This window comes from Anopheles coustani, chromosome 3, assembly GCF_943734705.1.
Source record: "Anopheles coustani chromosome 3, idAnoCousDA_361_x.2, whole genome shotgun sequence".
NCBI classification, from domain to species: Eukaryota; Metazoa; Arthropoda; class Insecta; order Diptera; family Culicidae; genus Anopheles; species Anopheles coustani.
Window position 1 is genome coordinate 37182468 of NC_071288.1, and position 144179 is coordinate 37326646.

The 144179-nt window shown below is 44.0% G+C and overlaps 7 protein-coding genes across 9 annotated transcripts; 3 read left to right on the forward strand and 4 right to left on the reverse strand.

Moving 5' to 3' along the window:
* Nucleotides 1-21541: 21541 nt before the first annotated feature.
* LOC131259593 (acetylcholine receptor subunit beta-like 2) lies at nucleotides 21542-52431 on the reverse strand. The gene is made up of 9 exons (XM_058261126.1): nucleotides 52347-52431; nucleotides 51761-52272; nucleotides 51560-51692; nucleotides 51354-51481; nucleotides 50984-51159; nucleotides 47603-47755; nucleotides 44549-44628; nucleotides 43868-43977; nucleotides 21542-22055 (listed from the first exon to the last, which is right to left on the reverse strand). Exons 1-9 carry the CDS (start codon nucleotides 52429-52431, stop codon nucleotides 21840-21842), a joined length of 1593 nt encoding a protein of 530 aa, XP_058117109.1. The 3' UTR covers nucleotides 21542-21839.
* An 881-nt stretch (nucleotides 52432-53312) lies between these two features.
* On the reverse strand, nucleotides 53313-59445 carry LOC131259587 (importin-11). Of its 3 annotated transcripts, none has more exons than XM_058261116.1 (12): nucleotides 59323-59445; nucleotides 58895-59208; nucleotides 57971-58827; nucleotides 57731-57906; nucleotides 57462-57650; nucleotides 55516-55727; nucleotides 55166-55424; nucleotides 54886-55099; nucleotides 54578-54815; nucleotides 54138-54470; nucleotides 53864-54038; nucleotides 53313-53779 (listed from the first exon to the last, which is right to left on the reverse strand). In XM_058261116.1, the coding sequence occupies exons 2-12, from the start codon at nucleotides 59122-59124 to the stop codon at nucleotides 53636-53638; spliced, it is 3027 nt and encodes a 1008-aa protein (XP_058117099.1). In that variant the 5' UTR covers nucleotides 59125-59208; nucleotides 59323-59445; the 3' UTR covers nucleotides 53313-53635. The 3 variants fall into 3 exon arrangements, with proteins under 3 accessions (XP_058117099.1, XP_058117096.1, XP_058117097.1); XM_058261113.1 differs by having other exon boundaries at nucleotides 55166-55436; XM_058261114.1 differs by having other exon boundaries at nucleotides 55166-55436; nucleotides 59313-59428.
* Nucleotides 59446-59907: 462 nt separating this feature from the next.
* Nucleotides 59908-62016, forward strand: LOC131259590 (asparagine--tRNA ligase, cytoplasmic). Its single transcript, XM_058261120.1, has 3 exons — nucleotides 59908-60026; nucleotides 60176-61043; nucleotides 61117-62016. Exons 1-3 carry the CDS (start codon nucleotides 60008-60010, stop codon nucleotides 61889-61891), a joined length of 1662 nt encoding a protein of 553 aa, XP_058117103.1. The 5' UTR covers nucleotides 59908-60007; the 3' UTR covers nucleotides 61892-62016.
* Nucleotides 62017-62601: 585 nt separating this feature from the next.
* LOC131259599 (thiamin pyrophosphokinase 1) lies at nucleotides 62602-64402 on the forward strand. The gene is made up of 4 exons (XM_058261135.1): nucleotides 62602-62805; nucleotides 62961-63111; nucleotides 63183-63346; nucleotides 63436-64402. The coding sequence occupies exons 1-4, from the start codon at nucleotides 62791-62793 to the stop codon at nucleotides 63907-63909; spliced, it is 804 nt and encodes a 267-aa protein (XP_058117118.1). The 5' UTR covers nucleotides 62602-62790; the 3' UTR covers nucleotides 63910-64402.
* A 412-nt stretch (nucleotides 64403-64814) lies between these two features.
* On the reverse strand, nucleotides 64815-70177 carry LOC131259585 (recQ-like DNA helicase Blm). The gene is made up of 4 exons (XM_058261111.1): nucleotides 70074-70177; nucleotides 69907-70009; nucleotides 66930-69825; nucleotides 64815-66184 (listed from the first exon to the last, which is right to left on the reverse strand). Exons 1-4 carry the CDS (start codon nucleotides 70175-70177, stop codon nucleotides 64896-64898), a joined length of 4392 nt encoding a protein of 1463 aa, XP_058117094.1. The 3' UTR covers nucleotides 64815-64895.
* Nucleotides 70178-70669: 492 nt separating this feature from the next.
* Nucleotides 70670-73427, forward strand: LOC131259594 (serine/threonine-protein kinase pelle-like). Its single transcript, XM_058261127.1, has 4 exons — nucleotides 70670-70978; nucleotides 71078-71762; nucleotides 71829-71952; nucleotides 72342-73427. Exons 1-4 carry the CDS (start codon nucleotides 70754-70756, stop codon nucleotides 72844-72846), a joined length of 1539 nt encoding a protein of 512 aa, XP_058117110.1. The 5' UTR covers nucleotides 70670-70753; the 3' UTR covers nucleotides 72847-73427.
* A 738-nt stretch (nucleotides 73428-74165) lies between these two features.
* On the reverse strand, nucleotides 74166-96698 carry LOC131260347 (mucin-5AC-like). The gene is made up of 9 exons (XM_058262049.1): nucleotides 94943-96698; nucleotides 81497-82328; nucleotides 81237-81393; nucleotides 80962-81157; nucleotides 79072-79190; nucleotides 78626-78992; nucleotides 77787-78406; nucleotides 77204-77714; nucleotides 74166-77124 (listed from the first exon to the last, which is right to left on the reverse strand). Exons 1-8 carry the CDS (start codon nucleotides 96696-96698, stop codon nucleotides 77577-77579), a joined length of 4185 nt encoding a protein of 1394 aa, XP_058118032.1. The 3' UTR covers nucleotides 74166-77124; nucleotides 77204-77576.
* Between the last annotated feature and the right edge of the window lie 47481 nt (nucleotides 96699-144179).

Below are 144179 nucleotides of genomic sequence, written 5' to 3' on the forward strand. Positions count from 1 at the left end.
TACAAACGATTGAACACACGTTGCGTTGAACGGCGTGCTAAGTAGTTTAGATGCATAAGCCTTTTAGTGAGTTTCCCTTTTCGCACGGTGGATCATCAATTGATAGCAATGGTTTAATATACGATTCCTTTATATACCGCTCAGTCTGTGCCGGACTTTAGAAAATCCTCCTTCTCGAAGGTTAGTGACATTAACATGCACATTTCGTTGGAAAATTCTGCCACAATTTTTTTTAAATTCATTTTATTTAGTTTTAAGTTCGTTTAGAACGAAAAGTATGCACTCGATCCAACGTAGTACTGAAAAGATGTCGAGTTTGGTTATAAAAATAATTTCTAAACACCATTTGCAAACTACCAACAAACGAGTGACAAAAAAATTTATATTCGAGCATCTGAAAAACATTGAGATAAAAACACACATAACCGCACAAGAAGTCCACTCGTCTCTGAGTGGCGATGTCGGTAACATTCTGTACACAGTAAAACAGTAGCGATTTGTAAACATCAAAGTTGATAATATCACATGGAAAAAGAAAACCTTAATCAACTTTACCGTTTAATAAACCATATACTACCTACCATACGCTGGCATCCAAGCTAGCACAAAATGTGTCAACTAAAGCAGTAACAATTATGAATGTAAAGTAAATAACACTAACATGCCAAACATATGGGTCTCAAAGGAACCCGCGTGAAAAGTAAATGTTTGCACCAGAAAACTGCAAAGTCTAAACCCCTCTTCTGTAGGTCACTCTGTAACATAAAGTGTGTGTAGGTTCAACCGGATGGTAACTCTGTGCCAATGATGCATGAATACGTTTGTAGGTACCTACGTCTAAGGAGAATTAGAGAAACGTTGAAAACGTGCCAGCGGAGTTCTATTGTTACTAACGATAGTTTTAAACGTTGAGACGAATGAGTGGCAAAAGTTCAACTATCGACATTAAACACAAACTGTTTCGTAGTGATTTAGTTGTTTCTTTTGCTACCACAACAACAAAAGATACGTGCTATTGGGAAATAAAATAAAGAGTATGCGAACGCACATACCCATTCAAACACACTAACACAACAAACAACCGCACGGACAAGCCATCCTAAGTGAAAATGTTCTCATTCCTTGCTTCCGAAATGCAACACGTCCATGTTCTCTTTTTTTATGTCCTATACACCCCCAACTGGGTTCTCTTCTGCGTCCAGCATGTGTGTGCTTTGCCCGTTGATGATTCCTCCTGGAAATGCGGTTCCAACGGATACGGCATCTGTGGTACACTTACAAAATAGGTTAAGTGTTAAACGACCCAGCGGCGATAGACCAATGGAGGTAAATGGTATGCCCCGAACTCAACGCGGCTCGAAGAAGTGAAGTCCTTTGATTGCGAGAACCTCACGTGAAATCCCTCACCCATACGCACACACACACACATACACACACACTTCACTTCCTTTAACCGGTGTACCTCCCTCCCTTTATCAACCCATTTAGAGGGGAAGCCATTTCTTCTCACGTTCGCGTACGGTCGTAGCCTTTGAGACGAGGTGTCATTTTTCCAGATGACTTGAGAATTATTTGTGGCAAAACAGGTGATGTACGAGCGACAGGTAAGATCGAATTCGGGTCGAAGCATGCAGAAACCGGATGCCGGAAACCGAGGAACCCATCAGGAAGAAACGAACTTGTCGATTAGAGAAGCAGCGCTCGTTAGAGGGACGACATTGTGACGCCAAATTGACATTCGCCAAAGCGATAACGTCAGCACATGGGGGACCGATTAAGGGAAACTTCGGTGCCGTGAATATGTTGTTGCTACTGTTGGTGCCATTAGACGACCGTCGGAGGGCTATTGAAAGATGATTAGTTGATGTTGTTTATCGCCAGGGAATTGCTTCAAGTGCTACAGTTTACGCAACGTCCAGGGCCAAATTACTTGGTCCATCCAAAAACGTGTCTTTTCAAACCTTATAGTTTTTGCTTCTTTGCGTGTCGTTCTGTTATTAAAACAACCAGCCAAAACATAGCCATTACGAATAACTAACTAGACATTTTGAATGCAAAACATTTCCTAATGGAATGCTTTGTCAAAACATTAACAATCTAGCTTCAGTTATTAAACTTAATTCTAATAAAATTGGAGTTCAAATCACACAACTAAGCATACATAAATGCGTGTGTCCATTTTTGTTGAAACACTAAACTAACCCAAAACTAACAACATAAGTTACCAAAAAAGGGATTTCTGTCTACAAGTACCTTAACATTCTTTTAAATTGAAATGTTTCTTATTTTATACAACAAATATAAAATATAACTCAAAATCACCATATGTCTTTCTGACATATGTTGATAAGAAAATTAAGTTTAGATGATATATGAATATGAACTTATTCAAGCTATAACATGTTGCATTTCAACCTGAAATAAAATTGGTCTTCAATTGAAAGAATTACATTTATACAGAAAATTTTGTTAACAACCATAGAAGAGATATGCTTTTCAATATCAACTCGAATTGTTACGTAATCTCAATAGCCTAAATCTGAATAATCTGGTAAACTTTGTAAACAACATCCGAACTATATTTAATGCCACTTCTACCTTGATGAACCATATCGCTCGATAAATGAGGTACACAGAAACTCTGTGTTTCATCAGATCTCAATTAAAACTTTAACATTGCTCATGTTTCTTCGAAGATATTCGAAGAAGTTTGATAACAATTTACAGGCATTTCCTACTAAATTTCAACCACTACGACAAGACAGCTTTGTTAGTTATAAGGGCATTAAGTGGAAATGATGAAGCAAACTTTGTGTAAGCATCACAGACTACAAACCCCAATGGAGCCATTGGGATTGTCAGTCTCAACTACTAGCGCGCACACACAATCATACGTTTGCGAAGAAAACCCCATTGTCGAGCTGCACATTCAAACGAATGAGTAAAAGTTGGCCTTACTCAATGCATCCTCACGCACCATAAAACAATCGAAAAGTCACACGAGATTAGCAAGGAAACGTCCATAAAATATTGACAGACCAGTCATTGACTCGGGGCGGACGAACCAAGTTCGGCGCATACTTTGCCCAACTCCTGACCTCCAATCATGTTGCGTGTGGAAAGCAGTTCCCCCGAAGCCAAAGTAATTACGAAAGTTGTGGGAAGAAACAGCTTACCGGTTTGTGACGTGGGTGTGTGTATGTTTGTTGGGACGAACAGTTCTGCGTCACAGCATTACAGCATCGTCAAGATGGCACACATTCAACTCCACTTTGTTGCCTCCTGGCGGGAAATTTCGCCCATAATCCCCCAATCGATAGTGGTTAATAGTGCTGAAGTTTATATCCGCTTCTCAACAGTGCGAGAAAACTGCGTGACTTGCAGCACTGACGCACATGAGAATTTCCCCCAATCTTTCACCATCGACTCCCTCTCCCAGAAAAAGCCAACCAGGTGAGCCGAGAAGGTGAGCTAAGTGGAATAACTTTTCTAATCAGCAGGTGCGATCATAAAAAAGACCCCCTGCTCAAGCGGAGAAAACACTCCCGATGCATTTTCAAATATTAACAAACATTGTTATGCCCTGCTTACCGCCGGCCCGATTGCTGTCTGCTCGTTCGGTGGTTCCGTCGCGAAAGGACAACAAGATCCTAATCTTCTATTCATCGCCAACGTCGCCACCCGCCCGCTCCACCCTGCCCGGCGGGAGCGGAAGTGCTAGAAAGCTCTGCATGGAGCGCCATGGAGCATCATATATTTATAATAGATTTCGGAATATTCTTTACATTTTTAATGAAACCGTTTTCGTGAGCCACCAGCTGACATGGACCGAACATCGACTGGGGCCGGTTCAATCCGTGGTAAACACGCTTCGAACGACACGAATTTCCGTTCGTTAGCACTACACGACCGGTTTAACGACGGGCGAGCACGAAAAACAAACCAATGCTGTGCGAACTTAATCTGTTTACCTTGGAACCGTGCACATCAAGGGAGGTTTCGAAACAAAGACTTGAATCACTGTTTCAGATAAGAGAAACTATTCGCTCAAACACTTGGAACTTAAAACAAATTAAAAATTAGAAAATCCATTTTCCCAAGCTGAATCATACATAGTTAAGTTTAAATATTCCTGGAAATAGCGTAACAATATGGAAGAACTGTTCTACAAGTAGGAAAATTAATAATTGATTCCAATAACAGAACATTTAAACATAAAATAAAAACTAAAATAAATTCAATAAATATTGAAACAAAATTAGCAACTATGAAATGCAGTTTATGTTAAATTACTGTTAGATGACAATTTCTGGACGAAATCTAGAATTATTACTTGATGTGTTTTATAAAAATGATTTACGACACATTCTTTTACAGTGATTGATTATTCAAAATGATAAATAAACGATTACAACGTGCCATATAGTAGATTAAATCTCTAAGTGTACGATAGCATACCTTGACTTAGCGTATGAATAAAAATCCTGACCACGAAACCAACAGAATGAAGACAAAATTTGATATGAAATGTATTGAAAAATATGAAACAAACAGTAGGATTTTTTTTTATCAGAAGGATCTAAATGGAAATATGAGAAAACTAATTTATTATTAGTATGATTATATTTACATGTACTTAACCCATGCAGAATTTATTCATTTCACCTATTTCTTTTCTCCGTTTCACGATCCTGACAAAACTACAAAAATATACGAGCGAAGAAAAACGACATATGAGTCAGTTTTTTAAAGGCAAAATATTCCTACAATGGGATACTTTTCATGTGTTGCTAATGAGCATTAAGATGAATCGTCTCCCAGTTAAAATTGGTCGTATGTTCAACATTCGGAGGAAATATTTTCAATTTGTTAATGAACTTTAAAAAAAAATCATATCCACAAAAAATTACACATAGAAATTTTAAAAGGCCTTCTGATGGTGACACTAAAGAGTTTTAGTCCCAAAAGTACATATCTAAAATGACAACGAACTCTGGATAATGTAATAAATCAGACAACAAAAGTGTTCTCATTATGTGTTGTCTCCATGGAAGATGTATTGAAAGTCATTAAGAGCAGTTTAGAAAATTTCAATTTTTAAAAAAGAATAAATGTAAGTTTCCTCAGTTGGCAAATGCTGAATCTGATAAACAACGAAAAAAGGGAACAATAACTTCGACTCGAATTCGCCAATCAATCGTTTCAACAAGTTTCATCCCGATTGATGGATGTTACATATTGGGTATTGGTACCACTCATCTCACTGTTTTTTTTTCTGTCTGTGGCCAGCCCTTTAGAAAACTCCCCGAACGTCCGGCCTCAAAACATCAAAGTGAAATGTAGAAAAATGCGGCTAGTGCGCTGTCAGTCGGCCTGTTCCGTTTCATTGCTCTAGGTGCAAGATGTTTGCCGGGCACATAAATCAATCAGCAGGCCGCGCAAGCAGCCTGTGTGGATGTGTGAGTGAGGAAAAGGAGAGGCTGGTCCCAAGCAGTGGCAAACCGTTGGTTGGTTGGTTGGATGGTTGAGCGTAACAGTTCGGAACGAAGCGCTCATCCAAAATGCATAGCCCGGGCTTGAATCGCGCATGGAAGTCGTTTCGTCGGGTTTTATTTCTCACCACGGACCGAAAGAGCGGCCACCCATAGGTGTGTAGTCCAAAAAGTCCGCGTCAGAAAACAGCCAACCTCATGCACTGCGAGAGTCACATTGACATCCAACTGGCCCATATTCGCCAAAACCTAACCAGCACCAGTTCCCTGTTTCGAGCAGGCTCCAGGGATCAGAAGGCGGACACGGTGATCCAACAGTGGAACTCTCTCCCCGCTGCAAAAGTGCCTCAATAAACCAACTCCAACACGGCATTAAATCAAGGATCACCTACATCGCCCGGTGGCCGTGCACATGCACACTTCGGCATCCACTCGACGGCCAGCAGGCGACGATGGTTTCCACCTTTTTCCAGGAACGTACAAATACTCCCAACGCATACTATGGTAATATTTCAAAATTAATAATTCAAACTATTCCCAAAGTAAGCACATCTGCACAAAAGCGACAACCACTTGGCGATGCAGGCGCGGCAGGGTGATGATACTAACGCACCTTCGGTGCAAGCTGCAACGTACCTGTCCGAGGGCGCACGAAAGCGAGACCATTGTGAGAATCTTTCAATGTTCTTGAAAAGTTGGGTGGTTGGCCGCAAGGAAGGGTTCCATTTTCCGAACGTGTTCAACGGATGCAACCTGAACCGCGTGGTACATTACCGGGCTGGCCGAGATCCGATCTTCTGGCAGCCAGAAAATGGAGCCGGAAAGTGGAGCCCATTAACTTACACGTTGGCTTATAAATTGCCAACTCGATGGGTTGAGACAGAGCTGAAATGTTTACAATGATGTAGTATTCCTTTTCGACAGTTATAAAGATAGGGCTAAAAAGGCTAAATAATTTGGTTCCATCAATAAACTTCCTGTGATTTAAACAAACTGAAAAAGGAAAATGAAAAATGCTAAACTAGATCTGATAAGAATCATTAGAATAAACCTGTTCTAAATTCATTAGCAAACTTTTTCTGCAAAATAAATTTACACTCCACTCTTTGAAGCCCGCAAGTACCGTTGAAGTTAACTTTAGAATAATGTTTATTCAAGTAAAGTATCGTTCAAAATAAAACCAAAAAAGACCTTCGTAATGAACCCTACGGAGGCTTACTTCAGGCTGCAGCACCTTGGGATCTCGTGAAGTTGTTGTCTGTCACTATTAAAACTTCGGCTCGGATAAACTCTCCTGGTTTGGTAGCTCCAATGAAGCACATAAAGCTCGACATGGTACAAGTTTTCGTGATAGTACTTTGCAGATACGAATTACGAATGTGCAAATACACAAGCACACACACACGCGCGCGCGATGCATTCCGCAGTCTCGCGGATAGTTTTTTCCAACAAATGGATTTTCGTCATCCAGATCCAAAAGTTCGGCGGGATGTATTTTGGGAGGAGTTTTGCACCAACCATGCACGGTGTTAATTGTATGCTGGTTTTCATTTTCCATTCCATCTGCATCGCACCATTATCGCTATAAATTATCTAAAGCATTCATCACTGCGCCCTTTTCAAGAAACGGCGTTGGAGTTGGCTTGTTGGCTAAATATGTTAAAAAGTTTTAACGCTTAATTAACCCTCTTTTTTCTCCTATCGAGCGCGAGAGGCCCAGCCTCATTTCGTTGCCGTCGCTATTAAGTGTTTTTGCCGTCAAACCAACACCCCTAGTGCACATACATAAACACACACATACACATACACCTTCTTCATTGCGCAGGAAAACAGAACGCATCCCGCCCCACAGCGTAGTTGTGTTGGAAAAAATTAACAATTTAATTGCATCGCACCGGAAATGGAATGGCAGCACTAATTTATATTTATTTCCTGTCCTTCCGCTACCCGCAATCGTTCGCAATCCGGAGTTCATCAGCCCGCAATGCAACTCCGGTAGAAGCAGAACATGGAACGCCAAAAGAAGAGTGCAAACCGGAACTGGCAACGCTCGGTGTGATTAAGATTAAAGTAACAATCAACCAAACCGGGCACTCCGGCTGGTGCTTGATAGTTGGAGACGAGACAACTTTTCGGACAGCAGGGGGGCAAATGTGGTGCCACCGGATGTAGGAGCACTCGGGAGATAACCGGTTGGAGATATCGTTAAATAACACCTCGTTAAATTTCATCGTCCGTGTAGGTACGTGCGTCACTCGGAGGAGGTATCTGTGGTGCTAGCTTCGGAAGTTCAGGAGTTAAAATCTTCATTAGTTCCAGCACTACCAAGCGTGTGTCTAGGTAATACGAGGATTCGTGCGAAGAAGTAGGAGTCTTAACGATGCAACTTTACTTAACGTTCGTAGGGATATGGCTTTATCCGAATCTTTGTACGTGACTAGAAGAATGCTATTTTTGGCAAAAGAAAACACGTTTGGAACACAGAATAAGAATAATTTTTAGTCAAACATACATCAAAGTCATTCCCGGAGCAAAACTTCAATTGAATTATTTCAATGGTTATTATTTACTTTTTGAATTTGGGTTAAATATTGGAGCAACAAATAGTTTTGAATAATAAGACAAAAGGCCGAACTAAAAATGTTTCGACCAATATCATTTTAAAGCTTACTTTAAAAACGCTTCTAAATTTCAAAATAAAACTACATCAAATGTTATATTTTAACATTAAACTTAACTTGTGTTCACTATACAGCAGACAAGAAAGGGTTACAATTAGTTTTGAACCTTTCTTATTCATGATGAATGAATTTTATAAATTCTGGGGGTGATGATTTGATTTTTATTTGAACATTTAAAAAAAAAATTAGTTTCAGTCAAACAGGTTGAAAATATTGGTGTTTTTTAACTTCTTCTTCTGTTCTGGCGACAAACGGATCGGTTTTTTAAGACTAGTACGACCGTTTAAAGACCGGGTACGTTAGTTTTAGTTATTCATTGGAACCTTGTCGGTGTATGAAACAAATATACAAAAGAACAAAATAAACAAGTACCCCACATTTAAATTAATGCTTAAGTTTGAATTTACCATAAAGGATCACAAAATTAATTTTGAAACACATCAATCACATCAGTAAATGTGAATATCATAACTGTCCGACCTCTTATACAACAAAACTAAACGCAGATAGAATAAATAGATTAACATTAACAAAAAAGTTCCAAGATTATTCATAGTTCGAAACTTACCATCAGCAAATATGATGAATAATTTCAAACAAAGTACCTGGTTTGGTGTCGGAATGCCTTCGCTGATAAACCCCTCCCAACCTTACTCGCCGGCCCTACTATTCATCTTTAAACATTTATTCAGCAAAATGCACAAGCCTTTTGAAGCGATGAGGTTTTTGCTTTTGCGGCTGTGTGCCTTTTGGTCGAACTTGGGTAAAAACTTTCCCTAGCGAGTATTCCGCGTACGGCCGGCTCCTTAGGTGGTCAGTTGGAGAAACTAAAACAACCATCCCTATTCCAGTCAAATCGCTAGACTTTTCCAGCGATTTTTCCAAGCGTCAGATGTGGCTTTCTGGCGCCGAAATAGAAGTTGAAGATGAACATATTTCAAACTCAACTCCTCCAGTCAGCGCCGAGATTCAAAGTTCTCTTTGCAATCGATTCCCAATGACCGGAAAGAGCATTACGCCTGGAAGAAGTTGTGTTGCAAGTTGCGAAAAGGAGGACCTTTCTGGATAAAGGAATAGGGGCACATTTAAAAAATGAGCACACACACTCACAGAGTCTGCATCGGACGCTGGCGCACATTGTCCGAGTACATTATTTATGAGCCTAACATACAATGCATGTTAGGTTTCCCGGCTTTTCCGGACAATGTGCCACCACAAGTGGCCTTTAGTGGCCGAGGTTCGGAAAGCGAACCATATTGAACGGAGAACGGCGCAGGCAAAATATCGTGCCGATGTTACGACATTTACGGCCCAACCAGTACAACTTCGCACTATCACCACCACCACCACCACCACCACCATCATCGCCCTAGTTCCTCGGTGCGGTTCGTGGTACGAAAGGACCCTCGAGAGGGCCGCCCGGTTGCGGTTTGTGTCCGCGGTTCGGTCCTTTCCGGTCGATTTTTCCGAGCGGCGGGCAAATATTCTTTATGGCCCACCGTGCAGTGAATCCGTAAAGCACGCTTTCTTGGCCGATGGGAGGATTTATTTCATGCCGGCACCAAACCGAACACAGCGCTGGCCACCGCCAAGCCAAAGGTGGCCGGCGCTCGCTCTTCGACAAACATTTCCGGCATAGTTCGGAGCCGGGAAGTTTTGCATTCATTGGAAAAGTTTTTCCTTTCGCTTCCACGCGCCTCGAGCATTTCTCTGTTCGGGTTGCAAAAGCCCGTTCTTGGTGGGATCTAAGCCCGTGTCGGAAAAGGAAAAACAAAATGTTTTCAACAACCCACCAAAGGATGATGAAGAAAGAGAACTAAGAGCGAGAGATAGAAAGAGAGAGTATGCAAGAATGTGTGAGCCCAAGCACTCAAAGAAACTTTTCCGCTTTCCACCACACTTCCGGACGAACGAGACGGTAATACGTGTCCTGTTTTTGTCCTACACACGATCATATCAATCACGAGAATCCGCTTGCGAGCTGTTGTTGTGCGTCAATCGCCAAGGGTGTGTCTGGTGTAGGGTGAACGTATGGTGGACACATACTTCGATCCCAAGGCCGAAGCCCTTCCCCAGCCCGAATGTTAGGCCCCCAGAACTACCAGAAACAATTTGGCCCCAATCAATCAATCGCTCCTAATGAATGGGAATTAGTTGTTGGGTTGTTCTGGCATGTTGCACCGGCAGCCAGGGCCGGCCGTTCGACAGTTTTCCACCGGCCGAGTCGCCCGGTCCCGATCGGTGGCTGAGGATAATGGCCTTAGTTTGTGTGCCGCCGTGCCGGCTTAGGTCGGCTGTTTCTCCCATGGCCTTTCGTCGCGCCAAACTCACTGGGATGATGTTTCAATCAATGCGACGTTAATGGATCACAGCAGCTTAGTGCTAGGAAATGGCCGAAGCCGAAATCGATCGACGGGATGGGCAAGGGAAGGTGAGGAAAAGGATGAAAGTAAAGGTGACCGGGGGCTCTGGGGAGTTGACATCACCGGTAGGCAAAAGAGCGAGATGGTGGTGGGTCGATTGTCAGGATTAATCTTAGCACTGACAGTTTTGGTAGGATACAGTGGATTTGTGCAATCCTTCCCATGCTTGTCAGCAAGTGATCAGTGGCATAATTTCAACGATCAACGACAAACACCGTGCAATTGTGCAGCTCTGCACCGTTGAGGTGCTAAACTTGTGACGTGAGAACGGTGATAACCAACGACGAACGATGGGGCAATTATGAAGTGAAAAATAATAAATTTCAAATGCTTACATTCGAGCAGACATTTTTCTGTATTTCTAATTTGTTTGCTGTATTTTTCGGATATTCTTAAGGTAAACATTTGAAAAAAAAAGTTATGCTCCATGAAGCGAAAAAACAATCCAAATACATTTCATAAATTTTTTTATTTATCTTTCTGTTACTGTAACTTAGCATGTCGTATGCTCAATGTAATATATTTTTCTGCTTCAAATTTGCGTGGTTCGTCGTTTCAAAAATATTAGAATTCATAACATTATGAAAAAAATCAGTTATGAATAAACTGAGTACACGTATAATTTAAACGGTTTGCTATTTTCTAGTAGCGTATTAATTATTTCGCCATTAACCCATTTTTGAATTTCAAAGTAAGCCTCCATACAACGTAAACAAATTACTCATCGTAGATTTATGTTTTCTACTGTTGCTGCATCTAAAACAAATTCACTTTGTTCTTTGCATATCCATCATCATATCTATCAATCACACAAAAAAAGTTTTATGCAATACATTACAGACTGGAATAAAATTGTCGGGAATCAAACTTCATTTTAAAGGAACATTTAATTATTTTAATGAATCTATTATCTCGTACAATATTGCAATCAAATAAATTGTTACTTTACTGATGGATCAATTATTAATTTGAAATTTTTTCGCAAAACAAATAACATTCATATGATTACTGGATGGCATCTACAATAAAATTTTCGTATGATGTTACATAAAATGCGATAAATTGCCAAACACAGCTATATGAACTTTAATATGAGAAAATATAAACGTACGTAACAAAAATGAAATGCATGAAATGAAATTGAAAGCAAGCCACGAGAGTTGTTCCTGTAACTATCCAACATCGTTATATATTTAATCATTAGCACTTATTGAGTCTTAAATTATTAACATAGCATACAACATCCGCGGGGGTCCGCGACAGCCGAGCGGTAGCGCCGGTTAGAAAATCGACCCATGAGCGCCGCCGGGGCTCACCACCTCGACGGCGTGGGTTCGAATCCCAACCGAGTCCGGACCCTCCCCTGTACGAGAGGACTGACTATCCACGTACAACAGGGAAACAAGTCTCGTAAGCCCTTAAAGGGCAGGCTTGACCAAGAGGTCGTTACGCCTAGAAGAAGAAGAAGAAGAAGAAGCGTAAAAAAGGTCGCTACGTCAAGAAGAATAAAGATATAACATTTGAAAAACATCCAAATCTGATTTCTTGTTCGTAAAGTTGGAGAAATAGAAACATACACTTTTAAAAATATCAATATGGAAGTAAGTGCAAAATGCCAAACATTACCTTTAATTTGAGATCGAACATTTAACAATTGCTAAAAATTTATCCCAAAACAACGTACCGTGTTCGAAAACAATATTTAATTTTTTTTATTCTAAACCCTCCTCTTTTCATCGAGAGTAACACGATGTGCCATGTGAGAACAAGTTCTCAAACCGCAATAAACCTAAATTATGTTTCATCGTATAGAAAACCAATTTCAACGCCTTTCCGCCCTCCGCTGACCCACCCCTACATACCCGAGGGCCGTAGAACTAGCAGACCATTTCAATTTCAATTTACATGTCACCTGGCCTGGGCATGACCCACCGGCGTTGTTGCCGTTCGGTGTGGTTGAGGAAAACTCGACGCGGTTGCACTCTGTTGCAGGCCGGCCAACCGAAAAACAAGAAAGGTTAAACTGCTCCGGTATATCGGTTCATGTCCCGTCGCTGCTCAGGGAGCCCGGTGCACGAATGTACTAACGAATGCTGAACAACAGCAAAACACACCGACAGGCCCTCTGCCCCCTAAACCTATCCCTCCCTTGCCATCAGGTGAGAGATCATACTCGAGGTAAACCACGAAATTAGTTTCACCACCAGAAACACCCACGCCCGAAACACGTTGGACACCGCACTGTCAACCGTGATGTCTGCCTAGCCGGGCGACCGGTTCCAAAGCTCGGTTTGCCGTGACTGATTCCGTCGGTCTGGGTGACGGGGTCCAGACAAACACTATCGATTGAATTGAGAAACGTTTTGTTGCCCAAACTATTTTCCGGAATTTTGCCAACCGATCACGTCAGAATTTTAACTGCTGATGGCGTTCTGTCGGGTATAAACAGTTTTTCTCTCTTATTGAAACTGTTCGACCGTACGAATCTAATGAAAAACTGCGGCTCCTAGGGTTAGACAAAACAAGTCATGCATAAAAATTCTCTGTAATCAACCTTTTTGCAGCGTGATCCAATTTTCTGCCAGTATTTATACGAACCTAACTAACCAACAAACACAAAACCTTTGAGCAATTGGATAAAAATCTATGATCTAATTTTCAAAGCAACGAGCTGTGGTAACGAATTGGAGTTAAAATATGTTTGTTCCCTTATAAAGTTAAGCAACACGGTAAATTTACATTGCCAACTAAAGAAATTAATGTTTTTTATATCTTGTGTGGAACTTACTCAAAAGGTTTCCACTTGATAGTGATATCGTAGCTTACTTCCCTATTTCAAAACTGCTTATATTTCGGTAAAAATTATAACAAACAAATCAAATATGTTTCCCTTGCACTTATACATTCGGTTAAATACCGATGGAACCGATGAAAAACATCTATCCGGCAAATAATCTATTATGCCGTTGTTCGAACACAATAAGGAGTCATAATTGGCAAAACCATCTCCTTACCGGATCCGGCCGACAAATGAGCCAATGGAAGTTTTCATTCTTGAAGCTCGTTTAAATAATTACTGTGCTTCATTGTAACCGTAAAAAACAATGTTGAAAAAGGAATTTAAAGCATTTTGCAATCCTGCCCCAGTCCAACTGCATGAATTTTTTTGATAAAATCGAAGGAATTTGAAACTGATCATCGTTATTAATGGCAATGTAATGTATATGATAGCATAAAAATGAAACAATATCAATAAGTTTGCAGTATTCCAATATTACAACGGTAGTATAAGAACAATATAATCTTATTCAAATAAAAAAAACAAATATATCGTTCGTGTATAATTTTCACACTTTCTCCATTATTAAAAGCATTTGATAAGTTACGATTCATTGAAGGCAATTCAACCAGTATCTAAACTATTAGAGCGCAACATTTAGATCATATGATAAAACTCTCAAAAAAGACTGAACAAAATATCTTCTTAGTACGTCTAGAAGACCATTGTACATGCTTAACTCATATCAAATATATTTTATATATTTTAACGGAACAATCTACAGGAAACGTATGTAGTATAATGTTTAGGCAATTGAGTATTCCACATTGTAGAGCCATCTACAGCAAATTTATTCAACGCCATAACCATCTAAAAACTTCTAAAATGCCTAAACATTTTTTAAATATTGAAGCTCTACTAATGTGTTTGATGAAGATGCTAGAGTTATCAGTTTCATTTGCAAACTCAATAACACGAGTTCCAGGCAACGAGTAAATATTCAGAACAGATAGAAAAAAAACCCCTGAAATTCACAATCATCCAAATCCCTCCAAAACTTCCTCGAAATTGCGAAAAGAAAATACAACAAATACAAAGTCGGCAAAAGAATGGATACGCAAAACAAATGAAACTTTTACACCAACGAAAGCGAAAACATTCGACAACGCAACGGGCAAGTCGAATGTTACCAAGTGCCGTTGCGGGGGGAAAACGCAAATCATATTTTGATCATAAACGTGCCCTCGGATGAATATATTCGTAAGCAGCGGACAAGAACAATAAAAACAACATTCAGACGGAACAAACAGTTTTGGAAATTCCTCTCCACTTGGGCCCAACGGGAAACAGAGGGAGAGAAAGAGAAAAAAAGGCCCATAAAGTGGCAAGGATAAACGGAAACAAAAAGCAGCATGCAAGCAAATACCCAAAAGACGCTCCGAAATGATAGAACTTTTGCGATGCAATAGGGCAGCCGATTTAGAAGAACCACAATAAAACAACAAAATACATCAAAAAAAGAGAAAAACATCATCCGCGCAATGGCAGAGACACGGTTTTCGTGGGTTCGCTCGAGCCAAATTCGTCTTTGGCATATTTTTATTTGCTGTCCCTCTCGTTAGGGTTTATTTTACTTCACTCCGCTTCACTTTCTGGGACGAGAATTTGGTTTTCTGTATTTTTTTTTCTTCTGTTCCGTTTATTGCACTGGAGATTTTCGCACGTCAATATTTTCCTTCATATTCTGACTCCGCGGGCGAAGGATTCCCGTCGCATTGTTCGCCAAGCAAAACCGTTCAGTGTTGTCTGTCTTTTTGAACGGCAGTTTCGAGACTGTGGATTTTCTTTTTCGCTTCCCTTTCTTGCACCACCATTTTCCCACCAGTGGATATTTTCACTATCGAACATTGCGACGGGAAAGGGAACGAAACCGCGAACCGACTCCTAAACGAGCCGTAACTTGTAATCTGGCTTGTAAATGGATGCCTTCCCACGGGGGGAAGCCTTCCCAGGGTGAGCGTCCAAAGCCGGTCATGATTAAATTTAAAAACCAAATCTTTCCCACAGCACGATGTAATATCCAATGCCGACGCCGTCACCATCGCATAAACGTCGTGCGGGTGCGTTCGGCGAGAAAAGGGCCATTTTATTTTTCTCATATCTCCTGACAAGCACGAGCAAACCCACCAACCCACGGAGATGGGTTTTGCAAACCAACCGACGGAAAGAATTTCAGTGTACCAACTTCCGACCAGCTACGGATAAGGATAAGCCACTCGGGCCACCTCGCCATCGCATGATGCAGCAAAAATCTCAGCCGAAAATTCCACCTTTAAAGCGGAAAACCCCCGGCGAGCGGTTTCGAACGAAATGAACTCACGTATCGAATCCAGCCTCCGTCCGAGCCGTACCGTTTTTCTCCCCGTTTCCTCTAAGGTGGATGCACGATCTTCACAAAAGATCACAAAGCCCGCAAAAGAATGCCGGGTGGAAAGAAAAACCTTTTCATTCGATTGCAGTAATTTATGGTGCAGCATATTTTTGGGTCAGAATATTGCGGGTCTAGCGGGGCATGAATTATGGTCATTCGTAAGTGAATGTACCAGCCGGTCCTTTTTTCTTACCATTCATTCTGGCCCACTGGTTCGGTTTAACCGAGTCTTTTTTTTTCTATGCTCATCTAAATACAGTTTTTTTCCCACCACGTGCTCCCCCCTGGTGGGAAGAAGATAAAGTTTAATATTTGCCAAATTAACTGCCCTGAAAATGCCCGAACAAATTCAGCTTCACGATTTTCACCGAGCGCTCACACGCCACCCGGGATAATCGTTAATATCAATTAGTGCGGCCACATTCCAGCGCGCTCTCAAGTGCCTGTGATTTGTTTCCTTTTTTTACACCGGGGTTTTTTCCTCCCACAATTCCAGGACGAAAGGCTTGAAGTTGTTTAAAGACCACGCTAAGTAAATTAAAATTCTTGAGCGGAGTTTAAGTATCTCAGATTATTTTTTAGATGTGGAATTACAGAGGGTGAGATTAGCGGAAACACTTGTTTTTCTTTCAAGATTGTGATAGATAAAAAAACTCAAACCTCACATGAAACACTTCAAATGTAACAAATATTTTAATGAAACTCATGCTCACAACCACTGTGTTACATGTAGATGCTTTACAAAAACCTTCACGAGCTTTACCATTGAAAGGATACTATTGCTATTAAAATGATATATCAAATATAACGGGGCTTAAGAATTACCATGGTATGAACGACTTTGAAACTGAATCATTACTCAAAAACTTTCTGAGTTTCTGTAGCTCCGGAATCGGAAAAGTAGAAATCTTCTTGCATCCGTCCCACTATGAACTGTTTCATTGTGGCTTAATATTGCACTACACCAGAGATGTCAAATATACGACCAGCGACTCCTTTGAAACAATATATGGAAAGTTTGGATCCTTGAGTATTTGAATAGCATTTTTTTTTTAATTTACAAATGTAGTCAAATCTTAAAAGCAGAGAATTTTAAATGGACAAGAGGACTGAACCTCCATTTTAATAATTGTTATACAAAAGTGGTATTCACCATTGGTTCACATCGATCGTAGTGCTCAAGATGTAACTTACCATGAATGTTTTCGTACGAGAAAGTTATCTAGATTAATAATTATATTATACTAACTAGAAAATCCCACAATAATAGCAAATCTAAAATATGTATTCCCATCCTTCCAAGTAAATTTAAACAAATTAAATTCATTTTAAAAAACATAAAGATATATAGTTTAGGAAGCATCTTTTTGCAGTCCATTTCAGGTAATTGTCAGGTTTGGGCAAGTCAAGAAACATTCTCTTGATCATAACAATTTAGATTTTAGAAACGTTACTGATTTTCTTGTCCGTTCAAACCATAGCATTGTGTCGTTTCCAATCATGTACACTGCTATACTAAATGTGCGCTTTTATGCATATTAAACCATTAGATTTGACCTTGTTTTACTGCAAGTTACTCATATAATGGTGCGTCTTAGCTCAAGAAAATTAAATACAGCTGATACAAAATTTGATATTATAAAATCCACATTAATAAGAGGTAATATAAGATTTTAAAATTTCAAAGGTGTAAATCATGATTGGTTACTTATTTAAAAGTACACTGATGAGAACCTATTGTCATAAATCTAACCAATACTACGTTTTGCCACGCAAACCTATTTTCGAAAGAAATGTAGGGCGCGAGGTCAAATGAGTTTGCCATCACTCCACTTTACATTGGTATAAAATTATTGTTGTTACGAAACATGATTATCCTCTTTTCATTTTAACTACAGGAAATCGTTTTCATCTTTTAGTGAACAATACCATCTTTCATAACAAACTCATAATCATTGATTCATAAATCATAGAGCATAGTAACAATTCAAACTAGTTTTAAAGTTTTCACTATTCATAGCTCTTTATTGCACAGTGTACAAAGGTAAGTCAGCTACACACAAGCCTAGTTTATTTCTCTAGTATGATAAAAAAAATTATGCAAACCGTCTCGAAGAACCACCAACACTTGTTACAATCCCATCGATGGAACCCTTCCCTCGGAATTCGGTTGGATCCGACAATGGAGGGTCAAAATTTTTACATAAATCCGGATGTATGCGGGAAACTTTTGCCTGCAGTGAACCATTTTTGCACATTCCCACAACCTTGTGAGTAAAAAAAAAAAGAAAGAACAATGTGCCGACCCAACTACCCTTTTCTGTGGGGTTGAAAAACAAAATGGGAAACTTTTACCCAACTTTGCAACATGCACTCTCCATCGTTGGCATGGTTGTAGTGGTTTTTTTGCCCATTTGTTGAATCCGTTGGGAAAACAACCATATCGGTAATGGCAGCATCGGCAGGGCTTGAACGTCCATCCACATCACGCTGCGCAATGCTGTGAGCTCCACCCATCCACCGGGAAAAGCATACACTTCGTCAAAGCTGGCAATGGTGGCATCATAACACCGAATCACACTCATACACACACACTCTTCAACTGCAACCGAAGCGCCCTAGAAAGATGGTGAACCGAAACGGAACGCCAATGGCGTTGACAGCGGCAACACCAGCATGGAAACGGGTATTTTTCCAACGTTACCGTAACCGGGGGGTATCAAGCTTTGGCACTTCTAATTGAGCAACAGGAACCGGATGCAAAACTGCACCGCATTTAATTAGGGCGATATTAATTCATTCCTCTACAGGTGACTTTCCACCGTCGCTAGGTTGTCGGTTTTATTTCTGTTGCCGATCGAAATTTATTAAACTTTCCTGACGTACAGCGAAAGGTATACCTTTATGCCAGAAACACAATGATGGACGTGTTGTTTAGTGTAGGACATTAAAGGAAACTATTTAAAACCATGGCACACGATCGCATTTACATGTTTACATGTGTGTTATATTTAACGCTCTAAAATATACATCTTCTTGGAAATGTTTTCCTTAGCAACGTACGGTTGTGTGTTGTTTTTTACCCCCAAATGGAGCATGTCGAACCAAGCTGCATGAATATATAACAAGTGCTCTCCTTGGTCTTACAATTGGCCTGCCAGAATGTGATATTTTCAAATGCGAAGAAAAATAAAAGCTTCATCTCACCCCTCTGTGCGCTCGTACGGTATGTTATTTGCACCGACTTGTCTTTAATCTTTCCACTACACTTTTGTCTTGCGTTGTTACGATTTTAGGCGAGCAAGATTTCTTCGCACTCTTCTGCGAGTCCTAGCGAAAGTTCTGCGAAACGTTCACTATTCTTTCCAGTACCACCCCGAGCAAACTCCAGAGAGCTTGTGGTGCTGGGTAAGAAAGATATGAAATTATATGCATCATGTTATTTTATTCATAATTAAAACATAACATAAGGTAGAGTAACAGATTTTTATTTCGGATGTTCGCGAAGCGCATATTTTATTCGTGGAACACTTTACCAGGTTTAATCTTTAGGCTTACGCCAAATTACTTTTCTTTTTAATTAGTATGTCCATCGTACAAAAAGTCAATTTGTTATTTGTCATATCAAGAAAATAACATCCATTATTAAATGAAAATCTTCAACTCACCACTATTTCGTAGGATATGGATGGATAATGGATGACAAGAAAATTCCAGTATAAACTGCACTTTAACATCAAGAGCTGATAAACAAACTTCATTCAACTCAACAAGAGAGAACCCTTCGAGAAAAAGATGAAATTAAATACTCCAGGTCGATTCATCCCCGTCCCAAGCTCTTCTGCGTGTGCTGAAAACGGGAGAAGCAACGCGTAAAATGTTGAACTCTTGTGATTTCCACCTCAGATTTTTCAATATCTTCCGTTTTTATGTTAGTTGTTCTTTCCACGATACAGAACTTTGAAGTATTTTCATAAAAGCTCTTATCAAAGTGGAAAGACATGGAAAGAAAACAAGTGAAAGGAAACGCAGTGCAACAGCAAGCGATGAATAACACTAACTCAATAAATTCTCGACACCTCTAGAGAAACTGCTTCACGGAGAACTCGTTGAAAAAACAACGCAACAAACTGTGCTAGTGGTTAACCAAAGTTTTCAACTCGATTCCAATGTGATGGTTGAAGCATTTTGGTGGAAGAACAAAGAGATTCACTAGAGAACAATGCTTCCTAAACGGGTGGAACATAACGATTTAACTTACTTACGTTCGGGTGTGCTTTTCTGCACGTTTGCTTCTTCCGAATAAAGTAGATCATACTTGCTTAGCAAACGTCAACAAATTACTAATACGAGGGTTGCCTTTTAAGTTTCGGGATTTGGAAAAACTGGTGATGCAATCTGTTAATTAACAATTTTATCGCAAAGTTTGACGTTTTTGAGGTTATCCGTACTCAGAACGTTTTGATATACGAGTGCTATTTGTGTTGTTAAAAAAATGTTTAAAGTTTCAATCGACACGAGTCTTTTTTGAGAGATCTTCGCTTCTTCAGGTGTTGAAAAACGTTGAAATCTCAGTTTATTTTTTACGTACGGGTATTAAAAGAAGTCATTTGGTGCTAGATCCAGGACTATATGGCGGATGACTCATCAAATCGATGTTTTGAGTACTCAAAAATGCAGTTGTTTGAGCCGATGTGTGAGAGCTCGCATTGTCGTGGTGACGGGTGATCCGTTGACAGCGGTTGAATTTGCTGATTAGTTGGAAGGCAACTGGCAAACAAATTGTTGTGTACCACTCAGAATAGACTGTTCTGCGTTGTTCTAGAGGTTTGGTTGCGATATATCCAGTTTTTCCGAAAAAACATGCGACCCTTTGCTTAGAAGTGCTTCGTGCGTGAACAACTTTGGTTGGATTCGCCTCATCTTGAAACACCCATACAGTCGATTGCAGTTTAGTTAAGGGCTCATTCGCATAAATCCACGATTCATCATCTGTCACGATATTAAAGACGGGTTTTGAAGCACCGCAATCGTATTTTTCGAGCATTTCTTCCGACCAATTGACTCGAGTCTTTTTTTGAGAGATTGACAAATTGTGTGGAATCCAACACGAGCAAATTTTTTTTAAAGTTAAATGTTCATGCAATATTAAGTCTATGCTAGTCCCAGTAATACCTAAGGTTGTCTCTATCTCACAAAAAGTCACATGACGATCTTGCAATATCCGTTCACACACAGCATCAATTGTTTTCGGAACGACAACTGATTTTGGACGACCTTCACGAAATTCATCTTGGAGTGAACTCCAACCACGATTTAATTTTCCAAACCATCGATAAATACTAATCATTGATGGAGCTTCATCACCAAAAGTTGAATTAAGTTCATTCATGCACTACTGCTGTGTCAACTCACGTCGAAAGTTGCAAAAAATAATCGCACAAAATGTCCACGACCCAATTCCACAATTTGGCGGACATTGACACTTTTAACATTTTTTTAACAACACAAATAGCGCTCGTATGTCAAAACGTTCTGAGTATGTATAACCTCAAAAACGTCAAACTTTACGATAAAATTGTTAGTTGGTAGATTGCATCAATAGTTTTTTCAAATCCCGAAACTTAAAAGGCAACCTACGTAATACCTTAGCAGTGATACAAGAGTGGAAAGCAAAACACTACGAATAACATTGGTTAAACCCAGTACAAACAGTTGACTTTATTTGCTAACTTTGTCGTAATTGTTATTTTTCTATTAGGAAATGCTGTCGATTCGCTGCTCGTATTCGTAGTAATTTCAGTAGTATAAATGTAGTGTACGATTCAAAAACTTTATCATAGTTGGGCATAGCCACGTGCGCGTCGTCGTACGATGAACTTTTGCTTGAACGTTTTCCGTGCGTGCATATTATGCTCCATGAAGCAGTGGCTTACACGTGGTGGTTGTTTCTTCCCGTTTGCCGTTTTAAAAAAATGCCCCACTTTTTATCGTGCGACAATCTCCATCCGTTGAGAGGAGACCTCCTTCCGCTTAATCTAGCGTGATGCGTACGATATCCGGCGGCAGCATAAAGTTGTTCTTACGCAGCGGTATTTCGCTCAGCTGCTGATCGACCGGTGCTCGCGTATCGTACAGCGAAGGACTCTGGAAGATGATGCCGAACGTGCCGAAAATGCAGGAAATGGTAAACACCCACAGAAAGAACCGATCCAGCACCATCGACACGAATTTCCAATCTTCGACAATCTGTGGAAGAAACAGAAGGGTGTAATTGTAGCTTTCTTTCGAGTTCTCCCGCAGTATGTCATCAACTTTGCGCGGTGCTAAATTAAATCACAGGAATAAATAACTGGTCGCCTGGTTGGTAGGAAATGGCCCAACTTTCCCAGTTGGTGCCAGTCGACAGAATAATTTCCCTACGCTCGTGAATCCAATCCTTCTCAGCGCGACGGTTCATTTGATGCCAATTTGAAGCGGTGACCGCCATTACGGTCCACTGAAAATAAATCAACTTCATCCCCGAGCGAAGCGTTTTTCTCGCGTAACATAATCTTTTATTCCACGCAGCGCATTTCGGGTACATTCGGGGGAAAGGCACCATACCATGGCCGGCAGATATGACCGCGCGAAACTGTGTCGACTGCAACCGCTGGAAAACCGGGGAACGAAGGCATCATTTCGCAGGACTCGGTCCAAAATATAATTTAAAAAAAAAAAACAAACGCCACATAGTCCAGCGAAACGAAATGCGTCTGGTGCTGTGCATGTGGCAACAGACATGATTGATTAATATGCATATAATTCTTCGGAAAATTGAATGAATACTCTGATATTGTTTTAATTTTCTCGTGCTCCGCCACGAGTCACGCCCGGTTTCCGTTGATCCGTGAAGCGGCTTGGGGGCGTTCATTACAACCGAGACCATTGGATAAACGAAGATGAATGAAGTCAGCGTTGTCGCAAATTGATGTTGATTGCCAGTCGTTCGCGTAGCGTGGTTTGAAGGAAAATTATTTCGGAGAATTGAAAACCGAACAATTTGAAATCAACAACCGTTACGAAGATTGAAAGGCAAATAATGAAAGTGTCTAAGTGGGTAGGAAAACAGATGGCAAAGTTAGTCAAGAAATTTTGTATGATACAAGTCAAAGTAAAGTACAAAGTATTACGACTTTAAAGAAACAAAGTACAAACAGAGGTGGATATTTATCACACATTTTATTAAAAATAAATTTACTTAACAGCTGAACGAACAACGAGCCATGGAGAAAAAAGGCATCAAATCGTCACATCAAAGTGAAACTGAGACCCAGAATTTAATTTTCCCCACATTGATTGATGATCTGAAACATCGTTCCTGGAAAGATGACGTATAAGTTTCTCAAATAATGTTTCGTATGAGGAAAAGAAACTCCGAATGCCACATGACACTAAACTCGACTCGAATAAGCACACCGGCTATGGCACACCGCTTTCCACTGGGCACTTTTCTTCGGTATATTTTTTTTTTCATCCCCCTCAGAAACACCGGTACAAACGTTACTGACATCTGGAAGCTCCCCTGAGTCGAGCTAAATGAGAAAACCCGCGATCTAATGCATGCACGAAACGGAGATAAAATGTGACTGGATCAACGTGTTGGCTTTACGCCCATCCCCGGTGGGTGTCTGAAGGGCTTTAGTCCAATGTGTGTGCGCTCATCGTACAGTTCTATCGCTGCCAGCCGTTTATCCTTCCCGAAACAATCAACCCCATGGAGTGCGCTATCGAGCACGTCACTAGAACGCTAGCTTGGCCAAGGCGAAAGAAAATTCATGTCTGCTCCTACCAAGCATTATATTATTCGTGCCATCTTGAACGTCACTCGGTCGAAAATGTGTTTACATAATTAATGTACATTTTTGAGGCTCGGAAAATATTGTCCGTACCGTCCGGACCGGCCTTAACGGAGGGTCGTTGTCGAGGGAAAATTAAGAGAATCCCCGACTAGGCAACCATTTTTCGGCTATTCTTTTTGCAATAGATTAGCGTGCCCTTCCCCCCCGACGGACGGGGGTGGACGGTAAAATGTATTGAAGGAAAAATTAGATCAGACATTCTCCGAGCGCCCGAAGCACGCCCATTAGGGCCACGTCTACCTAGGGGAGGGACGTTTGACCCGGACTGGGGAACACGCTCATTCTGTCCCCAGTCCGGGTCCTCCCTCCCTCCGGTCACTACCTTTCAGCCACTCGCCACCATGAGTTCGTTATCATTTGATGTTCTCAACATGGCTGTACGCAGGCCGGCCGCACATCGTTTTATGTTAATCACCCGGGATTTATTTTCAGTAAATTTAATTATCCTCCGGAAAATGTCCGCCCTACAGGATGGTTCTTCTTGCTTTATCGTTTCCGTGCTCGGTAACGGGCGTTGTAATTGCAGCAAACCCTTGCGCCGCCAGCCATCTCATCCGTCGCCCTGCTTCACCTTGCCGAAATGGTCCATAAGGCAAACTAGCGAGAATCAGGCGATCGGCGAGCGCGAGAACGCAACCAGGCCGCTAACGACGTTCGACATCCACACGAGCACACCGGGGGGAACGATCCGGTTTTTTTAAGGGCCCGAAAGATCGTGGGACGATAAACGGCAATAATCTTTATCGTTTCGATGAACTGAAAAGGCCCGATTAAGGAGAATCGACTAGAAAATGTATTCATCATCGAGGCAGAGTGCACTCGAGCAGGATTTGAAGACGCCGCGAGCAAAGGACCGCTAAGAACCGCTTGATAGCGCTATAATGATGGCACGCAAAACGCATAAATGCGGGACGAAAGAACGAAAGGAAGGGCCAAAGGAACCTCACTTTAAATTGGACGGGACCAGTCGTCAAGGTACAGGTTTTTACTAGAATCTTTCAAGGATGTTCAAATACAAATTAACGAATAATACAGGGATCTTCAGATGATATTATAACAACAGCGGCATTATTTCCAACTGCATCAGTTGATATTATAACGCGATCATGTTTATATTACTTTATCAGTTGATATCAGAATCGTAGCAGTTGATATTATAATTATAGTTGAGCGAAATACGCAATTTGCATAGGTCCCGATCGGTGCATAAGAAGGACGCGAATGTGCAGGTTAAAATCGATTAGTTCGACAAGTATGTATTCAACCGGATTAAACCGGTGAATGCTTGGAAGCATTAATTGGTATCATAATCGATAGAAGCTACTCGGCCGACTGATGAAGTTATAATAAACATGATCGCGTTATAAAATCAACTGATGCAGTTGGAATATCATGTGCTGCCGTTAGAAATAATGCTGTTGCTGTTATGATATCATTTGAAAAACCCTGTACGTCAATCCATCAAAGTGTTATATCTCAACATCTCGCTTCAGCGATACATTTCATCACACTTCTTATAGTGTAAACTATAAGATATGGTACATCATGTCTCCATAACTCCATAATTTATTAATGTTTTAAATTCAATTAATTTTAATATATTCGCACATTACCATTAAACCAAATTTAATTTTACATTTAACTTCAGACACCGTGAAGATAATCTTTCTTTTTAGAATTAATTGTGATTCTAAATTAAACACTTTTATCAGAAAGCTTATTTTGTAGACTGTAACACAAAAGAATTTAATCATGGAATTTAGCACGAGGCATGAAAATCTCTTGCATCTTAAATTGTAATATTTGCCTAGTTCTATTATTGAAACAAAATGATGAACCAATTCAGAATATAAATGACAAATCTTCAATTAAAATAAAGGTATTAAGCTGATGCAAGAAAATATACAATTGTTTAAGAAATTAACAACTAATAAATTTCACATTTAAAATTAATTAAATTCATAAATATGTGGATTGTATGCTAAACGGTCTTTATCAGCACGTCCAAATGGTAAGGATGATTCCAAATCAAATGTTTATCCGTAAACCCTATCCTAGCGCTAAAACCAGTGGCATTCGCATTAGCATTACGCAAAAATCCCAACCGTCATCACTATTCAGAGCCCTTGAAGTTGGTGTTACTTAACACACACTCCAAATAGTAGTGAAAAAAGCATCCTTCCGTACGCCAAAGTTGGGATTGAATTTACCTCCCCCTAAAAAGGATTTTATAAGTCCAAAAGTGACCCCCAAAAAGTGCTGCGTTTGTAAGAACAAAAACAAGGTGCACTTCGGTAACCTGGCAAGACGCACAGTTTCACGCAGAAACAGCAAAAACCCGGTATCCAAGCCAAAGGATGACCAAGAGGCCGCAAACGTCACATACAGACCCACCCCGGCTTAGGTTGACCCAGCCTGGTCAGGTTTGGAGGATTTAGTTCGGTGACTTACGAACTCAAACGCCCCATCATCTTTAATTAGGGCTTTCCGGTCGTTTCGTCAGCGCTTCGGAAGCAGTTTCAACGGGGGGTTTCACGTGCTGCAAAAGTTGGGTCTGGTTGGTCAAGGCACACTGAAAAGCGATGGCAAACGGTCTACACAGTTACCAATACATCGAGGTTATACCGTACAGCGACGTGGTGTCTGTTTATTTTATTATTTTTTCACGATAAGCACCACCAAGAACAAAACACCGTAGAAAAATATACACCGTGCGACCTAGAAACACCGAGACGTTGAAGGAAAGAGAGTGCAAAACGGAGGTGGAAAAAGGGAAAAAGCTTGCCCAAAAGTAAAGGGATTAAATTTTAATGATCATTACAGTCATTCCATCCTCCGAATATTCGCCCAAAACCCCGAAACCCCGCCGACGGGTGTCCATTTTCCATGCGATGGCCAAAGACAGAGGGTGAAACCGTTTCCCGAAACATCGACTTTGTTACGTTGGGTGGCCAGTTCGGGAGGGTTGTGGAGGGATTAGAAAAAAATGGTAAAATCTTTTCTATTCCGCCACCCCGTTCCAACCCTCGCCAGGCGAACGATTAGTGCCGGCCATTTACTTGAATCGAGTTAAACATAGCCCCTTCCAGGGGCTAAGCTTTCCGCTAGTTCGTAGAATTTATCATCGGAATACTACCATGGATCCTCGCCTAAAGCCCTTCGCACAATACTACAATGGCGGAAGTCAAGCATTGGGGTTTCCTCTTTGTTGTGTTTTCTTTCCTTTTTTTTTTTTTGTTCCTCGATACGTTAAAAAGCGAACGGAGGGGTAAGCTATGCTCTACCTAGGCCCGTTGTTAACCAACGGGAAGCCATCTTATCCGTTTATCATGGCCAGTCATCTGGTGTCCGCTTCGTAACGGCTAATGGTAGCCAATCATAACGGCCTCCAAAGAGTGTCCCTGTGCCGGCGAAACCGAACGAGCGAACGAACGAAAAGCACGCACCGACACAAAGCGAGCTAAACTGGGCGAAATATTTGTCAAACAGTGCCAAGGCTGTTTCGGATGACGACTCCATCCACCCCACCCCAAGGGCGGGCCCCGCCAACTTCGGGCTCGGGAAAAACGGGGCTCGGTATCATTTTCATTAAGTCAATTTAACATCATCCCATTCCCATTTAAAGCCGCCTTTATTATTCATTCGAATGTAGACGGTTTTAATTTCGCGCCCTTCGACAACTTTAATGCCGAACAGTTTGACAGGACGGGGAGCGGACCACGATCGGAGGTGTTGTAGAATGGCTGGAATTATGCATGTTGACAAGGATTCATTTCGCTTTTGTGTTTGGCTGAAATATTGACGCGAGGGGTGACGTGTACATTTAATATTGTTCAATTAAAAGCGTTCCGATTTAACAAACGTAAATAGTGATTTACTCGCAGGTTTGAAGCAAGCAAAAACAGTGATTTGAAATCTTCTAACGAGAGGTTTACAGATTGTCAAACACCAACCCAAGTTAGAAAGTATGTTCGACAAGAATATTAGAGCTAAGCTAGTCTATTACAGAAAGCACTTAAAATTTCGTTCTTTGCTCTATACAAGCATTACGATGAGAATGATGATTACACCACTAATGGACTTGATCTCCTTGCTACTGTGTCACCAGGATACATAACAATGTGTTAAATAATACTGACATCGAAACATGTGATTGGATAGCGAATGTGAGTTTCAATATTTAAAAAAACACTTTTTCAAATTTACTTGCAAAACGTAATGGTTTGCAAATTAAATTAACCAGCGAAAGGTAAGGTTTTAGCACGAATAACTTTCGATAGAAGAGAAGCTTATATGTAATCTGTTATGTGCCGAAAAGTATCGGACCAGATCAATACAATACTAATATCAGTGCCTTGTATAATATGAAGTATTTTGATTGTCCTTACTCTACATGTACAATTGAAGCACCGGTGTCGAGGTGGAGTTGTTTTTATGGGTAAATAATCATTTTTAGTATTAAAGAAATTTACATCGTTCGAAAAAGAGAGATAGAGTAGCTCAAAAGCAGAGACATGCAGAATTATATCAAGAATTGAGTGATGGGAATGAAATATTTGTCAATAAAACATAACAAATCGTACCTTTAAGTTGACATTACACATAACAGGTGAACGTGTGATGAAAAAAAAATTTAATCAAAAACAAAACTTTTTAAAGAAGGATCCAGTTGTATCTTAACAATAAAATCTTATATCAAATAGTGATTTTGCATGAAACATTGTTGTATTATCACACAGCCACAGTAAACTGAGTGTGATACTACAGTACGGCATTTAAATAAATGTTGCTTAATTAAACACTAGTTACTTCTAATTGAAAATTGAATTAAAATATACTATATCTATACTATATCTATAGCTCTAGCTCTATGGAAACTATATCTATAGCTCTATGCGTATAACACTAAAGTTCCAAAAATTAAGATTTTTATATTTAAAATTTTTGAAATCACACCAAATACATAAAAATATATAGTGAATTTTAACATTCAAAACTCCTGTTGAGTTGATACAAGGTTCAAAATAGAACGCGTACCAAAGAAAACGCATGAATGTTAACTAACGCATAAAAGCTAAACTCAGCGCTAAATTCACAACACTTGCCGAGAAAGGCGCCCACAAAGCGCGAGAATGTGAAAACTTCGGTCAATCAAACAATTAGCGACACCCGCGTCCGACACTTGCAAAGATGCGAAAGGAAGCGTTCCACCCGTTACTCAATGATCCATCAAGCCCATTCAAATCGAACGCCAACCCTTCGCCAACCTGAAGCGTGGCACGGTGTAAGGGCATCGTGTCGCGAAAAAAGAAACACCCGGGAAATGGTCCGCCACCATGCCAGCACTCGGATGTTCTACGCCAACCAGCGATCAGGCTTTGGTCGCACCGAAGCGAATCGATTGTGCGTCATAAACACATACACACGACCCGCCGCAGCTAGCGCGAGTGTGGCGTCCGCTGTTGTGCTTCGTCTGCAGATGAAAGGTCTAAGAGTCGTGTCCACCGGGCGAACGGAGCGGCCCGAGTCGGACCGGACCGGGCTTCGCACGGTTCATATGCGATGAGATAGTACTTTGGGATCAAATCGACCGAAAGCTGAAGGGAATTTTCAATGAGCTGTAATGGACTGCCACCGACGGGCCATCCCTTTTGAAAAGCCTCCCACGGCACCCCCGCTGCGGGGAGGCACGGACAAGTGAAGGAAGCAATTTTCCCACCCAGCGCACCCAAAAGGGGTTCTGCCGACCCTGCGTCTACTTAAGCCAGGCCCGGGTCGGGGTGTCCGCAGCGGAGGCGAAAAACACCCAACCCTGCCAAGATGGGAGTCGAGCACGATCGGAACGCACGGCTCAAAGGCTCGCGCGAGCCGATAACCCCCGGCAGCCATTTGTTATTTATCATTTTAACTGCTCTTCTCCGTGCGGTGGTGTTGTTTTCCTTCGCGCCCTTTTTTTTTTGTCTGTCGGCTTACGTGCCTCTCGAAGCATGTGGTTAGCGAGCCCCTCCGGCAACGATCGGGGAGGGACCGCCAGTGTGGTCGGTTGTTGCGAAGCCGCAGCCGCAAACATTTTTCAAAACGGTCCCCGGTCCGAAGGGAGCGTTGCCGCGTGAAATATCGATGTCGATCAGCCGTGCTGATAGGGCCTCTGCTGGCTGAGCAGCGCACATGTTTTCCCTTTCGGCGCGCGAAGAACGGAGCCATTTATTTCTCCCTCATCCCGCACGGTGCGGGATGCTTTCTTTTTTCCGCCACGTTTGCCCGGGTTCACACTTTTTTCGCACTTAGCCGAGAGGTGAAATATTTCCATTTTCCAACCGTTCAACCGGCTTGCGGTTTGGGATGAGCCCCGACCAACCGCCAGTCCGCGTGTTACAGCGTGCTGGTACACAGTGCAACCAGGGACAAGGGCACAAGATACCGCAACGTGTACGAGAGACGGTTGCTTCGTTTTTGTACGCTTTTTTTCTGGTTAGCGTGGACGCGCAAAAACAGAAGTCATCATGATTTCAACAAACAAGCTTCTTTGCCCATCAACTAACCGCAGGTTTTCGTTGTGGCATTCGGCAAAAGTTTTCGCATCCACCGTCTTGCAGCATTCTTTGTTGTGATGAAATTAACCTTCTGGGAATTAAAGAAGTGAATTGCTTCTTCCTTTCAAACACAGCAACTCTAAGCTACCGGATCTCAGGGCTGGTCCAATTGAATGTTTTAATATACAAATGGTCTGATAATATAAATTAGAAATTTGCCAAATGTAATGCTAAATGATATATGATCAATAAACAAGCAAAACATAAAAATCTAAACTTTCTTTTACTGTCAAAGATTAGGTGATCGTTATAGCAGATTGATAATATAACTCATAGTATTCAATTTCACAAACTTTGATAAAAAAACAATCTAAGAGAACCCTGGTTTTGGCGGTCTCTTATGCTAACGTAATCTTAATATCAAACAACCAAACTTAATGATTTATGGTTAATTAACTATTCTCCTACGATTTCCAGTTTGTATAATAAATTTACAATAAATTATTAGTATTATTGTAAAGCATCGATTTTGTAAAGCAACAATTAATATTTGAAAATTGCCATGGATCAATAATGATCTTTAATTTGCGCGGTGGAAAAACAGCTACCTCAACAAATCCTTTAAGTAAAATGAAATGCTGGATTTATAATTACTTAATGTTTTATAACCTTATCGTATGGTACATAACTAGATGAATTCGTCAACGTAAATTTAACAGACAGATTCTTCCTATCGCTGCTGGTTGCTTAGCCAAGGTTATTTATAATTCTATTCATGTTAGAAACTAATCAAGGTAAAGTTAAAATTTTCTAGAAATTATTTTTGGCAAAACGAATACACGTACAACCAATTTCATTCAATGGAAGCTTAGTAAAAAAACAACACAATATTAAAAAAGTGTAGAAAAAGTTATAAATACACGCGAACATAAGGTATGGTGCATAAGAACGCGAACATAAAAAATACATAATAATAATAATATTTTTTTTAGCAAAAATATAACTCATTTTAATTTGAACCATGTAATTATAAAATTATTAGGGAAACATAAATCATAAATGTTTAGCAAAGATGGTAGTTAAGTACCAAGAAAAAACATTGGAAATCATCAGTGCCGATTTTGGCATTACTGTTTTACTAGTTTGCATACAAAGCACTAAACAACGGTTTGAGCAACAATAAAAATAACTAATAAAAGACTATTTACTTTCAAATAGTCAACTGAGGCACCGTTTGACAGCGGAAGCCTAATTGTTACTTTCTCTCCGCCGTGGTCCCTGACGCGATGATTTGGCGGTTTTCGGAAACAATTCACCTTGATTGTGCTTCGGTAAAATCTTCCCATCCCCCCCCCCCCTCGCCTTGCAATGGAAACCTTCCCAAAACGGTTCCATCAGCGCTGGACCGCTAACGATGGGTGGAACAATTTAGCTAAACGTTTATTGTAAATATGCCAGGCGGTACGCAGGCACGCACTGACTTTGGGTGTGTGTGTGTGTGTGTTCCTCCGGCCATCACTTTTGCGCTTCGATCGTGGTTTTTAACTGAAACGGGCGCGCTTTCCCGATCGCTTTACGAGGCCCTTCTCGAGCATTACGTTCAACACTTTCAAATAACGATTTCCGTTCGACAAATTGGCCAACGGGGCGCGCGAGCACCCGGCGCTGGGCCAATTTCAATTTCGCGAATGGTAGCCACCACCACCACCACCACCACGGTGCACGCGGTTCCGGGTGTGGTGATGCGGATGTGGTGCGGTGCGCGGGCAGCAAATATTTTCCTTTCCGCCTTAATTATACCATCTTGCGCGCCGGGCTGGCCCACCGAGCCAACACACCGAGCACATTATAATGGCTATGGCTTTAATCGATCCCGAGCGAAACGGTGCTCGCTGGGGGGATGCTCCGGGATGCTCATTTACCTACAGCCACACCCACCCGTGGTTCGTGGGATTCATAATCAAACGGTTAGCGCTGAAAGCGTGAAAATCCCCAAAAGAACGAGCGACTGACGTCGAACCGAGGCGGAACTGCCCTGGACGGGCTGAGAAAATGCTGACTCTTTAGCCGCAGCCATCCCGCAGCTAAACCATTTCATCCCGGCCTGGTTTTACGCCTTCGCATCTTTAAAAATCATCACACCATGACTTTTACCCCCGCAATCCCGTCCCATGCCCGTGGAGCTGGGGCAGCATGCAGAATTCCGAGATATTGAATCCTGTCAAAATGGATGTTCTTTACGATAACGGTTATGGTGCGCTGGACGGTGAGTTTTGCGTTAGCCGAGTTCAGCAACTTCACCGACCGAAGAAATGATACCACACACACACACATACACACACATTGGGCATATTATCTGCTGGCCGGAAAATAAAACCCTCCGGTACAATGCGGACCCCTGCCTGTAGGGAGGGACAGAGAGAGAGAAAGGAGTCAAAAAACACAAAAGGCAATATTTTACCTTCAATCCCGTCAGCTCTAAATGCACGTTACGCTCGCCTTCATAAACGCTGTCGTGTTCAATTTTTATTACGCCACCGTCGGCGGGCCACTTGCTGGCACACCCGGCAGGAAAAAAAAAACCCCAGTCCAAGTGCTATAAATGTCCTCCTCCACCATACGTTGGCAACGCGGTAAAAAGTTCGTTTTTGGAGCTTTCCCTTTAACGGTAAAAATAAAAAGAAAAAAAAACTCGTACCGATATTAAAGTTTGGTTCCGGGAAGTGATAATTTAAAAATAAAGGTTCATCCGATGTCCCGAACTCATCCCGTTCCATGTTGTTGCTAGGCAACGGATATTTGCATCCAGCTTTAATATGGGAAAAGTGGAGAATATTCCCTGCTGACCATGGAACGCATGCCTCCCATGGTCGAACGACCGCATTATGAACCCTTACAGTTCTTTTTTTCCCATGCAATTTCCACACCATTGAAATTCATCCCCTTCTCCGAGATCAACCTTTCCTTTCCTACTTCACTCCGAGCCACTCAGGTCCGGAGTTCACGAGTAAATCATATCAAAATACTCTTCGCACATGCGAAAACATACGCATCGACACAGTGTGCGGCCGAACGAAGACCGGAGCCGATTGTTCCTTATCTGCAGTTGATCAACACACAGCATGCGCCCGCCTCCCAACCCCCCACACACACACGCACGCACGTTCCGTTTAGTCGGTTCCGGCCGCAATGTTGGCAATCAAGCTGCAGAAACAAAATAACAGCGCAAATAAATAAACAGCTCCCAGCATCCTGACAGCGCACAACTATTTTCCAACCGAACTGCGCGCCCCGAAGGACCATCGCTGGGGGTGGTGGTGGGGGAGGAGAGGTGGGGTACTCTGTTACACTGCGCCCACCGTTCGCTTGGCGCTGGAAGCGAAAAACATCAAAGGAATTTCTCGCATTTCTCCTGCATCACATCCTTCAAAGAATACTTCCCCGCGTCCGACCCGATTGGAGCGGTAAGGCTCTAAGGCCAGCCAGCTGCTGGAGACCCGGATAGCCGCGGGGTGCGACGACCAAGGACACACCCACACCGACCCATACCCAGCACCACGTTACACGTTACGTTGGCACGAGCCGGACGGGTTTTGGGTGGGGCTCCTTCGGGCGCACGACGGGAAACATACAGATTTTGGTTTTGGCTCGGCACACTTCCAGCGCCACATTCCACCCACTCAACCCCACTCTTGCCTGCCGACGCTCAAGACCGCAACATAAAACCAGCTGGAACCGGGGAGGAAAAGGAAAAGCCTGAGAAAAGTCATGGTGCTCATGTGTACATTCCTCCAAACGGCGTTCGCCCTCTCCGTTCCTCACTTTTCTCTTACATCCATTTCACATCCTCGCTAGTTTATGTGTGTGTGTGTGTTTGTGTCCTCCGCCCCCGACCACCATCCACTTGTCACTGGTTGTGTTTATGTTTGCCGACTTGTGCAAACATGCGCATGTGGCGTAAAGAAAGCGGCCAAAGTTCCACCGACGCTCCGGCCGCTCGATTACATCATTTTCTTATAATGTTATTTTAAATTCCAAGCCATCTCCGCACCCCACCGCTGCCTCTGTGGCCAGCGACCTTCGCCTTCGGCTGCGGCGAGCGCGATGAAAGTTGCCTTTATGTGTCCCACGCGTGCCTTAAAGCCCATATTTGGGGCCCATTCGCGACATCCGGTGCCGATTGCCGTGCCGTGCCGTGCCTTCTGTTGCGAGGAGCTAATGGGAGACAATCGTACTTCGTCAGCGGAAAATCGAACGTAAATGTAGCACGGTTTGCAGATACGGTAGATGGAACATCAAGTCCTGCGACGTTTGATGATGTATTCTGTGTAGATTTGCTATATTTAATATGTTTTTGCAAACTGCAATAAAATAACCAATAGAACAGCGCAAGCTGACTAAAAGACCATACCGAACGTCCATTATAGTATTACTTTTAATTCTATCTGAAATTCGCTTTCGCATCAATCGAGTTTTAGTCTTTTAGCAAAAATGGTTTAATACAACACACTCAAAGATGAAAAATTAATACCTAAACATTCTCTTCAAACAGTGGATTTTGAACTCTCTAAAGGTATAACCAAATCTTGGTAATGCAATTGTGCTATAGAAACACAATAGTCAAATAGTCAAACTGCTTCCAATAAGAATTGCTTTTGACAATTTTTTCACAATATCAGCAAATTAAAACCAAATCTACGAACAGATAACAGTTTGTAGACCAACTTTTGCCTTAGCTGCAATGAGCCGCTTATTCATATCATGTGAAAATTGTCATAAGAGCGGGTAAAGTATGGCTACCAGTAGAAATATGATATTTTTAATATTTTTTAAAATTTTCAAGCTTGATATATGGCTATTATTTTGATGTGGAATGAGAAAACCGCTTCGTAAGAGGGCTGACTGTATGCTTCAAATGTTTGAATTATACATTATTCAATGCGGATGACTTTTTGATCAAAGAAATGTATGGTAAATAAATAAATAAATGAAATATTAATAACCATGATTTTTTATACACTCTCAGTTGGAGAGAAATTGTTGAGAAAAAAATGGTTCTAACGAATCAATTAATTTAATATTCGTTCGGCCTTGGTTATATTAAAAAAGCTCCTTTCAATATACATGAAAGGAATATGGAGGTGGTAAGAAATACGCTATGCTATAATCGTTTTTTCATCAAAAAATATTTGTGAGGTTGAAACTTAAACGCAATATTAAAACATTTGCTTTACGGTTGGCCTTTTTGTTTTGCTCTTGGCATAATAAAACCGGCTTAATAAAGGTTCACATTACTAAATTTTTGCAGTAAAAGGCATTTCGTAAATTTTTGTAACTCAAAACAGAAAGTACAAACCCAATTAGCATATAAAAAATGTATTAACTTTGCTAACGCTGTTTTAACATTGTGTCCCAGCATCGAGTTAGCGAGATTAAATAAATAATTTTGCACATTGTCCCAACAATGGAGACGCCCAGTCTTTTGTAGCTAAAGCCATCCAGAAACCACGAAACATCTGGCAAAGCCCGCACATAACAACTGTACCGCATCAAGAACAGTGAACCACTCTCCGCACTTCAGGCGGAGACCGACACCGACACTCGCTGCTCGAGTTTTCCCCGATCGGGTGTTAGGGAAACACACCGGAAAGGGACTTTGCGCACTCACCGTGTGCATATGGCTTGTTGATATTTGATTTCATGCAGTTCGGTACCGACACCGGGAAAAGGAAAAGTTCGTTAGCATCGCAAACAACGCCCCGACCAGAAGCGCAGGAAACTGCCCTTTATGCTCCGATTGGTGTGTTCGAGTGTTTTCCAAGCTGTTTACTGCACTAGCATCGGAGTGCCGGCTGCTGGAAGGGAACCGAGGTGCCCACAAAACTGCATATTAAGGAGACATTTGTGTGACGAAGCCTCATACTTTGCCGCACAATTATGATGGGCATCGAAGCTTAGGTTATAATAAATAGTGTTGTTCACAAAGTTGTTTTTGCAATTTTCTATTCTTTAAGACAACGCAAGCTAGATTTTGTTTTACTGATATCCATCAAAATTGCAACTTTAATATAACGAGTGTACCGTAGAAGCACCATACTTGGCGCGGGTCCAAACTTGGCGCACTTTCTAATATTTTCTTCGATATTAGACTATTTCCAAATTATTTCAGCCTAAAATATGTAGTCATATATTTGTACATGTTTGTACTATATATCCGCAACAAAACATGTTATTGATTTTTTGTTATTGAATGTAAATTTAATTAAATGAAAAATTCCATCCCACAAGTGCGCCATTTTTTACCCGCGTTAGCAACGCTGCTAAGGAGAAGGTGAAACTGTTTCCAATCATTTATCCGCAAAGGAAAAATTATTAGGTATTTTTTTTATCAGAAACTGTTAAAACATAAGTATTTCCAATGAATCATGATTATATTCGGCGCTTTTTGAGATTTTTATACTAATTTTGAAGCGAAAATATTTTGGGCCAAGTTTGGCTCACAGTGTTCCTAATTATTCACCATGGAGAATATGACTGTTCGCACTGCTAGCTATTTTTGAATCATAGAAGGCTTTGATGAATGAGATTATAAAAGTTAGCGATGAGATAGTTTTATTTTCACGAGAGCAGCCAAAGTCCGCTGCAAAAAAAAGCTAAATTGTTTTTTAAATTGATGTTGAAAAGTGTTTCTATTGTTTTAAGTAGTTCCTCTCCGAGACTCGTTGCGATCGGACGCACTTTTTACAGAGCAGAGTGTTAAAAAACGTGCAAGAGCAAGCCACATCATGGCTGCTTCGAGAAGCACCCTGCGGGTGGATTTCTCGAAGCTCCCCAAAAGGCCGTCCTTGATGGAGGCCACAACCCTCGCCATGACCAAGCTGGGTCTAAGCAGCTCTTCTATCCTATCAATCCGGACGAAGCCGGCATCCCACTTCCTTCACATCCGAGTGAAGGACCAGAGCCTTGCTCTAAGAACCGTCGAGGAGAACGACGGCAAGCATTCTCTCGAATGCGACGGGAAGAAATTCCCGATTCCGATCGCAATGGTCGACAATTCCGTGGTCATCAAAATCCACGACCTGTCCGAGGACATCACGGACAGATGCATTACGGATTTCTTTGCTCGCTACGGAGAAGTCCGGTCAATCCGAGCCGGAGTATGGGCGAAGCCATACCCATGTGCCGGAATCCCTGACGGATACCGCTACGTCACAGCGGTCTTGTCTAAGCCGGTGCCGTCATACGTCTCGATTGGAGGGGAAGAGACGCTGATAACATACCGGGGACAGCAGCAAACGTGTCGAACATGCCGTCTTGCTGCACACCATGGGATGACCTGCACCCAAGGCAGGAAACTGGTGGCTCAGAAGACGAGCGTCAACGAGAGGCTGTCGTATGCCTCAGCGGTGCAGAATGGCACCGAAAACCCTGCTCCAGCAACAGTCCCCCGGGCGAGCACACAAACCGTCCGTGCACCGACCGACCCGGTGAGCACACCGACCGTTCCGGCAAACACAATGCTCATCCCATCGAGCACACCGATCATCCCGGCGCCCGCATCGACCGTCCCGGAGAGCGCACCGGCCGTCCGCGCACCGACAGTCCCGACGAGCACATCGACCGTCGCGGCGAGCACATCGACCGTCGCGGCGAGCGCACCGGCCGGTGCTTCGAGTCTGACAATAGGCGCACCAGCAACGATCATCCCGATGCAGGCCACTAGCGTTGCGGCTAGTACACGGACCGTCCCGGCAGTAGCATCTTTCATCCGGGCAAGTGCGTTGACCGTACCGGCAGCATCGACCAGCACCAAGATGGACAACGCCGGACTTCAGGTGGACGCCGATACCTCATCGACGTTCAAAGCCCCTCGTGTCCCTTCACCTTCCGCTACATCTTCATCCCTTTCCTGGCAAACAGTGGCAGGTAAGAGAAAGACGGACGAACAGACGGACAGCGACGTGTCGTGCAAGTCTGGGGAGGAACCGATCAAGCGTAAGCCAGGTCGTCCTCCCAAAAAGACCAATGCCACGGCAGCGAAACCGACTGGGGTAATGGAAGTGGACGCATAGTAGTTTGGTGGAAATGGATGAGTTGATGACATCAGTGACGATCGCAACGATAAACATCAATGCGATATCCAATTCCACCAAACTAGATGCACTACGAACTTTCATACGTACTCTTGACACAGACATAATCTTCCTACAAGAAGTTTCTGTCAAAGACTTAGTGCTCCCTGGGTACAATGTTGTAACAAACATTGACCACACAAGGAGAGGTACAGCGATCGCCTTGCGGGTGAACCTAAAATTTTCTCACGTCGAGCGTAGCTTGGACTCACGACTAATCTGCGTCCGGCTTGAGAATTCTTCCACGCTATGCAACATTTACGCTCCTTCGGGAAGTCAAAACAGAGCTGAGCGGGAACTCTTTTTCAACCGCTCGTTGGCGTACTACCTGCGGAATGCACCGGGACCGGTCATCCTTGCAGGGGACTTCAACTGCGTGCTGAAGTCCAAGGACGCGACGGGTATGGGGAATACGAGTCTCACTTTGCAAAACTTTGTTGACAGTATGCAGTTGTGTGACAGCTGGGAGGCTCTCAAAGGAAACTTTGTAGAGTTCTCTCACATCACACGTGGTTCGGGCTCTCGCATCGATCGCTGCTACGTCTCTAAGGACATGAAGGATCAACTGCGTGCAACAGACATGCACGTATTGTCTTTCTCGGACCATAAGGCGCTCACGGTGCGCATCTGCCTTCCAAACATACCTCGGTTACGGCAAAATGGATACTGGCAACTTCGGCCACATATCTTGACAGCCGAAAACTTGGAGGAGTTTAGATGTAAGTGGAACTATTGGACAAAACAGCGAAGGAGCTTTGGCTCCTGGATGGAATGGTGGATTCATTTCGCCAAACCAAAAATAAAATCGTTCTTCCGATGGAAAACGAATGAAAAATACTCCATGTTCCGCTTGCAGCATAACATTCTCTATGCGAAGTTAGAGTCCTCATACGGTCGGTATCTTTCCAATCCGATCGAGTTGGTCAACATCAACCGTATAAAAGGAGAAATGCTACTCCTTCAGAGGCGTTTCTCTGAGGACTTTACACGGATTAACGAAACAAGGGTGTGTGGGGAAAACCTCTCCACCTTTCAGCTTGAGAAACGAAGGCGGGAGCGCACCGTGATCACCAGACTTACGTGTGACAACAACGTTGTTTTGGACTCTCCTAAACAACTGACAGACTATATACATACGTACTACAGGGAGTTATACACCGACGAGACAACAAACGTTGACGATACTTTTGCCTGTCATCGTGTAATCCCCGAAGATTGCGAAATCAACAACGATTGCATGGATGAGATCACCTACGGTGATGTCCTTCATGCAATTGAAAAATCGAAACCTCGAAAGTCTCCTGGGCCGGATGGAATTCCGATTGAATTTTATCAGCGAACGTTTGGGATAATTTGGAGAGAAATCATATTGATTCTCAACGAGGCTCTCAACGGTCGTTTCCCGGCGGCCTTTGTCGATGGGGTCATAGTGCTTGCGAGGAAAAAGGGAGATGGGTGCAAACTATCTTCGTACCGTCCGATCTCTCTGCTTAACACTGACTACAAGCTGCTTTCCAGAATTCTGAAGCTGCGGCTCGAGAAGATTATTGCTAGGTGGCAAATCATTTCACCGTCGCAGAAGTGTAGCAATAAACCCTGCAATATCTTCCAGGCTGTACTCTCTGTTAAGGAGAGAATATTCGAACTTAAACGGAAGAAGAAGTGTGCAAAACTCGTCTCTTTTGATCTCTCGCAGGCGTTTGACCGTGTTGACAGGGGCTTCCTGTTTGGAACGATGGATTCATTAGGGTTTAATCCCGCACTAGTGCGGCTTTTGAGGAAAATTGGTGAGCAATCTTCGTCCCGTGTCATTGTAAATGGATCCCTATCACCTGCCTTTCCCATCCAACGTTCCGTGCGACAAGGAGATCCCTTGTCAATGCACCTGTTCATCCTCTACCTTCACCCCCTCATCAAGAGACTCGAAGATATATGCTGCGATCAGGACGACCTGATCAACGCGTATGCTGACGACGTCTCCGTGGTGAGTACTTCCCCTTCCACAATCGAGCGGGTGAGAGCAGAAATTGAGGCCTTTGGAGTCACTTCTGGAGCGAGGTTAAACGTCCTTAAAACCACGGCTCTGGACATCGGAATGGTGACAACCGAGAACAGAATCAACCTGCCATGGCTGCACACCGTAGAACGGCTCCGTTTACTTGGAATTCTGTTCTCTAACAGTATCCGGGAAACAGCGGGCCACAATTGGGATACTGTTATCAATCACTTTCGTCAGTTGGTATGGCTGCACAGGGTGAGAGATCTAAACCTGCTGCAAAAGGTAACGCTGCTCAACTCATTCTTGCTCCCTAAGCTATGGTTTGTTGCGTCAGTCTGTGGCCCTCGCGCAATGGACATAGCCAAGGTAACAAGTTTGATCGGATCTCTCCTATGGAACGGATCTGGGGGTATACGTGTCTCGCTCCAGCAGCTGGCCCTGCCACGAGACCGTGGGGGCTTAAACCTCCACATCCCAGCCGTGATGACAGCAGCCCTACTTACAAACCGCTATGTTGTAGAACATCAAAGCCTCCCATTTGGAGCCCAACACATCTTGTGTGCGGGAAACCCCCCAGATATTTCACCGATACCATCTACGTATCCGTGCCTTCGCAGTGTTATCCAGCAACTGGCGTACACTCCATCGGCGGTAAAAAAACAGCTATCCACCAAGGCCCTCCGCAGGTTGCAAGTGAACAGACTACCCCCAGCCAAGATTCAGTCCCATCCGAAGGCAACCTGGAAAAAGGTGTGGAACAACATACACCGAAGCAAACTAACAGCGGAGCAAAGATCCACCTTATATTTGCTCGCGAATGGCAAGATCCCGCACGGAGAGCTGCTTATGCGTATGGGACGCACGTCTTCGGCTTCCTGCATGTTCTGTGTTGAGTGTGACACCCTGGAACACATGTTCACCTCCTGCACTCGCGTTATTGCCGCCTGGGACCTGCTGCAGCAGTGCATCAGGAATGAAGCTCCAGGGTGTCAGTCGTCCTTCGAGTGTCTCCGATTCCCAGTGCTTGGGAAGATAAGCATTGCGCAGCGGAAGGTTGTCCTTCGTTTGTTTGCAAACTACATCATCCACATCATTGGAAACAATGATGCTGCGATCGATGTAAATGTCCTTAAGTGTGCACTGTATTTGTGATTATAGAGTATAAGAAAATTTTGTTTGTACACCTTATCTATTTATAAAATAAATAGTTTATGTTTTATAAAAAAAAAAAGTTGAATTTTGAATGAAGCTGTTCAGTTCGATGAACTACATCCATTTTATTTTAAGTGCGCCAAGTTAGGAACACATCGCGCCAAGTAAAGAACATTGCTAAAACCATGCGCCAAGTTAGGAACATAATGTGCCACACAAAGAGTTTCTGAAACTTAAAGAAATATCAATTTAAGAGTTTCTCACTTATTTTTCTTATATTTTATGGTAGTTAGGCTAGCACTGTGCAAAAAATTGTATGATTTGACCGAACATTGATTTGGTTATTCAACTTTTTATGCAGAATTTCCTTAACTACGCCAAATATGGCACATCTACAGTACAATGTATTTTCAATGAAGCATATTTAAAAGATTCTAATAACCAAATCACGTTCATTCCGTTTTCCATTAAAGCAGAGCTCACGAATACATTCTAACGCTTTTCAAAACACTATTTTCCCATCAAATCAAGAGTTTCTGCAACCCTGCAGCCGCAGCAAGGCCCTCGAAGTACTTCCAACTCGGTTAGCTTTGATCTGCCACACCAGATGCTGCAATCATCTTTTAGTGTGCATCCTTTCCGACGGAGAAAAGGAAGCGATGCAGGTAAAACGATGTTTTGTTTATGACACCGTAACATAAGCGCTGCTGCCGCTGCTTCAAGTACAGAACCGAATGCAGGAAAACTCCACTTCCCGCATCAACGAATGCATCGCACGCGAAGGGGGGCCCGTACACATGACGGGCGTGCATCGAGGATTTAATGGCTTTGACAGCATCTTTCGCAACGGGTTCACAGCGTACGGCACAAACCGCCCAGGTAAGTGCTGTTTCGCTTACAAAGATGCCGTGTAAACCATCGGTAACCGCTCGTCAAAGTGAGGTGCTTTCTCGGAAGCAAACTCTCCAATAATCTCCCCAACCCTTCAACCCCTCGCCAAGCCTCGAGCCACGCCACGCAATCATGTATTAAGCTAAACCAATTAATCTATTGGACTGTAATCTGCATAATGCATTACACTCGAGCGGCATTGAATGGATATTAATTAGCACTCGGGCGGACTTTTCACGACTCCTGTTGCATGACACTGATCGGTGCATTAAACCGAGATTGATTGGTAAACGCTAGGAAACCAGAAACCCCTTTCGATAAACCCTTGGATGCAATTAATGTTTAAAATGCCTGAGAAAAAAATGCACACTTTGAGCGCTCCGTAACAGATAAGTTTTAGCTAAGAGAATGTCAATAGAATTTCAATATAATATTTGCAAATATGTTTTTTTCTTTTTAACACTACAATAAAGTGTGCATATGAAATCCAAATTTCATGCATCCAGACTGAGTGTTTCACCAACTTTTTGCAACATTATTTAATTAGATTCACTATAAATATGTGATATATACAAATCGCGCACGCGTTCTTCTTCAACAATTAAAGAAACTTATTACATACTTATTCTTCCATGTTTCAAATCAAATGACCATATTAAATCTCGTAGACAAAGCATGCCTAAAAACAATACAAAACTATCCTTAAAAAGTATTTTTACCATCATCAACGGATTCAAACTATCGCTAAAAGCAGTTGATAGTTAATGAACAACAATCAGCACTTTACAATATTTCATTGATCATTGTCCGGTTAAATTATTAATCACCCCATTAACGGATGAATGGACCGCGAATGACGGTTAAAAATGAAAATTTCTGAATCAGATTTTAGATCCTCAAAGGTTCATAGGTAAGCACCCACAATTACCATATTCCACACTCAATCACGGTTCGAGTGTAATTCTAATGGATAGAATTATTCACAGCTTTTAAATTACGATTATCTGTGATCGACAGACATTTACCTAATTCGTACAGAAACTCATGACTGCAGCTAATTGAGATGAAATGTGACCGTTCGTCAATGGAGTGGATAAGGGCAGGCGAATAGATGATGTTTTTTAACTAAATTAAGGAAATAAATCTTCAAATGGTAGTAAATCAGTGCAGTGAGTTATTTCCCGCGATAAATCACCGTATTTTTCCACTCCTTATCGCAAATCTCGGATAATCGGTGGCGCGTAATTATGTTTACTTTTCACTTGACACACTATCACCTTGCAAAGTATATCAGAAAGGCATCAGTGCGTGGATGGGACGCATATTGTAGCAACATAGCCGACCCGGACCCGGGACGACTCTTTTGGGTTGCCACGGTGCGTTGCACGGCCTAGACGCCCTAACCTACGCCCTGCCGGCGTGGCGAAGGGCACAATTGTCGTCTACTACTCACCTCATTATCCTTATCAGCATCCTTAATGTGTTGGGCAATAAATCTTACCGCCTGTATTGCGGACAGCACCTCCGGTGATAATTGCTTCGGGATGATATTTTCCGCCTCGACTGCTCGTCGTCGCGTCGGGCATGAAAAAGGTACACCCGCCCAACATGAAGAACACCGAAGGTGCGATCGGATGGTTCCGGAAATTATTTCCAAAAGGTGTTTCCCACCGGCCAGCGGAACCGATCCATCCAGTGTCGTTCGTTCAGCGGACCGCACCGCACCGTTCCGGACAGTCGAAGGGTCGATGGGTTTTCGGTCAGCGTAGTAGATGTTTTCGGGGGGAAGATGAAAGGAAGAAAAACAATTTTAGAAAACCATTCCGCTCGACGGCATCTCGCATCGGTGGGAAAACACCGTAAACTCCCCGGGTTCCGTGCGTTCGTGCCTGCTTGCCTGGCGTGTACAAGAACTTGAATGGAAAATGGCGCGCGCGAGCACGAAATGGCTCATAAAATAAATCAAAATTTAATTATAAATTATCACAACCGAACGGACGGACAGGAAATTTAGGCTGACCGTGGGCCGTGCTGCGCGTGTGTACGCCGGCCGGTTTATGGGGATCAAAAAGTTGAACGAACCGGCCCCAAGCCGGGGTTGAATCCCAAAACCGGGGCCCTTCGAAAAGCTTACCTGAACCGTGGGAAAGATTAACTCCTATATTATCGAAACTGTCGCCACCCTCCTTGAATTCGCCTGGAAAATCACTAACACTGTGAAAGAAGTACATGGGAAAGCGAGAAAGAGAGTAAACAAGTAATGTGAGAAAGATGAAAACAAGTACGACGCAATCATGCATTCATAAAGTTACTGTCTACACGTATGACCATGACCGTGTCGTTAAGAAGTATCTTCACGAAAATAATTCTGGCGGATTACTAAGGCATAGGGAATCATGCCACCCCGAGAGAAAGCCTCGAGTTAGTGTGCCATAATGGAAGGAAAGTTTTCAAAATCATTACCAAGCTTGGAAAATAATACTTACATAAGACATTTTAAGGAAACGAAATAATTTTAGTTTAAAAAATATATAAATATTTTGTAACATTCTTGTTGCATGTAAAATATCATGTCATCATCAACTAAAGGAAAAGTGTTGGTCAAATCATTTGATAATCTTTTAGATATAGGCGACTAAGATGTTTAAACGGGGAAAAAAACTGAATTAAATAAACAGTACAAAAACAAGGGAACAATACGAAACTGTTAAAATTAATTAATCGAATGATATAACATTAATAAGGTATTATATTATATGCTTGTGTATACCTACAAAGATTGATATGTATATGTATGGTATGCTCTATTTAATTTGACTCTATAAATATTTAACAAGTTAGCAAAAAGTAGTAAATCAATCATGGTTTTTCAGAATGTTTGACATACATACAAAGAGCCATCTGTTGACTAACCCCAATAGATTATTTAAGAAGTCCAAATTTCTACTGGACTGTCCCATCAACTGCATTTCGTTTCATGTTTTCCATTTAATTAATTTGTGTGTAAGCCGACATGCATGCATGCATCGTCATGCACAACCAACTCTAGCAGTGTGTGGCTTGGGTGAAGCTAGCCAAATTGCAAGACCAACGAAATACATCCAGATCGGATCAAGATCGGATTCGGTTAATGCTAGAACCAAGACTACCCAAACCTGTCGGAAAAGTTTACCAACAGCGTTCGAGGGGATCGACCGTATCATGGCTCACCCTACCGGGCACTAGGGCACCGGGGCACGATAAACAAACACACACACATACACACCGACGACACACCCGGCTGTGGGTGGTGTTTGGTTGGGTGGCGGTTTGCCCGACTATCATCATCATACATCTTTTATGCTGCCACCGGTTCCTTGTACGACCCACGGGAAGAGCGACGTCGTCTTATCGGGCAATTTATCTTTCCTTTCACGGGAAGGCTTTCATGCGCAACGCAACAAAAACCCCCTCGTCCGCAGTCACCTTCTGCCGGACGCTCCGTCCGTCCTCCTGTGCTTGCCGCCCTATCCTCGGGGTAATGAATTTAATAATAATAAAATAATGTATTTCTCCTGCAGCTTGTCGAGCAAACTTCGTGGACCCGGGCAGCCACATCGAGCACTGAAGCGGATCGGCCCCAAAACCCTCCTCCTCCTCCCTGAGTTTTTTCTTCCCGTTGGCAAGCTTTCACCGGAACATGTCGGTAAGGCGTATGCGCTCCGGTTCGAGAACCGTCCGCCCGTGCGAGGGAGGCAAACTGTACACGATGAAATTAAACTAACTTGTTCTGACTTCCTACATGCATACGCCAGGCTCTAAGGAATGGCCTGGCACGGGAAGCTGCTCGGGAGGCGAGTGAGCTTGTTTGTTTTCTCAAGATCCCGTCCTCCGATGTGATACCGGTAATGGATAGATACACATGTAAAGATTGCACAAAATCGGTGAGAAGACTGCAAAAATATATTTACTTTTGCCTAACGCAAACATAAACACCATCTTTATGTTGTACATCGATTCCTTATTAGCTGACCGGTGAAAAACTTAAATAAAATTGCCCAAGCATAAGAAGCAACGAACAGAGTTCTTGAAAACAGGATAAACAAAATAAAATTACTATAGTCTATTATCTTAGTGATTGTAGCAATTATCAATTATAGCGATTAATATATAAAATACTGCACAACTAGAAAAGGCTTTATAGTATGATATGAAGAAACAAAAGCATTCAACAAATATGTATATTATATGAAACACTGAAATCTATTTATTCTGGTAGAAGATCTTAAAAACGGACACTGCTGCATCAAATAAAATGCATAAAGATTAATGACATTTACTTAAAAATTGAAGAGACAAATAAGTCAAAATACAATAAAGCCGTTTATACATAGCTCGAACATTTAAACCAAAGCTCTTACAATACCTAACAAATCGCAAAACTTAATAAAATAATAAAAAAAACATCTAAATATCTGTTTGAAAACAATAATTCCACTAGTATCAGCTGTCTCGTTCGACTGTGAAACATTTTCAACCCCCTCCTGCTTAGCACCCCCCGGCTAATTTCTCGATCGAGAGAAAATAATTCCATTTTGAAGAAATCCGTCCCGATAACGGTGACACATTTTATGAACCATCGAACATTAAACTCAATTAACGTTTATGACAACGATAACGATCATTAGGGGGCGAGTGTCGAGCTGGCTGATAATTCAATATAATGTTTTCCACAAAAGGGCAGAAAAGGTTCGAGGAGCATAAGGGCCGGCAAAATAAAAAAGTAAAAGCGAAACACTGCAGAGAAACTTGCGCCCAACGTTGCGGCGAGTTTTGTTCTTCTTTCTTTTTTTTGTTGTTGCCTCCTCGTCTATCGGGACAGATGATGACGTTAGTGACGATATTGATTACCGTGGACTTTGGAAGGAAGTGGACACTTTTTTTCCCAACCCGAAGCATGATTACTTTCCACCGATATATAAAATACATTGCCATGGGAAAATCAATATTGGAATAAAAAAACCAGCATCGTCCACGGGCAATTCTACCGACGAGCACGAGTGGGGATGTGTGAGTGCGTGTGTATGCAACAGGACAAAAAGAAATACTAGAAACTTCCTCCGATAAGAACCGAATCGGATCAAATTTTACGGCCGGACCTAACGTCCTTCGTTGGGGCATCAACCAACTCCTCGCCTCAGGCACTTACCTCATTTCGATTTCGTTCGTGTAGCCATTGCTCGGCGTCGAGTCGTCATAATCCGGCAGCGTGTACTTCGCACGGCGCATCATCAGGATCTTCGGCATTATCTCCAGGAACAGCCTCCGGACGAAGGGCGACATTTTATGCGTCGATGTGCTCCTGTGTGTGAAGATGGAACGGGGTGTTAGCTGGAGTTGATGGTTATGGGTGCAGTTTAACTCATCGCACCGACCCCAACGCGTCCGCTTATCGCACGTCACGATGGCGCAATGAATCTTCGGCACGAGTACGGATCAAATGCGACCGCCCGATACCGGGCACACGATGGTAACCCCCCATGGGAGTTCTAGAACCAAGCCTTTCGGGTATTCGGAGACATTTTCGATCTCACCTTTTCACGGCGGGATCCTATTTCTCGCCCTTTTGACACTGGTATGCCTACACGGCCGCCTCTAGACGGTTGCAGGTCCCTACTGTGTGGCCTTATCTTAATCCTTTCCTTCCACGAACCGATACAAAAACGACCATACACCAGCAATGGTCACATCGCTCAATGGGTCCTTGATAATTCGGAACGACAACAGCAAAAAAACAAACGCCATGAACCACCACCCAGCGGAATGTATAAAACACTCAACCGCTATAAAAAAAAACGGACACTGGAAGCTTCCGTTTTATGCAAGTGCCGGCCCAAGTGTGTTGTCATTAAAAAGGAAAGAAAGGAAAATCACGCACGTGCCGTCCCGGGGCGCTGAAGCGGATAGCGATCGACACATTTGAAGGACGCACGTTGGTATTATGCGAGTCCGTTCGTTCGTTCCACGAATTAATGGACTCAAGGCGTCGTCGAGGAAAACGCCATGACGGCCAGCGGTGATGAATAGAACGATGTGTCGTTTGTATGACATCCCCGGTCGCATCACTTTTCCCCCGTTCGACTCCCATTTCCCGTCGCCCTTTATACCAACGAATACAGAGGAAGTAACAAGTGTTATATACGCTCTCTCGACAGTTCTCCTGCGTGGTTGACACGGTGATACCCGTTTCCCATTCGCCATTTTTGGGCCGAAACCGGACCGAAACGTTAATCTTAAAGTGTGGCATGGAAACGGAATACACATCATCCGGTTTAATGGGGACACATAATTTTAATATGCATTACCTATGGGCGTACTCGGACTTGTCCTGGTGGATAGATACGGGCCGGCAAAAAGCACACACAACAACGAAGAAACACCACTCTCACACACACAGGGAATACGATTACGGATGATGTATTTTTTAAGCGTATATAACACCCACTTTACGGCTGCTGGACACCACCCAGCCGACCCACTAATGCGCCCACCAGGGTCATAAATTTGGTCCATCATTCAACCGCACCGGAAACGGTGGCTGCGGCCGGTGGCTGTAAATTACGTACCGTTACGTTGCGACGCCTATAATTACACGTCTTGAAATCTGCTGCGTTAAATTATTTATCGGTTTCCCATGAGGGCCAACCCCGTCCCGCATCCGTGTAAGCTTTTATAGTTATTGCCTCAGCCGCACAGGAGTGGTGTAGTATGTTACACAACGTTGTTTTTTTTTTTCATTCGTCCACTATATAACTCAATCACGTGATTAACAAATATGGCACATGAAAACTTCCTGCATAACAGTAAAGTTTAAGGTCGAAAAAATTACCAAAAAATCATTTTCCAGCTTGGTACAACTGCTCAATCACCATGTCATATTCGCATCGCATGGTGCGACAAAAGTCCGCACATTTCATCTACAAAAAAAAACTAGTAAGCAAGGATTCCCTTTGAAAAAATATTCACGGTTTTGTTTATGGATTTAAAATAGTCTCGTTTAGGCAATGAAGGCATATGAGTGCTAAAAAATACCTTCCATCTATTTTTTTTTTCATTCCATGTTTATGATTAGTGCAGAATAGGCACAACCAGTTTTCTATGCATGTGAAGACTTTTATGATTTGTAGGGGATAACTTGAATTATCTTGTTTTAGAAATAATTTAAATGTCCAAAGATTGTCGCCGATTGATTGATTTTTTTGCAACTAGTTTTCACCGAAAGAATTGTGTTTTGCAATAAGATATCTGTTCTTAAATAAAAATAAAAATCTGTTCTTAAACGGTATTGTATGACGGTAAAAAACCGGTATGATGGATAAACAGTAAATTATTGTATGACAAAAACAACTAGCAGTGTTACAACACTATAATTACAACTTGAGGGAGATGTCGTAAAATTTCTTTTGGGGAAAAACTAATAAAATTAATCTACTCCTTCCATTCGCGTCCGTTTAAATCCTTTTGCCGATGAGTTCTACTGCAAAAGCCATCTTGGTACTCGACCAATTACATGCAGCTACAACGTTACAAGATTTATAAAAAAACGTTTGTAACAAACAGGGCATTAGGTCTAAAGAAACCAGGCGTGTCTATTCCAATTAAACCCTTCACATATTTCAGAAATCAACATTTTACGTGTAACTAGAAACATCGCTTACAAGACATTAAAGTTTAATGCTTTCCATAACATTAACGCCTTAACATTAAAAATCAATGCTTTCCCTTACCATAAAAATAAAATTTGGGAATGTGTTTAATGAAACAGGAACAGGATACCAATGATCAATAACGGTCACTACGGACGTGAAGATAGAATAAAACTGTTGCTCATTCTTTGAGATTGATTGAAATTGAAATGTCTTATAAACAAATGCCAATCCAATAAACTCCTCAAAGTTTTTTTTATACCTGGTATGGATGAAACAGTGGGAGACATTATTTTAGCTATCAATTACAAGTGACAACTGTAAGTGAAACGCTGTAGAGCATGTGTAAGTATAAATATGTCAATAATGCATTGGTATTTAAAAACAATTTTTACTTTTTTTAAAAACAATTTTTACTAGTCTCACACAAATAAGTAAAACTAAAGGCACAAATGATGAAGTATGAACCTCATTTCGTTTGTGTTGCAATATTTAAAAAAAAACAAAAAAAATTTCCTCTATTACTTATACTTTTTGCTGAAAGTTTGGGGTCGGGAAAGCCGTTCGCCATTAAATTCAATTTGGCCCGCAAGAACAATTTAGTCGGACGTAATTTGTATAATCTGGTCCTTTTTTGGGAAAGTTTTGCCATTCTCTGATTTACCTGCAGTACATTTGCAAAAGAAAATATTATGTTCAATTAATTTAAAAATAATGAAATAAAGAACATTTAGGTGCGATAGGTTTCGAAAGAAATTATTATGGGCAATTTAGTTTGATAATAACGTCTGCATACATTTTCTCCCGAATAACAAAAACACACTTCTCAAACCCCTAAATCGAAAAATGTTCCCTTTGTCCCACGGGTGTTTCCCAACACTAACCTGTACCAAACGTTCAGCACGCAAACGGTCGTCCACACCGACAGCGAGACAAGTATCATCGTGAAGAGTAGATACTTGCCCAGAAGTGGCACGGCCAGTGAGGTCGGTGGGATAATCTCGGCCAGCAGCAAAAAGAACACAGTCAACGACACCAGTATCGAGATGCAGAGCGTGACCTGTTGAGATAAACGGGGAACAGCGAAAGATGCATTGATTACATTGGCATCGGTTTCCTTCTTCTTCTTCTGATTCTGCAAAAGCCGCGGAACAACTCAAGGGTACTTCCACCCGCAAGAGGAGGGCTACAGCTAATACGTAAGGATATTTGCTACCCGGGGGCACAAGTGCGCACCCAAACAGTGGTGCGTACCTTTTCGCCCGAGTCGCTGGGAAGATAGAACACCAACACCGTGAGGAACGTGATGCCAACGCAGGGAATGATCAGATTGACCGTATAGAACAGTGTCTTCCTTCGCATGGTGAGCTTGAACGTGATGTCTGTAAAAGGGGACAACAAACAGAACGCTAAGCACGCAGCACGATCGAGTGTTTACTGTGTCGCCTTCATCCGCCTACCTGAAAATGGTTCCGGACAGCACGGATAGTACTCCTCGTTGCGGCTTGCCGGAACTTCCAGTATGTCCCATTCCACCGACAGATAAAATTCACTCAAATCGATACCAATCTGTACGAGATTGCTGCCAGGGATCTACAAGTGAAGGGTAAAGGCATTCCAACAGGCCGTTCTATATTCTCGCCCTCTCCCAAGCGCCATACCTGATCCAGGTGTCGCAGCTCGACCTGCGCCCCGTTGTACGTCCACGAGCCAAACTTCATCAGGCACGTCTGCTCGTCGTACGGAAAGTACTCGACGTTCATCTCGCACGAAGACTTGTAGATGGCCGGTGGTTCCCAGAACACCTCCCCGGTGTACCGCAGGGTGGCCTTCGTCATCAGCGTAACCTCGTAGTTACCGTCCCAGTTGTTGTACAGCACGATGTCCGGCAGCCAGATCTGTTCCGACGGGACGTACAGCATCTCCACGCCACCGTACTCTTCCGGGTCCCACTTCAGCTTGTAGTCGAACCACTTCTGCTTCACCCAGAGGTTTGTCGTCATCACTTGGTTCCGCAGGCTAACCTCGATCAGCTGGGACAGCTTCAGTCCGAGCCAAACGGTCAGCGTTTCGGTGTTGTTTACGACGGGCCGTATCAGGCGGTTGTAGTTGCTGAGCAGATCGTCGTACAATCGTTTGGCGTCCGGGTTGGCCTCGATGTGGGCGACGGATGCTGTAACGAAAACGGACGGAATACTTTGTGAAACGTACTACTCCGAGGACAAAAATACGCCCCTCCCCACCTACCCTGGGCGGAACTCGATGCGACCAGACAAAGAAGAATCACTTTGGCGTTGAGCATTTTTATACAGAAATCGGTCGACAGCTTCATCACGAAAACTTTTCGCACCCACAAGCGCGCACACACACACACCAAACGGATGGTTTAGGAATTGTTTTTCATATTACAAAACGTTTTTCACCGTACAATTACAACCGCCGCCCGTGCACGCCCATTAGCACGGGATACGGAAAAACACGGATGCTGCAAGAGGGAAAATCTGGCATCAAATGGGCTCGGGCGATCTCCTGACCGTTGCGTTGAGAAAAATCGATAAGCTTAAATTTTGCGGAGAGACGGGAATCGCCCTCTCTGAGCTCAACGCAAGGATGCATACCATGTGCGCATGCGTTTGTTTACAAAACAAAGCCCCACCAGCGGAAGTAGCACGTGCTTTCGTTTATCAACACTCCCCGGCAAACAGGACACGCAAACACGCTGAATGCTACTACTATGACTACGGGGTCACCGTTGGTAGAAGGTTCGTTGCCACCGAGTGGGAGCTCGACGACACGTTGTGGGAAAACCACGTGTTACGTTTACTTTGATAGGTGTTGTTTTGTACTCTTTTCCATCTTTATTCTTGGTACAGGGTACCGTAGTATGCCGTGAATAAAAATAACACCCTTTTATATTCGTTATACTAATAAATGCATTAAGTTTATTTGCATACAGTTTTATACAGTTTATTTACAGTCCATCAAATGATCCGGGCATTCTCCAATTTTTCGGATCATTTTTCAATTCTGAGCAATAGTTTAACATATAAATGCTTCCCAATAATGATGGGTCCCCAAAACCCACTAGACATCCATTAAACGTACAACTATACAAAAGTACCATCAGTGAGGCTAATCAGCATCGTTGCTATCCGCGCCTGTAGAACCATTTAAACATTTAATTTGCATTTAAATGACACAAGATTGGACACAAAAGGTGTAGACGTGTAATTTATTAAATAAGTTCAATATTTAACAATCGCGCCCCTATAGATGAGTATACTGAATGGATGCTGATTATATGATTTAGAAATTGAGCTTACATCTTGCGGACGAGAAAAAAAAGAAGAATGTTAGAAAAAGAGCGTTCGAAAAATAAAAACCGCACCGTAAAATGACGAACGAATTGTGTACCGCAAATTCAACGTTAAAGTAGAGAGTAGATGCATGGATTTAAATGGAAATGGTTTTTTACAGCTGCATACGGAACTGTGGTATGCTGCCTGGTTCGCCATTATGAACGGGTGGCCATCGTTCTACTGCTGCTGCGCACCGCCACTCGCAGGCAGATCTATACCGAGCACCACGAAATCGCTCAGCTCTTTCAGAATTTGCAGATCGACGTGCGACATCAGCGATTGATAGCGTTCAGCACCGACATTGTTTTTAAGAACAATCAACTGCAAATTTAGAAAAGTTAATTAATGTTCATAATACAATTGAAAAAGCACCCCTACCATCCCAAGGACACCAAAAGCTCTTACCTGATTTTGCAGATAGTCCTTCAGCACTATCACGTGCGTTGGATCTCGCATGCAGATCGATCGGCACCGCGTAAAGTGAGGTGTTTCGTCGTGAAACACGTCCGAATCAATGAACCCGTATCCGTACAAAGTATTCCCAATTTCATCGTCATTGTCCTCTGTGAGAACAAGGGTACTGAAAGAATGTGCAAGCAATTGATAAAAACCAATCAATATGGTATCACTCTCTGTTGTTACTTGAAACTCCTATGGAAATTCGTTCGCGAACACTTACTCAACCTTCGTCCCCGTCTGCTCGTCCTCGTTCATTATATCGTTCAATGTTTCGGTGATGTTCGTCAAAATTCCGCCAAAGTTCTCAAAGATTACCTCGTTCGAAAACGGCAGCAAGCTGCCGAGGGCCAACGCGAGCAGCTTCTTCTCGTCGAGTCTTGTTACCATGTGCATACCCTCGAGCCAGTGGGTCAGAATTTTCTCCAGCGCATCCTGAGCGCCCATCTCCGACAGGATGACGCTGAACGTTACCTGATCGTTGATCAGCACCCGCGAGATGAGCTGCAGGTACACCTGTTGCACTTGTGGGTACTCCGAATGTTGATAGTACGCACTGGTTGTTTTCGTGTGTGGCAATTAATAAAAGAAAGACAAAAAAAGGCAGGTGTTAAAAACAACACTACTGATCCTGGGCGTGAGAAAAAAAAAGACCAATCTTACCGAAAAACATCAACCATGTACGGTCGCAACAGCTCGATGCCATACTTTGGGGCGGCGTGCAGTAGCGTTAGGAAAAACCGGTTGATCAATACCACGCCCTCGACGCGAAGATCCGTCAGCACATACTGTAAAGCTTTTACAACCTCCGGCCCATACCGCGGTAGGAACTGATCCGCATCGAGAAATATGTACGCCTGTACAATTGCCAAACACATGGGCATATTGCTAGAGGATTGCTCTGGAAGGGGTAAATAAAATAGTGTGTTAGCACAAGAACATTTGTCGTGTTGTCGTACATTACGACTTACGTATCAGAGGTACTATATTTTCACACAGATTAGCCAACTCTTGGTTCATCGTACGACTGTAATGTACAACCACAACCCACAGTTCCAGCCCCTCGTCGAGCAGATACACGTGCGACGGTTCGTTCACGTTCGTGCTCATCTCGATAATCTGGTAGATGAAGGAAACTATCTGCTCGGAGGGAGGTATTTCGTACAAGGCTTTTATAATCTGCAACTGCAAATGGAAAAGGGAAAGCAATCGAAGCGCAGCTGCCGATAAACTGATTAGACCATTGCTTACCAAAGTCGATATGATTGCACAACGCAGCATGTTGTGGTCGCGGCTCTCTTCCCACAGCAGCGGAAGATAGTGAACTAGGCTCTGCACGTCGATTCGCATGGACATGGACATCTTTTCAATGATGAACGTCATCACGTGAAGCACGGTCATCTTGGTTTCGCACTCAACCGCTTCCTTCAGGAGCACGAAGAGCAGTGCGATCGCTGGCTCAAGGAACTCCATGAACTGTTCGCCCACAAACTCAAAGTCGTCCATGATGCTACGAAGAGTTCTATCGTTGATGATTGGGAGAAAAAATAACTCATCTCGGTAAGAAGAACTGCTTTAAAGTAAAAATAACTGGTTCATACTTTGATGCTGTCAAGCGAACGGCAAGATCCTCCGTCGGGTGTAGCAGCTCCAAACAGGCTCGGTACACTTGTGGTCGCAGTGCTTTCGAAAACCTAACGCTGGTCCATCGCCCGACCAGCCAGATGATACGCTTTCGAATGATTCGGAAGTTGTGGGATTTAAATTTCAGCTCGTCCAGCAGCTGCTGGGTGAACCATTCGTCAAAATTAATCTGCAAAAATGAAATATTTGATAACACGATTAGAAACATTGCCCCAGCAAGCCGAAAACCATAGATTTCTAGGTTATGGAAAGCGTCCCTCCATACCTAGCCTTTGCTAATGTACGCCATCAACCAAGCACATCGTCCAATTAGGCACATAGTCACAGAAATGCTACTTTCACAGCTAGATTCACCGCTGCCAAAGTAATTGTCAAGAAGGAATCCCCTTTCCACTGCAATATCACACACGATCCTAACGTGACGCAGGTCAACCCGCCGCCCGTCGAAGTGACGATCCTGACACGATCAAGTTCCACTGTTAACTAACTGGGGATGGTTCCGTCCGAAAATTGGATGGTCCCTTTTGCCGCTAGTCGGTTCGTAAATAAAAGCGACAATGGACGACCTGAATTCGGATCGGGGTGCCTCATTCGGGTACTGTACTGTGGTACTGTACATTTCTACCAATACCAACGATCCTTCGAGCGCACACGTTCCCATGGTCGGGTATGGAAGGTAGAGCATGCGGCGAAGGGGAGTTTAACTATTTATCAAAGGTAAATAGAAGCACGCTCCCGTTAGTGGTCTCGCTTTTGTTGTCTTACTTTTAGAAGTTGGGATTTTAAAATCACCTTTCCCGCTCAGATTCAGTCCGGATAATCAATCACACAACCGGCACGACCGTATGTACTTGTATTATTTGCCATACACAGTGACAACACCCGATAGCGACTTTATAAATTGCACCCGTGAACCGCACAAAACATACTTTAGTGTACCCATTCGATCGATTCGATGGATTGAGGCTGTTAAGGGATTAAATGAACCAACAGCACAATATCCATACGAATAATACAGAATTCGATCAAAACTAGCAGCATCACCTTGATTTTTTTATAAATACTCCCTGGTGAATATCCCCTGGAGCAAAAGGAAACCTGTATTACTCTCCCAAATATCTTAACAATTCCACTTTAATTTAAAATCGATTGCAAATTTCGAATCGAGAATCGATTTCCGAAGTACAATTGAAACTTGTATGTTTCCAAACACATTGTTTTTAAACGCTCTCTATGTATAGAGTTGTATTCCTACTGTTCTGTAGCGATTCGAAGCGATTTAGTAGAACCCCAACAAAAATCAAAAGATGTTGCACATTTGCACATTCCATTAAAACTTTAGTTCAAAAAGAAAAAATATCTATGCCCGCAAAAACGAAAATAGTTTTTGTAATTTTAATCAAAGTTTGGCGAAACTGCTGGACCTTCTTCCACCAATTGTAATTGCTAAAATTGTTTTCTTAGGTTACTAGAAGAAGAATTTTCCGTTCATGTTTAAGGAATGTTCGTTTTAAAATAAACTGCAAGTAATATTATAAAACCATAAAGTCCAAAATAAATCAACTCTACAAGTTTTTCCGCTGCTTATAAATGAAAAACTATTTGTTCAATCATTCAACCACAATACCGCCATTTCAAAATAGAAATTAATGGCGGTTGCTGAAGAAACAATTGAATTCCATTTGGATGCAGTGAGTCATCGTCACACAAGGGTCCCCAAAAGCAAAACACAAACTGTGTGATCCCCCTTATCGCCTCGTACGACCACGCGGTACACGCAGTGCCAGTTATCTTCGCTCACGTAGCAAACAAATGACACGCGGCGATTGGTTTCCCCAACCCCAATTGGCAAGCCCACGCCCAACGTCGCAATCACCACTCGAAATCAAACCCCAAACCGTACCTCATCGAACAAGCTAAACACCGCCAGCCCGGTGGCATTGTAGATGGAGTCCTTTATCAACAGATCGTTCAGGTCGGAGTTCTCGGTGAGCGTTATCGATTGTGATTTCGATATGTATTTCTGTAGTTCCTGAATCAGCTGGGGACTGTACTTTTGGAATAGTATCATGTAGAACGCTTCGGCACAAGCCTGAAAGAAAAAAAACACAGGAAATAAATAATGAGAACGAGATGGTTCATCAATTGCAAATGCGCTTGACAATCTCTTACACGAAGGTTAAACTTCCACGAATCGCCCCCTTCGTCCGAGGTATACGCTTCCGGATCCGTGTCCCACTGTTCGAATTCTTCCGGCGTGAGCAGAAAATAGTGTACGATTATCTTCTCGAATATGTAGGTCAGTCGCTCCGGCGTAAAAAAATCCACCTTCGCACTGTTGATGCGCTCTATCGGAATGAAAAGATCATCAAAGTAAGTCAAGCTTTTTTTCAATCACCCTAACACCCGTACCTTTCGCCTGCTCCACATAGACAATGTTCTGCGAAAGGATACCCTTCAGCAGACCAAGGCACTGGATGGCAAAGTTGGGAAAAGTGATGACATTGTCCTCAAAGATTAGATTGGTGCCCTCGTGGAACACGTAGTTGAAGCAAAACTCGAACGATGTCGGCACAAACTCCACGAACGAGGCCGGATGCTGCTCGTAGAAGAGATTCATAAACTTCATGTGCTTCACGATAAACTTCTCCACGTTGCCGGTGAGCTTGCGGGCCAGCTCGATTGCTTCACTGTTGGGTGGCTGCACGCCACCGTCCCCCTGGTGCAATCGTTTCACACGCAACCGACACTCCAACAAATCTTTCAACCGTTGAAATGCAACCTTAAACAGCATCATGCAGCTTTCCGACTGGTGCGGCACGGTGAAGCCGTATATGGTCAGTTTCTTCAGAATGCGCAGGGAGATGATGGCTTTCTCCAGATTGGTGGCGCACTCTTCGATGGCGCAATTTTGTTCGCAAATGTTCTTGAAGAACAGCTGCGTAAACCCATCCCAGAGGTTCAGCACGAAATCGTACAGCGTTGAGGTAAGAAGCTGGAATTGGTGGCGATCGCGCTGCAATCGCTTCGAGTAGAGCACTTTGACGACGTGAAGCAGTACCAGAAGCCCCCGGAACTGGACCAGCGAATCTTCACTTTGTACCGCCTTCACGAGCGTTGGCACCAGTTCCTGCCATTCCGAGGGGCCATCGTAGCGCGAAATATTGCCAATAAGGACCGCTATCTGTACTGCTATCTGCTGGACGGGTTCATTGAATTTCTGTAGCAGTTGTTGCTTTATTTCCTGTTTCTCCTCCGGTGCTATCCCACTGGAAGAAGATGAAACATTAATTAATAGGGCATAACGATATGTGGGAAAAAGAACCTTGCACTTACTTCGGAGCGTTCTTACGCCAGTACTTTAGTACACCGTTCTTAAAATACAACGACGCCATCCATCGAACGTTTGCGTCAAGCGTTTGGTCGGAAAATATTTTCACCAGCGTCAGGTGGAACCCTGGTTGTATTTCCCATTCCGCTAGCTTTTGCTCGGCTGGTTTCAGCATTTGAGCATCCTGACTGCAGGCGTACATCAGCGCCTCGTAAACAGCCGATTCTGCGGACATATTGCTTTTGTTTCTTGCTTATCTTTGAAGTTTATTTGTTTTTATGCGAGTGTTTCTTGGTTTTCTGCAACGCCAGAGCACGGGCTGTGGAATAAAATTTCACACAAATAAAGCAATAAAGCAGCGTTCCAAAGAATTCCCAATTGTTGCCCGACCCATATGCATATGATTTATCTGCCACCATGCACCATAAAGTACCTTAAAGTATCAACATTTTCTCCAAACCACCCGCCCGACAGCTGAAAAATTGGTACCAGATGATGAACTACAGCTCTTGGCAACCTTAGCTTCCAGTTCAATCCACTTTGTTTTCCTTCGGAAGGCTGTTTCGGATAATTTTTACAGCACACGCAACTAACTGCAATGACTAGTGTGACGATTTTGCTTCGCAGTAAAAAATGCAGGAATGCCCGGTTTTGACAACTGCCAAGCGTTTTGTCAACAATCAGCTGTTGTAAAGTCAACAATGGTAATTAAAATATTTTTCTTTATTTCCTGCAAAGCGAAGGGTGTAATAAATTTAAAAATAAAACATGTTAATTGTATGAAAATCCTGTACGCCGTAAAAGCGCTCTACGAAATCTAAGGTTTATTTTAAAGTGATAGAAACGCTTCAAAATCTTCCGACAAACGCTTCGACAATCAAATCCGTACAGCAGTGTGTATTGTTCCAATTTGCTTAGCACCGGCACCCCGGAACAAATTCGGAGCACCAGAACCGTATACTATAAACATATTTACGCAAAACACCACACGACAGCATGTTACTTCGATTCACTTTCCATGCATTTTTCCAAACGGTGGCACAGTTATCGTTCTTCTCTGCAGAAACCGCATATTTTACGGTATATAATCGTTCCCTGTGTTTAAAACCACCCAAAGTATGGAGAACTTAACTTTAAGTAAGTATCTAGTCCATTTCAGTGTACTATTTCTCGGTTGTGTATCGAAATAGTGTCTATCCTTATGATGCTGATGCAATGCAGTATTCGTATTTCTTCTGCCCTTTCCTCCCTACACACTCGTACCTATAATTTTTCACTTATTTTAGGTGAACTGTACACTTCCGAAAAACGGGGCAACGATGAAACGGGCAAGGGAACGGAACAGGAACCGTTCAAAACCATCCTGCGGGCAATGAAGCACGCCGGTAAGGAACCGTTCCCGACCATTTACGTCGACAGCAAAGACGAAAAGTCGGAGTCACCGTACGAGGTGGCCGCCAAGTCGCAGCTGAAGAAAATTCAGAAACTCTGGGTACGCGACAACAACAAAGGCGACAAGCAAAAGCGCGAGGAAGAGGAGAAGGCCAAGAACCGCGAACAGAACCTGGAGGAGGCGAAAAAAATCACCATCCAGCAGGATCCATCCTGGCCTGAGGCAAAACCCATTAAAATCATCCATGGCTCCAAGAGCCGCGACGTACGTGTGCGCATTTACGGATGGGTTCATCGGCTGCGAAGGCAGGGTAAGGGCTTGATGTTCCTCACGCTGCGCGACGGGACGGGTTTCCTGCAGTGCGTACTTACGGACACCCTGTGTCAGACGTACAACGCGTTGGTGCTGTCGACAGAATCGTCGGTGCAATTGTTTGGTACGCTGAAGGAAGTACCGGCGGGAAAAACCGCCCCAGGCGGACACGAAATGCGTGTGGACTACTGGGAGCTGATTGGGCTGGCGCCGGCCGGTGGTGCCGATGCCATCCTCAACGAGGAAGCCCACCCGGACGTGCAGCTGGACAACCGGCATATCATGATCCGTGGTGAAAACACGTCCAAGGTGTTGAAGATGCGCGATGTGGTGATGCAGGCATTCCGCTCGCATTACTTTGACCGTGGCTACACGGAAGTCACTCCACCAACGCTCGTCCAAACGCAAGTCGAAGGAGGATCGACGCTGTTCAAACTTGATTACTTCGGGTGACTATCAAATCTAGGCTGTAAACAATTACAATAGTATAACAAATTGTAATACTTTTTTTTGTATTTCCAGTGAGGAAGCTTACCTTACCCAAAGCTCCCAGCTATACCTTGAGACATGCATCCCGGCACTGGGTGATGTGTTTTGCGTGGCGCAAAGTTACCGTGCGGAACAAAGCCGCACACGCCGCCATTTGGCTGAGTACAGCCACATCGAAGGCGAGTGTCCCTTCATCACCTTCGACGAGTTGCTGGATCGTCTCGAGGATTTGATTGTTGACGTTACCGAGCGCGTTCTTAAATCCCCGTGGGGATACATGGTGCAGGAGCTGAACCCGGGCTTCGTCGCACCGAAGCGTCCCTTCCGCCGGATGAACTATGCCGATGCGATCACCTGGCTGAAGGAGAACAACGTAACAAAGGAGGACGGTAGCTTCTACGAGTTCGGTGAGGATATTCCCGAAGCGCCCGAGCGGAAGATGACCGACACGATCAACGAGCCGATCATGCTGTGCCGTTTTCCGGCGGAAATCAAATCCTTCTATATGGCCAAATGCGAGGACGATCCACGCCTGACGGAGAGCGTCGATGTGCTGCTGCCGAATGTGGGTGAAATCGTCGGCGGATCGATGAGGTCGTTCAAGTACGATGAGCTGATGGATGGCTACAAGCGCGAAGGAATCGACCCGAAACCGTACTACTGGTACGTTGATCAGCGTGTGTACGGCACGCAACCGCACGGTGGCTACGGGCTGGGATTGGAGCGGTTCCTCTGCTGGCTGCTCAACCGTTACCATATCCGAGAAGTTTGCCTATATCCTCGGTTCCTCGAGCGATGCAAACCTTAAAAAGGTAAAAGACATGCGTGAACGAAACATGAGCATTTTTCTGGCAACGCTTCTCAAACAAGCCATGCACGTTTTGGCTCTGCTTATTTAAATGTTCTAATAATAAAGTTTAACTATCTCGGCAATACTTCATCGTCAAATTTTTCTTTTGTGTCTTCTACATAATAAAGTTATTTTTAATGTCTATTTAATATTGCAATATTCCATGGAAGCATATCAAAATGAATGTTATCTTTACAGCATTTGTTGGTAAAAAAGGATACTCTTATTGTCTCGAAAATGAAAAAAAAAATTCCTATCAGTTTTATAAACTATGCGTAAAGGCAAACAACCACTTAAACACGTTTATCTTCCACAGTGTTGTCAGAGGATTTTTTAAATTATTTTAATTCGCAATAGCGAAGCGCGTGTTGTTAAAAAACTAATGGAAGATCCGTTCGAATTTTAGATCTCTGTTGATGGTTTTGAAATCAGTATGCGATGAGACAGTAAACCCCATAGAATTCTTCGAAGAAGAATTTGTGAAACAATTTTTAGACACCCGGATTAGCAGAGTTTGCCAGCCCGCGCGGAACATCCCTGTGTCCGTCGATGTTGTTTCGAATCCGGTGTTGCTTTCCGATGCCGGTTCGATTTGACAGTTCTCGTGTTCGGAACGAAAAGCGCAGCAAGCGAGTTTTATTGATGTGCAGATCGTAAACATAAACAGTACGTTCACTACGAGTAGTGCACGGCACTTGAAGCGTGAAACGTGTATCTAGTTCAAGCATAGCTGCGTGGACGGTAACGTGCAACAAATTAACGGAGGTGGCCTTTCACGGCAGAGGTCAAAAGAACGCAAGCCCACCACCACCACGTGAACCACCGTCTCCGGAAACACGCACCTTCAAGTCCCTGCGATGCCCAACGATGACGTAAGGAGGCGCGATTTTGTTTTTTAATGTTTTTCATCAAACTTCCGTTACCCTGGAGAACAACGTGCATGGATTACGATCAATCATCTAATACTTTTTTTAAAGATATGTTTTCAGTGATGACTAAATGTTGGATCAAATCGATATTTTTGCAGTTTACGAACGGTGGCAGGGTTGTAAAATATTACAGCTGGAGTCCTGGCGACCTGATCGATGGCAACGCGCTGGACGATACCTTGGCGATCGTTCTCCTGAACCGTCCTATCCTTCTGGAGAAGCAATACTTCACTGCGCTATGGAACACTGGTAGGTGGTGAAAAGTGAAAATTTGTCATTTTGTGCGTTAAACACAAAAATTCCATCTGCTTTAACTTCAGCCAAAGTGCGTGTAGCGGTTGATGGTGGAACGAACCGCTGGGTTGACTTTGTGAAGGACAACATCAACCAGGAGTACCAACTCAAGCCACCCGAGCTTGTGACAGGGGATTTCGATTCGTGCAATCAGGAGGCCATGGAATACGTTGAGCAGCTCAATTGCACGGTACGGTGAGCACTGTAATAGAAACCAAAGTAGTCATTGGCCTTCCTCACCGGTTCCTCTAGAAGGGTTGTTTGTATCTTACCCAGCAGATCGTAAAAACGCCCGACCAAAACGCGACCGATTTCACGAAATCGCTCAAGGTGCTGCAGTCACATGGTTACGATCGGCAGGTAACACGCGTCCTGGCGCTGTGCGAATCGTCCGGCCGGCTCGACCAGATAATGGCCAACATTAATACGCTCTTCCTAGCGGAAGCCATCCTTCCCGGGGTCGGTGTGTTCCTGCGCTCCAGCAATTCCCTTTCCTGGCTGCTTCGGCCGGGCGTGCACACTATCGACATTCCCCAGCGGCTCTTGATGGAAAAGATCTGGTGTTCGCTCGTACCGATCGGCCAATCTTGCCAGTGTACGACCGAGGGACTAAAGTGGAACCTGGACGGAAGCCGACCGCTGCAGTTTGGCAGTATCGTGAGCACCTCAAATACTTACTCCAAGGAGCAAGTGCATATTGTGACCGATGGCGCGCTCCTCTGGTCGATGGGAACGACCCCGAAGGACATGTGATAGGAGCTTCATAATAGCTGTGAATGTTACTTGACGTCGTAAGCACTCAAGCAGGGGTTCCCGAGCTGTCGACCAATGATACTTGAACACCTTTCCTTTCCTTTCCTTTATCTGTAAATAGCCAGTCTTTAGGCCGCCCGTTTGGATGGAATCTGTTTATTTTGTATTGTTTTTACACCTTTTCGGCCCTTTATACAAATTAGCACCTACATATACGTTTTAGACCAAAACTTTAGATCCTGTTAACCTCTTTCCATTTCCCTACTTTGCGGAGAAAGTAGTAGTTATTGTTACCTGGTTTGTAAATGTCCATGTTATGAACATGTCCAAGTAGGAATTGCCTTAAATTTGCATTTTTATAGATGCTGATTAGTACCCTAGAAAAAATATCTAGATGAAATAAGGCGCCGATAGATAAGCAGGAACATAATCAGACGATATGGAGAGTTCTGATTTGGACAATGTTTTCTCTATGGCTCAAGTCTTTGAAAAAATAAAGATTGAATATTTAAAACAAATAATTTATCCATTTCTTTAATGTCTTTCAAATCGGGATATTCTAAATATTCAATTGTTATTTTCAATGGAATGGCTTTCACTATTTGCCTTTTGGAAATGCTAAAAATGAATTTAAATTTCCATTTCTTATGGAGTTTGATAATTATTTGGAAATGGTTATTTATAACAGAGCATCAACCGCTTACGATTTAGTGAGCAGGCTTTATACTTACATTCTTATCTTTTTGTAAAAAATAAGCTTATACCATCGAAAATTGCGTCGAAAATCTCCCACGATGTTGGTCGATCGAAATCGATCAATCGTTCGAATATTCTATTGCATTCCAGAACCCAAATCCAAATCTAGCTAGTGAACTCCTGGAAATGTTAAAAAAACGTGATTAGAAATGTTTGTCATTTTTATTTAACAAAAATAAACAAAAATTAAGAAGTATAACACATTTAATATCGAGTCCATTCGCAAGCTGTCAATAGCCACCTGGCATCGGAAGTAACCCGAATCCGCCGCCTTCATGCCCCGGCGGTGCCCTAGATCCACCACCACGACCCCTACCACCTCGACTACTGCTTCCGGCCCCTCCTGCACCCCGTTTCGATGTACTGGCTGCGGTTTTCCGTGCCGGCGTCGATTTGGCAGCAGATTTCCGTCGACCGGTCCCTTTGCGAAACTTTTTCGTCCTAGCATTACCGCCGGCCCCCGTCCCCCAGCTACGTTTTCGCTTATAACCACCACCGCCCCGCCCGCTAGTGTTGGCTTGTGATGCTTCCCTGGCCAGCGATCCCCAGTCGGTACCGTCTGCGCCTTCCTCTACATCGCTCGAGTCACCATCGGACAGTTCGAAGGGACCAACCGCCGCCTCCTGTTCCTCCTGCGTGTCCATCATCATGCAGAGCTTTTCGGCCGCATAGTTCTGGGTAATTTCCAGCAGCTGCTTGCCGTACTTTTCGAAGTTGGCCTTGGTAACGTGCGGTAGGGCGAGCATTTCGGCCGGTGACTCTGGCAGCTTCTCGGACATCGTCTTCAGCGCCTGTATGTTCATGATCGAGGCGAGCGTGGCGTTCTTCTGCATCGCGATCGCACGGCAGATCTCGAGCAGATCGTTGTAGCAGCGCGTCTGCAGATCCCGCAGATTCGCACCGATCTGCGTATCCGTAGCAGCAGCCCGAGCATTCGTAGCCGTGGTGGTTGCGGTAACCTTGCCACGGGCCTGCCGCTTCTCCTTGATCGAGAAGTCGATGCGCACACGGCGCCCTACCAGCGTCTCGATCTTGCTGCCGATCTTCAGGTACGCCTGCGGGATATCGTTGCTGAAGATCAGATCCTCCTTTAGGTACTCTTCGATCACGAGCTTCCGTAGCAACCGCTGAATATCGCAACGTTCCCAGCTTTTCAGCTTCCCGTGGTACTCCGTCCGCTGGTGGCCGTTTTCGAGCACTTTCTTGTTTTCGCTTCCCTTGAGTATCTCCACCAGGTGCAGTAAGGTGAAGCGGTTCCGGCCACCGCACAAATCGCGGACGGCCTTCGCTATCATGATGCAGTCGTTCGTCACGTCCAGCGTGCGATACTCGCCTTGCATCAGACAGTTATCGCAGGCCGTCTCCCGGTTCGCCAGGCACTGCTCGCTGGTGAAATGCTCGGCAAAGTACTCGAGCTGCTGCGTCCGCCGACAGTCGGTCACATTCTCGCAGTAGTTTACCATACGGAAGAGGTTGTTCAAATGGATCTGTTTCGCCTCCAGCGAAATCGTTGTGTCATCTGGAGGACGAGAAGAAACATAAATGAACGTTAGCGTAATCGCCCGCTTTGCAGGCAAATAAAATGAATACCCAAGTTAATTCAATTCAAATAGTTTAACCCAGTTAAACCCACGAAAATTCAATTCAGTTTGTCTCAAGCTCATAAAAAAGTGCCCTGAAAGTTATATGAAAACAGCAAAACTTAGCGGATTGACTGCTCGTTTGCCTGAAAGGCGAGTTAACAATTTAGATTTTTTAACCCGACTAGGTAAAAAGGCCCGGTTACACGGGTCCATGTTGATGAAAGAATTTGAATTAAAATATAGTAGAGTTGTGGTAAATTCAGTAAATCAAAACCTCAGCCCAGTTAGTAGATTGAACCTGTATCAAACTGTTAGAGGCTAATCCAAATACTGGCTATTCTTATATAATATTGGCTCACTGGTTGACTTATGACATGTTCATGACTGAATGGTGATGAAAGATTTATCTTGCTAAAAAGAGGAATTGTAGGTCACTGAAGGCTTTACCTGAGGGATGTGTTTTATATTGGTTGCATATCATAATTTCCTAATTATCATCAGGCCAAAGCCAGTTAAACAAAAAAACTGGACAATACGATCAATGCAATGCAATGGGATGAGCGTTTCGAGAATTTCCATACAAAGATGAGGTGTTGAAAAGATGTTATTGCGTTACTTTATCAAAGTAGACGTTTGCCTTTTTTTGTAATTTAAAAAGGATTTTTAGTAGCAAGTACTCACTGTCCATCATTTTCCGGTAGCGCAGCATGTCCGAGTAGTTGTAGTAGAGAATACAGGTGGCCGTCTCACCGTCGCGTCCCGCCCGTCCCGACTCCTGATAGTAGCCCTCGATCGACTTGGGCATGCAGAAGTGAAGCACATACCGAACGTCGGGTTTATCAATGCCCATCCCGAACGCAATGGTGGCGCATACCACCTTGATTCGATCGCCGATCCACTCCTTCTGCGTCGCCTCACGCACACTATCGCTCAGCCCGGCGTGGTAGCTTTTCGCCCGTATGCCCGACCGTCGGAACTCGTCCGCCAGCTGATCGCATTCCTTCTTCGACAGGCAGTAGACGATACCGGTGTCGCGTGGAAACTGCTTCCGAATCAGCTCGATCATGTCCGTCTTGGTCGAGGCGCCCTTCTTCGGCAGCACCAGGTACTTGAGGTTTGGCCGGTTGAAACTGCAAAGGAACCAGCGTGTGTCACGGGCTAGCTTCAGCTGTGCGAGCACATCCATCCGCACGCGTGGATTAGCGGTGGCAGTGAGGGCGATTATCGGAACGTTGGGGAACTGCTGGCGCAACACGGAGAGTTTCTTGTAGTCCGGTCGAAAGTCGTGACCCCAGGCGGACACACAGTGTGCCTCGTCGATCACGATACGCCCGAGCAACCCCCGGCGATGCAGTGCACTGAGCAGATTCTGCAGTTTGGCTGAGGAGGAAATTTTCTCCGGCGTAAGATAGAGTAGCTTCAGTTCCGGGCAGCTACTGTACAGGTCGTCATAGATCCGCTGCACATCAGCCGCCGATGCTTCACCCGATAAGTGGCCCGCCGGGATGTCAAGCGAGTTTAGCTTTTGCACCTGATCGAGGATGAGCGACTTCAGCGGACTAACGACGATGGTAAGGCCGGCGGTGAGCATCGCTGGCAGCTGGTAACACAACGATTTCCCTCCCCCCGTTGGCATCAGCACGAAGCAGTCCTTTCCGAGCAGCGTTGCATTAATGACCTGCAGTTGGATGGGTCGGAAGGTACGCAAACCGAACGTCTCCTTGAACACCATCTGTAGCCGGGTCGAGTGTGGATAGGACATGCCATCGAACTCGCCCGTAATGCCATCGTTACGGACACCTTCATGAAACCGGCCTACTCCACTGTTCGCGGGTGCCTGTATGCCGGTAGAAGCGGACGAAGAAGTACCCGGAATCGATTCCATAATGCACGATTCATCCAAAGAGTCGTTGAACATGGACGGATCGTAAACCTGCCAACCATCGTCGTCGAGTTGGGTTTGGACGTTTTCGATAAATTGCGTATCCCGAACGACCACAGGTGGTGGTACCGGTTCGACCGGGAAGGTTATCCTCGGTGGTGCTGGATCCACCCTTCGCAACGATGTGTCCGGAGTGATGAGATCGATCGCACTAAGGTTTGGCTGTTGCATCGATCGTCCTTGATCGGCCAGTTCGGCCTCCCGTAGGCTATTCATAATAACATCATCGGCCACCAGATCATCATCATCGTCGTCGATAACATTGGCCGCTTTGAATGGCGATGTATCTTTCCTTTTTGAGCTACTGTTGTTCATGAGCGTGGCATCGGAATTGTTAAGCAACGTTCCAGCGATAGGTTTTTTAAACACAAACAACGAACCACCGGTGGATTTTGTAGGTGCAACACCAATCGACCCGGGTGTACCGAGCGTAGCAGACCTTGATGTTAGGGAAGATGGGACGAAATCGGCCTGCTCGTCCAACCCACTTCGGGCGTATTCCTGTTCGATGAGATCAAATTCCGCTTCCGACATGACCACTTGCTCCGTCCTTTTCGACTCCTTTCGCGGTGGAGTGCTTTCGATGATGTCCGCATCATCATCGGGATAGTCATCCGGGTCGAAGGGTGGTTCGTATGAGATGGAATTGTATTCCGAACCAATCGCCGATCCGGTACGCTTCTTAGGCGCCTCGTCCAGTGCAATGGCTGACGGTTTGGACTGCTTGTTTTTCGATGATAACCGGCGCATATTTCCCAACACTCGCTCGTTCACTTTAACCTTCCCTTGAACACTCTCGATGGTTGTCTTCAGTCGCTCGAAACTTTCTACGTTGAAGTTGGAATCTAACACCCGAAAACACTCGCTTGGAACCTGCGAAAAGAGCTCATAGAACCGCTGCAGCAGTCCCAGCTGAGTTTCCTGAAGAAATGGTGCATTCTGGCGGATGTCACGCTCATGCAGGCTTTTCGGTTTGAACGCTTCATTCGCCGTGACCTCTTGAACGTACTCATCCACTTCGTCAAAACAGAAATGGTGCGGTTTGTTCTTGCTGGGGCTCAGTAAACGCTCCAACTCGGACACATTGCCGGGTGGCAGTCGATTCACCACCGATGGTTCACCTCTACCCATTGTGGACGAGCTACTTCCGACCGGGGTCGAGGTGGAATGTGTTTTATTCTTTCGTTCGAACACATCGTCTTCTTCGGGAATATCGTTAAACGACCCTCCGAAAACGTTGTCGGAGCGCAGTTCCAACGAAACACGAGACCCGCTGGCCTTGGGCTGTTTGTACTCAAACCTACTGGGCAGTTTCACTGGGCTGCTCTTGCTAAGCTTGTGAAGATTCTCTTCCAGCTTCTTTGTCGCTTCCCGGTACCGTGAGTCGTTGGCCAGGTTTAGCTCGATCGGATCGTAATTGATCGGCTTTAGTGCTGCGTTACCATTTTCCACCATCCGATCGAATTCGTCGAACCCATCCGTACTGCCCTTTGAGCTAGTCTGTTTACTGATTTCATCCATGAAAATGTTTCTTGGCGGAAGCCGCTTCCGTTCAACGGGCGAGAGTTTCGAAGGCGACCTACTAGCATCGTCCGAATCACTGTGAATAAGGTTTATTATGGAGGCGGTTGAACGCTGGAAACAACAATGAAGAGAAGTATCAATCAATAAACAGCTCTATGGCCGTACCACCACCAGCACAACCGCCGTACTTACCGACACGGGAACTTTTGGTCTAAATATGCTAGGAGAGTAATTGATTGCTGCTTGCTCGCTGGAAGTTGTCGAAGTTATGATTGGATCACTTTCGCACGAAGCACTGTAGCATAAAAGGGACATATTATTCACTCGGTCGAAGAATCACCCACCGGTTCGCAACAAACCTTGACGATTCCGTTGTTTTTGCAAGTTTCGATACGAAACTTGTTAAACTTGTCTGCCTCATCGGGTCCACTGCTCCACGACTTGAAGATCCCTTTCTAGACATCTTGAGCCTTTTTCCTGTTTCTCGAAGCACGCCAGCATTCAGTTTACGACTAGCGACCTAAACATTTGTAGAACGCGCAACTTTTGTTTCGAGTTTACCTACGGCGGCTATTGACAGCTGATTGTTATGACAGGAGAGTGTTAACAATGCTCGGGGGGATGAAGTACCCTATCCACCGAGCAAAACTCAGTAGGGTTACTCGGTTCTGAAGAGTAAAAAAAAGTAGATATATTTTTATTTCTTAAAATGGTTGTGGAAAAGACTCATTTCTTCAATAAAGCACCAGCTTGAGAACGATTTTAAATGGTAAGGCAAATTGTTTAATTTTCATCGATTTACCGATATTGTTCTGACGTTGCTAGACAGTTGGTTACGAAAACGGACCCAAGCTAATCCTGCCACAACCTGTTGTCTTACACAAGTTTTAGTTTTCCTCATGCATACGTAAACATCAACATTAAATCGTTGTGTTTATTCATTCAGTGAGATAATTGTCCCATCAAACGGGGATTTCCGTAAACTGGGAATTCCAACTACGCTGATTCTGTGGTTAGGGTTCAGACCTCCGAAACTAGAATGCAGAACACAGTGACGATGGCGCCACCGAACGCGGAACCAGCAACTGTTGGCCTAACAGCCCCAACCAATAGCACGATATCCGTGACAAAATTTGCCAACTTTGAATTCATTCATCAGTTACCGAGAATGGAGACAAAAAGGCTGTCTGCCTTGTTGGAGATTAATAACAAATGGTACGATCTGGGCGTGAAGCATATGGGCTACGCGAGGGCGGATTTGGAGGTAAGTAATTGCTAATTGGTCGTGCTGTCGGTGCATCGGTTATCTGGTCAAGTGATTTACGTATAAAATTAACGCCATTCTTCCTTACTTCCGCTACAGGGAATCCGACGGTGTTGCCACCAAAACAGACGATCACCAGGTGAAGGACTTTTAGAAAATTGGGCTAACTATAATCACACCATTACGGAACTTTTCGTTGTGCTTTCGCGCGAACACCTGTACGAATGCATGGAGATCATCAAACGCTACGTCGATCCGCGCTATCACGTGTGGATAAAACAACCCAAGGCAGGTGCTGCAATGGGAGCTCTGGGAACCTTCTCCGGCACCGATGCTAACAATAATCCAAACATACGGAACGGTACCCCGAATGGCACGAATGGAGGCGTACGTGGCCCGAATGAACCATCGCCGCTACTGCAGCCGACAAAGGGGCCAACAAATCGTAACGAGCCGGCCAATGGGTCGAACTCGAAAGAAAACTCACCGTTTGCGAACGAAATGGCTGACCTGTCCGGGATGATACCGAAAATCAACTACGAAGACCTCACGGCCGCCACCGACAACTGGAGCGAGCGTAACATACTCGGGAAAGGTGGCTTCGGAACGGTTTACCGGGGTGTGTTCAAGCACACGTATATGGCCATTAAGAAGCTCGACTACAATAAGATGAAGACGAGAGATGCGGATCATGTTCAACTGCAGCAAAGCATCAACGAGTTGCGCTTTCTGAATGCCTGTCGTCATGACAACATCGTACCACTGTTTGGATACAGTATCGGAAGTAAGTGTTTCGTCAAAACAGTACTCATCCTGGTCAATGGTTTAACTGTGTTTTCCATTTTCCCAGAGGAACCATGTCTTGTGTATCAGTACATGCCGGGGGGATCGTTGGACAAGAGCCTTTTTGCGCGTCGTCCTGCATCGCCGCTTACGTGGAAGGAACGCATGAACATTGCGCGAGGAACGGCTAAGTATGTAGTGTTTAGAAATGTCTATGCCTACTTGATGCTCATGGCCTAATTAATCAGCGTCTCCTTTTGGCACACCGTTGTTTGACTCTGAGGGGTCTGACCTTTGGTGGTTGACCCAAGGCTCATAATCACAATTAGTTACAAGTATTTCGCGTAGCAAAAAAAATAAAAGGAAGTCTACAGAGTGTATGTATAGATTAGCCGTACGCGGAAGATGACGATTGCGAATCTTCAGTGAAGGAATTAATCATCTAAATCCATCAACCATACAATCTGTAACCCAATTCTTAAAATTCCTGCAAACATTCAATACGCACCCTGTGTTTATAGTAAGTTCTTTAAATTTGTGCTAACAGCAAATTGCCTTCCCTTAAACTCTTCCCTTCCAGAGGCCTCCAGTACCTACACACCTTCTGCGAGAAACCGTTCATCCACGGCGACATCAAACCGGGCAACATTCTACTGAACGAGTTTAAACAGCCACGCATCGGCGACTTCGGCCTGACGCGCCAGGGTGCCCGGCAGGACACGTCTATGGTGGTGTCGCGCGTGTACGGCACCCGGCCGTACATCCCGCGTGAATTCTACGACCGAAAGGAGCTCAGCACCAAGGTGGACACGTACAGCTTTGGCGTGGTGCTGTACGAAATCGGTACCGGACTGCGCGCCTGGGACGAACGGCGCACGGATAAGCATCTGAAGGACTACATTGCCCGGGCCGTGCACGCCAACGTCCACGTGTCCGAGCTGATGGACAAGTCGCTGCCGGACACGGATGCGGACGGTTTGCGGTTCTGCTACAACATGCTGATGGCCGGCCACCTGTGCACGGCCGACGATCCCAAACAGCGCCCGGATATGGTAGCCGTAATGTGGCATCTGGAAAAGGCGTGATTGCATTCATCAACTGTGTGGAAATGGCACAACTTTATGAAAACAAAAGCAATGCTTCACTTTCGAGATACTTTCTGCAAATGTGCCTTACGAAACGTCTGTTAGTTATATATTGTTCAAGACGATTCTATTTTCTTTGAAGATAGTTGAATCAAAGCATACAACCTATGATTGAAGCTGCAATGTTTGCAAAACATTCCCTTTTTCATTCAAATTACTATAAAAAGAAACAGAAATGTTAGCTATTTTATAAAACCTTCGATTTGTTGGAGCCATTGATATTTTCCAATAATACTTCCACTTTACTTTTATAATAATAAAACTTTTGGATAAAAATTAATTTCTCTCGTTAATTTGTTCTCTCAGTGCATAAGAAAATACTCAAACCAGAACTGCTAGTATTTTTAAATAGTTTTTATTTTGTTCTTTTTTTCCAGTAATTTTATCCTCAGTGATAATCATATTTTACCATATTAGATAGTTTATACCTACAGCTGTTGCTTCTGAGTGTTCTCCCTTTTATTTTTATCTTCGTTTCATTTTCGTTTGACTTTTTGCCTCTTTCGATCCTCTGATCGGATGATCGCACGGTATTTACAGGACCATCCTCCACGTCCTTTCCCGTTGCGTTGCGGAAAGCAGGGAAAATACACCCCATTCCGCCTTCTATCACTTCCTCTCTCGAGAGACACGGAAACATACACACACTCACACTCACACACACACACGCTTATACAAATAGCTACACTCTTCTAAATAGATGCTACTTCAAATGTGTCGTGCTGTCTGTCGGGAGGTTCGAGGTTCCGTACACACTGATTCCGTTTATTTTCTCGGTTGTGTGGTTGCGGATTTGTATTGTTTCTTGTTTCGCTACCTTTCCCCTCCCCCTCGAAACTGTTTCGTTCATCCTTAATCTAACCCCTTGTGTGTTTCCTATCGGCTTCACCTATGTATCAAACATCCTCGACGAAACGGAGGCATGTTCATTTGTACCATTTGCATATGAATTAGTTTTTAAATTAATGTTTTTGATTACCGGCCGTCGCATACGCTCGACAATAACGTGCGAATCATCTGCGTTTTATTTGCCATACGGTTTTTTTACAATTTCGTCTCCCTCCCTCGCTCCCTTATTCACCAAGCCCTCGCTTCCCTACCCATCATCCGGTGTGCCATCGGCTTCGTTCTATTTTAGTTTAGTTTCCGTTGTTTACTTCGTGAACCTGTGCATTTTCTTTATTATTGACACCGCGGCGATTTGCGGAACTTTTGCACATGGCCTTACGGGTTTATTAAAAATTACACTTTGCCATCACTATTGTTCATCAGGATTTTATTCTCTCTTTTTTCTCTTTTCTACTTTTATACCGATTTTTTGTTTTAAATACTGTACACAATAGAATAAACTTACTATAATTAAATTAAAATATAAACAAAACAATAAAACAAATAAGCGAGCGTTTATCTCACGCGCGGTTTCCTCACTCTGCCTTTCTTGTTTCTATCGTTGCATATCGTTTTGACCTTTCAGCGAATGTTTGGTTGTTGTTGTTGTTGGGTTTCGCTTTAATATTACTAATAATTACAAATTTAAAATTCAGTTTCCCCGTTCACATCATTATGGAACAATTGGATACGCTTTTGCACTGTTTTAGCCGATAAAAGTGTGATAAATAAAACTACCCTCTTTGTAATTGTTTTTCTTCCTTCTTTGCTGTGTTCCTATTCAATCTTCTCAATTTCTCATTGTTGTTTTGCTGATCCTTTACGTTGCATTTCACTGTTCCCTTCGTGTAATGACTTGTTGTGTTTTACTCTGCGTTTCCTTTTTTTGTTAGTTTTGTTTCCCTTGCAACATTGTCCCATTTGCTTGTGCCTTGCCCTGCATTGCTTCTTCCCGCCTAAGACCACCCACCCCATACCATGGGATGGTTTTTTTTTCAGATAAATATGTACATAGAAAAATATATGTTCGTTTGGTTTATAAAGTGTGTACGTGTGTAAAGTGCTTATCTTTTGTCCCTTATTTTGTTTCGCTTTATTTCTGCATATTCATACTGCGGCAAAAAGTTGCGCCCATTTAATGTTTAGCTCCCATTTTAATGGGAGTTTTCATTCTCTTTTTTTCTTTTCGTTACTATTACTGTGTACAAGACATTTATATAGTTTTTAAAACTACTCGCAAACTGCTTGCCTTATACACTTTCATCCTTGCCATTTTTTTTTTCTCTTGCCTCGCTACAAACCGGCACTTTGCTGACCATCTTCCTCTACTTACAAAGATGGGTTTCTATTTTATTGATCGGGCACGCTTTTTGTGTGGATAAGATCGTGAGATCTTCTGGTTCGGTTGACTCGTTTGGTTTCGTGAGGGTGTTACTAAAGCACTAAAGAGTAGACTCATAACAAAAAAAAAAAAAAATTCATCATTATTCATCGACTCCTTTCGTTCTGCAAACGGATTCATTTCAAGTTTCGCTCAGTCTCATTCAACTCCCACCCACAATGCCGGAAACCAATCATTTGTACTGCCCAATGGCTTCTTCTGGGCACGTAGTGGTGCCCTCATGCTTGATTTAGATCTGGTTCCAACCGAGAAACACATAGTGCAAACGTTCTGACTTTTTTCAACGTGTTCCTCATAGCGAGAAAAGGCATCTGAATATGTAGCTATAGAAAAAAGCCAACAAACCAAAACCTTCCCATCGCAAACCAAATGAGAGTTTCCTTTTTGAATTCGGTTCGGTCTAGTAATACTTTGAAATGCAATCTGCTGTACCGCAACCTACTCCTACAAAGCAGTGCCCTCTAGGATCCTTTGTTTATACCCTTTGCATCGGGTTGTACGTGTTTGTGTACTGTTTGTCCAACGCCTACTTCCGTAAGGATAATTGTACTGCTAAGACTTTATTAGTGACTGTTTGACTACTACTTTCGATGAACATACCACCGCGAAACATAAATAACGGCTACACTATTTCGATAGTATATGTTTAGTGTTGTTTCGATCCTTTCGCTCCACGGTTCTCTCGGCGTGCACTTTATTCCGACTGCAGGATGCAGCTTTGGGAACATTTTACATTTACAACAGAACTACACAACATACACACCAACACACATACAGACACACACACGTAGCTAGTCTAACACCAGTGTATTCGTAACCGTAAAAGTAGGAGTAGCGCTAGGTAGGTAGATAAAAGTGGTTCTTTCTCCGGCAATTCACATTCACCGTTCGTATGTACGCTTATTGTTCACTACTGTGTAGTTTATGCTACCTTGTATAGGTTTGTTACGAGCAGCTCCTCTTTCTCCGTCACATTAGTTTGTTCTGTTGTACATATGAGTTGTATCTTTAATTTATTTTTAAGTTTAAGATTCTGTACAATATGATGGCTCTTCACGATTTGTATCTCGGTCTCCCACATAGGAGCTTTTCTTTTTATCCACTTATTTTTTTTCACCTCATGGTGGTAAAAAAGAAAGTGTAAACCAGAAAAGCCCATATCGGAGAGACGGAAGGTAATGGTGGAAGAAACCGGAAACCGATCGGTATGGATTGCACACGCCACTTCTCCTGCGCGCCCGCACTCATCACAGCATCAAATCTTTCACCCACACACACACACACACTCACACACACATACACATTCAAACACCGCGGGGCGAGAGGGCAATGGATGGCAGCGAGTGACTAATATTGGTCAAAATGTGTACTGTTGTGTCGCGCGTTGTTGCGTGTGGTTTGATTGTTGGTCTACCCTGCCATCATTTCGCTCGCCCAGCACTAGCTCCCAATGCGATTCCATGCCAATATGCTAACATAGCCCCGGCGCTACAGTACGTTGTTTGGGGGAGCTAAAACGGGATTGATCTAAAACTACTTAATTCGAAACTCAGGCGGCGGGACGTTCAAGAAATAAAACGGTTGATGCTGCTGATGCCGTCAGCATAATAATACCATACACGGGCTGCGCGTGTGCTCAATTCCGGTATTAGAAGTAGTAGTACGTGTAGTAGGTTCACAGTAGTAGAATCCGTAGCAGATTGGTCTCCTTTCGCAAGTAATGCGGGGTGCTGCGATGCGTTGATTGTCACGGAATGGGTGAGATGATGCGGCGTGTTGTAGATAGTGCACTTGTTTTTCAGTTTTCCAAAACCATCCCCAAACAAAGTAGGCTGAAACTGCTGTGGTTTGTTGCTTCGTTTGTAGTATGAACCCAAAACCAATCGAAAATGGTGATAAATCATGGCATTCATTGCTAAAAGTAAACGCTGTCAAAGAAAAAAAGTAAAACATGCCTGTTAGTAATTTTTTTTTTTGAAAAACATATTAAATTTACTACAAACGTACCTTCAGTTGTGAATGGAAATGCTTTCGTGGTTAGAAAATGTAAAGCTTTTACCAGATGGTTCAGCCTGATTTTCCTCCACCACTATACGGTGTCCGGTGTAGAGGGCAAAGTAGAAACTGCCGCTAGCGTTTTGGTCCCCGTTTAATTATCCTCCGGACAAAGATGTGTCTGTGTTTGTGTGCGTGCGCGTGTGTTTGTTGCTTTAGTTTTTCAGACAAAATAAACCAATGAAGTTGATTCCACTCGCTAAGCACACAGCCTCCTCAAACGACTAACAGCGTATGTTGGTCAGCCAGCAACGTTCCAGTTTCGGCCGGCCAGCGTTGTACAGGTGGCTCTCTGTGCCTCTCAGTGTGACCACCTTGAATGTGCTTAGTGAGTTAAATGCAGCTGTAGTCGGTTACCGCCGTTCGGCGGTGCAAGCTCGATCGTTGCCAGCCCGTTGGAGCCCGGCTGTATGACGCGCAGTCCTTGCGGGGTCGGCAGCAGGATGGGACTGTAGACAACACCCTGTGGCGAAAGGGAGTAGAGCGTAAGATGGGCACCGGCGGTTGGCGGCAGGCCGTGCTGCTGGCGACTTACCATCTTACTGTCCTTGTCGAGCGGGGCCAGTGCGAACGTGCTACCATTCATCAGCGTGATAACCTTCGTTCCCGGTGGGTCTAGGGCCGCCGCCGTGGCACCGACGGCCGCGGTGTGATTGGTGGGTTGCGGTTGGGTTGCGATAATCTCAAGCTTACTAGTATCAGTCCGTACGGTACCGTTCTTGCCGATCGTACCGTTGATCAGTTCTTTGCCGCTGGCGGCGGCTAGTAGCGGCAAACCCGCCGCCGTTACCACCGTCGTGCCCGCCAACGTGGTGGGGAGGGTCGTCGTGCCGTTCGCCATGCCGGTATTGTAGACCGTCCGGGCGTTTGTGCCGCTGGCAGTGGTGGTAATGCTGTTGCCGTTGACCCCACCGACGTGCCCACTCTTGGCGGTGGAGGTGGTCAACTGTAGGGCCTGGTGGGCAGACAGGTGCCCACTGGAGCTGGTGGTGATGGCGATCGACGTGGGGCCACCGGCGCCGTTTCCACTCAGTCCGTTACTCATGGCGCTGGACGTGACGTTCAGGTTCAATGGGAGCGTCTGGATCGATGGCGCGGCCGTCGTAGTAAGCAACTGCGAGTGCGTTATACCGACGATGTTGGTCGTTCCATTGGCTGTGGAAAACAAGGACAATCATTAGACACATTGCAACACACATTTGAAAACAGTTGCTTGATGACAAGACTTTTAGTCAAAAAAGGAGTCCCTCTAAAAGAATCATTCAGAATCATGAATCTGAATCTGAATTACGCAACACTAGTTAAAACACTTTACAGGTCAATGAACAAGCTCAATTAAGGAGCGCACACTTGGAACCCAGGTTCGCTACTTACCACCGACGATGACAGGTAGCGGTGCGGTAGTGCTGGTCAAGCCGTTAACGGTCACGGCGGAACCGCCGTTCACACTACCGTTCACCACGGACGCATTGCTCAGGTTCAGTCCGTTCAGCGGTGCCGTGGTAAACTTGAGCGTCGGCTGCGTGCTGCCATTGTGCGCTTCGGACGCTAACCCGTTGCTGCCCTTGGTGGTCAACGAGAGGGGCACCACGGATGATACCGATAGCGAGGATGGCGGGGCAATGGTCGCTGCCACCGTCACCGTTGCGGACGAGGGTGGTGTCGTCGAGCTGCGGTGAAGCGCCGGGCTACCCCGGCTCGGCGAGGACACGGACAGGACAGGTGAAATCGTCGTTTGTAGCTGTAGCGTCGGAAACGAGAAAGGATGCGTTATAGTTTTGCGTTTCTCCGAGAAGGGAAAACTCAGTGCTCACACTTACCGGCAGGTTACCGATGGACGCATTCGTAGCGATGCTGGACAGGGAACTGCTGGAGCTATACCGTACACCGTTCCGTCCTGGAACCATCGATCCGAGAATATTGTTTTCCGTTAGGTGATCTGCAAATAGTAATGCGGGAGAACGTTTGTTGGTGAATCGGAAGCAGAAAAGTAATACAACTTATTGTTTAAGGTACGCAATTTAACATTAACGTTTATGTTAGTACATGTTTATGTTAACTACAAAACTGTGAGCATTTTAGAATTTACACGATTCACGTAACATTTCCATGGGTTTGAAAAAGAAATGAACACAAAATATTATAGATGTATTGGGTGTTTGACGAGTTTTTGAAGTAAATGAGTAATCAAAAGAGCGCCGCATTGTGTAAATGCATTCGTTACGCCAAACCATTGGTTTTTGTGTAAACCCCCATATCTTCGTCCTTGTTTGATATTTCTTTTCTCGCGATTGAACCTACGCACCGGGAACTAATAGCATATTTATAAAGAGCGTACACCTTGTTTGAAAATCACACCTTTTGTAAAGCAAAAGAGATGCGATTTGCACCGAGATTGGCAGAATGTCCAACACCATGCTCCATATGCACCGAAGAGTTGGTACGAACGTTCGATCATCGAATGCTCAAGTTGCTGCACATTGATTTAATGATAATTGGGAGCCCTTTTTACCTCCCGCCCCACTGCCGGTTGCAAGGAAAAGAGCAACCATAAAATGCATACACTGTTTGCAATGGAAACGAGAAAGGAATATTTAAGCTAAACCAAATACACAAATCAATCCACCCAATTTCAACTCGGGTGCGCATGTGTGTTTTGTTTTCGCAACGGTTTTGTCCAGTCAAAGTACCGCGTTCAGCATTGGATGCAGCTCCTTCTTGTACGCCCACGAACGGAACTCGATTGCCACATAGGAGGGCGGTTGTTTTTAACACTAGTATACATTTTGACCCCTATTTTTAAAACGATATAACTTCACTATCTTTGAAAATTTTTCCGTAATTCGTAAACTTTAGTATATTTGCTAACGATATTCTGTCGTTTTTAATGTTTTGATGTACCATTTCTTCATTCCAATAGCTCGGTGTAAAGCAAAAAAGATCGACGTAAATAGAATTGTAACACTTTTCCATTTTTTTTTAAATTATCATGTCAATTCAGAAAAAAAGTGTGCGCTATAACGCTTATATGTCTATTAGGGCACCTTTAAAAACAAATTTCATATTTTTAAGAAAACAAATGACGCCACAATTTGATCTTGAAGATGTGGATTTTAAAATGTTCCATAGGTTGTTTCCGTTCTGTGCTTTGTTCCGTTATTCCGTACGCGAGCGTTTCGAAGCGTTATGAGGAACACGTTACTATGGGAATTGGGGATATTTTAAATCTTCAATTGTAAAAATATGATTTTATTTTTGAAATGTTCCTCAACATACCAACTTTCTAGCGCATACTTTTTTCGGGATTTCAAATCTATAATTTTGAATGAAAAAAAGCTAAAAAAAATCACAATTTCGACCGTTTTTACTTTACACCGAGCTAGCGGAATGATAAAGAAATGCATCGAAAAACCAAAAATGTAGTTGACAAATATACTAAAAAGTAACAGTTAACGGATTTGTCATTTGATTTGAAATATTCGAACATAGTGAAGTTATAGCGTTTCCAAAATAGGGGTCTACATGACCCCTAAAAAGCATTCTAGGGATAGTCAAGTTGGTTCTCGGAACTGGTCGAACAGAAAAATTTCAGATGCAGCTATGGATTTAAAGAAAAGTCTTATTTTCTTGTAAAAATATTCAGCCTTTTACGAGATATTAAAATCGACAATTTCGAGATATTAAAATCGAATCGAAACCTCCGTCTTTACCTCGGTCGGGCTGCACGCCTCCGGCGACGTGGTTGAGGCTTCCGCTCGAGGGATTCGGGGTGATGTCGGTGTCCGGAGCCAGCCGGGACACGTCGATCTCGCGCTTCAGCAGCAGAATCCGGTTCTGCGCCGCAATCTTCTCCTTCGCTAGCCTCTCCATCTCGTGCTCGAACTCGCGCTCCTTCCGTTTCAGTAGCTGTGTGTAAGAAAGGGGAAACGTAGGGAGCACGGTTAAACAAAATGCTTTGAGTGTTTGCGGAGTGTGTCTGCCGTACCTGAATGTGGCGTATGGCCGCGTGCAGGATGGACAGATTGGAGATCTTCTTCTCATCCGGCTGGAGGCTTAGCTGCTTCTTCAGCTGCTCGAAGCACTCCTTCAGGTGCGCCCGTCGGTTTTTCTCCAGCTTGTTGTGCACCTCGCGTGTTCCGACACTGAAAAGGGGGAAATCCTGGTCAATTAATCACGCTCCTTCTCACATCTCACAACGTTGGTGAAGGTCTCTCTCTCCCCTCTCCTCTCTACTGCGACACGTACCCATTGCTGTTGGAGCTAGTGGTTCTTCGGCGCGTGCCAGTGGGAACGTTGGCAAACATGGCACCGGCCCCGGAACCGGCTGACGGTGAGTGTGCGGCCGCCTGTTGCTGCATCGCTACCGCCTCAAGCGATAGCTGATGCACGCCCGGCAGCGGCCCGCCGGCTACGATTGCGTTGGTCCCGTTGGTGGTGCCGGAGGTGGCGGCCTGCAGTATCCCGTTGATGCTGATCGGCAGGACACCGCTCAGTCCGGGCGGAAGCGGAGACGAGCCGCTTCCGCTGCCGGTGACGATGGTGGCCGGGGGCGTTCCACCCGCGGTACTGATGGCGTTGGCACTGTGACTGGTGATGTAACCATTGATGCTGGACCCATTGCTGAGGTTTAGCGACGACTGGGAGTCGTCGATCGGGGACACGGTCAGTGTCGAGCTTGCCGATGACGTCGACGAGCACGAAGACGACGACGACGATGACGACGACGACGAGGACGATGAGGACGACGACGACGAGGAGGAGGACGATGAGGACGAAAGGGACGTTAGGTTCGTGGCGGGAGGCGTCGTGGGAAGGACCGTGCCGGCACCGAGCACGGGGTGTACCGTGGGCGGCTGGTGACCGCCCGGGAGCTGATAATGTGCGCTCTGCTGATGCTGCTGCAACCCTTTCGTCGACAGGTCGATCGTCATCGGGGAGGTGGCTAGGGTGGTGGGGGTCGTGGCTGGGACCAAGGACACGTGGTTGGTGGTGAGGTGCTTCGTATGGTGCTGGCTGCCGTTGGTTGAAATGACGACCAGTGGCGGAGCCGTTGAGTGCCCATTGACGAGAGGTTCATCTGAAGAAAGAGAAAGAGAGAAAGAAAAATTCATAATTAAATTGATTGTTCCATTTTCATCCAATTTTAACGTTAATTTGTAGTTCTAATTTTTTTTGCATATTTGAGACAAACCACCTGTTTTATATTTTTAATTGTAAAACCGCGTCCTCATTCCGATAAAAATATGACTTGAATGAATTTCTTTTATGTTTTACGAACATTTTTCAAAATATTAGGTTTTCAGATTTACATTTGCAAAACCAATTCATTCAAAAGATTTTAATTTTTAGAAATGATTGAACGTACGTTAACTTAATTTTCAAGTGCTAACTTTCTTGAACGAATCAATAATGATATTTTTGATAAATTACTCGCCAGGCGGTGAAGTTCCGCAACCGACAGAACAGTAGTTATATAGCATATCTAATTGTACTAGCAAAAACGGCATAGTGGTTGGTTTTTTTGTTCGATGTTTTCCAAACAGTGTAGGGAAATCCTTTCTAACTCCCTGTTGATATTTGCCAACAAACAAACCAATGAAACACCATTTGAAACGCGATCACCAGTATAAATTCATATCGCGTGAATATTGAACAGATAATTACATGCACTTGTGAGTCGGAATGAAAAATAGATTCTTATTGCAAATCCTCGGTGGAGTGGATGGTTAGAAGGGAGACGTTGTTGATTACATTTCCAGCGGTTCCGTTTGGTCGTAGAGTTCCTACGGAATACGATTAGTTAATCGCAAAATCCACGGGACGATCAACCATTCCTGAGACCGTTGGAGAGGGGCACGGCAAGGGTGGGAGAGAGGGGTTGAGGGGAGAGGTTGTTGCAGTAGATTCCTGGATAACGGCCAGCGTCATCACAGCCTCATCCGGGAATCGGCGGGGTACCGTTGTGTGGGTTTTGGGTGTGTGTGTGTGTGCCGATGAGGCTTCTCATTGGCGGAGGAAAGAGGTCGCCTGCTGTTTGTGTGCATTTGAGACATCGCCCTCTACCTACTGCGCCGAACATCTCGTCCCCCATACGGCACACATCGTGGGCTTGTGCACGTTTTTACCGAGCACGCGGCTGCTCATCAATCACGTTTCCACTGCATTGCCCCCCCCCCCCTTCCTCCCTTCGACCCACCATCTAGCTACGGATTCCTCCTCCTTGCCATTTGGTGACACACTTGGGTGCATCTCTCTGGACAACGTCTTCCACCTTAGATGACCGTAGATCGTACTTAGGACCACGCGGTTTTATTGACTGTTGGTGACTTGTTAATCCCATGACTCTTGGTAGTCCGGTTAATCCTAACCAAGGGAAGTCTAATTTATCTTCAACTTAAACAAAGCTACGCTTCGTAGGAAAAGTTTTTTCCATTTAACGTATCAGACACTGACAAGTACTTCACATACTCCAAATTGAATGGGTTCTTAGAAATAAGCAGCAGATTGCGGTTAACCTAATTTAGTTTTTCTACACCACCAGTTGCTATTTTTGTCTTCTGAATTAATCTTAATGCTTCTGAGAATATATGAAAGGTCGTTCCACCATACAGTAACAAGAACTCCGTAAGGGATAAATAGAACACTTCGTACGTCTTTCTGGATTTGGGTTACACAGTGTCGAGTTCATTCCCCTCTAGTGTAAGCTAATATCTGGCTAACTTTTCGTAAAGATTGTGTAAACTTTCCTTTTGGCAAAAACTAAAGTAGCAAAATAGTTTAGTAAGTCCAAACATCAATCATTCAGCCCTTTTAAAACTGTGTTAAATAAAGTTAATAGTACAGTACATAAATTCTCGGTCTGTTTTCAAAACGGTTAACAACTAACAGATATTCATGTGATTGATATGTGTATGCGAGTAGTAGAAACAATTCACGAACAACACCACAGTCACAAGACCATTCCTATGCAAAAAAAAAAAAACAATATGAAACAAACAAAATGATGTATAAGCAATCAATTCTCGATACAAACATTCTCAATAAGAATCTTAGAGAGCAGTGAGATCGAATCTATCAGAAATTGAACTAAATTAATCACCTTTATCTACAACAGAATACTCGAAAAGGCTGCAGTGGATGCAAGAAAATTTTTCGAAAGAAATCCGCTTTTAAGTGTACGCGAAAGTGATTCATCCACGCGCGTGCTACAGCAGTTCTGACGTAATATAACACCCGACAGTGTGGACTCTTTGAACAACCGACGGAAAAGTTTCACATCAAACATAAAGCGCCAACTGCGAAAGGAAGTCCTTGCAATGAATGCTACAGTTGATTACAACAATCGCTTACGTAAAGCGTGAAACATTAGCAAAGACCCTCTAATGCCCATGATCTCTGATGATCTATGACCTTAACAGCGAGATTCTTAGCTTATTCAGCCAGGACAAAGGAGCAAAACTTCGCCAAAAGGTCAGCGTATTCTTCTTCTTGTCAGCGTATTAAGAAGTGAATAACTTTTGCAAAACGTTGTCTTCAGGTGGTTCATTTCAAAGGTAGTCTGAACAACTGACGGCACTCAGGATATAACTCTCATGGAGAGGACTCTTAGCCAGGTGTTTTTGTACTAATTAGCTAACCATCAACGTCGACTCGCACTGATTCTCTCCACGTTCCTCGGAATAGGGTGGCTGTTACGCCAAACAATTGCATCAGCCCAATCGACTCCATTCGTCTCCTTCGTCGGGCCGCCAGTAGCGATCGGAAGGATATATAAATGTGTGTAAATAGGAGAATGCGGACGCGGCATTTCTAGGGAAAGTTGTTGAGACCTGTTGTTGTCCTGCTGCGCTTCATGTTGAGTGAGTGGAACGAAACGGAGAGGATGTGCCGTGCGGAGCAGAAGGCACGTGTCCCAGCGTTTGCACTGCCGATACTGGGACAGCCGGATGGAGGCAATATGATTACGTGACCACGGTGAAGTAAGCCGGACGCAAACCTCCACTTACCGAGTAATGGTATTATTTTAGGTGCGAACTTTTTGTGTTATTTTGCTGAATCAATTTCTTATGTCTGAAAGTTCTGTGAAAAATATGTGATATATCAAATGGCAAAGTGAAATTACTTGTAACAAATATTTAAATGGAGTATACCAACTTTCAAAACCGGCCACTTAAACACAACCCAAAATCTTCATCCTACAAAAACAAAGCTCCTAAAGCTCTGAAGAACACGATTGATCGATGGCAGAATTTATTGCCTTATCCCTTAAAACATGCTGCGCCGATTACCAATTCTAATCATTTCATTCTCTCGTGAGGTCACGCCAAGCAAATGCACTGCCCTGTTGCGGCTCGTTTTTACTTCTCTTATGCATCACCTTCGGGAGTCCTTTCCTTGGTGGAATTGTATAAACACCGGGTGTAATCGCAGCGATCCGATATAGTTTTCGAACCCAGAACTAATTATTCGCTTTCGTTTCGCTTACATAATTCCTGACGGAATGAGGATAGAGAAAAAAGGCAGCACGGTGCATTGCCGCAAGGATTTAAAAAGCTGCCAGACGAGGGCAACCAGAGTGATGAATCCGATCGATCCCGATCTTCCTTTCCTGCACACGCATGGGCAGCACGTATGGTACGTATACATCCTCCCCCTTCCAGAACCGTTGGATCGTCTCTAACGGAGGCCTGGGCCGGCGACGTAACAACATCCGGGCAAGAACACAATAAAACCGTCCGCTTTACATACCGGGTCCTCGGTACCGCGCGGCGTTAGGTGCATATGTTATATTACGCTAATCTTGGGTCGTCGTGCCGCCGCAGGGAAACGGAATGCAACCCTCATTCTCCGCCATTCGAGCTCGGGGAGATGATTATCTAACCCTCCGATTGCATCGGAGTATAAGTAGACTGCTTTCGGTCCAGAGAGGCCGACGAATTGATTATGAGTTTCGAAACTCTCCGGTAGTGCTTATTTCTAAATGCGACCAAATGCGAATCGATCATTAAAGAAGGTAAAAAATTCCAAATGGAAGGAAAAGTTGTTGTATATATATTATATTTATTAATAACAAAAATGATGACAGCTTTATTGTCAAATTTATTTTGCGGTGGATTTTATAACTTTTGTGCCCAAATATTCCAATTTGAGCGTATGAATTAGTTTATACTTTTGAACTGCTATAAGATAGGACAAACAGTCATTTATAATCAGTAGTCACTAAAACTGCATCAAAAAAGATTTTTGAAAAATTTAGTCTAATAATGTAAAAACTGGGTTACTTTAAGGCCTCCATACAGTTGCACTAACATTGAAACTAGTGATGGGAAAACCCCGATTCAATTGATTGAATCAGTATGAAAGATTATCATGATAATTTGAAGCTTTTACTAATAGAGAGTAACCCGTAGCATCAGTGATTAGAATAATTAACTGGGGTGAAAAAACAAACATTCATTTCTTTGTTTCAATTTCTGATTTGAATTTTGTGGCGTGCAGTACTTCTGCATTTACTTATTGACTACCATGATATTCGAATCTCTGTTCATTCCAATATAAAAGTAGTGAATAGTAATTAATATAGATGGTTGAAATCAAACCAATGACTAATAATGGTAACTTAATTATTATGACATAAAACAATTATAATAGCTCGATATGCGTGCTGTGAACAACTAAATAGTTTCAAAAACTGCCCCCGATGACTTAAATGTATCTAAGTAATACTTAAAAATACTAAACTCTAGTCGAATGAATCAAATGATCTGCCGATAACATAGTAAAGTTTTTCGATTTTGTTATATCTTAGATATATCATAAATGCTCATTCTGGTATTAAGAAATGATTTACGTCTTGTTAATTAACTCTATTTGCTCAAAATTGGGCAATGTTTTGAAACCATATTCCAATAGGCAATTTGTAAACGATTAAAAATGAATGTGTCGACGTGTTTTCATGAACACACCAGTGTCCTACTGTCTTCACACTCGATCATTATTTATCGATGAATTTACCGTGTCGTGTCGAGCGAACGAAAAGCGGATGAAATGAAATCCTTACAGCAGCAAACGCCGAACCGAACAGAATAAAGTGCAACGAGGCGGAAAAACTGGCCTGGTATACATGTTTGGTTGCGGCTACGTTGCAGTATACGCGGGCTCCACGTGAGCCGACGGTCTCCCGGTTCTTGAGTTGACACTCTTTCCCCCCCCCCCCCCCCCCCCCCAACCCCCAAATTGATGCTTCCTTCCCTCCCGCACACAAATCCCAACAGTGTTCCCTGAATTTCTCGCTCAACTAAGCGAGTAAGTTGTAACAGTTTGTAACTCCCGCGTCGTTCTCCGGCGGGGGGAAGGTACCACGCCATGTATATTTGCCAATGCGTTGTTTTCCTTTGGCCGAGTAGGAGGAAGATAGCGAGAAGGTCAAACGAGGAGCGGGGAAGGGAAAGCGGACGGCAACGGTTTGAGGAGTTGGTGGCAAATTTGCGCACATTGAATCATGGCTGCCCGGGGAGGACAGGAGGAGACACCTTGATAATCACCTTGCTCTAACGTTTCTAGGGACCGCTGTGGCAGCTCCACCCACACCAATCCTCCCTCCTGCTCCTGCTGGTGCTTTCGAGTGCTCTAGTTCGCCGCAATAGCGAATGACGTCCATCGAACACGGCACACACGTCCGCTGCACATGGCGACGATACGGCACACATCTGCGATTATGCAATCAAACCCATGCGGCCCCAAAGGTTCCGCTGGATTTCTACCGGCGGATTCCTGCTGCGCGCCACGAGCCTGGCTCTGTCTTAGACCTTCACAATAACCTATACACACACGCGTTCGATGGAACGCCCCATCCTTACGGGCTCCTGCCCCATCCTTACGGCGATCCATGTTGGAGGGATTTATCCTGCGTTTGCAACGCCCGTCGTCAGTCACATGGCCAGAATGGGTCGCTTTACCGTTATCGAATTATCCAACAAAAATACAGCTAAAAAAACAGACCAAAGCCCACCCTCCCTCCATCCTCCAATTGTAGCGATTTATTTTGTTAAAAAAAAAAAAACATGAAATAAAAATAAAGCTGCCAGCATGAAATTGCGCTTGGCCAATCCCCGGTGGTGGCGTTAATTTACAAGTTTATTGTTTCCACGCAGGTGTTTTTTTGCAGAGTGCAGTGTTAGCTGTTTTGTTTTTATGTGCAACTCTTAATACTGCCTGTCCATTCATAAAAGATTCGCAGAATCGTTGAAGAAAAAGTAAAGATAAAGTCAAAAGGTATGGGGTTGGGAAACATGCCGATCTTTTCCTTTCGCCATTGAATGGGCAAAATGGATATGGAATTTTCGAAAAGATTTTTAATGTTTCAAGGGGCGAATAATTTAGAAAATAAATGTTATTCAATTGATCAGGTTCATGAGAAAACTATTATACTAATAACTTTAATGAGCGAAAATGTTGGATACTGTATATTGAAAACCGGGTCTCTATTATGCTTAGTCTACACGAGGCGCAAAACTCTGAAAATACAAGCGAAAATATCACTTTTTCTGTCACTTATTTTCGATTCGTGTAGACGATGCTTTATAATTTAAATCGTTGCAAAATTGAAACTTGTACGCATTAAAACTGGGTAAATGGTAAACTTTTGTTTTATTTAAATTTAAGTCATAAAAATATTTTAAAATGTATATAATATAATATTGTAGCATGTAAAAAACAACCGTCGATCTCTAGCATGTTTGCTTTGAATTTATTTAAACCCAGGCTCAAGGATATGCTGAGGAATAATTTTGAAATTGACAAATTCATTTAAATTAAGTTTTCACGGTTGAGAATGGTTCTGCAGTAATATAAGATCGCCGATCTTTCACGACCCATTACGTGGCAGATACGTTGCAGGGCAGGCCACTCTACCACACTTGACAGTCATGAGCTTGTCATTCTGCTGTCCACGAATTCTTGCTTTAGATTTCTTATTTTTTGATCCCAAATCCACTATTTTCAAGCCATATTTTTGTTGTTTTCTCCTCCGCCAAATCAGGTCTTCGAGCCAGGTTGAGCTCCAACAGAACCGAACAGGATAAAAAACCAATGACGATGGCGCTCGCGATAATGCGATTATAACACATTCACTAGCGGCTGGCAGTTATTGTCGGACGCGTTGCGTTGCTTTCGTCCTCGCCGGCGGTGTATGGAAAACCAACCCCGAGCAAAGCGAAACAGAGCGCACACGGAGGGGCGGAGATCGGCAAACAAAAGCACGCCGGGCCACGAGGTCTTGTCGATTGTTTTGTCCGCAAAAGACGACGGCGATAAGTTCGTGCCGACTGCCGTGTGCTTGACGGCTGCCGGAACCTTGAGCAAACTGCCTCGAGTGCTGCCATGTGGTTGCGCGTGCAAATAAATTCCTCCCTGGCCACATACATCGTTGCGTTCGATGTGTCTAGCTGGCGCTCTAATCGCTAATGTTTCCCCACCAGTGGGCGACATTCCGTGTAGGGCCGATGGTGGTTTAAAAGCTTGCCGTTCACCTGTTGGAGGCATGTTGTTTTCAAACGCAGCCAAACAGATAAAATGAAGTGGCTGTTAACTATATTTGTTCATTCGCTTAAAAGTAAACACGATCACGTCAGTGGTTTTTTTTTAAATGGTAATTTTTGCTCCATAGTTGTGACTTGGTTCTATGCCCTCTTGAGAAGCTCTTTGTTTTTTCTTCCCTTCTAGAAATATCACTCACCACGTGCTCGATGGCTCAGCAGCGTGCGTCGATGGGTGTTTAATTAAATTATCGTGCAGCGCTCCGGCCAACGCCGGGCGGGGGGAGCGGAAGGTATGAGCAGAGCTTAGCAAACCCGCACATTAAAAATGGTGCCATAATGCCGGCCCGGTGTGATGCAACAATGATGGCCGCCGCCGGTGACGATAATTGTCGCAGAAAGTGGAACCGCGGCACTATGCTGGGGCGAGGGGGTGCTAGAGCATTGCCAGCGTCATCCAAACCATGTCTCCCAACGCCACCGGCTGTCGCATCGAACGCGACGGTGCTGGGTTTCAGTTTTCCACCGTCGCACGTGCGTTTTATTTATTTGCTTATCGTTACTAATTTTTATTTATGCCATATTTGTCGGCCTTCTCTCGCTTGAACAGCCGGTACCACGCGAGATTCGAACATCGAAGCGTGTGGTGTCGATGGTATGGTTAACCGAGTTGGTGGGAGCGAAGTTTAAACCGCAAATACTTCGCAAATAAGAACAGAACGGAGGGCTTCGGGAAAATGCATACAAACAAACCCTTTCAATTACAAAATTGCAAACCTTAACAAGACAAGAAGCATATTCTCCTGCACAGAGCACTTTTCTCATTATCGAACTGTTGAGTTTTGGTGAGTTCGATAAATAAAGCCCCATGTATTGTTTGATAGATTTGAGTATGTGAACAAAGTACCAGGCGCCTCCATTTTAGAACTTTTTCGCTAAGATAATAGGATTAAATTATCGATATTTTTTCTCGGTATGTTGCAATAATTATATTGAATGTTTAAATAAAAGAAAGATTTATATATCTATCCATCTTCATTCAAGGATTTTTGTTAGTTGACTAATGGTTCGAAAATATTTTCACAGCAAGTATCCAATAATGATCTACTTTTTGTAAAAAACGGAAAACCACTCCCGTAACTGCTCTAAGCCGAATAGAATATCATTGGTTTAAATAAATACAACTTTATGCTTAAAAATATGTATTGTAGATGGTTTATTGAAGTAAATTTTTTATCTCATAGCTCATAGATTATATTACACGTGTTTTCGATATGAATATTTACTGTTCAGCATTTGAAAGCAAACAACGAAAAAGCACTATAAAAGCTTTACAAAATTATATGCAAAAAAACTACAAACAATATTTTGTGTGATATTTGGGTTTACCAATAATCAATAAAATGAGAATAAATAAATGCATTACAGATATATGTTTAAAACATAAAAGAACATAAAGCCAGTGATCGTCTTGCCAGTAACAAACCAAAGTGCTTTAAAATCACTCGAAACCCGAACCAAGCACGTTTGTTTTACTCCCGGAATTCGTTCAACAACAAAAGGCATCATCGTGCAGTTTCCGTTTTAAATCCATCAGCAAAAAGCGCCAATGCAGCAGAAATGCAACACGTTGCCAATGGTGGAAAAGGGGGCGGGGCGCCGGTGGGAAATCTGGTGCGCTAGATCACGGTATTATCATTATTGCAATATTATTATGACTCGCAATATTATTATGGGGCGCCGGTGGGAAATCTGGTGCGCTAGATCACGGTATTATCATTATTGCAATATTATTATGACTGTTCTACCCCGGAGCCTTCCCCCCTCGCCTTGTGTGTTCCCGTCCCACCCAGAATCGAAGGTAAGGTTCAAGTTCGCGTTCCACCGTGCGAAAGGGAACTGCTTGAAATATGTTCCTTTCTCAGAACAAACACACACGCACACACATTGATCTCACACCATCAGTGGTGCCCCGTGTGGTTGTCGTCATCATCATCATCCTCATCAGCAGCATCAGCAGCAGCAGCATGCTTGTTGCATTGGTTGCATAACGACACCAGCGGCAGCAACCTACAGGTAACCTTCACCGAATCAGCCATCTCTTCCCTTTCCGCTTCCCTTCCGCCGACGTCGCCGGTGGAAACGGAACTCCGAGGGACACACACACACACACAGCGTGCGGTTTCTACTTTCCACTCCAGGGTCGGTGTCAGTTACATGCGCTACAGAGTATTACCGAACAGTCACCTGCCCACTCATCCCCAACTCCTCGGCAGCCCTCGTGCGACGAACGGATCCTATTTGCGTACTTCCCCTCCAACCACCCCCCGGCTGGACCGGGCAGGGGGGGGGGGGGGGGGGGGGAACCAGACAACAAATCAATTAATCGTCCATTCCTTCACCGAACGAACGCAAGGACGGGTTGAACGACGCAAATGATTCGTTATGACATTCGCCCCCAGGACGAGCGGAGAAGAAGAAAGGGGAGCTGGGCGAGCCGTCTTACGTTCGCGAACGCAGCAGGATTTGAAGTGCTAGCTAGGAGAAGGGTATTAAAGGCGAAAACGGAAAACAGTCACCAGAAAATAAAGTAACCAGCGGGGGAGGAAAAACAGTAATACGGGTAGCTGGGGGTGCGCACGTGCGCAATCATCATGCACTGAACGAACATACCCGCCCCCGAACCAGGACCAGATAAGCATTGGCAGGCCGGTAGAGAAGGGTGTGCGGGGGCTCCGCCCAAGGAAGGGGGGGGGGGGGGGGGGTGCGCCGTGTGATTATTTGTTTCCATTATTCGCGAATATTCCACACGGCACTAAGAGCTAGTCACATTTGATTAGCACTCCCGATAACACGCTTCCTCCCCCTGCCCCGCCTTTGCCGTGGGAAGTGGTCACACCGTGAAAGCCACTTGAGACGATCGCCACCATGACAGGCGCACACACACACACACACACACAGCTAAGCCAGGGGGTGGCGCAAGCGGATCAGAACGAGACGGAGGCGGGAGAAACCGTACACTTGTTGCATGTTTGTTTCATCAGTCGTTATTATTATTATCTAACCGGTTTGCGCGGCATGGTTGTGTGTGGCCGCTATCGCCTCGATCGCATTCTATCCCCTCGCCGCCACCCCCACCACTCCGCCCCTCGGGTACGAGCAGTAGGCAAATAGTTACTAAACTATTGCGTGCTCGGGCACATGCTGTTAATGCCGCCATCGATGCACTCTCGTGGACTCCGGTGTGATGATGATGGTGATGTTGATGATGAGTGCTGACGAGGCGTAACGCTGTCGAACCACTTGCCGCCTGGAGAGCAATTTACTGACCCATTCTATTCCAGTTCCCCCCCCCCCCCCTCCTCCGTTCATTCCCGGATAGTTTGAGGATGTGGCTTTCGGAGGGACCGGAGGCAAGTGCATCGTCGACAGATTCGTCAACCGTTTTGCACGTCAGTGGCGTGTTTTCGATGCGGCACCCGGATGAACCCGCTGGAAAGCAGCACAGCACTCACCCGTTTCCTCCGGGAGCTTCTGACTGGTGGCGAGGTGTGCGTTATGCAACAACATCAGGATTACAGCGCCGCGGAAGAAGCGGAGATCGCATCCCACTGCCCAACAAACAACAAAAGCCTTTCCACTCAACCACACACACACACACACACACAAATGCCACAAACACCCTTCATAAACTGCGCACTAAGGATTCGAAGGTGACGAACGAGCGTGAGGCATGCACAACGGTTTGCATACAATTGCTGTTTGTGTCAATAGACTTACACGCTGGGTCGCAAAAAAAAAGCACATCGCAAAAAGCAAAGAAATGCTTTTCCGCAAGATAACAAACCGGCCACGCGTTGGAAACTGATGTTAAATGATAACGATGGAAAACAAAATAAAGACGATAGCGTTAAGGATGGGGATTTTTCGTCCCCTTCGAGTACCTTTTCCCATTTCATCAAATAGAAGATACGGTGTGTTATTCAGTTATTTGTTTTCTTGATTTCACGCACACATTTTTTGTAAAAGGTAGCATGAATTTGTCTACTTATTGTTTGATAATTTCAAGAATGAAGTGCTCAAAACTGTGTGCTCTTAATGTTGGCAGTGTTTGTGTCCAGTCTGGATAGTTTTTCATAGTAAATTGATCTATTTGTATTATTTAATGCCATAAGAAATTTTCCCGTCAAATGAATCAACAACAGTAATTTCATTTCTTGCCATTTTTTTTAGAAAACCATGTAATAATACACCGTATGTGTGAAAAGAGGAAGAAAAAAACATATTTATTGTCGAACTACATTCGCAAAAGCATTTTTGTCTAGAGCAGGGGTCGGCATACGTGTACTAAAAAGAGCCAGATGAACTCTTTTAACACGTTGACTGCCATGGCTATCATTTTTGATAGTCAGCTGTCATTAGTTCTAAAAAGTTTTTGTCCCATAAATAAATGAAAATGCAACATAAAAATTTTAGTACTATTTAATATCAATTCTTTGGGAAGCAAATGTTATAAATAAATGTTATTGAAAAAGATTGTTCTAAAAAAGTGTGCTAAAAACCCTTGGCAGTCAACGTGTTAAACATTTTCATACTTATTTTTGTTGAATTTTGGTTTTTCTTTTTTCAAAATATAACAGAAATACCTCGTTCAACAAGTTTGATCTTCATTTTTTGGGAAGAGTTTAAACCAGACATCGTGAACAAACCCGATAAAAATGTAGATGGATTTTTAAATGAAGCAGTTGGTGGGCTGAACTTTGGCGACCCCTGGTCTAGAGCATGCAATCTTGGCTGACGTAAAAATCTCACGAATGGCTTTTTGCTGTATTCTCCTAAGCAGTTCAATTGAAGAACAAAACATTACGGAAAATCAATCAACGATATCAAAATCTACCCAGTAGGAATTGAACCTGCGTTCTCCAGGGTGACAATCAGAGACACTTTCCGCTGGGCTATAGCACACAGTGTGATTGATGCAGTTAAAAGCAAACTAGATATCTCAAGGTTACTTCACTACACAAGGTCTATTACTTGCCAAGTGGGACTTTTGGTTGTGTATTATGTTTCATTGTGTAATTTAAATTTTGGGATAATTATATGTTTATTCAGCACCCCCTCCTTCCCGTACCCATCAAAAAAGTACAAAATTTACCCTTCATGTAATGTCGAATCCATTTCTTCTTCGGCGCTACCTTCAGCTCCCGTCGGCCACGATCTTCACCAGGGTGTAGTCCACAGTCGGCGACTTGCCCCACACCACCACCACCACCACCATCACCAACCACCACTGGCAGTGTTGCAGCATGAACCGTGTATTGACTGCCATCGCCAGCCATGGTTACTGATTTCATGCTAAAGTCTTTGGGTTCATCACCGTCACCATCGTTGTTGTCCTCGCCATCGGTACACACCTCCATCGGCTGTTCGTCCTCGTCGAGCGGGTCGTTCTCCACCAGCCGACCGGGTAGGGCTTCCGGATGAACGACAGCGCCCCGTCCCGTACCGAGCAGGTCCGTGCTCGGGATTGCGTAAGGCACCGCATGGGGGGAAGTTGGACAGGATCGACTGAGAGCGGGATGGGATGGTGCGAGCGTAGGTGGAGTATGTGACGTCGGGGACGGTGAGTTCCCTTGGAACGGACTGGGCACGAGCGACACCGTTCCACCGATCGATGGTGGTTGTGGTATTGGCAGCACTTCGTTGTTGTTGTAGCAACACTTCATGAACCGTTTTTCCACGTCGGCACTGCTATGCACCAGTGAGCTTCGCGATGTCCCGAGAGTGGGGACGGCACCATCAACACCATCCTTACCGAGCGTGCCCGGTTCGGACTCACAGACTGGCCTCTTGCCGGTTGCCTCGATCGCGAGCCGATAGTACTCCAGGGCGACTGCCGTCGGGTGGTCTATGCTCACGGGTTGGGTGGGTTGTGGTGCTGCCGGTAAGTACTGCAGCGGGAGGCGCCGATTTAAGGGATGTCCAACAGCGGGTCCCTGGTAGAGGGTCGTCGCTTGCGTTACCGGTTGGCAGATGGAGTTTATCTTACCAACCGGTTGTTTGAAGTACGGTGGAGAGGACCGCGACGAGCCGGTGCTCGTGATGAGACCAGAGAGACCAACCTCGGTACGTGTGCTACCGTACGGACTCTTCCCGGGCAGGACCAGCGATCGCTGCCGTGGCAGCGGATGACGCATCGGATGGACGATGCTCGCTGCCTGTTGCTGTTGATGGTGCAGCTGCTGGAGTGACACAGTGGAAGCAGGATGGTGGTGTAGTGCTTGATGTGCCAGAGGGACTACCGGGAATGACTGCGTGGGCAGCATCGAAGTCCTACTGGAACCGGCGCCAGGAGCGTGCTGTGGAGGGAGTATGCTATCGACAGCGTTTGGCGTCAGTGGTACAAAGGCGGCCGCACGCCTCCGTGCGTTGGTCAGGGCGGTTTCCGGGCCGGGATCCTCGTGCGATCTGCGCCTCTCCACCGTCGACATGGCGACGGATGGGATCGCGGGCAGTGGCGGATGATATTCACCGTTCAGACTGACATTGCTCATGCTGAAGCAGATGCCCACATCGGTAACCATCGCGTTCGCGTAGAAACCGGCACCGCCGGCATCGAGCTCAACGGGCGTGCTGTTGGAAGCGCTTGTCCCAGCCAGTGGAAGGACCGCGGTCAGGTAACCGGCACCGAGCGGCGGACCTGCCGAGGGCCTTGAGGGAATAGCGCCAGGCGGTGGCTGCTTTACGATCGCCCCGTTTAAGCTGCCAGCCGCCAGCAGCTGCTGCTTTTTCGACAGGATCGAATAGGGAAAACACTTCTCCATCGTCCCGGGCATCTGGCCAGGGGCAACGGCACCGATACTCTCACCGAACAGCCCATGCTGGTGGAAACGTTTACCGTCGTTAAACATCCTCCCGGCGGAGTCGACGCTCTTGAGTCTTGAGGGAAGCGGCACCGGGTGATGTGTCACACTGCCTGGGGTTATAACGATCCTATAACTCTATCGTTTTCACCAGCAACGACACGGCAACACTGTGGGCATATTTTACAGCTCAGATCACAGACCAAATACATATGACACTCACTACCCTTTCCTACAACTAAGTACTACGAAGGCATACTTCCGTTCTTCACTGGATTGTTTTTGTTTCCTCGTTTACTTGTTCCCTGCTTTAGGATACTATTTACTAACGACCTTCCATAGGTAATCGTGCCTGCAGCCAAAAAAGATCACAGCGTTTGAATCACACAACGAAACTGAAAACTTTTGCAACCTCTATGGTTGGTGGTGTAGACACCGAAACACCTCTTTACAAAATACGTGAAACGGAAAGGCACAATGTAGCCAGTAGCTCCTCACGCACGAACCAACGCAGTGCGGCACCACTAAGTGTCCTTGGAAGATATTTTCCTGTTTGTCGCACGACGACGATCCTTGCTTTCGAGAGATGCTCCGGATTTCACGAACGGTTGATCGATTGAACAATCACTCAAATTTCGTTGCACGCCATCGGACGGGAATGGTTCCGTGCGAAAGAGGATCCAAGAAGGCAGTGGTTTGGCGGATTCAATGAACACAACACTATGCGAGCGCACGGAACACGCGTCAACAACCGGATGCCCCGGGGGAGATAGACGTCCGGTCGTGCCAAGGAACAGACCGCGACTGAGACGTACCGTGAGCGTCGTTCTGTCGGCGAAGGTGGTTGCTGGCTGCGTTGTTGATTTTTTTTCCAAGCCACAAACAACGCACGAAAGGCAATTAAGTGCACCGACTCGCTCTCTCTTTTCTGCTCGGCTTTCCGAACCAACCGGGAAACTCGTGGGAGAACTCTCCTGATGAGGAAACCTCCCGGTGCTGATGACAGCTGTCATCGGGACCTTCCTCTCCCGCTCTATCTTCGTATTTTGGATTAATAGGGCAAGTAGTTTGCCCTCCGGGACCGGGGGTGGACAGGCGCATTCGACCCTGTTGCTCGAAGGGGAACTCACGGAGAGCACTAAACTCTCGCTCGAAGCCACCGCAGTTCTACAAGTGGTGGCTCCAGCTCCGGAGAGCAGGCACCAAACGCCACCATCCAGCCGAGGCTGTTCTCGTGGAAGAACCCAACGTTCATGGTTCCATTTACGTCCCATTCCTCGGAGTAGGGTGCGTTTTTCTGCATGTGCTTTGTGGAAAGAGGATCGAGGAGATCATCACCGAGTGGATTGGATCGGAACGGCCTACCTCCTCAGTGGAAGATTGGTCGGTTTATCCATTTGCGTGATACGTCTTCATGCAAATAATTCCTTTCTTTGCATACTTGCATTACGTCGACGACGACGTTTGTTTTGCAAGCACTAAAACTTTTCTCTTTTTGTTCTTGTTGGGCTAAACTGGGCCTCACTTTTCCCGTCAATCAAGTTCCGAGTTTGGCATTAAACAAAACAAACCGCCACGGTGTCAAAAAACCCGTTTGCGAGTGTAAAAAACTTGTGCAATCGCTCGATCGCTAGCTAAACGAACCGGTTAACGGATATTGAGCAAATTTCCATCTCATCATCATCATCATCATCATCATCATCATCAGTGGCGGATTTAACGGTGCGCGGACTAAGCGGCCGCTGTGGTCCCCATGCTCTCAAAGGGCTCCGAACCTCCAAGGGCCAAGTCTGTTGCTTAAACAAATATTCAACAGAATTCATCAATCTCCTAACATCGACAAGCAATTAATTGGAACGGGGTCAGTATTACAATAATGGGTAATTTTGCTGTAGCCTATAAAAATTAACGATAAGAACCACAATGAAATAATCAAAGGATGGACCGGAATATATTCAGAGTTGATGAGTAACGGAAGAAAAATGTTTTATAGTTAATCAACTCGAAACAACCATCTATTTACATCTACGCAGACACATGATTTTAGAATATATTAAGCGTAACATATATTAAGCTAAAATAATGCGATGAAAACAGTTTCATCTAACTGATAACCAGCTACGCTTTTTTACATAACGTGTTAGATTTTGCCATACACTTGAAAGTGATGCATACAATTCTAAATAAAAATCGTTATGCCTTCTAAAACGATGTAAGTCTTTAAACGAATATTTCATGCCGATATTAATGAGCAAAGTAAAATTATATAATTTTCGCTACTCTATTGAATTAGAATTGTTAGACAAAATTTATAAGATCAAACTTTGAAGGATCTGCCAGAAATCTTAATGATTGTACGATAAAAGTAAAAGCTAACATTAATTTTGTTGAAAAACATATAAAAAGACGAAAATTTATCATTTTTTACGGTATGGAATAGAGGATCCGTTCATTTTTCCGCTTGGGGCCCGCCTGAGTGTAAATCCGCCAATGCTCATCATCATCTTTGTGCATTGGGAAATTGTTTGCCATATCGGATGGGTCGCGTCCAAGGACCAGGGTGGCCATTGCGCCAATAGCTGTCACCATAAGCATATGAGTGCGAAACTGTGAATTGCTAATTCCATTTTGCCTGAATCGCTTAGCAACAGGCTCGAGTGAGGCGACTTATGATCGGCTGTCGAAAGACGATTCACTTTAGCTCCCGGACTCCTCTTTCGGAGTTTGGATGAGGACTCCCGATGACGGGCCGTCATCTGCACACTCTTCGACATTTAAATAACAGATCGTGTGGCCGCCGCATCCGAGATCGTTCGTCGGCGGTCACGATTCGGCGATCAATCGATCACGATCCGCAGGGGCTCGACGGTGAGTGCAGAGGGGCTCCTGCTGGCCATCGGTCTTCTACCAGGTGAGGGTGGCATAAACGGGTTGGACATTTTAATTGCAAATCCGGCGTTCCCCCACGGACACTTTGCATGGTGAACGGGAACGAACTTCTTGGCAATGAACAAACGCAGTCGTCCCAACAACTAGAATAAGAAAATCAGCTGCTCTTGTTGAAAGTAAACAAAACCCCACAATTTCGAGAATGAGGATATCGCATTTAGAGACTAAAACATTAGGTTCCATGTTAATCTATCGAGCGTTTGCCGCTCCCACGTCGAGAGTCGCATGACTTAATTGAAACCCAAAAATAATTCTAATGTATGCACCAGACACCATGCGCCTCCATTGGCTGGGGCGTACATACATCCCTCAAATTGCATAAATGCCAAAGAGCGATAATAGATTTCTAATCCGCCAGCTTAGGCGGGACACTCCGGTTTCCGCGTAGGTGCGTGCGGTATTTTTGTTGCGTCGATCTACTTCCAGTATGGTTTGGATTTGCTTTTTTCGCTTCTGTTCGTCAATGCGTGACAAAAATTATGTACTTTCGCTGATTCGGTGTTATTGACCGGTGGAAGAATTGAAGGACAGTCAAGCAAGCGGTACTCCACAATTTCCAGCGATAAAGTGAAAATATTCCCTCTGCTGTGAAGCATTCGCTTTTCTGGTTACACACAATGTTGTTTGATTCGTTTGTTGTTGAAACATTTATTTTATGCAAATTATTTTTATGTAACCATTGTGATCGAAGATCGGCTTTACTCAGATAGTTATCACAAAGAAAGGTTCAAAGTAGACCCTTCGCTTTATGTAAATTTGAACGTCCTTCCGAGTTGTGTCGGGATTTGACGACGTTTTAATCGCCTAATATTTATAACAGTTTTTGAGCTCTTTTGAATAAATTTGAGGGCAATCCGTTATGAATACCAACAGCCCGCATTAAATTAACAAATCAAAAACTATAGAATATTGTGAGAACAATCACTCAAAAACTCTCAAACCGTATTAATTCATATTAATGCAGATGTCATTCAAAACATTTTGTACGGGATTTCGACAAGTCTTGCCAAGATAGCCTTCCTTAAGACAGACTGACTTCAATAAACTATATCGTAAGGGTTTAAATTTAAAAACTCGATAATTATAAGTATATAAGTAAGTTCAACAAGCTTGAAAAAAACATAGATAATTGAGGTCATCGCGGTTTGTCATTTTTTCATATAAAAATGTAAATATTAATAAACGCGATAAAAATGGACGACCGTGTCGCAAAATTCTAAACGCGTAAAACGACACTTGAACGAGAGTTTCGCCGAACACGAAATGACGCGATTCCGTACTTGCTTATTTATTGTATCATGATATGCCGAGCTCAACTCATTTTTTTAGAGAGCCGTCGTTGATTCCAGATTACCTGAATACTTTGAAGGACAACTACGGATGCTCAAACGTAAGAGATAATTTGAATTGCTTATAATAAATATGAAAATTACATTTTCACCAATCGTTTTAAAACTACAAAACCTCAATTTACTCACCCGAGAGAAACGTCAAATTTCCCCCAACATTCTAGAAAACTTCCTCAACTGAAGGATCGGAGATGGAAATTGTATTCAAGCAAGAGTAATTCAGATGAAAGAATGTTTAAAAACTTCTTCATCGAATACGATCATCAGGCAAATGCAATAGTTTGTAAATAAATTTAAACCACCTGGCGCCTCCACCGGTGGAAAACGAATAGACCATGATCGCCATTACGATTAAATATATAAAATAAAACATGCGTAAAACTTCCAAAAACATAATTAAATAAGGGCGCAACCTCAAGCAGGGCTCGACTAAGTAGATTAAACTGCGATCGCGGATCGGTATGCAGGACGGCGGCGTAAATTCAAGCAGACGGGAGATGGGAAACGACGTTTAAAAAAGATGATCGCTACCCGAGATCCCGGGGACCGCTGCCCCCGACCGATGAACCGGCATAATGGAGCACCGGTCAGAAAACGTGACCGACACTCCCACAAACCTACGGTTTGTTTTTCGCCTCTCTTCGTAAATCGATCGACTATACCTTGGCTGAACGCAAGTGTGCGAGTGTGCGCCTGATGGTGGCGCAACTCCGAAGTTTCGATGCCCGTCAACTTTCTACTCACCCTTCACCCGGTGACCGGCCTACTAGAAAAGGTGGGTGGAGTACATTTCTAGAACAATCAAAACAATGGTGTTGCTTTTTCTTTTCTGTTTTCTCGATGTTGTTGCAACACATAGCGAAGGAGGCTTTGTCCTGGCTTAGAGCGGCGGCCCTGCGAGCATATAGTAATCGAAACGCTCCCTTGGCCGAAGAGACGGATACTGTAGCTGTTGGATTATTCATTTGATTCTGACGGCGGCCAGTTGTAAGTGGCGGGGCCGGGACGGTTGGGAAGGTGGTTCTCTTTTGCATGCCTTTGGGCTCATTTGGTGCATTCGGCAGTGCCTTGGAAAACGTGCCATCCGCTGCTCTGTGTCCCACAAAATAGCCACTGTGTCACATATAGTGCACGGGGCACGAAATGGAGCTGTACCTATGAATTAATGCACAATTTATTCAATACACCAACATGCGGCGTTGCAAAATTAGCACCGGTTGCAGCAATCATAAATGGAGCAAGTTCGAGTGCTGGATCTGCCGGGAGGCTTTAATTTGTTGCCCAACTGTCCATCAATGTGAGCAGCCCATTCAAGCGCGCACAAGACACACCGGTGGACATCGTACCGCAAAAGCAACATCGTCGTATCGATCGATCATCTACAATTCCGATCGACGCAATTGACTCGCGGCCACTCCCCAAACTGTCTGCTCGTTGTGCGCATTGGTAATTTCCCAGTGAATCAATTCCACCTCCAGCAGCGTTAGTCCATCCTTTGGCTTTGCCTTGTTGATTTCACGTTGGTCGGGTGGACTATATGAGTTTGATGGTTTCTCTCGGAAACTCCACGAGATGATTTCCGAGGTGGTATGTGGGGAGAGTCATGATAAGATAATTCATTCCCAGGCATACAACTCGGCTACCGTCCTCCTGTTTTACAACGGAAGCGAACTTTAGCTAACAACAACAACACATCACACCACACCGTTCTATCGTTGAAGTGAAGTGCATTTCCGATGATGTGGCATTTTCTACGGTTCCGTCACGTACAGGTCAAACGCCTTTTTGCGACATGATGAACGAGGGGAGAGAGTAGTGGGACCGGGAGCGATCATTTGAATTTCGTATCATGGCGACCGTGAAAAGCCGTCCCGACATTGAGGATAGCAATTGAAGGAGGAAGTATGGGAAGCTCCTAACTGAGGGCGTAAGCCTACTTGCACTTTCCACCTACTCCTCCCCGCCCCCACAATCTAAGAAGAAGAAGAAACCAAAATCGGATGATTGATGTGGGAACTGAAGAAAACAGGCGCTAAACCCGATCGGAGCGCCTTGGCACAGGTAGCTTCAACTCAAGATAGTCGAGAACTTTCGAGAACGATCGCAAAGGAATTCATCAACAGAGCAGAGAACAGGGGACGGGTTCGGTGATGGCATTGCTAATGGGGCATCACCTGGAGACGAACCCGACCCGAGTCTTTGCCTCCCTTCATTCGTCCTCCCTCCAGCCGTCCATTTGCTGCTGGACAACGATTTTTTAGCGATGCAGTTTCGCACCATGTGTCCCTCCCGGCCCGTTTCTGGATACGATAAGCACCCGATCGGAACGTTGCCTTCAGCTCGCCTGGCCGAAGGTTAATGCACCTTTGGAGTGCCTTGAAATGTGCGTCCGTGCAACAACATTTGCCTAACGAATGCCGTGCTGGGAGGGTCGAGAGCGCTCGGGATAACCATTCCAGGAGGACACATCCCACCTATTGCTGTCGATTGCTATTCTAATGAACCCACGGTGGGCGGCGCTTGACCTGTTTGACCCCTTGGTTTGTTGGGATGCGGATAGGTGTGCTTGTGTTTATAGCGTTTTTAATGTAATCGGGAGGAAATTTTGATGTAATCCTCAAGTATGGTAGGGTTAGATGCCATTGATTTCCTCTTTGGCGTAATAGAATCCAAAATGAAAAGTACAATGAGCGTATTATGTAACCTAAATAAGAAACAAATCCTAACAGAAAGAGATGCAATCATGTAATCCTTTTGGTGCAATCGTAAACTGTAGAATACTGTAGACAACAGACTTATGTAAATATACTGAGTTCAAACCCCTTTTTAATTTGCTGAGTCCTAAACAAAAAAAACTAAACCCCCTCATTTACAGCCACCTCAAAGCGTTCTCAAAGATTGCAATTAAAATGGAAAGATAAACCTACCAACGAACCGGTCGCATTGTTAAGTAACGGACTATGTCGAACGATCAATTGGCGGTTTGATCGGAGGGCGCAACACTGTAAACCCACTCGCAACGTGGTTGTTACGTAAAAAGAAGCTAATCTTGCTAGCTACCGGTGCGGAATGATAGTAGGATCAGGCGAGTGGCGATGTATATAAAAGTACCGTACGTAATACACTGCAATTACGTGAACACGACATGTGTTTGGTTTCGATGTTCGATACGAAACCATACACTCATTAATATATAAGAGAATGTGAAGTTTCCCAACGCGAAAACGATACTACATTGTAGCCGTAGACCTTTACTTTACTTTTATGAAAGGAGTTGAAACATTGTGTAGAAGGAGTTTGAAAAAATGAAGCATAAATGGAGGCGCCTGGTGCTTGTCAAAGAATATATGAATTAATTGTGTTTTTTAGCATTAATTTAGTACATTTAAGATTTGAAGCGTATTAGTAATTAAAACAAGTACGAAGCTCTAAATTAGATACGAAGAATGATTTATGATTTGCTTAAACACACGAACACGAGCGTATATTACGGTCATGAATCGATATGAAAATCGCAGTCAGTAGCAAACAAAAGGAAATGAACTGTTTAAGATGTACTTTTTCACCATACAACACTGTACCACTGGTTGACTTACAACACAGAAAACCAAAAATTAAAACATAGACATAAGTCTTACAATTAGTTCAATTTAATTAAAAATAAAACTTGAGATATCTGTCCAGATAAGTTAATTTATACGATTTACTATAATGTTTTACAACAAGTTTCTTCATAAGAATTTAGTGATAAAGAGATTTTCAATATAAAAAGGATTTAGTTACCATTTACGTCGAGATTGAAATGAAATAATGATCAAAGAATTAATTGAGTTTATTGATTTATTTGAAATAGTTGCTGATGAATTTAGTATAAATAAAATTTAATAATAATGGTATCCACCCGACATTTCCTGCCCCACACAGTTTAACGTCTTAATTATGAACAAAAACAGACGCCAATACCAAAGAGGAATCCGATTGTTTGCCAGTGAAAGAACTCGAAAACACGTGGTGGTTGTGGAAAAGAGAAACATAAACCAGCATAACTACCGGCCGGCGCCCTCCACAACATAGATACCCACCCCTTCCACCGGACATGGATCATCCTCTTCCCGTGCATTTGTTTGCCTACTTCTCCACCCAAACACAAACACTCAGCTGCACACCGACAAAGCCTTTCCGAAAGAGCAGAAATGAGATTGAGTTACCGTAGCGCAAGTGAACTCACTCTCGCGTTTCCCACTTTGCTCTCATCGCTTCCCTGAAAGTAAACAAATGAGTTTCGCGGGGATTATCTCCGCGGCGTCGCACAGTTAACAATGATTTGTGCTACGCTAACACAATTTTAAGGGACAAGGGGTTAATATACGCCGTTGCAAGATTATAGTTCGTAAAATTCTTTTCGTAAAATCTTTTAGTTCGTTTGTCACTCAAAACAGTACTTCCAACAAAGTCAACTTTACTGTTTGTTTCTGCGAGACTTTTATAATGATAAGATTCCCATTTGGTATTCTTGGAACAAACATGTATGATTCCTTGATTGCCGGTAGCTTTATAGCTTAAAAATTATAACAGAATACGCTTGGACCAGTGTAATAAACATTCTCAAACTTTGTTGTGAAAATACATTGCGTAGAATTTTTATAAAAAAACATATGAAATCGATAGTGCAGAAATTCTGTATTTCATGGCGCAGAGTTTCTCAAAAAAGAACCACTTCAACTAGATAAAACGACCTTTTGTCAAAATATAAGATATCGCTTCACAAGCCGTCTTCTTTCTCTTTTCTAGAAAAGAGAGCAATCAGAATACGAATCGAACTCAAAATAAAGAAAGAGAATCTTACGAATTCTAAAGCCATCTATATAAGAGGAGTTTTCACGCAACTGACTTCAAGATGGCAACGTTGTTTATATATTTGTGTTTAATTCTTTATATTTGTGTTTCAATAAATCAGTGACAACAAATAAATAAAATGACTCGTTGGTTTGGAGTTCTGAGCTCCGATATATATTAGCGAGGTGAAAAAACAACTTTATACCCTTCCGTAACCGAAAGCAGAGTTCAACCGTAGAATGGTGTTCAAAGCGAAAGTAACATAAGAAAACCTACCTTTCGTCACGTAGCTGGTACCATTGCCGATCAGTACGGTAGCGGTGGACGTGGTGGCAACCGGGGCACTGCTGGTAGACGAAACCACCCCTCCGCCGTTGCTGGCGTTGCTGTACGTCCGCTTCCGCGTCGCGACGACCGGAAGATGCTGAAGACGTGGCGCGGACGCCGCCGTCACGATCGTCGTGGCCGTTGCCTGATGGTACGAGGCGGGTGCCACCGTGGAGAGGGGTGCCCCCGTCGGCACACTGATCAGCGTGGGGGAGAGCAACCGGCCTGCGCCCCCGCTCGTCGGGTGTTGGTGGGCGGCATTGTGGGTTGCGAGCCCATTGAGCAGCACCTTCGTCTTCAGGTGATGGGTTCCGTTCACGATGGCGGTGCCGGCGGGGGGCGGGGACACGAACCCGTTGGGGGCGCTGGCGGCGGAACCACCGAAGAGCCCACCGTTGCCATGGCTCACTATCGCCGTGGCGTACGAAACCGTCGTGGCATTATTGCTGTTGCCCTGCCGAACGGAACTGTTGCTGCTGCCGTTGCTGAGGGTGTGCTGGTGCAGCGGAGGGGGCGTACGGTGGTTGTGGTGGCGGGACGCTTGCAGTGGACGCGGGGGTTGCTGCTGCTCTTGCTGCTCGAGGAACTTGGCCGCCTCCAGGAGCGTATCCACGGCGGACAGCATGATCGACGGTGCGCACCGGGAGCTTACGCACACAGCGCCACGCGGGGGGCGGCTACGCACGCGTGCGTCTCTGCTCCCCTTACTCCTCCTCCTCTTCGATCACCTTTTCCTGTCCCGACGCGATCTCTACGCACAGGCGTACGCACGCAAACACCTTCACCTTTCGTCTCGGGCTTGCTCGATCGGTCGGTCGCACGCACACTCGCACAAATCGCACACCTCCACGGTAACGGCAGGACGGGGGTGGCGGCGAGGGGACAGGGAGTGTTGTCTCGGCACAGAAAAACACGGTGAGCCACCGGATTTTCGAGCGGCGTTCCACCACCAAATTAACCTGCGATGTTCTTTGTACTTGCTGTTCGTGGTGCCGTTTTCACACACCGATCGGCGTAGCCGGAAGTGCGTAAGTGTGCCAAACTACCATGAGCCGCACGCACCGGGAAGAAAACCAGCCTGGGAAAGTGGAAGAACCAACAACGAAAAGTTCATTAGTTTTTTAGCATTTTTCCTTCACAATCAAGACAGTACATGTTTTTCTTCTTTAAGTCCGATCTGGTTTGTTTTTCCCTTGCCGAAAAAAGACAAAAAAAAATACGTTTACGGTGGGTTTATGTATCAGAACAGGTTAACGTGTAAAACAAGTTTTTCGGCGCTTGCAGAAAAACTGTGTCACGAAACGGAACGGCACATATAAAGTTGGTTAATGTTCGGCGGAATCGTAGAAGATTAATGTGAGTGGACAAAAACACCGACCCAACTTCTTCTTGCCACTTTTTTCGCACTTTATAATTAACGAGCAGCGGTGGGAAGGAAAGGTTTGCCGCACCTAATTAGAATCACTAACGGTAAAACACACAACGACCCAGCGTTTCAACAGTGAGTTTCGAAAGCCGCCGAAACTAAAGTTGACTGCGACCAGCGAAACGAACCAGCGGTTGGGAAACGTTTTCAACTGATAGCAACGCCAAAAGGTAAACTCAACAACAATCAAGCACCTTTCAGACGAACCGAGCAAAGCCGACTGTAGCCCGAGCAGAGCTCAACATCCGATGGGAGGAGTCACCACCATGGGAGGCTTAGCATTTTGGGCGAAATGGAAGAAATGGAAGACGCTTTACGCACCGAAAAATTACGCACACTGCGTGGTTCGCGCAGCACATAACGAATGGCGGACCAGAACGCAACACAAACACAACCCCAAACGCACCTCGCCAATCGAGTGTTAATGGAAGTGCTTTGAAGAGTCATGTTAAAAACAAAACTGTCAAAGCTAGTCGTTTAACTTGTCGCTTTGAATACGGAAATTATGTTTTCGTTGGTGCTATTGTTCGTTCAAAACTAACAGCAATCAGTTTGAGATAGCAATACTGTCAACCGTTGATGAAAAAACAACCAAACCAAGAAATAAAATTGTTCCCCGTGGCCGTAAAAGTTGTAACATGAATGTGAACGACAGCAAATAGCAGGAAAGGAAGGCGAACGTCCGAAAGGCAAAGAATGAAAAACGAAAATGCAAACTCACGCACTTTTGTCCACGACAGGGTTCGGGGGTACACATCGCGTAAACATCCCCAACCTCCGGGGGGGGTTCACGCATACCATCCTACAACAAATCACATCATCGTGATCGACTGGAGGTGTGTTACGGGGCACATCATTGCTCTTCATCTTTCCGTTTCTTATAACTGGGGGTTCTTCCCTTTCCAACAGATTTCATATGGGGTCAAGAGTGAAAGGGAGTGGAGGCAAGGGTATGCGTAGCAGAGAAGAGGTCGCGAAGATGATCTCAATCGCTACCAACAGTTGCCTTCTGCAAATTACTATCAATTTCCTATCGACTTATAGCAAAACAAAAAAATAAAAAAACCAATAAAAAACGCCCTTTCAATCCAATATTCTGCTTTTCGCTCATCTCCCCCCGGGGGAGGGTGCGAAGAAGTGGGATTCGCGATAATGAGGTGTTACCACCACTACGCAGCATGCTGCAACCGGTGAAGGCACGCACGCCACCGTTGACCACGTGGAGAAGAACGTGGAAAACCGTCGATTTTCCACCTCCGTGCGGGAAGGGGTGAGAAAAACAAAGACAATATAGCTTAAAAGGCGAAGAGCACGACGGTAGAGAAAAGGAAGGGAAACAAAACAACAGGCTTACACTAATACCAATTCCCTTCTCCATCATACACGCACACACACGCACATTGCCGTATAGAAACACCATAGTGTGTACATAACACGAGGGTGATCAAAACAACGCACCCATACAGTACCCATCCGTTTGTTTGTGTTGATCGGGGAGGGGAAAAACTCGCACCCGAGAGATAACGAGCAATAAAAGATACACAAAGAAATGAGAGAAAAGGGACGAAAATGGACGCGGGAGAGCCAAGAGCAGGGACAGTTGCACACACCCATCCAAAACCGACGGACGTGTGGTAGTGCTTTCAGGTGCACTGTTGGGATGTGAAAACGTGATCATGCAGACGGCCGGCGGTGAAAGCCAAGGGCGGAAGATGTAATTACGTGTTACCGAGGAGGGGGGAGGGAAAAAGCCATACGAGATGACGGAATATACACATGCGAGCGAGCGGGAGCGCAGGCGTTAGAAGGCCCAAAGGAATGAGCGAGCAGCGAGAAAACCATTTTGAATGGCAAGGTCATGGCAACGCGGAACGATCGAACAGCATGCGGGCGGTGTGTGCTTTGACGTTTGACGTAAGGATGAGAGCAACCGGACGAAATAGCAGTGGAAAGAAAAGGGACGGAAGAAACGGGGAATGTAATATGCCATCAAGATGGAATGGAATGCCAGATCAAACAATAGGAGGCATTCATTAAACAAAGAATTACACACACACACACACACACACACACATCGAAACACATCGAAAAGGTTTGATAGATTCAGGAAACTTCCTTTCAACCTATTAAACAACTTTTATTTTATTCTAAGAGTTGTTACAAATCGTAGAAAAAAGTGATAGACAGGGTTAAAACAATGAACAAGCAAAGTGTTTTTAAAAAATGTCCCCAAAAATTCAACTAATATGACACAAACTCAAAAAAAGTCAATAACATGTTGCAGTACACCGACAAAATATGTATTTCTAACCCAAGCCAAAAGAACTAGACGAAATTTATCCAATACGTCACAGAAACTTCACATCCATATTGCATCTTTATAGTGAACTGCAATAAATAAACGATCATAAACCAAATTTTACCATTCTGTATATTATAACAACTGGTTTTAAAAATAATAATAGCGCATTTTGTTATCAACAAGTTTTCATCCCACTAAGAAGAAGTTAAAAACCAAAACCAATTGTTTCACATTTTTAGAGATAAGAAAAAAATTGGAAAGTGAAAGTTAAGAACTTTTGAGTAGGGATTACTCATATTCGTAATTTGTAAAATGAAAAATAAACGTGGTTTCCCGGAAGCAGTCGAAAGAATCCTGGATTATTCTTCGCCTTGTAAAAAAAAACATTAACTTACAGACATTTCAATATATTATAAATGAGTTTATTACTTTGCAATAAACTTCCAGCGACATTTTTATGCGAAGGTGTAAAATTTTAAAATTATTCGAACGCACTTACTAATCTAAATAAATCCAAAGGAAAAAGTCAACAATAAATCCAATAGTAATAAATAATACTAATCAACACATCAAGTCTTTACTGCCAAAAATGAACTAACATCCATACAAGTTGTTTCCTAGTTCTTCACTAGGCCTGGGAAATTGATTAATAAAATTAAAACTCTTCGCAGTTTATATCCAATAGAAACGCAGAATACGCGAATCTTGAACCAACCACGTGTGCTGGAGAAATGGAATAATAGTTTCACAAACAACTTTTCTACGGCAGAACGACCGAGTTTTCGTAATGTGTACATGTTACGCAAGTCACCAGGCAGCTGCCTTGCTGCGAAACGGCACGGGACATTTCGATGCCCGAGATTGACCGTTAACTTTTCAAAGGAAAATGATTGTAGAAAAAGGGCAAAAGTTTTTCACTCTGGTGTTGCGCAACGGTCGTGCATTTGCAAGATTTCCCCCGCTGACCGACAACGGCCGGAGGAATAAAGTTGACATCAAAGACGTGCACAATAAAAAGTATGCTGAGTTCTATGGAAATCAAAGAAAATTGTCCATTAACATTTACGAAACAAGTGATAAAGTTTACGCCAAACAGACTTCATCAAAGTGCAAGCATTTCCAGGACGTTTGCCAGAAACTTTGCCTTTGCCTCTTCGGACCATTTTATGGCTTCATTTATGGCCGTCTCGGAAGCGCTGGTAAAGGCAACTGCTCCAACTTGTCGCCGCCAAATGAGGAGAGTTTTCCTGTGAATCAACAACACAATCGTGCAAAGTTTCCCGTTGTTCGCTTGTAGTGCGCATGTGTCCCGATGACACAACAAAGCAACAGTGTCCCTCTCCTGTATGACAGAGTCAGTTCAGCACCACCACACATTCACGCATCCATCCTCATTTGCCGGCAAATACCGGAAATTGGACCGAAACGAACGTTGCTACTCTCCATGCTTGCATTTTCCCCCGTTTGCTTTTTGTTTTTGGGCCAATTTCCCTCTATCTCTCTATTATGTGTTGCCAATTCTCTCCTTGGTTGCGGGGTTGCCGAAAACGGCAAACCATCGTCCCTACATACATACGCATGGAGCGCATGATCACGCGAACGAGGTACTTCTTGCCAAACATTTCCCACCGAGCTCTGGGGGCTCTCACACCCGACTGTCTCCATTTTCCGCTAACATCGTGTGTATGTGTATATGGAAAACTCCACCCGCACCAGGACACGCACGGCAGCACCGGCCTATCCCCAGCGTTTACTGCGCACGTGTCCCATCTATCCTCCGATAGCGTCTGCCCCCTTCCCCGCACCGGGAAGTTGTATGTTTTCCACTTTGTCCTTCGACCATGCAAACGTAAATGGACGAAACGCTCGACCGGGGGAGGGGTGGTTTTTCCAACCATACGCCACCCAAAACCGCCCGGGAAATTTTATGGACTGGAAAGTGTGATTTTACCACTGCCGCTGCCTAACACAAACCGCCGATCGGTTCTAATGGAGCGGGAGGAAAGCAAGAAACCGACGATATGACACAAATGGGAAAAACTAAACGGCGCTTTTCCTTTGTCAGGTATGAGGGAAAAAGAAGTATTGATGATGCGGAATTGAGGACGAGCTCCAGAGGCACAAAGGCGTTGGGAAGGATCGTTTTTTCATCGTGCCTTTCGGAAACTATCGATGATTGATTTTGTTTATGACGCAGATCGCCTACCGGCAAGAGGCGAACCAGAAACGATACCTTTGTTCACTATCATCGGCTGCGGGTATAGTTATGCTGCTTTATAAGACCAACACAATTCACAGACGATTCTTTTCCGCTTCGACTGTGTTGAACCAGAGGAAAACAGCTTACAAACTAGCAACTTTTTATTGTGATACAATTTAGAAACGCTCTTTGTTTGTCGCATTTTTTCATCCTAACAATATTTTTCCGGCATGGATTTGAGGTGGGCCATGAGTGTGTTAAAATAGCATAACAATGATAGAAAAACAGGAGGTTTGTCTACCAGGATACAAAAAAACCATTTTTCATTCCTAATAAGAATGAATAAGCTAGAAGAAAAGACTGAAAAGATGAAATCAGTGCATCAAATGTATGCAACTAAACCCGGTACTATAATATAACAACATATTTTGATGAAATAAATCACTGATCACACATAATAAAAACACAACAAAATACGTTCTATAACTCTAGGGGTTCTAAACTGTATTAAATCACTGATCTGTTCAAACGCTTCGTCTATTATGGCGTTTAATGTGCTTTTCGTTTATTCCAGTCGTTACTATCGTTAGCAAGCATTACGCATAGTCGAAAAAACATCCCATTCCGGACGGTGAAGCCAAAGAAAAGCGAGCAAAGTAAAATAAACAACCGAATCTATCGATCATAAATTTCCTTCGCATCGGTGTGAATGTTCAATCAGTTGAAAGTAATTTGGTAGTGTCGACATTGAACGGGGAACGTCTGGCAAAACGCACCCCCGGTAGGGCAGGAGACACTAACAGAATTGTGGCATTGGCAAGTAAAACACACACTCACAAATGCATGAAAATACAATTTACGGAAGGTTTCTAATTAAATTTGTACTTGAAAAACGTAAAACAGGAATTTGTAACATTTGAAACAAATTTGAATAAACTTGTTATGATGTCCAAATGTGTTATAAGGTTAAAGATTTTCAAAACAAGATAGTAGTGTCGATTCTTTGTCTTGTTTGTTTTGTTTAATTTTCTGCATGTTTAGGTAGTGCATTTCATATTATTTTACTTTATTATTTACAGTTCGTGTTTTTTTACTCCACAATGAAATAATTTCTTAATGTAATATTCAACATGAATAGTATAAATCGTGCATTTTTCCTCACTTTCCCCTATGTCGAAATGTCTCTACTAGCTACGGCATGGAAATCTATTCACCAATCCTGCACCTAGACGATAATGGAGCAGGTTCCCTCGCGCGTCGGTGTGTTGGTGAACTTGGGCCGGAAAATTCCCGGCCACACATGACCACCTTCAACTCGGTTTCGGCTTGGTGTAGCGCACCACGCGCAAGCCACGTGAGCCAACGAGCCTGGCACAGCACTACTACCTACACGCTCGCGTACAAACACCTCCCGACTAGAGCGTTCGTCCTTCGTCCGGGGGCCTGCCTGAACCGGTGTGCGTTCCGTTTCTGATGCCGGGCCCGCCACGGCTTCGGGCTTTCCCGGGCATTGCGAAGGAAAACAACAACAAACGGCCCTCGCCGGCTCGCGGACGCGTGTGTTAGTGAGGCAGGAGGCAATCAGCCTCGCTACGCCACCTAATTTCCATTCCCGCCCGCAACCCGACGGTCCGTTGTGCGGCGTTTTCCGCCGGTGGATACGGTGTTGGAAAATCCCTTCCGGACGAAACTGCGCAGGACCCGCAACCGGCAGCAGAAAAGCACGCGTCACTCGCTCCCTATCTTCGGTGTTCGGAGGCGGAAATGAACCCCTTTCACCAGGCCCGGGACGGTGAGCGAAGAAAATCAACAAATCAACCTTCCACGCGGTGGTAGCACTGACCTGAGTTTGGAAAACCCACTGGCAAAAGGTGGAGCCCGGTACTGGCAAACTAACCTTTAGGCCCGCTAAAATGAGGGAAACAAGAACGCTGTCTGCTGTTTGCGCCCGTTCAACAAAGACAAAAGCGACAGACATGGCAACGACTGTACGATTCGCATTGCTTTCCACATGAAAACTAGCATTGAACCGCAACCATAAACCCGGGTCCATGTCATTCATGACATTGGGGAAACATTTCAGGATTGTTTTAAAGTTCACTGTCAACAAATGGAAAACCAAACAGTCGGTTTCAATGAAGAACCCACTTTAAAAAAAACTGGTGGTAGAACATGATCCATTATTACTCAGTTGAATTGATTCATATTTGCTTCCTCACAACTGGAATAATTTAGTAAAGGAAATTTCATTTGTCAGGTAACAGTATGTCAATATAATTCAATATTTTGAAAATAAAAGTGCATGGCATTTTTGTCAGACAGTGAACACATTTTACAAAACCTTCAGTAAAAGACGCGGTATTTCGTCACGAAGAACGCTCGAGCGTTCTATGTTTTCCCACTCACTTCGTTTGAGAGCTCTTTACGCCAACAACAAGCTGCCTGAAGTGCCCGGAAGATGGCCGTGCGCATAATCAGAAAAACGGAAAATCCCCTATCGTTAGTGGAAAATGTAGTACTTGCCTACGGTGTGGCATGCATACGATCGTTTCTTGTCTCAAAACGTAAGCCCTGGAAACCGGCAAAATAGAATGGACGGGCATCATCATAACGGTAGGTGCTTTTGTTTCTGATGTATCATAGATATTCATTTCAATTCAACCTATTTCGGTCGTATGAATGATTTTTGAAAAAATAATATTAAATGTAAGATAAGCAAACTGCATAAGCAATCGCACTGATGCTAAAACAATGCCTATACTTACAAAAGTGAAGGCGCTAACCGTACATAATTCAAAATGAATATGTTTAGTCGTATATTTTTCTAACTCGGCATCATATGCAACAAATAATATGCATTGCTCATACATTGTCCATGCATAATGCAATTCCGATTCGAAATATACTAATATGAGATTCAATTCATACAACTTTATACGACTTCATGTTTCGTGGGTATACAATTTGATCCATAAGAAATCCATCTAAGAAATCGCGTCACTTACGGATCTTTTACGGCATGATTTCATAACAAACCTCACGGTTTATTTTCATCCTGACCATTGCCTTTGGCAGAAAAATGGGAAAAAATTCTCTGATATAATGTTCTTCCTTGCTTGTTTCTCTTATATTGATAATATTTATCATGAAAGAGACTCTCTTCTAACAATTATTAATAACTATTAGTTGTTCGATGAACATTCAATGTAACAACCTTTCATGGAAACAAATTGTGTCATTTTTTAGACACGCATTTTTCACACAAAATCGATGGAAAGTTGTGAACAATAGTGCATTTCCCATTCAAAAAAGTATGTATGTTTCGTTGGATTTGCCTGTGATAACTAGTATTGGGTCGTGTGCTACTGTGCTACCCAACACACACAGCACAGTAAAATGTGGCATCACACACAAAAAAAGTAATGGTGGTACCACAGTAAAGTTTTACCAAATAATACAGTCATAAAGTTATACCAAAAATTTGTATTAACCGTTCTTTGGTTCCTTGGTATACCAATTCCATAACTACCATAGGATAGGAATAAATTTTCCAGTCTTTTTAATTTCGAACATCGTTAATGCATAATCCAAACATTATTATTTGTATAAAAAAAAACTGCCACCATACGAGGCTACAATTGAAGCGCGATAGGCACAAAAATACTTGAAATAAAAACGACAAGAATCTAAAATTCCAAAAACAGGATTTTCGAATAGATCAGCTTTTAACAACTAATAATTTTTTATAAGAAACACATTTCAAACACTTGCTTTAATTGCTAATGGAATACATATTAAGTTTAACTACAGCCCTTATCGAGCATGCATAATATCAAGTAAAATTATGCACGTTATCCGTGTTGTTCCTTAGAAAACTGTGAACTAATTTTGTATTGTTCAATTCCGGGATACTTTAGCATCCTTCTGTGATTTTTTTACGCGTAGAGATACAACGAAAGTGGCACACACTTTTTGAATCGAACATTTTGACCACACTGACCATTTTGAATCTAAAAGGTGTTGCTGAATAAATAGAGACGTTGTATGACTGTATGACACTTTACTGTGCTACCACAAATGCACAACACAGTAAATTGTGTGAGGTACCAGAGTACGGTACATCGAAAAGTGTTACTTGACCCAACACTAGTGATAACGATTATTTACCCTTTTAATTCGGAAGGAAACGTCGACAAACCAAACAGCGTCCCAGATTGACGATTGTTTTTATTATTTTTTAAAACATTTTTTTCTATTGGCAAGCCTCTGCAGAGCGATGACTTTGCTTTGACATATCACAATTCATAAAAGTAATTATGATGTGATATGATTATCTCTTTGCCCCATAACGGCAAAAGCAATTCCGGTTTGCCTCATTAGATGCAAATGGATAAGTTGATTATTAACATGGTATACATCTTTCTTGTTCAGAGACTGCGTTAGAATCTTGCTCTGACTATGGAACATTTTTGATTCTCAGTCTGATTGAAACTGAAATATATTTAGTTGAATTGTGTTAAATAATTTATAAAGTGCGCACAGCATCTTTGACAAGATTGCCAATTCAACGAAAATATTAATCATCGGTAGGATTTGGTTGCGGTTTAAAACCGAGTTTGTTCCCTTAAAAACCGCAGGCAAAAATAAAATCTGTCGCTTTCTCTAGCCCCCGAGTACCCAACGAATGGGGAAGATGCGAGAGGGGGACTGCCAAAGGGGAGACTTATGTATAAGTTATTCCCCATCAACACTGGCATCTGCAGATGGTGCTGGATTACAACAATGTTGTTGCCACTTGGACCGCAGAGCACGAAAACCAGCATAAGCATACCACTCCGGCATGTCTGCGAACCGAATAGTTTATCTTCGTATCCATATAATACAGCACTGTGTATGAAGTGGGTAAAGTGAATAAATGGTTTCATATAACAAAAAAAAACTACAACTATGTTGGATAGTGGTGAAGCGCAGCGGACTCTACTGGGACGTGGGAACATAGGAAACCATGCTCACCGGTAAACAATGGCTGGCGTTGCGAGACAACATCAGGCGAAGGTTTCCAAGAACTCGTTCTTCCATTTCACACGTACACACACATAAAACCAAAAGCTGACCCAACACAAAACCACCACCGGAGCTGGTAGGGTTCTGATTCGAATGCGGATGAGTAAGAGTATATGAGATATAGTTTTATGCTGGTATTGAAGCGAGCGAATGGCAGCTACACAGCAGAGTGAAGACTATGAATCGCATCGCAACATGTATGTTGAAAACACAACAAGAAAAAGCAGTTAAATACCCTATCACAAATGTATATCAGTGGATTCGTTAAAAAGAACAAGTAGGAAAATACTTGTTTTATGCCCATACCACATCCGCGATGTTCGCGCGGCTCGAGTGTGCAGCAGCTCGAGGGTCTCGTCTTGGTGTTTCCATTCTCTTTTGCCCCGAGAGCGCAACTTTTATTCTGCCACCTGGCCACCGACAATATCAAACCAGCAACACCCGTCGACCAAGACTATCTCGGATCTCGGGTTTGTCGTCTCTAATTAGCCGGCCACGTATGCTCTATGTCTTATCACTTTTATAACTCTTTGAGCTAGGTTTTAATTGACAAAAAAAAAACACAAACCATCATCATGGATGATGGTGTCACACTCGAGCTCTAAGGAGAAGGGCGGGAAGACATTGGAAGAAGGGAAGGGAGCTTTTTGCACAACGTCGACAAAAACAAACGAATGGTTGGTGGATGCCAAAAGAAATCAGTGAAGGGGGCGAGGGAGATTTGCGGAAAGGTAAGAGAAAAAAGAAAAACAACAGAAACCGACACATAAAAACATACACACATCCAAAGTAATGTTGTGTGCAGCGTCGAACCGGGCCGGGAAGGGTTCCGGTGGGGAATTCGGTCGTTGATCCTGAATTCCGGTTCGCTTCACAAGAGGCAGAAAGGGAACGCGCTAGCGCGTTGGGCTAATGCTTGCGAAAAGAGCGCACGAGCCGGTGGAAACAGTTGCTGGTGGTTGGTGTTGGTGAAAACACTGGACGAGCACCATCATCGTGCAAAAGTCCCAGCGAAGAGCAGGAAGAAAATCTACCCACCACGAACATAAACAGTTTTCCGGGTGTCTGGGGAAAAAAAACGAGGAAATAGCAGCAGACGGCGTGAAAGGGAAGGAAAACCGGTCGAATCGCGCGCTTGTTGCTCCAGCGCGCCCTCGTCTACACGCGCGAAATAATTACACTCTCGCGACAGTCAAAACAAAAAACTCGCCCGACAGAGATAGAAAGCAGGAAATTGGGCATGTACGTGTATGTGTGTGTAAGAGAGTGAGCACGCGAATGACGTGGTCGAGATGCGTACTCTCAAACCAGCTTCGTGGAACCGCGAGAACGCGAAACCGAGCAGCGGCGCATCGTCCCACGACATTACTACTACTACTATTACGAAGCGCCACTGTTCGGGAAAATGTGCGCGAGTTTATGTGCGAGATGGTACGCGATAATCATCCCCATAACATGCCTCTATAGCAGTGTGACGACGACGGACCAGAGCTTGCTTCCCGATGGCAAGCTTCGTCATTCTCTACGCGTCATTCCCTAGCGCAGAGATTCTCATGTTTTCTTCTTAAGACTAAAATCAGATGAATAAAACATTCCGCTTCACTTGAAGCACTGGCGTGTAAACCATACCAGTCGAATACTGCAAAAAATGATAAATTTTCGTCTTGTTTATATGTATTTTAACAAAATCATTTTTAGTTATTACTTTCATCCTACAATCAACAAGATTAATGGCTGATTCTTCGAAGTTTGATTTTATCAATCTTGTCTTACAATTCTTATTCAATAGTTAGAGTAGGAAAATTATGTAATTTTACTTCTCCCATTAAAATTGGTATAAAATATTCGCCCCTTGCGAGCTTGGGGCCCCCCGTGGCCGCTCAATCCGCGCACCGTTAAATGCGCCACTGGCTGCATGACATGAATTTATGAATCAACGACCATACCATGATGAAAAAACCGGCTCTCGTACGACCGAAGGTAAGTAACATCGGGCATTGTTAGTGCTTAGTTGGGTGACCCCTTGGGAACGCTATGTGTCGTTGGCACACCAAATATTCTGGGTCTGAAGCAATTCCATCCGGCTCGATAAGACATTTATGTAATGTATCCTCTACATATTATTCAACCATTCCTCAAAATATCACTCCTAGTAGCTTGATAATCCAGTTACTCTTAGCTACCCCCGTATTCCAAAAGAAAAAAACTCATTGTAAGCAAATATGTGCTGCGAAAATAACAATTTGAGAACCTCTGCCCTAGCGTTTCATCGAAAAGCTCTCTTGCGAGGGTGGAGTACGCATCGCTGTAGTGGCGTGATGGAGATTGATGATCGCCGAACAGCGAATCTCTCTTCTGCCGGCCTCTTTGTTCTTCGCGTGCGCACCACTTTCACTGCCGCGGTCTATTTTCGTTCTATGAGTCATTTAGTGACAAATTTCCAAAACAAAAGAAAAGAAACAAACACTACAGATTGTGGTCAATTGTGCCTTGGTGGCACCAAAGCTTAGGTCACCGATGTACCTTCCGATTTAAATGGATGATTTGTTCACTTTAGGCTACTTTGAAGCTCCTGGGAAACTTCAACGACGCTAGTCAACCCCCCGACTTGCAAGTATAGCATAACCAAGTGATTCATTGTTGCTTCTCGCTGAGATGATGCGTAATGTAACGGATTTTCACGTGAAATGTTAACTTCAATGAACGAGGCAAAAATGAAAATAAAAAACACCGCCCCAAAGCCTTTGTCAGTAGAATGACACACGGCACTGTTAATGTGCATCTATATGTATATGTAAGCTTTTAATGCTCCAACTTCGGAAACATACATGTGTGTACTCGTGTACCCATCAACACATTTCGACTTGCCTGGAAAAGTCCAAATCAAAGCAACCTTTTGCTTCCACATCCTCACGTGGGGAACATCGCGTTTTCCACGGACGATAAAAAAAAAGGACAACATTGCAAAACATCCTTCGGCACGAACACACTTACAAACCGATGAGGGGCCCTTGGGATACGAAGTCTTCTCGATGACAAAAAAAAACTAAAAAGGAAAACCTTTGCAACTGTGATGCGATCAAACGTTTTCCTACGCGCCCGTACACACAAAGAATCGCACCCCGTCGTAAGTTGCTCCCTCTCTCTCTCTGTCTCTCTCTCTCTCTCTCTCTCTCTGTAACTCTCTCGTGAATGCAAAGGCGCATGATTTCCCCACCCTGGTTTTGCGTCTGTCACGCGGCGTGCAACCGCAGCATCGATAAATTTATGCTGGTAGCAGCAACACACAGGACAAATAAAACGTACCCATTAGCGTTTGGCAACAGCTCGCCCTGAAAATATCACTCCGTTAAACTGTGTGTTTTCAACAATTTTCAACCTTATTACGCAAACGCTTCAGCTTGCACGGACACGGAGTACAAACACACGGGAGTGCGTTCTTTTCATTTACCTTTTCTTCACACACCTTTTTAGGTCTCCCAGCGGAAACCGGTCTTCTTTAGGCGTAAGGATAGCGATGGAGTTTACGCCCGGAGGCGCGGATTATCCATTCTTTTGCCTTTTCAATAAAAAAAAACCGCGCACAAACACTCAACCGTTCTCGATCACACGTCAGTAATAGCACAACCACAAACACGCACACACTCTTCAAGTATATCAAGTCAATCGAGAACACGGCCTATCGTCACATGCTCAGTTCGGCCAAGTCACCAATAGTCGGACGTCGGATCTCGAAAACACATTCCAATATGAAACGCACAGCACAAAGCATCGGATGTAGCTGAATTTCTAAAGCGTTAACATCGAAAATGAGATTTAAAACCTAGGCCTTTGTAGTGGGAAGAGTTTCCCGTAGGTTGCTTCGATGCAGAACACAGAGCTATTCGAGTGAAGCAGCATACCCCTACAAGTACACCGTGTCAAGTGGATGGTGTTGCTATGTGGAAACGACACTTTCTTCTGGCAAACCAAAACCACCTTTTTCTCGCCTCTTGCTCGATACCTTCCCCGTGCACTGCAAGGGACCGTTTGCAAACTGTGGTCGCTTCGATGCTTCACCCTTCTGCACGGTTTGCTTTCCGTTGCTGTTGCCGTTCGAAAAACCCGTGATGGGATGCACCACAAAGCAACCGCACCCGCGTGCGTGTGTGTGCTGGATTGCGCTGATGCAAACCGACGGGAAGTTGCTTACTGTCTGCGGGAAAAAATAGGGTCTCGCATGTAAGTGGCAAGAGCATCTCCGCTCGCGGAACGGACAACCAGCGTAGAGTGAAAGAAAGAGAAAGATAGGGAGTGAGAGAGAGTGAGAAGCTGCAATGTTGGAGAGCAAAACATATGCTCTATGCTCAATTGGACGATTTTTCCTGCATTTTTTTTCTTCTTTGTCCTTTCCCCCACGAGGGTGGTGCCCGTTTCCCCCACATGCAGCGGCAAAACAGTGAGGCAGCACGCGGTTACGCATCACCACATCCCCCTCTCGAACCGTTTAATGGTTCATTTTTCGCTTTTTTTCCCTGCTCAGCAACCCCAAACACGGCCGGGGCAAGCTTCCATTTACAACGTGTAGCTGTGTGACACACCGCGGGCACACCGCATAAAGCCACACACACACAAACACATAAACAAACCCGTCGATCTCAGCTGTCTACTTCGGAGTGCTCTGCGCGCACACACCCCTTTTTCCTTCACAAACACAACGATGAAAAGTAATCGGGTGTGTGTGTTTGTGTGTTTGGATGGGCCGAAATTGCACCACAAGCAGCTTCGATGTCACAATGCGCACCACACCAGCGCACCAACAAACACACACACACACACATTCACGAGGCACGCAAGACCAATAGGGGGATGTGCAAGCGAACAAATGGGAACCGAATTCTTCGCCCTTCGACGAGATAAGCACACAATAAGCTGGGGTTTGGCGAACAAAATGGGGAGAGTTTGATGACGCTGGCGCTGTTTGGTGGAAAAATGGGCACAGCTTTACACAAAACGCACACCGTTACGGGGGTTGTGCATAGGACCGTTCTGAGATGGTTCTTCTCGCAACGGTCTGCGTGTGCCACAATGTATCGCACACGGCCCACAACGACCATCGCCTGCATTGTGCCGTTGCTACTAAGCAGCAGCATAGCAGAGTGTGTGGTTTTGGTTGGGGATTTTTTTCGAACCGAACAAAAAAATATCTCCTACGACCGAAGCGAACAGAGCTTCTCGAGAGTTCCATTGAAAATTGTGGCAAAATGGCAAAATGTCCTTGGTTCCCCCGAAAACCGCTGCGTGGTGGCCATTTAATGTCCCGATTGCGATAGAAACGTCGCACATACCAAAAACCAGCAGCAAGTTTCGGGGAATGTTCTATCCCGGTTTGAAAATCTCCCGTACCACCCCGCCCACCACACTGCTGGCCACCGTCGTTGAGTGGAAAAATAGCGCGCGTAGAGTGCGCGTTCGTGGCGTACGAAGGAAAAAAAAAGAAACACACCAGATGACGTCAGGTTGCTTTTTCTACTTCAAACCCTCCAACTGTCAACACGGTTTCGGTCGGTTGTTGTGTGGCGCGATATGAGCCGACTGAGCGGCTTACAGTGGAAGATCAGGGAAGGGGAGGGCGGACGGGTGACGTGAAGAACGCGAGCCTTTAGGCGGGCGACCATCATCCCGCGGGAACATTACCTCCGAGGGGCTGGGGCAAACACACAGCTACGCGCGAACGTAGAAAGATCGAACGGTGGTGGTTGTGAAGAGAACGAAAAAAAATACAGGAAAATTGAGAAGGTGGAGCGTTCGCCCCACAGTTGGTAACACCCCCGCCCAGCACTGCTCGCCAAGCATTTGCAACACCAGAACACACGTCGAGCTGCTCCCAGCAGCTTCATCAACAAGCACAGGGCGATTGGAAAAGCGAAAACGCACCTAGCAAGCGCACTACACTATTTTCTCGTTTGCAAATGACGCGTTTTTCACGGCCACCTCGCACTCCTCACTCGGTATACATACGTACAGAAACACACACACGCACACATACACACAACTATACGCCGATACAGCGTACGTAGAGATAGCTAGAAAACTAGCGGGAAATGGAAAGAGCATATAAGAGTCGGAAAGGGTAGGAACGATGGTAGAAAACTTACATTTGCTTCCGTTTTAGGAATTGCTTAGAGCAGCGCACGTCAAACAGGGCCCGCCGTCATCAAAGGCGGCGACGCGCTATGAAGAAAAGTGAGCTTGAACGAGCTTCTCGAGATGTGAACGTTTCGGTGTAGTTTCTGTTCCATGCACGTCTTCACGATTTGCTCACGTTTGTTCTGCTTCGTGACTTCACTGACGGACGTCAGTAGTACCCAAATGCACCGTTAGTATTTTTATTGGCTTTTGCTTTGCATCTCTGGACGTGTTTATTCTTGATTTTCACCCACGGCGAGCGACAAGATTTGCACAAATAAGAGTAAAAGTTTGCCAAACGTACGTTTGCCTTGTGTTCCCCCCTGTGTGCGTTTGTGTCGGTGTCCCCGCGAGAACGCCGCTGAAACACTCACACCGTGTGATACCGCGCGGAGGAGCCGCTGCAAGAGCCCCCCGTAGGGGCACGGCACGCGTTGGACACGCGAAACGAAGAGAACCGGGCGACAAACACGCGCAGCGCAAGTGTGGAAGGGCGCAACCGATGCACGGCAAAAAGGCAGTCGCCACACGGACGTTTTTCAAATCACGAACCACACTGACGGACGCGTACCGCTAAACTGACGAGCCCGAGCGTCGAAAACCCCGTGCGAGCTGTGCACCATCTCACCGGCGGCTTTCGCGCTGCGATGGAGAGGATGCTGCGAAGCGAGCGAAGGGGCAAACAGCCTACCTTTCGGATCGCGCGCAGCGAAAAAGGGGCAAGCGAGAGAGCATGCATCCGTACCGCGAGCGCGAACAAGCGGGCGCGTGCGCGAACGTGCACCCTTCGCCATGACAACACACACGCTCGCTTCCGTCCTTCCCGTCCGGCCGCAAGCGCGCACGTACACCATCGAGAACCCCACAATACCTTCGCGCTCGCTTTATCGTTCGTTCGTTTGAATAATCTCACACCCTGCGCTCGCCGCCTGCCGCCGTTCGAAGCAACGAAACGCTACCGGAGAGCCCCAACCGTCGTTCCCGTCATTGCACTGACCGTGCCGATGACCCTCCGTGAGCCCGCCGATCGAGCACTGAAAGCCAACGTGACATGGACATGGTTCGTGTGTAGGCGCTTCTTCTGCTGACCAGTCCGTTTTTCAAACGGCAGCGGACACATCTTGCCGCGAACACATCCCGGTCGCACCAACACAACCGTAGCGAACAAATAGGCAGCTTGCTTGGATCATCGCGGAGAACAACAACGGCGTACGACGCTTGCATTCGCCTCTTCCACACACGTGCGTGGTGGAAAAAACAGGGCAAAAACGCACATGCTATCACGTTGCGCGAAGCACATACACACCCACGAACACCCATGTGATGCTGTCGACACAAACGCACACACATGGCTTACGGTGAGGTACGGAAAAAACAATAAACCAGCACGGGAAACCGTGATGGTGCGCCAATGTCTCACCATCTCAAAGTGTATGCTATTAAGGTTTTAAAGAAATGCTTCTAATTTTTCTGATTTCTGAAGAAAAACTGTTCCCATTTTACGTAGAAGCGATGATTAGGCTTTAAATAAATCCCTCCACCTGATTGCTGCGCTTGTAGCATCTTAACACGCCCATCCAATAACAAATCCATTCCACGAAATTGTGCGCCAGCCTTAGCCTATAGGAAGATGGGTGCAAGCAAAAGCGCGATGGCGTCAAGCAATAGCGCAATGGCCGCACAACCACAGCCATTTTGTCAGCCTCACAAACGGCATTTGTGTTCGTTTTGTTTGTTTTGTTAGAGTATCGAGTTAGAATCGTATCCAAAATTTTTTTAACGCGGGCCGCATTGGGTGGAAGGAGGAGAGGGTCTCGGGCCGTAGTTTGGAGACCCCAGGTTTAAAGTGTGGCTGAGACTATTTCTGGACAATAATCCAATAAATTTCCGTACACAAAATGGTTTCCGTGCAAATCAATGTTTACTTCAGTTACGTTTTATTCCTAATGCTAGTTCGTAGAGGATCTGGACTTTGAGGATTTGAAGATTGATTTTGAAGTTGTTTCAAGATTACCACTGCTAGACTGCGCGGCATTGCTTCCCCGTCGCTGCTTCTGGGGTAGGGGCGATGATTTCCTCTCAGATCCGTGCCTCCCTGGATCGACTTTTGACCTTTTAAGACGATTCTTCAGAATTGTGTGCGCACTGGATTTGCTCAACGGTAGCTCGCGAGCAATCGACCGAGCGGTCAGTCGATCGTTGGTAGTCAGTAGATCGCCCACGCTGGACACGTTTTCTTCCGTTATGGATGTAACCGGACGTCCAGTGCGTTGTTCATCCTGAACGTGCTCACGGCCGGCCTTAAATTTTCGATGCCACTCAAAGACGCTCTTACGGTTCATGGCTTCGTCGCCGTAAGCCTGCTGAAGCTTGGCGATGGTTTCGGTGGCGCTAAGGCCCAGTTTAACACAGAATTTGATGCTATACCGCTGCTCAAGATTCCGCTGCATTTTGCTGCGTAACGGGGTCTACCCCGTAAAAGCGCTCGGTGAGAACTAGATTGAGATTTATTCTTTACCTACTGTGGCACCCATACTTGGTAGAGCTGAGTGCGAAAACTTATTGGACAGAACGTGCCCGAAAAGCTCGTAGCGTGTGTGTGCGCACGTCAAATAAAATTCTTTAAGACATAAAGTGGGGAACGTAAATTTTTTATTTTCTTCAAAAATTCGTCAAAAAAAACATCCAAAAAATAATCCTACTCCGTTCTTCTCAAAGTAAACCACCATCGCTAACTGTTGCTACCCGTCTGTCGGTCACTGTACCGGGGACTGCTTCTTCTGGACGCGGCTCGCTACCGCACCAATACCGACAAACCGGTTCCACATCATCTGTTGTGTTGGCTCAGGAGCCGCGCGATGCGTGCATGCTTGCTTGTTTTGGTTTTGTTTTCCGACTTTCTCTCGCGATTCGCAATAAAACGATACCGAGCGCGAGTAAAAGTGCGCGCGCGCGTCACACGTTCACCGCGCGGTTGCGAGGACACACCAATACACACACACACAGGCACAGCCGATCTGCCTGGAACTTTGTTTTTCTTTCCGAACGAAACCACCTCACCACTCCGATCGACCAATTTCAAGCCACCGCGTTCCTTGGCTCAACTGTCCGTGAAGTATGCGTTGCAGGAGAGAAAGGGACGGAGAAGAATAAGAAAGCCCTTCCTTTTTCCCACTTCCTACAGTGTCTTCTTGCGTTTGCAGTAAGTCGCGACTCTGGGAAGCCGAGACAAGTTCGAGAGCATTTCGCATCGCAGTAGGCACTTGGGAAACCGAACCGTTCGCTCGGCGCGGTTGTTGTTATGTCACGTCACCCACACAGCGACGGCTGGAAGAGCAAAAGCAATGGTTACAACAGAGTAGCTCCATATCAAGTCACTAACCGGCCGTACCACAACCCCGGTGGCCTGCAATTCCCCCCGCGTGGGGTTGCGGGAAGTGTTGGCGAGAATTTCCTCTTCAGTGCCGAAGATCGACGTGTAGAACTTCTGGCCAACCATGTTTTGGGTCATACAGACCATCTCTTATAGTTCGCTCTCTTCATTTACCGAAGGGAAGACGTTGGAGGGGGGAAATACTTTCTTCTCCAGATTCATGTTTAGCGTGTCCGGGACATTCGTTTTTTTCTGGGATAAGTTCACTATTTATTCGGCACACCTCGAGCGAGAATTGAACGCTCGATTGCTAGTTATAGCAGCATCGCTCCACATCTCAACACATCCTGGCGGGCTAAAGAAAGCCTTAAAACACGAGAATCCGCAACGACCACGAGCTTTGGTTGAATGTGTGAAGAGACCACATACACCACACAAACACGAAGAGCAATAGTGGTAGACAGCGCAGATTTTATATTCCGAGCATCCGTTAACCCTCCCTCCTTCCCGCCATCCGTTGCGCTTCCCGTGTCCTTTAGCTTTCCTTTCCAAAACAAAACCCGACGCTTTCCGCTTCCTCCCGTGCCATCCAGGATCACCTGGATCTACCGGCCGTTGGCACCATTCACAAACACGTCGGCATGTGTCTATATGCTGGCCGCCGCCCGGTTACTTCCCCTCCATCGATGCTGCGATCTCGAGCTCCGTTTCATTCTGAGCCTGCTTCGGGCTCGTTCCCTTTTACGAGCGTATTTTTACTATCTGACTACCTGGCCAGCGTATGTCGCTGCTTTCGCCCCGTGCCCATGTGTGCGTTGGAAAGGCAAACCCCAATCTGTATGTGTGAGCACAAACAAGGAACGATCGGTTGTTTTCGACTGCCTTTGCACGGTTCGGGTTTGCGGGAAGGGTGGTGACGGAATGCCCTTTCCGGACGACGCCCGGAGATGCGGGATTTTCCAGGCTATTGTCCGCCGACCCGCGAGACGAGCGCAGCATACAGGCAGCATTACACGAGTGTGTGCTGGTGGTGCCGGGCGTGTTCTGGAAACGTCATAACGCAACGAACGCCCCCAGGAACCCCCGGGGCCGGAGCAAGAGTTTAACATCCGCAGCGAAGTGGCAGGAAGGAAGCACGGCTCAGCATAAATATGTATGATGTATGCTTGCCGTTCCTGTGTGTGCATGCACAACGTACCGAATCGTCCGTCGTCGATTGTCAGCATGGGATCTCATCAGCGTCGGTACGTGATGGAATTATCGTTCGCCCGGGAATGCCGAAGTTGTTGACGGTCACAAGAACTGTCGCTGTGTGTGCCCGTTTGTTGTATGGATGTGAAGCCTTCCAGGGATAACTCTTGCCAGGTCTTGCACGTCGCGTTTCATTAACCTTTCATTAATGCCATAAAGCCTGTTTTAGCATCTACCAGTTATTGAGTAAATCGCTCTGGAACTTGTAATGGAACTTATGTATGCGACGAGAGATCGGACGTATTAAGCGTTCATTTTATTTTCAATTCCGAGATGGCCAGCGGAACCAAAACTGCATCTTTCTGTGAGTTCTTGGAGTTGCTATCAAGGTGAAAACAAACCCGGCAACTTTATCTCTCTTTGCCTCGTAAAGCCAATGGCAGAAGAAACCAATTTCATTCGGCCCTGTACATCAGAGGAATGTTGCCTAAACCCTGCTGTGGGGAAATGGTCCACCAAACTTATACTCGCACGAACACTCCTCCATTCGCTGGCAATGGTGTGCGAATTGGTCCTTCTCAACCGTCGCACCGAGCGCAATTTTCTGGCAATGCTTAAATCCTCTTCCCATTTGCCCAGTACACTTTGTACAATGGAACGAAAAGGAACTTTTTATTGCAAGTCTAACGAAGGGCAGAGGGTTTAATTCCGTTGAAAAGCACAGACTGAGGCTTGCTTGTCAAAGTATGCTCCAGTCAAGGTGAGAGAGCAGAAAATGTATTGTTTGTAACATGCAAAATTGTTTCTCTCCAGTGTGGTTTTCAGGAATTTTGATTTTAACATACAATTTTTTGCTTACCAAGTATTTTTTTTTTTGTAGTACTTAGATCAACATAATTGAAAATCGTTTATTCTTTACGTTTTACGAGATTCACAATCGAGGCAATTTGTTTTTTCAAAAACAGATAAATAAGTATAAAGTGAAAGACACGCTAAAGTACGGTATAATTATGTCTCATGTCAGAAAGTTTATTAAAGCCTGTCTCATAGTAAATTGAGCCAAAGAAAGCGCGCTACTGTGGCGCCTCTAGTGGCGTCAGCCGGAAACTGATATTTTTAGTAGTATTAGTAACTAGTAACAATGAAGATGTGAAAGTTTCAGACCTGTACTATTGTTTTTCGCTAAATGCCGTATTTTGGAAATTGAACGACCAAAAATAAATCCGCACAAATAACTATAGCACCAAGGCAACTGAGCAAATTGAAAAGACCGGGAACCCATTAAAACAAAAAACAAAAAAATGAAAAGTATTTTTCTCTGGTACAGTTTTACATAAAGTTTGTTATAAAAATAGGGTTTTACTATTTACGTGTTCCCTGTTTTTTTAAATTCACGTATTTTGTTTTTGTTTCCTGCATTAACGCCCATGTCGTGGAATGGGACACCGTTTTCGCAGCCTCCGTTCATTTCCTCTTGCCAAGAACATCTGTAACTATTCCACCAGTTTGTCTAAGACGAAGTTTTGAGACTGCCCAGTGTTTTTCGATGAGGCGAAATTCTGGGAAATTTGGTTTTGGTACAAAGTGAATCTTATTGGCCCTGTACCACTCTTAGACAACCGTAGAATAATGGCAGGTCGAAAAATCGGCAAAAAAAGTATGTGAATTTATAAGAACAGGGAACACGCAAAAAGTAAAAACCTATTTTTATAACAAACCTTATGTATAACTGTACAAAAGAAAAATATTTTTAATTTTTCTTTGCTTTTATTATGGATTCCAGGCCTTGTCAATCTTTCCACCGGCGCTCCAGTTATTTGTGCGGATTTATTTTTGGTCGTTCAATTTTCAAAATACGGCATTTAGCGAAAAACTATATTACAGGTCTGAAACTTTCACATCTTCATTGTTACTAGTTACTAATACTACTAAAAATATCAGTTTCCGGCTGACGCCACTAGAGGCGCCACAGTAGCGCGCTTTCTTTGGCTCAATTTACTATGAGACAGGCTTTAAAATGAATCATATCAACATTATGATTTATTTATCGAAACATTCTATACCAAATGTATAATTCATAGACATTCCGCAGGAACTTATAAGGATGTTTGGTTAAATTTTAACTATTTCCTCAAATTTTATACAAACCCGAAACTATAAAATATTTAACTTCCAACTTTACTGTAAATTGCATATGTTCGCCTTAGTCCCAGCAATAATTTTCTTCTAGGCACGCTTGTAAGTTGAAACATTGGCTTTGTTGCCTCTTATAAGTGTATTAGAAATGTGTGTTATTAGACAGTTGAAATGGATTGGCAACAACACACTCTAAGTTGTATCTTTAATTATGATCAAACTCCAAGCAACTCAGGCTGCAGTATCACTTGATATAAATAGATAAAAGCTCCAGCCTTTATTTCAATCGTTGCAAACAGAGCCGATACATATCGTTAACTGCTTTGGGTCAGCAACAGACTCCGATTCTTTAAGAAGGTGCCGCTTAAGTCCCACTTAGCCGAAGTCGTATACCCACAGAATCTGCTTCTGTCATGTATCCGTTCTGGCACTCCGGGAACATGTCGTCGTGACATGTTCAATCTCTTCAACACCCAACATTAGGGTATGAGGTTGGCCGCGATGCAAACAAGGCCGAATTAGGACAATTTTTGAGCTCTGTGGTGCTCTGAAAGAGCGTTCGGACAGTTGGTCCGATTTGCTGGCTCATCTCAGCAATTGTTTATCCGCCTTGTCATGATAGCGAATTTACGGATTTTACAAACGTTACTACGATCGAAACATGGAAGTTTTCCGATAAGAGGATTCCATATTATTCCGGCACACATGTTGTTTGCCAGACCTTCGACGTAGGAATGGTTCATCGGTTTACGTCCCTGGGCACTTCCTGGCCCGACAAAAAAAAATCCTCCCGATTTGATCGAAACACACACCGCCGTGTCGTCGATGTGTCCTTTTTACGCTCATATGCACCCCGCATGTCCCGGGTATGTCAGTGTGTGTGCGCGGCTTATGCTGCCCATGTTTGTAACCATGCATTGCAGCACAATCTTGCGCTCCAACTCTCCGACCGAAAGTCCATCAGAGAGCAGCCTTCCGCCGATTTCATGGCTACTTGCTCCGGAACACAAAGAAAAACAATAAATCAACACAAAAAGAAAGCATCCCCTACGGTGACGGCAAGCTTCGAAACAAACACCATCACACCACGTGTTACAAAGGACGGCCACCGATCGCCGACACCGATCCTCCAATTCACATGTGACTCACATGTCTCAACTCCCCTCCCACCCTACATCAGGTTCTTCGTAGTAGAGCTCTACGGGAATCGTTGTGCATCGGCCGGGGAAGTTTTTCGCTGGCAAAAACACAAAGAACTCCAGCCGGGGACGGTGGGAAGGCGGGAAAATGTAGTACAAAATGTTCAAGTACTAAAAACCCAGCAATGGAATGGGTTGGTGAGTGAGATGGGTATCGGCCACATGAGGGTGCGGTCCGTTGTGTGTTCGAAACCGAAGAGTCGTACTCGAAGCAGCTCGCTCTACGCTCAAAACACGCACACAACACGGCCACATTCGGAACGGAGGCCACAACAAACGCGGTTCCGCCGAGCTTCCCCCACCGGTGGACGCGATGCGCTCACATGCGACCACATGAGTGCACACGTGGCCCTGTGGCGCAAAAGCCGGTCGGCGGGGGAGGAGGCTTTGTGGAGGCGTGATTTGGCAGCCGCAGCAGTAGCAACAACGTGACGATCTGCCGGATGGAACACACATGACAACAGGCGTCACCGCGCCTTGCCAACAACCACCAATCGCCACTGTTTGCGCAATTTTCTCCGCACGCACACCAACGGACAAACACTGAGTAGTATCACGACCCGCTTTACTGCGTACTAACGGCACTACCTTTTTTTCTTGCTTCCTTCTGTGTATGGAAGGGGAAAATCTAACGTCAAACGGGTAGTTGACATGCGTACTAGAATGTAGCGACGTGATGAATACTATGAAAATAGTTTCCAATCCGATGACCGAGCGGTGCATGACCGGGCCGCTACACGAACCGAAAACTCCAACCGAGAACTCAAAAACCGTATAAGTTTACGTCAAAATCTTCTCGGTTCGTGTAGCCGCGTTTTGTGGTACCAATTCTGTGAGCCACGCTACACGAGCCGCAAACTCAAAACTTTGCGGCGCAACGAGGTTTTTGTTTTTGATTTTTCAGTTAACTCAAAAATCTTCCTTCAAAGCAAACAAGATCTTATTTCAATTCACACAAAAAGTAAAAGATGGATAATCTGTTGAAGTGTGGCTAACTACCCTATCGCGGGTCATCGAGTTGAGTACCCAAAACTTGCAACAACGCAACAGGCGTATTGTGCGGAGGCAAGAAGATGGCAACCGTTTGCTGGACAATACTGTAGCAGAGCAAGCAAATGAAACTATAATTAACTTTCTTCGCATGAAGAAGGAAGATTTTGATGTTCTCAAGTTACATAAAAAGTGGTAGAATAAAATATTTTAATCTTTATCATTAAACTTTTTGAAACTTTTAGATTTTGGAATCAGTTGGTGGGCCGGACTTTGCGAACCCCTGATCTATAGTGAATTTATAATTGATATTCTAGCTATAAAATAACAAAATATTAACTAACCGTAACTACAAAAGAAACTCGTAAATTTATCACCATATGTTCGTTTATTTTGTTTTTGAGATTTGTTATGTTTACATTTATTTCTTTTTCGTCTTCTTCTTCTGACGCATTTGAGTTTTCGGTTAGCTGCCAAAAACTTCTCGGGTGCAGTTTTCAGCTCACGGAGCTGAAAAGTTTTTGACGTAAACTTCTCGGTTGTTCCCCTCTTCTCGCCGAGAAGTTTTTGAGTTTTCGGGTCGTGTAGCGGGGCTCTGACACGGTTGAACACTAGAACGATCGGGTGGACAATTTGACGGTTTCAAATAAAACTTGGTTTTGGATGATTTTTTAAATATTTCAAACATTTTCTGCACGAAAGAACGGATCATTTATCCGTTAGAATTTAAAACAATATTTTTTTGCATTCAGCTATTATTTTTGGCTTTTCGCGTAAACATTCGTGAACTGATTCAAATGAAATCGCATTAAGTGTTGATGTTCATCTTCAAGTGTAAACAAACAGCAGCGTACAACCCACATTATGCATAATCTTATCAACTAACATTATACATAATCGAAAATAAAAACACAGACGCGGGAAGCTTTTTTTAATCGTGCTCTCCATCGTCAGCTCCCGCGTCGGTTGAATGTAAAAGCTAGTCTCTTCAGGTTATTAGAAAGAAATAAATTAAATTTTGAAATAAAAAATGCACAAAACACAAAAAAACACACAACGTAGGTATATTTATTTAACAATAAAATTGGTACTCAATACCAGGTGCTCAACTTATGACAGTTGCCTGTCCGACGGGGCAACATTTTACCGTTTGTAAAGGTTGTTTTGGGCTTCATGTAAACTAAGCATCAAAGCTAATGGTTGAGCTTTAGAAAGTTGCTGTTTTGATTTTTGTTTTTTAGGAGTTTTTGATCATTCATACCATCGAAAATTTAAAAGATTAGAATTAAAAACCTTTCATATAAATAATGTATGCCTTCTAAAGTATATAACTTCATTGTAGTGTTACCTACAAATAATAATGTATGTCATCTAAAGTATATAACTTTATTGTAGTGTTGCCTCACCAAACCTAAAATGATAATGACAGCCTGGATGTTAACCTTGATTGAGCTTACCTCTTCGCTCAATCTCAAATTTATGGAACTTGCTAAAATTAGCATGGCCAAAAATTCTAAGGCAACACCGGCTTCTGACTGGAGATTAAAAACCATCCACAGAAAAGAAAAGTTTATGCAGTTTAAAAAATAATGGTCCTACCACTCCTGCAGGTTTGGGACGGTCGGAACGACCGACCGTTCTAGTGTTAAAAACGGTTCGTCGTTCCCTTTTTTCGTGTATGGTTTTTATGATTGACTGTAATGATTTTATATACTTTATTATAATGATTAAAACTGCTGTTTTCAAAAACATTCTAGTTCTGTACTGTACTCAGAACCGTCGAAAGAAATCCTAGCTTTAGAGTTTCTAAGGGTTTTCGCGCGTCCAACGCAGCCAAAATATGATTTAGAAAACATACACACTCACAATGTTGGAGCGAGGCTCCCCTTTTCCTCGCCCTTCGATCTTCCCCACAGACAAACTGTTTTGTTGACGCCCGGTTGCACACGACATCCGCGTGCTATGCGTGTATGTGTTCGGTTTTAGCGTATGCGCCACTAGGCAAACATGCATCGCGGCCTTTGTTTGTTTGTTTCGTTGATTGGGCTGAGAAAAAAACGCACTTTCAAATTGGGCGTAAAAATGGCCAGTTGGATTTCGGAGCAGCTCGTAAAGGTATACCGTTTTGGTGCGAGTCCCAAAAATGGCGATGTGAAAACGTGAAGCCCCAAAAATGTCGCGCCGATCGAAGAACGGGGAACCACGATTGGGACTACCGTTATTACATGCCGTGGAGGTAGATGGGTGAGATGGAGTCACAATGAATCCATTTACAAATTAATGACACGAACACCGACCAGGAGCAGTAATCCATTCGGTGCCAAAAGAACACACCAGAAGCTAGCGCCGGGAAAACTGCACCAACACAAACCGGTTAGTGGCCAAAATCTCCGTTACTCTCTCTGTCTCTCTTTCTATCTGTACCTGAGAAGTCGCTTGTTGTTTTCCCATGTGCAAGTTTTCATATTCCGGCGTTCCGGCGTTCTTGCTCGCTCTGTCATTCTGGTGATTTTTTACATACACGCCACCGCCACCGACACCGACAACGCCAATGCAAAGGCACCGCCACCGGATCATCAACAACACTCGCCTTGCATTCGCTCGTTGGTTTTGATTTGCACTTGCATCCCCACGACCGCGAACGAATAGGGTAACAGCAGAGAGAGCGAAAGAGAGAGATAGAAAAAGAGCGAGAGCTGGCGCAGAGGGAAATAAAACGCGCCGGTACCAATGGCCTCTTTGTGTGTCACCATCATGGTCGTGTCCTCCATGTGCGTTTGCAGCGAACCGCTTCAAAGCCAGTGAACGGAGCGCAAAGCGAAGGCCACACTAGCGCACAGGCCCGTACCACTAAGCGATAATAAAAATGGCCCCAGCGATGGCCGCTTAGTAGTTTATCTCGGATACCGATAGTGAATTTCATGACGCACATTCGGATCTTCCCTTCCATAGTCAATGCGTCCATTCTAACGTGCTGGGACGAGCGCTAATCCAGCGTTAACAGTGTTTGCTGGATATCTATGTCGTAGGCCCGAAGCAAGTTGAGATATTCATAGTAACACATCTGGATGGACACCATATCTCTACAAAAATCTGGCAAGAAAAATCAAGTGATTCAGAAAACGATACATTTGCCAAGACTGCCTCACACTCTTTCTAGCTCAATTGAAACATACAATTTTGCGTGAATTTATAGACTATTCTGTGGGTTACAATTCACAAATTTCACTGTTCAATCTACACAAAGTTCTTTAAACATGATTCCCGTTCTCTATCTCCTCGAAGTTCTTTAAATATTCTTTCTAGATGAGTAAAAACATTGGTTACTACAACTTTGATTTCATTCGAATCATTCAATTATCAACTTACTAATGTTGCTAAAAAATAAGGTTTTTAGTGTTAATATTCCTTCTCAAGTTAATCCCACTGTTATAAACATCTGTGTGACATACATTTTTATAAAAAGGCCCGATTATCCATGGATTTTGGCTATACGGAGTCCGCCCAGTCTCGAAAACACCGGATAATCAACACTCTACAGTACTTATAGTTTCATCAGAAAATGAATCAAATATCAAATAGTCTACATGTTTCATCAGAAAATGACCAAATCTCTAGGAATGATGCAACTCAATACGATTAGAGGAATTGCGAGGAGGGAAGTTAAAAGATTTGTGCAATATCAAACATGAGTATTTTGTTCTGCCATACAAGAGACAATTTAGCACAGACAAAACTAAAAGAATATCTACCGACGGTTTATTCTCACCTTTCTTTAATCAAAAATCTAATCATCTACCTTCAAATCAAACGAAAGACAGGTTTGTTTCAATACAAAAACAAAAACAAAAATCACCTGAAATGGGAACAATACGAAATCATAATGACAAATACAACTTGATAACATCGTCGGAGTAACCAAAGTACTTTACTCATATGAAAAGAAATAATCATTTACGATTTGGTGCTGAAGGCTCCAATTGTTATGGCAAAATCAAGTAATTGACTAAAATGATTCAAAATAAAAAAACATATGGCTCTGGACAGGATATGATCAACTTTACACGGCAGCATGTTAACGGAGTATGCATCAGGGCAATACATAAACAATCGCCAACTTGGAAATGCGATGCCAAAAGCAACTACAAAAATCGGGGTGGAATGGCAGTAGCGATGGCTACGTGTTGTTTGACATGCACGATCAAGTGTGATCGATAGGTTCGGCTATGGTGAATCGTGGGGCTAACCAAAGAGGGGGAAAGGGCGGGACTTTTAGGCGCGAAACAATTCGCATAAACTGCGAAAGTGTGTCCAGGTGGCCATTTTTCGTTGATTACATTGACGCTCGTGCCGTCTGGTTCCATTTCACAACGATCAACGAGCCATTGCAAAGCGCAGAGATTCAAAAACCACACCGGGAACGGCCACAGTTTCAACGAACACACGGCGACCCACGTGAAACGCAACCGAAAAACGCGACCGCGAGTCGCGCGAGGTTGTTTTTCAAATTTGGGCCAGCGAGCAGCGCAAATACAACACACGCTCTCGGCACACCACATGACGCCGCGTTCCCTTTTCGTGCACACAAACACCAGCAACTGGCGGCCCACAAGATAGGCGCATGTGTTCCATCATTCCGGCAGGGCGCGACGTCCGCGTTCCACCCACGAGAAAGAGATTGTAGCAGACAGAAGATGAAAGAAAATTTTCAAACCAAAATCATCGCTTCGTGAACCGTATGTCTTCCTCCGAAATTAAAGGGTGAGGAAAAAATATCGTTGAAAAATACCGCCACACCACGCACACATATTGGTGGAGGAAATTTATTTTGGACCATCGGTAAGGTTGTGTTTTTCCTAAGCTGGGCTAGCAGGTGTTGGATGTGCCGGGAAGGCGGGAGTGGGAGTTTGTTTTTCCTCCACCGTGGACCCGTGATCGTACAGGATTGGGTCCTCTTTACTGTACCTATTTGTAGCATCTCCGTAACTCATCTCAGTTGATCGTAGCATCGATCATCCAATCAATTGCAAAGTAACAAATACTTGTGTAATGTTTTGTAAAACATTTTTAAACTCCTTATCCTTAGTCAAGTATTCGTTTTTTCTTTCTCCATTCAAAACATATTTTATTCATTCGGCTGCTCCAAAACATATCTACTATATTCACCATCGAGCTCATCAACAAGTGCTGCTGGTCGTGACTCCTACGACACACAAACACCAATGCCAACCCCCTCCAATCGAATGCAGTGTGTTTTCTACAACGTTTATTTCGTTCCGTTGCTTGATAACAACCGTCTAGCAAAGATAATGTAATGTAAGGCTGTATTTCTTGTTTCTATCTTTCATAAACAAGTTTCACTGCGCTCGCGGTGACGCTTACTCATCGCCCTCAAGGGAAGCTTTACAACGGGCCTTATGACCGTTCGCGCCAATCGTTGGTTGCACGTTCCAACCAACACTACCATTGGACTCCGCCATTCGAAGCCGTTATGAGTCATTTGATGAACGCCAATGGTAAGGCAGGTTTGTTCGGAGGTTTGTAATGACACACCGAAGAAGCGAAACACAAATGCAGTGGATTTGTGGTGACAATTGACGATTTGTTACATTTGCCCCCCATCAATCGGTGCTCAATTTTCCATCGATTTTATTGAATTCAAATCCATTCCAGCTGCAGCTGCTTGGGAACCTTGGCAATAGCTTGGTTTGGATGGCTTTATGAGATATTTTTGATATCATAATGATCACCGCATTGTAAAACGAACCTGGGTTGACAACGCTCCCTCTTTCAACTCACTCAGAACTGCAACATACAAATGAAAATAACATACAAATTTACAATACAATTACGAACAAAAAAATTTACAATTCGTAAACAAGTGTGATCGCATGATAATTGTGAACCGAAGGCGGTGGAAAACTTTTTATGTTAATCTCCACAGTCTAATATGATTTTGTAAAAAGTTTTCTTCAGTTGTCAATTATAGTGACGATGTGATTACGAAAATGATAAACATTTCGTTTATTTAATAGTAACATCAACTGTCTCCTTTCTCCTAAGATATCACTTTTCCCCTGTTTTACTTTCATTCAATTGAGAATTTAATTTCAACTTTGCAAGAAGCAAATTCAAACATAAGTTTTGGGATAACTCCACACCTCGATCGTTAGGGTTATCGTTGGAAAGCTCAAAGCTAACGAAAACAAGAAACGTATCGTACCAACATCGTTGGAGTTGCTGTAACGAGACTTGTTTTTAGTGAAGTGGAGAAGCAGCAACAAAAGGCTCTGCCGTCGTCGTCGTCGTCGTCGTCATCAACATCACGCCAGCAAACAAAGGCAAACCCGCGAGAGAAATACTGCGAGAGTCAACACACAGTGCCGCACAAGCCGCTCGCTTGTCCCCAAACCTTAACCCCCTTCCGATTTAACGATCTGCCCTTCAGAAACCACGAGGTTTTGCCCGGGTCGGGCCCGCGCCGATATCTCTCCCACGTCGCAGGATGATATGTAACTTCTTCAGCCCCAGCGAACGCTGCCTTCAATGTGTGAGTACGGTACAGGTTGCCTCACGGAAAACCAAACATCCAAGCACATACACACACACAAAGCAGCCCCATTCGATGAAGCCGGTGGTAGAAACATCAGCAACGCGGCGTCAGCTGGTGGTGGACTGAAAACATGTCCCCACCGGGTGTTTGTATACCAACACTCTCTCTCCGTCTCTCTCCTTCGTTCCATCACAAAATACGCGAAAAAGCCGCCGAGTGTTGCTTTGCGCCACCGGATCGACAACATCTCTGCGGAAAAAGAGGGGCAACATTGTTTCCCCAACCAGCACCACGTGATATGATGGCGCGGTCCGTGAGTTGTTGGAAAAAACAACCACCCGACAAAGCGAACGCGAGAGGCCGAATCCGATGGAGAGCGCGAGCTAAAATGTTCCACTTGTCGCCCTTCTACGCTACACGGCAAAAATCGAACAAAAAGAAACCCCCCCCAATGCTCCATGAGTTTGTTGTGATTGCCCCAGGCTCGAACCTTGGCGTGTGTGTGTAAAGTATGGAGTGAAGATCCCATCTTAGGACCGCACGGTCCATGGCGTGTTGGCAAACACACAGCAGTTCGGTTCTGCCGGTGTTTGCCTGCAACAACATGCAAGGACGTGCACATGATTCAACCGGAGAGAACCTGATCCGCCTGCGAATACTCTCCGTGGTTCTGGGCCAATCACCATGCGAAAAGAATAGGAGATATCAAATTAAATTTGTCAGCAATTAGTTAAGATTTTTTGATCTAATATACCAGATATTGAACCGGAAAACATCAGCACTGTTACTAGAAGTAAAAGTGTAAAAAGTAAATTTATGATATATTACTGTTGCATATGGGACATTTGTTATATCAGTTTATCTTTAATGCTAATTTGATCTGAGAAATTCGATAACCAAACAAAATGTAGCTAAATTTTCTTGTTGATTAGTATCACGCGAATCATAAATTTGGTAATCCTCCCAATAGCTGAAGATAGTTAGAAATACTAGCAAGGAACTGAAAAGGAAAGAAAATGTTAAAAATATTTTTGAATAATTTTCGGTAGAATATCTATCGTTCACAATCCTTTTTCAAGATATTAGAACACGAAAGATTAGATCCAACTACCGTATTTTTCCGTCTATAACAACCCCCTTTGAGTTTAAAAAGGATGGCTACACATCTCTCCCGGCTACACGATGCCTCCGTGGACCGGTAATCGAGCGTTTTGATGAAAATCATTCGATCAGTAGGTTGATTCGTCCGTTTTATGCGCCCGTTTTATTTTCGTTTTCGTCCAAACTAAACACAAGTTCAATCAATCAATCAATTAAAACCTGAATTTGATATAGCGTTTGAAACTACTGTAATAAAACAAATTTACAAGAAATTTGAAAAAGAATAACAATGATTTCATTTTTCTAGTCATTTATATAACTATTTTCTACTCCTAGTTTGGTAAATGTACACACGTTGACAACTCAAAAGAGCTAAACCGATCATAACATAAAGTGTGAAATTTTTACACCTTCAGCTAGAAATAAACGTATCAGAAAAATAAATGATACAGCCAATAATATAGAACCGAATTTATCCACTCACTTGTCGTGGTCCTGTTTCACTGTGCAACCACCGTCAAGCGACGAGCAGCCCGAGAACGACGCTAGAAGGTCACAATCATCGGTTTTGCAAACCAGTTTCGCTTCGTTCTCGAAACTGGGATGGAACGGCTGCACATCTCTCCCGGCTACACGATGCCGCCCTGGACCGGTAATCGAGGGTTTTGATGAAAATCATTCGATCAGTAGGTTGATTCGTCAGTATAATCCCCCCCCACGTTTTATGTTCATTTTCGTCCAAAGCGGCCCTTGCAGGCGTACATAAAGCGATCACCGGCCCCGAGCCCGAGCACCAACACACCGGCACCGGCACCAGGCACCGGTGATTATCAGGCCGCAACTGACGTGGAGAAAATCTGACTCAGCGCGCAGTCGAAGGAATACGTGGTTACTTTTTTGCACCCCGGAAAGAAAAGAACCTGGTTCGCTTCTCCTGCCAATGACGGAAGATTCTCTCACGAATACGATATCACAGCAAAAACTGATAGGGTTCTGGCCATGTTGAGCGACGTTCGTTCCGTTAATCGAACAAAATTATATGCACAAGATATCAGGTTAGTGTTTGTTCCAGAAAACTACATCAAGGGTGCTAGAAATGTAACCCCATGGCGTTAAATTCATCATCACGATCGATATGGAAACCGTACAATCCCGCCTGGGGCTGACGAAAACAAAACGTCAACGGTACAACGGGTTAGTTTTAACCCGTTTCACCCTGTCTAGATGAAGTGATGTCACACAATTGAGGCACTTTTCACCTGCACCACCTGCGTACCAACCCAAACAGCGACTGGTAATCTTCAGTATATTTGATTTAGATAACCCTCTCCCTCCAACATTTCCTTACACACAAACACAACATACGCGTGGGGAACGGAACCGACCTGTCTGCAGTGTCATTTGTCGACTATAAACCCCATCAATCATCGAGGGCCAGTGTACGGTGAGGTGTCTGTACGAGTGTGTACTATCTTGCAAATCATCATCATTGTGCCCATTCGACCCATCAACGTGAGTGCTAACTCTGCCCGAACGCCTGACAAACTACTGCGCAGTCAACCAAAAAGCTCCCTAAGCTTTTTCGATCTGGTAGTTTACGATGTTATGCTATGACGAATAAAGATACAATTCGTATATTGACTAACATTAGCACAGAATTTTTGCGTTCCAAAGAAAACGAGTTAAAACATGTCTATGAAAATGGTTGATAAATGTGTAAAAATACATTTAAACAATTTAACTTACCGAAAATATGTCCAACAACTGTTATGATTGGTGTATGTGTTCTGTGAACGAATTATGAAACCAATGTTAGTCTAATGATGAGAATCATCCTTAAAATACGGAATAAAGCAGAAAAGAAAAGTGCAAACTTAACTTTTGCACAGTACAATTTTACTAGTTTCTTTAAACCGATCGCCAAGCGATCGATTGTGTTAAACCAAATGTAATGGAAGAAAAAAAGGAGGCGCCAGGTACTTCACGATCCGCTTCCAGCAAATCCAGTCGGAAAGCCTTGGAGCGATAAAAAATCAACATAACATTATTTCGTGTCGTCATTTATGTTTCACTATGAAAAAGGAGTTGCTTAATCTTGCGGGTGTAAAACTAAACCAACATGCTCAAATTTAAGGGTTTCATAGGTTGGGAGTGTTGAAAAATAGTTGTTTGCGGAAATAACATTTTCTGGTACTAATTGTATGTATTCATCGCTAAAGCAAATTAGACAAATTTTGTGTACAAAAGGATTCATTATTTGTAAACAAAATTGGACATATAAAATCAATCGATATGAATAAAGGGTAAAAGGAGATGCCTGGTTGACTATGCTTTTGAAACAACGAGTGTTACGAAGGTCAACGTTACCAACTATGTGTGGTTTGAAAATAATGTGTGGGTTTTCAGAAATAATGAAATGTTTGCCTTAATCACAATAAAATGTCTTCATTTACTGTGCTTTCAACATACTGTATCAAACAGTGGATATTTCTCTATTAAAACAAATGTGCGTCATAGGTTCAAGTTACGCGAACGCAATTTATTTTCATATAACTATCGCACCTTACGATATGTGACAAATAAGGTACATAAAGCCGACATTAACGCTCCGCGTCCCTGCGTCACGTTAAGCTTTCGTTAATCAGTAGGCTGTTGCGTGTCACGTTGCCAGGAGAAACAAACGGGGGAAAATATAGCAGACGTGCAGCACTTCCTGCCAGTTCTCTCACAAAGAGAATCACATCATTATCAGCACGTCCAACCAACACCTACAAGGGTGTTGCCGCAAGTTAAAAAGCCGGGTGCTGCGGCTTTCGCTTTCCTTCGCAGGTGTGTATCTTCTTTTTTCGATTTTCTTTTCAGGAGAGACCAAGCGATAAGAGAGAACGGCTGCACAAGGCAGGAGAAATGCATCAACCGGAATGTCATGCTGGTCGATTACAAATGCGCATGTACCCACCCGGTTTCTTATCGGGCACGCAAACCAACTAACAAGCACGACTGATGTACAACCACCCACCCAGCCACCCGTTGGGCAACGCGATGCTGCCGGGGGAAAAATCAGATATATAACCCATCGATAACCCCTGAACGCCAGCATTCATTACGGTTTGTTCCCGGAAAGGAAAGGGACAATAACTCTTCCGGAAATTCTTTTGCCAAACCACTTCCAGCTAATGAACGGAAATTTTGATTCTATCATCAGTGCTATGCACGTTTGATATAAAATGGATGCTTCTATATTTATTCCGGAATAGTTGAATTCCCACGTCAATAAAATCTAAAATTATAACATAAACCCAGTTATTCAATAATATAGTCTTTAGTAAGTAATATGATGTAAATGAATGAGACAAGCAAATCGCAATAATTATTTGATCATAAGTTTGAACAAAACAAAAACTACCTTATATCATGAGGATTCATTTTAAGCCTGTTATTTCGAAATGCTTCATTATTCAGGTACCGGACAGTGCACTGGCCTGATTTGTTCTAGAGATTTCTCAAACATTTCATTTTGTAATACACACTAAAGATAGCTTTTGCCGGTCGGCACATGAGACAAAACCTTTGATGTTCAATCATCTCGAGCACCAGAAGTCACAACGTCCGTCGCTACCACAAGACGCAAACACTCCTTCTCCTTCATGCTCGACATGATTCCGTCATGAATGCTCGTCATAATTCCAACCTGAAATAACCCAAACAATGATGACTTCTCATGGACAGATATTTTAGCCTCAGGCGGATGCAATGTAGATACAAAATGATGTAGAAAACAGTATCGAAGATATCAATGACGTTCTGATCAGCCTCGAAGACCCAAGGTAGACAAAAATTATGATAAACATCACAAAACAGATAAAAACCAAAATTAACATTACAGAAGATCAAAATCTGGATGGAAGCGCATCAAAGGCACAATCCTAAATGCAAAACATTGGCAAGACATCCCATAGGGTAACTGTACCAATAGTGGTGCACTTAGTACTGTAAATACCAATTAGGTGTAATTTATGAGTGTTAAGAACACAATATTCTACATATTTGAATCAATTATGATCGAAACATGACGTTTCTTCTGAAAAACATCTATTTTCACCCTAAACCATACAAAAATCACGAAAAAAAACGTATTTTTCTTCCTAGTCGGTTGCTCCTATTATGGTGGTATGGTTCCTATAGTTGTGGTATCGTGTTCCTATAGTGGTGGTAGTACGAAAAACTTGAATATATTTTGACTATTACTTATTTTTGAAGCATATTTCACACAGAACGTTAAAATACTCCTTGACCAATGCGTTGTCATTGAAAAGACTGTATTGTTTTACCGAAATATGTCCAATTTTAATTCATAAAAAATGC

Excerpts from the sequence above, each read along its gene's own strand:
- LOC131259593 (XM_058261126.1), bottom strand. The coding sequence starts at position 52,431 with ATGAAGCTGTCGACCGATTTCTGTATAAAAATGCTCAACGCCAAAGTG. Across the intron at positions 47,756-50,983 it reads GTGCTGAACGTTTGGTACAG|GAGCACATCGACGCATAAAA; the intron begins GTTAGTGTTGGG and ends CTTCACACACAG. Across the intron at positions 44,629-47,602 it reads ACGAACGAAATCGAAATGAG|TGTTAGTGATTTTCCAGGCG; the intron begins GTAAGTGCCTGA and ends CTTCTTTCACAG.
- LOC131259587 (XM_058261113.1), bottom strand. The coding sequence starts at position 59,124 with ATGTCCGCAGAATCGGCTGTTTACGAGGCGCTGATGTACGCCTGCAGT. Across the intron at positions 55,728-57,461 it reads TGTTTAGCTTGTTCGATGAG|ATTAATTTTGACGAATGGTT; the intron begins GTACGGTTTGGG and ends TCATTTTTGCAG. Across the intron at positions 54,816-54,885 it reads AAATATAGTACCTCTGATAC|AGCAATCCTCTAGCAATATG; the intron begins GTAAGTCGTAAT and ends TACCCCTTCCAG.
- LOC131259590 (XM_058261120.1), top strand. Across the intron at positions 61,044-61,116 it reads TTCAAACTTGATTACTTCGG|TGAGGAAGCTTACCTTACCC; the intron begins GTGACTATCAAA and ends TTGTATTTCCAG.
- LOC131259599 (XM_058261135.1), top strand. Across the intron at positions 63,112-63,182 it reads CACTGCGCTATGGAACACTG|CCAAAGTGCGTGTAGCGGTT; the intron begins GTAGGTGGTGAA and ends CTTTAACTTCAG. Across the intron at positions 63,347-63,435 it reads TTGAGCAGCTCAATTGCACG|ATCGTAAAAACGCCCGACCA; the intron begins GTACGGTGAGCA and ends CTTACCCAGCAG.
- LOC131259585 (XM_058261111.1), bottom strand. The coding sequence starts at position 70,177 with ATGTCTAGAAAGGGATCTTCAAGTCGTGGAGCAGTGGACCCGATGAGG. Across the intron at positions 70,010-70,073 it reads AAAACAACGGAATCGTCAAG|TGCTTCGTGCGAAAGTGATC; the intron begins GTTTGTTGCGAA and ends TTTATGCTACAG. Across the intron at positions 69,826-69,906 it reads GACCAAAAGTTCCCGTGTCG|CGTTCAACCGCCTCCATAAT; the intron begins GTAAGTACGGCG and ends TGTTGTTTCCAG.
- LOC131259594 (XM_058261127.1), top strand. The coding sequence starts at position 70,754 with ATGCAGAACACAGTGACGATGGCGCCACCGAACGCGGAACCAGCAACT. Across the intron at positions 70,979-71,077 it reads ACGCGAGGGCGGATTTGGAG|GGAATCCGACGGTGTTGCCA; the intron begins GTAAGTAATTGC and ends CTTCCGCTACAG. Across the intron at positions 71,953-72,341 it reads ATTGCGCGAGGAACGGCTAA|AGGCCTCCAGTACCTACACA; the intron begins GTATGTAGTGTT and ends CTTCCCTTCCAG.
- LOC131260347 (XM_058262049.1), bottom strand. The coding sequence starts at position 96,698 with ATGTTTAACGACGGTAAACGTTTCCACCAGCATGGGCTGTTCGGTGAG. Across the intron at positions 82,329-94,942 it reads GATTCGACATTACATGAAGG|ATGAACCTCTCGTCAATGGG; the intron begins GTAAATTTTGTA and ends CTCTTTCTTCAG. Across the intron at positions 77,715-77,786 it reads TCGACAAGGACAGTAAGATG|GGTGTTGTCTACAGTCCCAT; the intron begins GTAAGTCGCCAG and ends CTTTCGCCACAG.